Here is a 107,031-nt window from a genome sequence, read left to right as displayed (position 1 = left end):
GTTAACAAGCAAGATAAATAAATAGAAACCAGTACACGTAATATATTTAAATTTTTAAATTAACGTTAAGGTATTGCACATAAGACTACTTAATAAGGCAACAACTCATGGTGTTGTGAGTATTATATGGAGGGAAGATTGGCTAACTAATAGAAGATAAGGAATTTTGATAAAGTGGGCATTTTCAGGATGGCAACTTGTAATTAGTGGAATGCCACAAGGATCACTGCTAGGGTCACAATTATTTACAATGTATCAGTGGCTTGGATGACAGAAGTGAATACATTATCACCAAGTTTGCAGAAAAATAGGTTGACTGACAAGTAGTGAGGTTAACACAAAGTCTACAGAACAGTATAGACAAGTTAAACAAGTGGGCAAAATCTTGACAAATGGAACATAACGAGAAAATGTAAGACTGTGCATTTTTGCAGGCATTATAGAAGAGCAGACTATTATTTAAGCTGAGAAAGATGGCAGAAAGCTGCAGCATAAAGCGATTGGGAGTCCCCATGAAGCAAAAAGAGCTAACATCCAAGTTCAATGGGGAATAGGGAGGGCAAATGGATTGTTGGCCCTTATGTCCAAGGGAATGGCACATAAAAACAGGGAATTCTTGCTGAAACTAAACAAGGCACTAGCCAGCCCAAACCTGGTATACTATGAATAGTTTTGAGACTATCTATCCTGGGACAGGTTAAGCAAAGACATGCCAGAGAATTCCTAGAGGCCTGGCATTCCAACCACAACGCCATAAACAAGCACATAGATCTAGATGCCATCTATCAACCCCTCAGAAAATAAACAGGAAATGACATCACCACAAACCCCAGGAACCCCATCCAGGAGAAAGATATAAATAGAAAGCAGGAGACAACAGCTTTGCTTCACTTGGAGGTCGCCACTAATGATGTTACCTAGCCAGGTAATGAAACGTCTGGATATCAAACCTACAGCTCAGCAAGCAAACCTACACCCTAAACCTCAACCTGAGCTACAAACCTTGCGAGTTTTGAGACTATTATATAAGGGACTGAGATTAGAGGCAGTCCAGAGCAGGTTGATCCTGGGAATAGAAGGGCAGTTTTATGTTTTGAGGTTGAGTAGTTTAGAAGGGCTTATGCTCGAAACATCGAATTCCCTATTCCTGAGATGCTGCCTGGCCTGCTGTGCTTTGACCAGCAACACATTTTCAGCTGTGATCTCCAGCATCTGCAGACCTCATTTTTTACTGAGTAGTTTAGAACAAAAATACAAGCCTGGCAGCGTGATATATAAAGATTGTTGCTCCATATGGAAGAGTGGAGAGATAAATGAGAGGGGGGGTGGGGTGGGGAGAAAGTAGCATAGAGTACAATAGGTGAATGGGGGTGGGGATGGAGTTGATAGGTCAGAGAGGAGGATGGGGGAAGGTAGCAAATAGTACAATGGGTGAATGGGGTTGGGGATGAAGGTGATAGGTCAGAGAGGAGGGTGGAGTGGATAGGTGGAAAGGAAGATAGGCAGGTAGGACAGGTCATGAAGGCAGTGCTGAGGTGGAAGGCTGGACCTGGGGTGAGGTAGGGGAAGGGGAAATTAGGAAACTGGTGAAATCCACATTGATGCCTGCGGTTGAAGTGTTCTGAGGTGGAAGGTGAGGCATTCTTCCTCCAGGCGTTGGGTGGTGAGGGAGCGGCGGTGAAGGAGGCCCAAGACCTGCATATCCTCTGTTGAGTGGGAGGGGGAGTTGAAATGTTGGGTCACAGGAACGTGAGGTTGATTGGTCCGGGTGTCCTGGATATGTTTCCTAAAGTGCTCTGCTAGGTGGCGTCCAGTCTCCCCAGTGTAGAGGAGATCGCATCGGGAGCAACGGATACAATAAATGATATTGGTAGATGTACAGGTAAAACTTTGATGGATGTGGAAGGCCCCTTTAGGGCTTTGGATAGAGGTGAGAGACGAAGTGTGGGCACAGCTTTTACAATTCCTGCGGTGGCAGGCGAGGGTGCCAGGATGGGAGGGTGGGTTGTTGGGGGTCGTGGACCTGGCCAGGTAATCACGGAGGGAACGGTCTTTGTGGAAAGTGGAAATGTGTGGGGAGGGAAATATATCCCTGGTGGTGGAGTCCGTTTGGAGGTGGCGGAAATGTCGTCAGATGATGTGGTTTATGCGAAGGTTGGTAGGGTGGAAGGTGAGCACCAGGGGGGTCCTGTCCTTGTTACAGTTTAAAAGTAAGCTCGGAGGCAGAGGAAGAAGTGTTCAACGTCATGGCATGTATTAAGTTCATTGATGTGTGGATGGAAGGGGATAAAGGTGAAGCCTTTGCTGAGGACTGATCGTTTGGTCCTCCGTGACGGGGAGGTCAGGGGTAATGGTGAAGACTGGGCAGGACTGGGAGCTAGCTGGGCAGACGGGCAGACTGGTCCACTCGGGGCTATGGGCAGGGCGCAGAGGGGGCCCGGGCTGATTGGTGCACCTGGGGGTGGGGGCGGGGATGGGGAGTCCATTCGGGACAGTAGGCGGGGCTGCGTGGTCCACGTGGGCGGGGCTGTGTAGCCACGTGGGCCAGTGGGCGGGGCTGCGTTGTGTATGTAAGACGTTGGGCGGGGTGAGTGTGCTGACTGATCTACTCTGGACTTTGGTGGGTGGGGCGGCGAGTGAGTGACTCACAAAGGAAGGTGGGCGGTTCGAGGAGGGGGGAACGTCTCTGAGGGCGGGGCGGAGGGACGAGCTTGAGTGGTGCTTCCGGGTTTGTGGGCGGGGCCGAGGGACGGTTTTGAGCGGTGCACTCGGGACTGTTGTTGGGGGAGGGGACGGTTTTGAGCGGTGCACTCGGGACTGTGGGCGGTGAAAGGGTCAGGTTTGAGCGGCGGACCCCGGGCTGTGGGCAGTTATTTGCTTCGTTTTCTTGTTATTGAGGCCGGGCTGTGCTCAGGATCATGTCGGCAAAGCCCAGCCTCCTGATTGTTGTCAGCGCTGCTGCTGAAGGTAAGTTAAAGTCTGGGCCATGTTTGTCTCAGCCTGTGATCCAAACTGTCACAGGACCATTCTGATGGAGAAAGTAATTGATTTTTGTTAACCCTTCACTGGCCGAATAGCAGACGTAGTATTCGTGATTAAAATGTGTGTCTTGAGTCATTATGTGGAGGAGCCGGTGTTGGACTGGGGTGGACAAAGTTAAAAATCGCACAACGCCAGGCGAGAGTCCAATAGGTTTAATTGCAAGCACTAGCTTCTGGAGCAGTGCCACCTGATGCAGGAGCAGCGCTCTGAAAGTTAGTGCTTCTAAATAAATAAATGTGATGTGCTACATTTTGGGAAAGCAAATCTTAGAAGGACCTATACAATTAATAGTAAGGTCCTAGGGAGTGTTGCTGAACAAAGAGACCTTGGAGTGCAGGTTCATAGCTCCTTGAAAGTGGAGTTGCAGGTAGATAGGATAGTGAAGAAGGTGTTTGGTCTGCTTTTTATTGGTCAGAGTATTGAGTACAGGAGTTAGGAGGTCATGTTGCGGCTGTACAGGACATTGGTTAGGCCACTGTTGGAATATTGCATGTAATTCTGGTCTCCTTCCTATCGGAAAGATGTGAAATTTGAAAGGGTTCAGAAAAGATTTACAAGGATGTTGCCAGAGTTGGAGGATTTGAGCTATAGGGAGAGGCTGAACAGGCTGGGGCTGTTTTCCCTGCAGCGTCAGAGGCTGAGGGGTGACAGAATCAAGAGGGGCATGGATAGGATAAGTAGACAAAATCTCCTCCCTGGGGTCAGAGAGTCCAGAACTAGAGGGCATAGGTTTACAGTGAGAGGGGTAAGATATAAAAGGGACCTAATGGACAATTTTTTTTTACACAGAGCTTGGTATGGGTATGGAATGAGCTGACAGAGGAAGTGGTGGAGGTTGGTACAGCTGCCACATTTAAAGGGCATTTGGATGAGTATATGAATAGGAAGGGTTTGGAGGGATATGGCCTGGGTGCTGATAGGTGTGACTAGATTGGGTTGGGATATCTGGTCGGCATGGACAGGTTGGACCTAAGGGTCTACTTCCATGCTGTACATCTCTATGACTCTATAACCTGGTGTTAAGTGATTTTTAACAGTGTTTGAGTCTGTTTTTTTTTCTCAAATTAAACCATCTATCATTATCTAATGAGGCTGGACACTGAGTGTCAGACCATTCAAATGTGGGAGACATTCCACTCTGGCAGCACAGCTGTCAAGCCCTGTTCAACCTTGTGTCGGCTCGTTTAAAGAGCAGTCTGATTAGACCCACAACCTTGCTTGTAAATGTTTACTTGCATGTGAGCAGTTCCTAATTCTGTTATCAAACAAGCAACTTGTGGGTGCTAGAGTTCTGAAACAATCAAAAACAGAAACCTCTGGAGGAACTCAGCAGGTCTGGCCACTGGACTTGAAACAGCAACTCTGTTTCTGTTGCGTTCAGACCTGAATTTCTCGAGCAGTTTTTGATTTGTGTGTAGTGCATGCTACATTGGCAACTATGTATTTTCTAATAAGAGAGTAGTCCTTCTTGGACCAAACCTTACTTTAAAACAACTAGCACAGAGATTAGCTAATTTATATTTTAAATCCTCTGCCTTACACCAGAAATGCTGCTGTCATTTGTAATCTTCCTGTACTCACTGTTGAGATTAGCTAACTTGAAACACATCAGGTATGAAACCTGATAATGCATGGATTAAGTGTCATTGTAAGTGGTTTATATAATTGACTGACTGAGTTGTTTTTTGCATTTGGAATATAGGAAAAATAGTAAGTCTCCCCTTGAGCCTGTTCCACTATTCAGTAACGTAATGACTGATGTGCAATCTAACTCATTATTTTAGCACTGAGGCAGGAGGAAGTGCTGATAATCGTGCCTCATTAATCTAATTAATTATGAAAATTGTTTCTCTTTTGTACCATCCCATCTAAAATAAATACTAATGAACTCTATGTAACTGTTTACTGTAAGCAAAACTTTTTTTAAACCAAGTGACAAGTCAGCATTTAAACTAAGGTCTGGAATTAAAATCATAACCCCTGAATCTCAAAAACATAACAACTGGAAAAGGTAAACCTGTGCAAAAATCTTTTTTCTAAAAAAAAAAGGCAAAAAATAGCCCCTGTTTGCCAAGCGTCTGGAAACAAAGGATAAAAGATGTTGATTTCTTGCCAACTGAGTTGGGTTTTAGACAACTGTAGACTGATTCCGATTGCATCAATCTGGATTCATGTCTTTAGATCATGGTCACAGTCCAGCTTTTCAGGTTTCAAAAGGCAGTCAGAAGTACTGGTAATTGAAGACTTGAACAAGTTTCCAGGAACTTTTGAGATCAGAATTTCAGAGCAGAATTGCAGCTTGTCTTCCCCAGTCCAGAAAGGGTTGCTTAGCAACTATAAGCATAGGGTCTCCCTAGTCTTTTCAAGACCAGTTTTTCAATAGTTCAGGCGATAAAATCTACCTCTTTTTCAAAGTTTTGCTTCATTATTTCTGCAAAGTCAATTGATGATTTGTGTTAACAGCAAGTGGCTTGCAGTGTGTATCTGTTAACGTTGCTCTGTTCCCTCTTTAACTGAAAAAATGTTCAAACTATTCCAAAGCTTAGAATTTTTCCATGCAGCCCATACTTATAAATATGTATTCCAACAGTAGTTTTTATATCAATCTAAGCTTGAAGCAATCTTAGCAAATTATGTAATTTCAGTTCATATTTGCATATAACAGTTGCAGACATCTCCCATCATTTGTGCATAATATTTAATTTCACATCTGATAATTCTGGCTCTAATTTTTAGCCTATACCTAACAGTTTTCAAGTACTGAACAAATTTTTCTCCCATCTACCTTACTTATACCCTTTAATATCGTAATTTCAATTAAGTTACCCGTTAGTCTTCTAAATTCAAGGGGATATATCCCTATTTTGTGGGGTGGATCTCCTCAATACAGGTGTGGCACAGCCAGAGTTTTGTATAACTAAAGAATTACTTCATTGTACTCTGGTTCTCTCAGTATAAAGGTGGGAATCTATTGGCCATTTTGGTTACTACTTCGATCTGTTCACGATCAGTGTGCATGAATCTACATGTCTGTGACACTGCTGTTTCTGAGAAATGTAATTGTAACCATCAGAAGTGAAAATTACCACCTCATCTGAAAGAGACCGTCTCCAGTAATATAGTGCTCTCCCAGTACTGCATTGGACTGCGTGATTGAGGCTCTGGAGTGCAATTTGTGTTCACAGCTTTCTGACTTGGGCAAGGGTGCTATCATTGAGCCACAACTGAGATAGTTACCCTAAGTATTAACCATTATATCGAGATTTGTTGCAGTTTAATCTATCAAACTGTGTTTAGTGGCTTCAAACTCTCAATTTTCAACAACACAGCTTGACATTTATTTTAATAAAGCTGGGATACAAAATTTGTATACAGGTATACATTTCTTTCAGCTTCTAGAAATGGCATATGGAAGTGAAACACAAGAGCAGTTTCTTGTGAATAGAATTGTTTATTTTATCACCGTATCTAGTTTATTTTCCAATAACATTAAAATCTTTCCATATGACCATGTAATTATCAGGCCTTTACCATGTCATCTATTGGATCTTTTTTAACTTCACTATGCCTACATCCTTATGAGAAATACATCTCTATCTTGTTCTTGTGAGGTGTGCCTTCTGCCCACTGTATGTCTTAGTCCTTTGTTCCAGTAAAGCCTTCAGTGTTTCTTTCTATTGCAGGTGTAGAAATTGTTACCAACTTCTGGAAAATTGCAAACTTTTTCTTAATCTAGGTACTCACTGTATATATTGAGAAATAGATTCATATTTCAAATTGTTGAATCATAGAACTAAAGCATAATTTGCCTACTTCATGCAGCCAGTAATTTTATACACACTCAGCTTTATATATAGGAGCATAATGGTAGAAAGTAATGTTAAGAGTTTGAATGAAAGTGTTTTCATGTCTGTTCCCTTTCTCTCCCCCAGGTGTATCTGCACAGTCATTTTATCATTCCTATACACTATGTAACGCAACTTTTAACCTTCAGATTGCCACTCCAGGGGTAAGTGCCAGTTACATAATCTTTATTCATTGAGTCACTGTGTACATTTATAACAAAAGCATAATGCTAATTATTGCCTTGTATGGATGAGCCACCTAACTGCAGCTGCTGTGTGTTGGAACAGGGGAGGACCATAATGTATAGGAGTAGAAATTCTGAGCATGATGATGATGATCCTGAACTCCACTTTCCAGCCTTTTCAGCACAACCCTTGATTCTCTTACTGCTCAAAATCCATCTCAGCCTTGAATATACTTAATGATCCAGACTCAACAATCCTCTATGGTAAAGAATTCTACATCTTCACAACCCTCTGAGAGAAGCAACTCCTCCTCATCTGTCTTAAATGTGTGACCCTTTTATTCTGAGATCATGTCATCTGGTCCTAGATTCTCCCACAAGGGCAAACAACTTTTTCACACACACCCTGTCAAGTCCTCTCGGAATCTCATATGTTTCAAAAAGATCACTTATAATTCTTCTATATTCCAACAAGTGAAGGCCTAATCTACTCAACCACTCCTCATGAGATAGCTTTTCCATACCTGGTATCAGCCTAATGAACCTTCTCTGGTCTCCCTCCAATACCAGTATATCTTTCCTTAGATAATGATATTCATACTGCTCCATTTTTGATCTGACTAGTGCCTTGTACTGTTTAAGAAAAACCTCCCCTAACTTTATATTCCACTCCCTTGAAATAAAGGCTAATGTTCCATTTGCCTTTCCTATTACACACTGAACTTGTGGACGAGGTCTCCCACATCCTTCTGGTTCATAGATTACTGCAGTCCTTTTCTATTTAAATAATATTCAGCTTCTCTGTTTTTCCTGCCAGCCTTGATAACCTCCCATTTCTCCACAAGGTAGCCAAGTTTTTCCCCTCTGTATACCTTGACAGAATGTTTTGTCATCCTCATCACTTGCCTTCCCACCTGTTTGTCATCCAGAAACTAGGCTATAATATATTCAAAGACTCAGTAAAGATGAGAAAGATCCTAAAGCATGTTAATAACCACAATCCATGATTCTCTTGCAAAAATATGACTATGTTCACTACCTTGCTTCCCATTGGCACGTCTTTATGCTTTTAGATTTTCCACTGTTAATGTGGCTATGGGTCGTTTTAATTGTTGTTTCCTATGTAAATTTTTCTCATTTCAAATATATCCTCTTGTAGTAGATTTATTTTAATTTCCCAGATTCTGAGTCTGTACTGCAAAGAAACCTCACCTCTAACCAACTTCACTTTTTGACTTCACTAGCCATCAGTTACCCTAGTAGACTGTAAAGTTCAAGTGTTCACTAAAGTTAGGAATAGAACTTTAAGTTGAGAATATATTTGCACCTGCATGTTCATTCTACCTGAAGGCAATACTGTCTTAACTTCCCTCTAATGTCAAGGACAATCAGTTATCATTAGTAATAGGTCTTGTTTCGAATCTGCAGTTCTCACATTCTATTTCAAAATCTCTTAACAATAGGACAGTAATTTCTGCACCTCACTAGAATATTTCATTTAATATATTACAAAGTGTTGTCAGTGAATGTTTTCTTTGCCTTCCCCTTTACCTTCAATACATTGCATTTTTTTCAGTTTGTGTAACTATGGTTCTGATCCAAGCCAGCTGTCATCTGTTTAGTTAGAGCAGGCTTTTAAATGTATCTGTTTGCAATAGGGGAAGCCGATGGATTTTGTGGAACTGGATGAAAATAACATACGCTGGATCCAGGACTTCCGTGTGAAGCCATACTCAAATCCAGCTAAGCTGGAGTCAATTGATGGTAGGACTCATCTACATTGAGATGCATTGTTTGATAAATTTAAAATACCAAAGGTAATCTAGCAATACCAACTCTGTGTAGATATTTATTTTTGGAGTGTGAAGTTAATAATCCGATAGTTTACAGAATGAACATGAAACTTCGATGATCAATTTGCAGCTTCAAGATTATTTAAGATACAGAGTAGTGTCTTGAAACATAGAATAAAGAAGGATGTGAGTATTTAAAGTCTGGACTGATGTAGATGACATGAATGTGCCATTTGCTTTCGTTATAGTAAATGATGTACCATATTAACTCCCATAAACTGCTGTAGCTGATCTGAGAGTGCAGTTTGTTACCTAAGTACTGCAGTTTTGCATTAAAAGTTCCAGAAGCGGTCAAAGTACAAATTGCATGGCCGATGAAATGGAGTAAATGTTTTTTGGGTCCAGAGCAGTAACAAACTGTGAAAAAACTTGAAACCAATAAAAAGGGATGGGGAGAGAAGGTCTGAAGTATAACTAGTACTAAAAAGCAAGAGACACCCTATCCATAGTCAATGAAAATGTGATCTGACCAAGGCGAAGTCTTGAAATATCTCTGTGACTTGTGCTGTTTTTTCAATGCAGTGAACCACATGCATTATGTTTAATATGTTTTTGTTTAGTACAGTGGGACATCCATGCACATTTAAATGAAAATACTGAAAATGTAAACTATTTTGCTATCTTCCAATTAAGTTCCATTGTATCACTAGGTGCGAGGTACAATGCTATCCTGATTCCTAACTGTCCTGGTGCTATGGTAGATCTTGCAACCAGTGGATACCTGGCCAAGATTCTCCAACATTTCTGTGCTGAGCAAAGTGAGTAATATATTCTCAAACTTTATTAAATTTATTCTGAAGGTTTTAATAAGAAATTACCTAATTGTTGATTATAATGATTGAGAGTTATGGATTTTGCAATGCATGTTCATAGAACATTCGTTCTAGTCTGTATTGAGTGAGCTGATCTCTGAGAAGACAGTAGCTGGGGTGATAAATATGGCATTACCTTGGTCAGTGAAAATAAATCAAGGCACTGTTTCTGCCCAGTGCTTCTTGTTGGAAAACTTTGGTGGTTCACAACAAAGGATTTCATTTGGGTGCATCGATAACAAGGTTCACTGAACATTGATCACTTCTGGAAGGGTATAAATCTCTAGCCCAAATGAAAACATAGCCTATCTAGCTGAGCTTTGAAAAGAAGAAAGAGGAGATTTTGAATTTATATAGCACCATCCTTATGAAGAAAAATATTATAGAGCAGCCTATGTGAAGGAAAGAATGATAGTAGTAATCAATAGAGAAGGTTTTGAAGAAACAGGAGTTGAAAGTGAAGTGGTTTTGGAAGTGAGCCCCAGCAGTAAGAGGATGCAACATTTGGCCTCCAAAGAAACAATGTCAGCAATCAGATTTGAGAGTCTGAGGCCGAAACTGTTTCCTGCAACATTGTTATGGACTAAGCCAGACCACTCGAAACATTCTTAAGCATGCAGCCCAAGACCATAACTTTGCAATTTGTTTTGGTAAGTGTACAGTGAAAATTACCTGGATTAAGCTAGGTTGACCACTAGATTTTAAAACAGACAAAACTTTATTCACAAAATTACACGATGAAACACAAAGAAAAGAATAAAGAACCCCTACAGAACTCAACCTATCAAACAAGACTTAATTATGCTGTTCCGAATATACATAACAGTCCCAATAAGCACGCTCCCTTTAAAACCCAGTATAAATGGAACACACAGGTTGAGGTTGAGGTGCAGACGAGAGTTTCCACACAGCTCCCTGTTGAATTTCCAACCGGTTCAAGACTGAACTAAAATTGCTCAGCTCAGCTAAGCTAGAGAGCTGATCACTCCCCTATCGTTATACAGGCCACTTCTAAAACATGACCACTTTAGCCTGAAGTCTCTTCTGTTTACATATAAACAAAAGGCCTCTCAAAATCCTTTTCATCTCTGTACCAAACCAGACTGATGGGAGCCCGGCCCGGTTTATTAGCCCTCTGAAAAAAATCAAGGACAGAGTATCCTTGAGCCTAGGAACAGCTTTTAGAGAAAAAAAGGACTAGCTTTCTGACAATATTTGGTGTGGAAATATCATTCAAAGCAAAATGTTAACTGAGGTGAATTAGAACAAGTTCCATGGAGTAGAAGCTAATGTGGTGAAAGACAGAGAACCAGGGGCACTTGCAAACAATTGTTGGCAATCTAGTCAGGAAAGCCTCAGGCTGCAGTCTTTTTCTTCATTTCTTTTGCTGTTTGGGGTTTAGTTTCACACTGAAAATAATGAAGTAATGAAAACTCCCTCTGTATTTTACCAACCATACATGGCAACTATACAGCTAGATACATATATTTTCCCTTCACTCCACATGTGGAGGTGGTTGCATATATGTACGTGGATTTCTAGAAGGCATTTGATAAGGTATCACATTGAAGGTTATCGCAGTAAGTAAAAATCTCATGCTTTGGGAGTTAACATATTAACTTGAATAGAAGATTGGCGAAACAAAATATCCATAAGTATGTCCTTGTCTGATTGGTAGCATGTCATAGAATCATAGAGTCCTACAACACAGAAACAGGCCTTTTGGCCCATCATGACTAGTCAATTACAGACAGCAAACTACACTAATCCCATTTACCTGCCCTTGGTCTACTATGACTTGGCATTTTAAGTACTATCCAGATGCTTCTTAAATGTTTCAAGTGTATTTATCTCTACCACCCTCTCAGGCAGCACATTCCAAATATCTACCATTCCCTGATGAAAATATTTTTCTCATATCTCCTCTAGATCACTTGCTCCTCACCTTTAAACTTATGCCTTGTGATCTTGGACAGGTCACCCATGGGGAGGAGATTCTGATGATTTACTCTCTAAACCTCTCATAATTTTGTAAATCTCACTCTGATCCCCCTCAGCCTCCAAGGAAACCAAACCCATCCAAGGCAGTCTCTCTTCATAACTGAGACTTTTCATCCCAGGCACCTTCCTTATGAATTGTTTCTGCACCCTTTTCAGTGCTGTCATTTTCTTGCAATAATATGGTGACCAGAACTGCACACCATAGTCCATCTGTGACCTAACTAATGTTTTATAAAGTTGTAACAAGACTTCCTTGTCTAAAGAAGCCAGGCATCCTGTATGCCACCTTCGTCACCTGTCTGCCTGTACTGACACCTTCAGTGACCTGTGGAGGTATTCCTGAGGGACCTAACATTCCTTATGTATGTTCACCCCTTGTTAGACCTCCCAAAATGCATTTGCCATTGCTCTGTCCAATTTACAGACTGATCAATGTCAGACTGTAGCCTGAATATCAACAATATCACCAACTTTCATATCATGTGCAACCTTACTAATTATATCTTCTACATTCACATCCAAGGCCATTAATGTAAATAGCAAACAGCAAGGGTCCCAGCATGAACCCTGTGCTACACTGCTGGTCACAGGCTTCCAATTACAGAAGCAACCCTCTACTCTCTGCTTCCTCTTTACAGATCCAGTTTTCCTTGGGTTCCATGGGCTGTTATATTTTACATCCGTCTCCCATGTGGGAATTTGTCAAAGGCCTGACTAAAATCTCTGTACACCTCATCAATATATTTGGTTACCTTTTCAAAAACTCAGTTAAATTAGTCAGACAGGATCTCCCTGTAACAGCCAGTTCAATCATTGCCTTTTAAAGTATTGATTAATCCTATCTTTCAGAACTTTTTCCAATGAATTCCCTACCACTGACATCAAACTAACTGATTAGGGATAGTCAGCATGGTTTTTGCAAGGGAAATCAGGACTCACAAACTTGATTGAGTTTTTTGAGAAAGTAAACCAAAACGATGGAGGGCAGAGCAGTAGATATTGTTTAAATGGACTTTAGTAAAGTCTTTGACAAAGTTCTGCATGATCGACTCACTCCTAAAGTTAGATCACATGGAATTCGGTGGGAGTTTGCCAATTGGATACAAAATTGGCTTGATATAGGAGACAGAAGTGGTGGTGGAGGGTTGTTTTTCAGACTGGAGACCTGTGACCAGTGATGTTCCACAGAGATTGGCACTGGATCTATTTCTGTTTGTCATTTATGCCAACGATTTGGATGAGAATATTGGAGGCATGGTTAGTAATTTTACAGATGACACCAAAATTGATGGTATAATAGACAGCGATCATAAGATTACAAAGAGATCTTGATCAAATGTGTCAATGGGCTGAGGAGTGGCTGATTTGTTTTTAATTTAGAAAAATGTTCTGTATTGCATTTTGATAAAACAAACAAGGGCAGAACTTATACACTTAATGGTAGAATCCTGAGTAGTGCTGTAGAACAGAGACCTAGCAGTTCAAGTGCATATTTCTTTGAAACTTGCATCACAGGTAGACAGGGCAGTTAAGAAGGCATTTAGCATACATACCTTCATGCTCAGACCTCTTGAGTATAGGAGTTGGGATGTCATGTTGAAGTTGTTTAAGCTGTTAGTGAGGTCTCTTCCGGAGTACTGTGTGCACTACTCGTTGCCTTGCTATAGGAAGGATGTTATTTAAATCGGAGAGGGTTCAGAAAAGATTTGCCGGAATGTTGCCGGCAATGGAGGACTTGTTAGAAAAATAGGCTGGCCAGGCTGGGACTTTCTTCACTGGAGTATAGGAGGTTGAAGGGTGACCCAGTAGAGGTTTATAAAATTGAGGGGCTCAGATAAAGTGAACAGCAAGGGTCTTTTCTCTGGGATGGGGGAGTTCAAAACTGGAGGGCACTTAAGGTGAGAGGAGGAAGTTTTTAAAAGGACATGAGGGGACAACATTTTCTTTTACAGAGTGGTTTATGTGTGGAATAAGCTGCCAGAGGAAGTGATAGGTGCAGGTACAGTTGCAACATTTAATTGACATTTGAATAAGTAATTGAATAGGAAAGTTTTAGAGAGATTTGGGCCAAATACAGGCAAGTGGTGCTAGTTTAGTTTGGGAACGTGGTAGGAGGGGACTAGTTGGACCAAAGGGTATGTTTCCAGGCTGTATGACTCTACGACTGTGATTTCCTTTGTCAAAGGACATTAGTGAATCAAATGGGTTTTTTATATCAATGGAGTTCATGGGTGCAATTATTCAGTAGTTTCCAGTTCCAGATTTATTAATTAAACTTAAAATTCAACCAGCTGCATGGTGGGATTTGAACCCATATCCCCAGTGTTAGTCTTTTATCTCAATTGCTTGTTCAATGACGTTACTGACAGACAGATGATGGTGTGGCAGTATTTTTCTTAGAACCAAATTAAGCTTATACATTGTTTCTTAAGCACTGGGAAGAGGAGCTCTCACGTTTAGGTGACTGATATTGCTGAATTTTTTTTCAAAATTAAAACCTATAAGTAAGCAGTGGGAAGGTGAAGTTAACTTGTTTGTGTTAATACTCTAATTTTAAAAGAACATAACTTTTGGCCTTTGAAATAAAATAGTTTTTTGCAGCATCTGTTTTCACTTGGAGCTTGAGTTATAGTTTTTCCTTACAATTCTCATCTCTAATGTTACTAGCTTCATTTTCTCTCTTTTTTTATTATTCATTCATGGGATGTTGAGTGTCGCTATCTGGGCCAGCAGTTATTGCCAAACCCTAATTACCATGAATTGAGCCCCTTCTTAGGGTCATTTCAGAGTGCAGTTAAGAGTCAGTCACATTTGCATGGTGAGGACAAACTGTATTTTGATATGTTAACTTATCTGTTCTCATTGGATATGTACTGAGCTTGGTTTCCAGTATCTTTGTAATCCAGAATTTGCAGAGTTTATTAAACTGACATTTACATTGTGAAAATAGACATTTATTTCCAGGCTGAGATGTGCACAATCTGTCCAAAATGAATCTATTTTCTAAGTCAAGTTAAGTATTTCCTTAAATAAAATGGGGAAGATTTGATCTGTCATTATTTTAATTTGCTGATTGCAGAACCAATTTGTGTGGTGGGACATGGAGTTGCTGCTTTATGTTGTGCAACCAACCAGGACAAGTCATGGATATTTGAAGGATACAGCATCACTGGAGTAAGAGTTCAGTTTAAATGTATTTTACACAAGAAAAGTTGTATTTTTATTATAGGTATGTTATTAACAACATTCAAGCATGGACTAATAAGTGGCAAGCAAAATCCATTCTGTGCAAGTGTCAGGCAAAGATCCACCTCTGAGAGAATCTAATTATGTCCCTTTCAACCTTCAGTTGCATTACCGTTGCTGATGTTTCCACATCAACATCCTGTGGATTGTGATTGACTGACAGAGTACGTTGAACCAGCTGTGTAAATAATGTAGCTAGAAGAATCAATATGAGGAGGGAAATTATGTGGGATGTAATTCTACTTCTGAATCCTCAAAGCTTACCTACTATCTACAAGGCTCACGTTAGGATTGTGATGGAAACTCCACACGTATCTGGATGAGTGCAGACTCAAGATAGTGGATGCCACCTGGGACAAAGCAGCCCCCTTAGTCATTACACCATCTACCAGCTTGCACAATCTGTCACCACTGTGCATAGTGGCAGTAGTATGTACCATCCACAAAAGCCCTGTAAGCATCTTGACAAGGATCCATTACCAGCACCAAAATCATAACCCAACCACTTCAAACAGCAAGGGCCAGAGATCCATGCTAACATCAACATTGTCAAATTCCCTTCCAAGCCACATTTGACTTGGAACGTATTTGCTGTTTCTTTTAGTCAAATGTAAAATTCCTCCTTAACAACAGTGTTTGCAACTACACCATATACTACATGGGTTCAAATAAGTGATTCACCATCTTCTCAAAAGAAATTAAATATGATAATAAATGCTATCCTAATCAGGGATGTTCACACATTTTAAAAAATGTTTAAATTGCAGCTTTAGTTAACCTCTCTAACAGGTAGTGCATAATAGCAAGGTTTATGGGATAAACAGAGGCTACTTGTTCTATGATTGTGTTAACTGTGAAAAGAGCTATTCAATCTTATCCCATGTTTTAAATAAATAAGCTGTATTTAATTACTGTCTGACTTTGCTGTTTAACAGCATTCTAGATTACTGATGTAGTTAAGCTCTGATGATATTGATGTTTGTGTCTAGGATCGGTAATTGCAGTTTATTTTAATCAATTGTTAATTGATAGTTTCTCTTCATAGCCCTCAGTCTTCGAGCTAGTAAGGAGGAAAGATTTTGCAAGCCTTCCAGTCATTGTGGAGGATTTTGTGAAAGACTCTGGAGGCACCTACAGTGGTAGGTCATCTTTGGCTCTGTGTTGCCCTAGTGATTGTAATTCAGGCATTCTTTGAGACCCGTTCCATCAAAAAGAAAATTTCTGATTTCTTCTATAGAAAATATCAAACTAATTTCTCCTTAGTTGAAAATTACATTCCTGTGATTCCAAGCTGCTATATTTTGGTAAAGTCCTGATCAAGACAATTTAAAATCAGTCAAGAACCTAGACAGTCAGTGTTGGAGCTTTCATCACAACAGATGTTGTTTTGGCTAGACACGGACAGACCATACCTTTCTTATTTTCCTGCCTTTTTGATTGTGGACTAAAATGAAAAAGTTCAGTTTTAAAAATCAAGGAAGAGGAATTGCAGAACTTTTTTGCAGCAAGTTGCCAGCACTTATTCAGAATAGTATTTGAACTTTTGTTTATTGACCAGTAGGAGTTGTTTAGTTGCAGACAAACTAGCACCAAGGAGTATACACAAAGCGATTTGGCTGTTTGGTGTAGCGTGTTGACCAGTTAGCAATGGCACAGGTCTTTTGCCTGCCGACGTGATTGGCTCACAGTAGCTGAACAACTTGTGAGTGTGAAAAAAAATGGTTGCAACCCTTCAGAAAGTGAAGTGCTGACTTTGTCTCTGTGTTAAGAAAGTTCCCAAAGCCTGAAGAAAGCCAGTTCACTTTTCCTCACCAGTTGCTGTAAGCTGTTGTTTTTAACCAATAAATCAGAGACTTTATACATCATTTCTCTTTGTGCCTTCTGCGGGCAAGTGAAAGTACCTGGAAAAGAAAGAGTTCACAAAATAGCAAGCCAAGGAAAGTTTAATTAAAAGCAAAATAGGTATGGATGTGAGAAGGTTTGAAATGAAAACAGAGTGGTAGAGAAACTCAACAGGTTAAGTCAGCATTAATGACGAGAATTGTTTTTGATATGGCTCTGCTTCAGAACACTTATTTTTAATCCTAAAATCTATATATTTGTAGTAAATAGTACAGGAACCTGGTCCATGCCCCCCTCAACCTAGTCTAAAAGTACAGATAAGCTAGGGAGTTTTGATATTTTGAAAAAACCTTCAACATTTGTGACAATTCCAGGAATACTGAGGCTAATTTAGTCTCTTAGTATTTTGTATAATTTTTCTCACCTTAAGTTTTAAAAGTAGTCTGTTGCTGGACAGATTGGCTGCTGTTTAACACCTCATCCAAGTGGCTACACTGTAATGAACAATAGTTTGCCATTTAGTCCCATGAGCTTGTTCCATCATTTATTAAGATTGTGGTTGATCTGGCCTGACTGCATACACATGCCTTTGACCCATATACCTTAATATCTTTGATTTAATAAAACAGAATCTTGTTCATTTTAAATTTGAGAAACTGATCCAGCATCCACTGCTGTTTGTGGAAGTGCATTCCAAACATCTACCATCTTTTCTGAATGAAAATGCTTCCTGACATCTCTCCTGAATGGCCTGGCCCTCATTCTCAGTCTGTGCCTCCTAGTTCTAGATTCTCCAACTGGAGAAATAGTTTAGCTTTACCTTTATCTATTTTTTTCCTTGTAATATCTAGAAGACCTTGAACATGTCACTACTCAACTTTTTAAATGTTGGAGAAGATAAGTCTGATTTGTGTAATTTTTCCTCATAACTTAATCCCAGAAGGGTTTCGGATGACAGAGTGAAAGCCAATCACAATAAATAATAATCACAGCCAGGCCTAACCCAGTCAATGCACACATTGTTGTAAATAAAATTTTAATTTGATAAAAACATCAAAAATATTTCTCCAACTTATGGCTGGCAAGCCTTTAGCTGAAATATAATGGATTTACATAAATGGAATAGATATTGTGTTATAGAAAATGAAGTATTAAGAAGTGGAAATGATCTACTTTGTAAATCATTATCTTTTTAATTTGAGTCTGGAATCTGTAGACCTATTCAAGGTGAAATACTAATTGTTACGATCCTACCAATGGTTTATGACATTTTTGAATGTTTCCACGTTTCATATTTTTGCCAGAACACTGAGCTTATACAAATTGGGGGCTGGGTAATGTTGGTCAAGGGAGCCAGTGGTTTCCTTTACAGCTTCATTCATTAGATATACTGTTCCTGTGTTGACAAAGCATTCAATCCAAAAGTCTGAAGAAAAAGCTCCTTGTTCTAGGCTGCATTAGCTGACCTTGGCCAGAACAGCAGCAAAAGCTGCCATTATTTTCATGACAAGTCGAGTGACTCTTGCTGGGATCTAAAAGCATATGAATATTAAACTAATGTGATACTGAGAATGCTTCATTGAAGAATGGTCCCTTGGGAAGCACACCAGATAGTGATTATTCAAACAGTGCAACAGCAGAAATGTCATACTTTACATCAAAGGAAAAAAATCAGGTAGGTCTAATAAAATGTCATCTATCTTGGTTTATGAGACTCCTTCGAAATATCTCAAATGATCAATATGAAATCTTTGATATAGAAACTGCAAACACTGTCTTCAAATCATGTCAAAAGCAAATTTTTCTTTAATGATTGTGAAAGAACCACAAGGACAGTGTCTAAGAGTTAGATGTTGTGATTAAATATTATACTGTATCTATCTCTATTTTTAGCTAGTACACCTGATGCTACACACGTTGTGATTGATAGGCACCTTGTAACTGGACAGAATGACCAATCTACACTCATTGCCATCCAGAACCTCATACTTTTCTGTAATACAAGGTGAGAAATTGTTTGTTTGAGAATCAATTGCTCAAAGCATTTTATTTATTGATATTTAAGGGGTTTCTTGGTAACTCTAGCAATAGTGTTGGACTCCCATGCAAAAACCCAAGGTATAATCAATGTTCCTGGTAATTGTATTTCTTTTTTTTACATGGACATAAGTTCAACCAGGTCTTGGCCAAGCTGTTAGGTGAGGAATGCTTTTCTGACAGGCAGAATAATGAGCTTGTACTTTCTGATCAATAGAATGTGGTTGAAATCAGTGAGGCTTTTATGACTGTAAGTCACTGTGACATGATACTATTATCACTAGTTACAGCTCTGGAAGACCATTAGACTCATTAATGTTCATGCATTCATGCTCTATGTCTTTCATTGTACCCTTCAATTATTCCTTTAATTATTCAGTGTTTTCACCTCTAACATGTAACCAAATGTCCATTCCATGTATTAGTCATTTGTTATGCTAAGAACACCTTCCCAAGACCTATTTTAACTGTGCTTTTTAAGCTTGAATTTGTTTCTGTTTGCTTTGCAGTCATGAATTCTTAAATAATTTTCAAGTAAACCTCATTTATCTCTTAACTCCTTCCAACAGCATTTCATTTTGTAATATCTGAACAGCAATAATGATATTAATTGCTGCTCCTAATTTGGTTACATCTACAAGCATCACTAATTTTGATTTGAGTCTGAATCCAATCCATTGATATAAATTTGAAATTGTAGTGGTCTCAATACTGATTGCTACACATCCAATTCCGTGCCATACCCAACCTTTTTTAGAGCTCCTCTGACAGGTACCTACAGTATTCCACCTTTTAACCAATTTCCATTCAGATAATTTTTCCAGTATCCCCGTCACATTGAATTAACTGAGAGCATTCTATGTGGAATGTTTAGAAATGCCACTTAGAAGACAGGGTACGCATCCTAAATTTTTTTTGATCTGTTCGGAACGTCAGTTCCTTTAAAGAAATAATTTGATGCAATGTTTCTCATTGTGACTGCTATTTATTTGAACATCAGTGTACAGATAATCTGATGACTAATTTGTTTAAGCTGTTGTAAAGACTGCATCTTTCTATTCTACTTTATTTTGATTATGGACTAAATTGAGCAACGGACACTTTATAATAAAATACTAAAAGAGTTGTAGCTTTAAAAGGCAAGTTACTGAAACTCATTATAAGTCATGTTTACATTGGTTTGCATGTAGGAGGGAAGATGTAAGTAGCCAGCACAGCACCAGGCCATATGTATAAAGTGAGATTTGTCTGGCATCAAGTAACTGATTTGGTTTGTCAAATTGTGACCATCTGTGTTTGGTTCCTGGATAAGGGAACAGCTTGTAGAGAGAAATGATACAACAAGGACCTGTCCATATCTGAAAGAGAAGGTGGAGTCCCTTTATCTCTGCAATAAAAATACCTGACGTCTGAAAGAAGCTAGTTATTTCCTTCCAATAGTTGGTGTGAGCAGTGACTTTAACCGGTTTAAGAGACCTGGCAGTTTAGTGGACCAATTGTCAGCACTTCCTGTTTGGACAAAAAACAAAAGAAATTGATGAATGGAAAATCCTGCCAAACAAAATGGTCACTTCATCTAACCAGTATACTGGTGCTGAGGAACTGTGGGAACCAGTTTTCAGTTTCCTTCTACTCAGAAAACTAACTCCTTTTTTGCTATTTTTGTGTGTGTGTGTATGGGGTTTATAAAGGAATTAAAGTTTTAACTTGTAGCGCTGCATATCAACAGCTAATATTTGTTTTACGTGTGATTAGAATATATTTATTTGTAATAAGTAACGCTTGCACCACACAAATGCTAGACAATGATCTATCTCCAATCAGCGACAATTTAACTCCCGTCCCTTGACGTCAATTGGTGTTACCACCATTGAATGCCTAACAGTCAACATCATTGTGATACCACTGACCAGAAAATCAACTGGATTCTCCATATAAATACAGTGGCTACAAGAGCAGGTCAGAAACTGGGACCACTGCGGTGAGCAACTGACTTCCCAAAGCCTGTCCACCATCTACAAGGCACAAGTCAGGAATATGATAGAATATACTCTCCAATGGCCTGGATAGGTACAGTTCCAATAACACTCAAGAAACTTTACACCATCCAGGAGAAAGCAGCTGCATCCACAAGCATTCACCCCCTGCACTGCTAATGCTCAGTAGCAGCAGTGTGCACTATCTATAAGATGCAGAGCTGAAATTCACTAAAGGTCCTCAGGTAGCATCCTCCAAACCCATGACACTTCAATCTAGAAGGACAAGGGCAGCAAATACATGGGAACGCTACCACCTGCAAGCCAGTCACTATCCTGACTTGGAAATATATCAATCTTCCTTCAGTGCTGGATCAAAATCCTGGAATTCCCTCCCTAAGGCCCTTGTGGGTCAACCCACAGCATATGGACTGCAACAGTTCAGGAAGACAGCTCAGCATTAGCTTTTCCATGGCAACTAGAGTTGGCAATAAATGCTGGTCAGCCAGCGATGTTCATTTCCCACAAGTGAATTTTAAAACGAGTTCTTGTTAAGTGCAGAAATCTTATCTGTTTTCTGTTAATCTAGGTCTGTATGACTGATAACTCCAGGAATAGTGAAATTTGATTTTCAGTGCTTTACCTGCTTGTGATTGGCCATGCTTTTAAAAAAATGTGCATTTTGTTCCTAATGCACTAATAACCATCCAACTGTTTACTTATTCAAACATGAGGCATCTCCTCCTGAATACCATATGATTGTTTGGGATTTGCATGAATGTATTGTTCTTTCAAACCTGTCTAATTTATGTTGAAGTTATTAATTCCACACTGCTATGAAAAGTAAGTTGCTAGAGTATATGAAAAGTTTGAAGATAGCATTGTTATTATTAGTGAGAACTGCATAGTTTTCACATAGACAAAGTCTCATTATAGAGCTTTGGCACCCTAGTGTGGTTTAATGTCACACTACCACCATGCTAATAGAACAGACTGTAGGCAGATCTAGGAGCTCCAAACTTGGGAATTTATTAAGCAGATTTGATTCACAGCAACATAATTAATTATACACTACTTCAATTTAGAACCTCACAGCTCAATAAATCCTTCTCTACTGCATCATCAGCAACCTGGAAGACCAACCCTGGCTCCATATTGGAGAGATCAGAAGGAAATTCCAGGAACAGCACCAGGAATACCTTTAGAATAAGGGAGCTAACTCAGTAAAACTGTAACACAAAACTACCTGCCATATAAATTCCAAGAATGGTTGGCTGCAGACAGGTATAAAAAGCTATAGACAGCTGCCCAAACCCACAACAAATGGACCAGAGCATAGCTCTGTCATCCGTCTCACATCTAGTCAAATGATGCTAAGCAGTTGGGAAAATAATTACTCCTGAGACTAGAACCAACACAGGGTTAAGTATCCAGTGGTTTTAGTGTTTAAATTAGTTCTTCAGAATTTTTTGTTGTTTGATTTCATGTAAAATATGTAGTTTCTGTTCTCAAATCCTTTTGAATCTTTCTTTACAGGAAATGATTGCACTTTATTTCATGATCGTATTAGGATTCAACAGTTTGATGAAATGGAACTATCAAAAAGGCAACTCCCCACAACCAATAATAAAAACAGGAAATCAGCAAACCATGTCAGAAAAAAGCAGACCCTTAAACACTGAGAAGCTACCGCAGTCGCATTCGAGGCCAGCCAAGCTTCCGATTTCAAATGCATGTCTGAGCGGACACGAGATTATGAACTTCTTTTGAAGTTTTAGATTGAACAATTAATATATAGCTGATTAAAAGTGAACCTGCTTTTATTAACTGTGACCAAATAAATGTCTTGAATTAAGGGAATTGTACTTTGGAGTTTCTTGCAAATGAACTGTAGTAAAATCAGTATGATCTTACTGAGAAGGTGCAAGGTATTTACACTGGAAATCATGCAACAGCCTATATGCACCAATGGAAAAACTGTGCCTGTCCAAAAACTGAGGAAAAATATTGAGTATGTTTGGATTGGAAAAACTGTTTTAAATAGCAATTTTTAAGAAGGGAAATAGGGCATCAAGAATAGCTAATGAGTATTTATACCTGGATACAAGGCCAATATAGTTCACAGCACAATGGAGATGAGCTTTGAAAGTTTGAATTATTCAATGATATCTCTGAGAATCTACAGATCCGGTTAGTCTTCCAGGATATGGGAAAGTGAGAACAGGCATAGGCATAAGGACAGTGGTTTGCTGTAGAGGATTGTGGGTGGGAGTTTGTGCTTGGATTGGAAATACTAAACTTGCGATGAATTAAACAAAGTTTGAAGGTTTGTCTGGCTTTAACCAGGGAATATGTCTCCAGACAAACTTACACTGTTTGTAGTTCTGGAGGTTAAAGTTCCCAGGCTGGGAAAGGAAAAATCTGTCAGTCTTTCGGAGCCAATAATCATTTTGTGCTGGTTCAAGATGAATTCAGTGTCTACTAAAAGAACAATATAAAGTATAACTATGAAGTATGTTTTCTCAGTTGGTATAGAATTAAAAAGGGAATATTTTTATTCTGTGGTTTAAAGTGTAAGTTGCCTAGAAATGTTGTATTTACTCAAAAGTGCTGTAATCTTGTACAAAAAGGCACGTCTTAAAATGTGAAATCTTGTCATATTACCCTTTCAACTGTTAATTAGAAGCTTGTATTATTTTTAAAAGTTATCAACCTTGGTGGTGATGTAATAGTTATTTCCCCTGAGCTGGATAGTTCTTATGACAATGAGTAGAGAAAATTGCTAATGTTGCTGTAACAATGAAGTAACCTGACATGATGCAAGTTTTTCTAGACAGGATATTTTGTTCATTAGACAACTGAAGACACTTTGTTAGGAACTAATATTGTTGAAATGTTTGACTTTACAAAGTTCTAGAAATCCTCTTTGCTTTCAGTCCCTCCAAAAGGAAGGCCTTGATGTCTTACAAACCTTCATGTTGAGATAGTACTGCACTGTATTGTATCTGTAAATCAGTATGAAAACCTTAGTAGCTAAATGTTCTAAAGGAAGTGAATAAAAGAAAGCAAATTTCTTTGCAAGTTTATTTTGTTAGGCTTCATCTCTCAATATCTAAAGTATTTTAAGGCAAGTTGATGTACATCCGCTTTGAGGATCCTTCCTGTACGTGTTAGTTGGAGGGCTCCAATCTATTAATATATCTGATTTCACTTTTTGTCTGTACAAAATAAATTACTGATAATTTAAATTATCTTCCTTTCATATGATCATACTGTCCAGTTTTAATTATTTGCGTTCGAACTTGCAACAGTACAGTATAGTACAGGCCTTTCACCCTACCTTGTTTATGCTGACCATGGTGCTGTTCTAAAGTAATCCCACCTGTCTGTGCATGATTCATATCCCTGTATTCTCTGCCTGTTCATGAGTCTATCTAAATGCCTCTTAGATTTTGCAATCATGTCTGCTTCTACCACCTCCCTTGGCAGTGCACATCAGGCACCTGTTACTGTGTCACAACAAAACTTGCCTTGTACATCATCTTTAAACATTTCCCTTCTCATTTTAAATTCTTAACCCCCTAGTATTTGATGTTTCCACCTTGGGAAAAAGACTCTGCTATTTATCCTATCCATGCCCCTGAAAATTTTATCCAGTTCTACCAGGTCGCCCCCTCAGGCTCCAATGCTGTTGCCATTGCCTCTTGAGTTGAAGATTGGGGTTGCTATCTTTTGATGAAACTGCAAAAGAACAGATTGGGGATGGATCCTGACTTTGTAACACTTGTGTGAAAGGCCAGTTCGTTTAATCTCTATCACTGGGAAAAGTATTGAGTTTATAAAGGATTTATTATAGATAGAAATCCAGGAATTACATGTTGGAATTGAATTTGAATGTTGTATTTGTTATAAATAGAAATCTAGGACCTATGTTGGTCATATGCCACCAAAAACTTCACTTTCTGTCTTTTCAGTTTTAACAACTGTCTAAGTGGTTAATTTTTTATTACATTTTCAGACACTTCTGTTGTTAACATTAATTGTAAAGAAAATAAATTCTGTGTAGATGAGACTTATTTCTGCACCTAGAAATTACACAAACCACAGCAATTATCTCTGGTTTCACTTGATGCCGTTTATCACTCCAATGCATAGATGCAAATTAATATACTGTATTCAATTGTCAAGCTTTGGGATAGTAATTGAAATTAAAATATCACCAAACTGTATCTTGGGACTTCCACATCATCTGTTTGAACTGCGTTAACTTAATGGCATTCAAGTTGTGCACAATTTCAGTAGTATCTGTTCAGTAAAACTGCAATGTGATGAGGATACAATTTGATTGAAAAGATATTGTCCTTGCTGTGGAAGCCAAATTTCTCACACCCCTACACATGTCAGCATCTAACTGAATGAGATCTCATTTTTAGCTTTCCTATTTTTAACTTGATACAATATTTGATACTAAATTTCAAAAATGTAAATCTAATTTTAAACGTTAGCTGACTAGTAATAGGTAAAGACATTTCCTTCGTGTTGTGTGTTTTGGGAATTTGCAAGGGATGATTTTATAAATCTGCTTATAGTGAGTACCTATATTAATGTAGGAGAAAGTGAGGACTGTAGATGCTGGAGGTCAGAGCTGGAAATGTGTTACTGGAAAAGCGCAGCAGGTCAGGCAGCATCCAAGGAGCAGGAGAATCTTGTTTCGGGCTTGAGCCCTTCTTCAGGAATGAGGAGAGTGTGCCAAGCAGGCTAAGATAAAAGGTAGGGAGGAGGGACTTGGGGGCAGGGGCATTGGAAATGCGATAGGTGGAAGGAGGTTAAGGTGAGGGTGATAGGCCGGAGTGGGGATGGGGGCGGTGAGGTCAGGAAGAAGATTGCAGGTAAGGAAGGTGGTGCTGAGTTCGAGAGTTGGGACTGAGACCAGGTGGGGGGAGGGGAAATGATGAAATTGGAGAAATCTGAGTTCACACCTACGTTAATGATCTGGATTGGATTTGCCCTGGCTTTTATGCCCAGGACATACCTGACCAATTCTGCACACCACTGGGTGGATGCCTGTGTTGTAGCTGTTACTGGTTTGCAAGTGTTGTGGCAAGTTCCAGAGCACAAGTCTTCACTACTACTGCCAGAATTTTGTTGGGAATCCATGGCCTTTGATCCTCATGGTTGAAGACTGCAATCTATGATGCTACAGACCTCAGGACAAGGCTGAGATGGAATAAATACTTGGCACTTTTGGCTGAAAATGTTTGCAAATTCTTTAGTCTTGCCTTCCGCCTTGATTTGCAGGACTTACCCATCACTGAGGATGGGAATATTCATGGAGCGTCTTCATTTTGTTAGTTTTTTAATTGTCCAGCACTGTTCATAACTGGCTGGACTGCAGAGCTTAGTTCTGAAGTGTCAGTTGTGGGATCACTTAGCCTGTTTGCCTGCTTTTTCACTGTTTGGCATGCAAGCAGCCCTGTGCTGTAGCTTCTGCATGTTGACTCCTCAGTTTAGGTAGACTGCTGCTGCTCGTGGCACACTCTCTTCATTGAACCAGTGGTTGATTCCCAGCTTGATAGTAATAGGAGCATGGAGATATTTGAAATCATGAGGTTACAGACAGTGGCTGAATACAATTCTGCTGTTGATGGCGCACAGTGTCTCATACCCACATTTATGATGTCAGAGATCTATTCAAAAATCTATCCCTGTGAGAACGATGGTACTTTAACACAACACAAATGAAGGGTTGTGAAGGCATTATGAAGGCTGAATGGCATCTCCACAAGGATTGTGTGATGGTCACTCAACGACACTGTCATGGTAGATTTGTGAAAATAAAATCAGGTATGTTTTTGCGTTTTCATGGTTTCCTTACCACTTGCTGCAGACTCATTTTAACAGTTATGCCCTATGTCCTTTAGAGCTTATCCAACTTGGTCAATAATGCTGCTGCCAAGTCACTCTTGGTTATAGATATTATAATTCCTCACTCGGAGTACATTTTGAGCTTTTTGTGCTGCTTACGATTAGTGTTCAACATGAAGGAGTAATGACTCATCAACTGGAGTGGTTGGCCCATGTTTGAACTGATAGCATTAGACCTAATGGGTTTGGTGTCAATGTTGCAGACTCTGAGGGAAACTGCCTCCTGATTGTGTGTGTACCACTTTGTTGCCACCTATAGTGGGTCCTTCCTATTAGTGGGACAGTATAAATCTAGGTATGCTGCTGCTGCTGCTGATGTCTGGAACATGGCAAAATATGATTGTGTAGGGCTTTGTCAGACTGTTGCTTAAGTAATCTATAGGACAGCTCTTCCAATTTTGATATGAGGGTATGTAGGAGTAAAGCAAGGCATTAATATTCTAAAGCCTATCAATATAAATAAGGTGGTGGTGTTGGGTACTTCAAAAAGCATAAAGGTAGATAATTTACAAGAATGTTGCTAGGATTGGAGGGTTTGAGCCATAGGGAGAAGTTAAATAGGCCGGAGCTGTCGGAGGCTGAGGGATGACCTTCTAGGGGTTTATAAAATCATGAGGAGCATGGATAGAGTGAATAGACAAGGTTTTTTCCCCTGGGGTGAGGGAACCCAGAACTAGAGGGCATCGGTTAAAAGTGAGAGGGGAAAAATTTAAAAGGGACCTAAGGGGCAATAGGAGAGATTGGCCAAACTTGGTTTGTTTCCACCTGAACGTCAGAGGTAGCCTGATAGAAGTTTGAAAAATTAAGAGAAGCATGGATAGCTTGAGTCTTTATTTTCCAGGGTGGAAATGTCAGTTACAGGGGGACATGGGTTCAGGATAAAAGTAGAAAAGTTTAAAGGTAATGTGAGAGGCAGTTTACCTTTCAAATAGTGTATGGTAGGTTCTGGATCAGTGGTGCTGGAAGAGCACAGCAGTTCAGGCAGCATCCAACACTCTATCAGAGGAGTTGTAGAAGCAGATACAATAGCAATATGTAAGATACATCTTGACAGATCTATGAATAGGCAGGGAATAGAAGGATATGGACTGCCTTGAGGTGAAAGGTTTTTAGTTTAGAACAGCATTCTGTTGTTCTAAACAGGCGTGTTGAGCCGAAGTGCCTGTTTCTGTGCTGAACTGTTCTTTATTCTATGCTAGTAGGGAGGATTGCAGAGTCAATTGGACTAGGTTTTCTCATCATTTCCACTGCGTAGTTAATGTCAAGTGGTCTATCTGGTTTAATTTATGTTTTATGCAATAAAGTAATACAGCACCTTGGGCAAAGTTGGACATGTGTAACTGATTTATTCAGAACAAATTCCCACAATGCAACAATGCCCAGGTACAATTTTTGTTGTTGGTACATTAATCTGGGTGAAAGAACTACTGTACTTTTGCAAGGAACAGTGAGACCGGATTTTCATTGAATGAGTGCAAGCAAGATTTGAGTTCAGAGTTTGGAGCAGCTCAGAGTTGAGTGTCAGATGCTGGAAAAGCACAGCAGGAGAATTGATGTTTTGAGCATAAACCCATCATCAGGAATGAGACTTGTTGGCCTGGGTACTGAGAGATAGATGGGAGGGGGTGGGGCTGAGGGAACTTAACTGGAGGTGGGGGGGGGTAAGGTGATAAGTCAGAGAGGAGGGTGGAGGGGATGGTTGGGAAAGACGATGGACAGGTCAAGAGGGTGGTGCTGGTTTGGAGGCTTGGGACTGGGATTAAGGTGGGGGGAGGGGGAATGTGGAAACCGTTGAAATCCACATTAATCCCGTGCAGTTGCAGGGTCCCAAGGTGGAAGATGAGGCAATCTTCCTCCAGGCGTCAGGTAGTTAGAGTTGGGCGATGGAGGTGGCCCAGGGCCTGCATGTCCTTGGCAGAGTGGAAGCGGGAGTTGGAGTGTCATTTTCTCCTGGCTCAGCTCTGTATGAAACATAGTTTCTCTGTTATTAAACTGCAAATAGATTCAAGCTGCAAAACAATTAGTGTTGTGAAGATTTATTTTAGACCCATGCAAAAATTTAAAAATGCGTTCAAACCCTGAAAGTAAAACACAAATCCATTCAAAATCCAAAGTGAGCAAAAGTGATTTTGACATCAGCCAGTGTAGGCTATGAGGCCTCTAACTGCCAGTAGAGGGAGTTGTAGGAGGTGAGTACCAATGAACAGATGTTAAAACAGGTACATTCCAGTGCTTCTCTGTTCAGTTTCTTTTAACAAAATGATCTAGTCCGATTGGAATGTCTAGTTACACTCCTGTAATGTAGTCCCATGAATGATCTCTTCAACAAGATGAGAACGACATAGACCACCGTGCCTCCCAACGTTAGGCCAACAGTGATAGCAGCATAATTAGGACCTTAGTTAAAAAGAAAACAGTAATTAAGTTCTATGGTTTTGCAACAGCTACATAGACCAACTATGACATAGGTCAACTAACCCTAATGCTAACACAATCTGCCTTTTCCAGAGGATCAGATCCTGTTTCAAAATTAGTAAAATGTGCAAGACAAAATGTACTTTTGAACTGCCAGAGGAAGTGGTGGACTCTGGTACGCTTGCAACATTTAAAAGGCATTAGGATGGGTATATGAATAGGAAGGGTTTGGAGGGATATGGGCCGGGTGCTGGCAGGTGGGATGAGATTAGGTTGGGATATCTGGTTGGACTGAAGGGTTTGTTTCCATTCTGTACATCCCTATGATTCTAAATGGAAGTACATTTGGAAAGAAAACTGACTGGTTGTTACAGGATGTGAATTTAGGGATTCAAACTAGGTTTCCTTCTCCTCTCTCCCTGTCTCCTCCCCCATTGTGGATTTGGAAAATGTGCCGTTTCTAAATGTGAAATCCAGACACTTAACTATAAGTATGAGTTTACGTATTTGCCGAAATTCAAATTCCATAAACTCAGCAAATTGTTATGACCCCTTCATATCACACAGCCACATATTTGACTTACATGAAAATGAAAATGCCAAGTTGGTGAAAGTACTATACCCATTAGACATTTGTTGGGATTGTCCAAAGTCATTTTACTTAACTTTGGTGGAAAGGCATTCCCATCATCCTGGAATCAAATTTGAAGCATAATATGTTAATAACTATTGTCACTCTTCACATATGAAGTTGTAAAAAGTTTATTTTTAATCCTTTGTTTCCCCTTTCACTTATGGTCTTAGTAATGATGAGCATTTGTGTCACCTTGGGGTCAAACGCAACACAAACTATCTCTCTGAAGCTCAGACAGTGTCACGGCGATGAATTGATTTAGTATTGAGGGAAGGCGGCTTTGGGTTTCCTAATACCTTGCTGAGGAAAATGTTAAATTATCAGACTAGATGAGCATACAAAAGTGGTGGAATCAGGGGAGGTGATCGTAGAGATGTAGAGCTGGGTGTCATCTGCATACACGTGAAAGTACATGCTGTACTTTTGGTTGATGCTGCCAACCAATGAATGATCTGAAGTAGATCCTTGAAGGACCTGTGTGGTAGTGTGAGAATGGGAAGAAATGCAATTTGCAAATCAAACTCTTATTATGATGCACTAGATAAGAATGGAACTACGTGAGGGCATTCCTAACCAGATGGATGAGAAAAACAGGGGGCTGGTGTGGCCATCTGTGTCAAAGGGTGTGGACAGATTAAGGACAAGAAATGCTCATTTATCTTTATCATAGTCACATGGAATGTCATTTATATACAGTACTTATGTAAATTGACAAATTTATCCAACCTATCAAGTAATGCTCAGCCACTGCCCAACAGAACTCACTCAATTTGTAGGTCAGCTGTTTTAGCTCAGATGCTGAATATAAAAAGGCTACATCCAATGTCATCAAAAAGTTACTTTCCTCTGAAGTACTTCTCCTTTTGTTTTGAAGTGAATACACATCTGTCCAGTATGATGATAAAATAGCCAAACTCAACCGGTGCCATCCAGCACCAGACTTGAGGAAGTTACCAATGTGGACAGTAAGATGTATTCTATAATCAATGTTCTTTAGAAAGGAACTTGGGAAATATTTAGAGCAAGCCATACCCCAGCCCTTACTGGGAAATGCAATCCCTGGTATGGTGCTAACCAGGTAAGTCACATGTTTGAAACCTGAAAGAATTAATTGAACTCAGCTAAGATGACTACTTTAGCTAATTACGTATACAGACCCAACACTTTAACTCTTCATCTCTTTTTGCGAACATTATCTAATCTACTAGCATTTCCAGGATCTTTCTGTTTTTATTTCAAAAGTGGTGGTAGGTATGTTACAGCGGGTCTTAGAACATAGAACATAGAACATAGAACAATACAGCACAGAACAGGCCCTTCGGCCCACGATGTTGTGCCGAACATCTATCCTAGATTAAGCACCCATCCATGTACCTATCCAATTGCCGCTTAAAGGTCACCAATGATTCTGACTCTACCACTCCCATGGGCAGCGCATTCCATGCCCCCACCACTCTCTGGGTAAAGAACCCACCCCTGACATCTCCCCTATACCTTCCACCCTTCACCTTAAATTTATGTCCCCTTGTAACACTCTGTTGTACCCGGGGAAAAAGTCTCTGACTGTCTACTCTATCTATTCCTCTGATCATCTTATAAACCTCTATCAAGTCACCCCTCATCCTTCGCGGTTCCAACGAGAAAAGGCCGAGAACTCTCAACCTATCCTCGTACGACCTATTCTCCATTCCAGGCAACATCCTGGTAAATCTCCTCTGCACCCTCTCCAAAGCTTCCACATCTTTCCTAAAGTGAGGCGACCAGAACTGCACACAGTACTCCAAATGTGGCCTAACCAAAGTCCTGTACAGCTGCAACATCACTTCACGACTCTTGAATTCAATCCCTCTGCAAATGAACGCTAATACACCATAGGCCTTCTTACAAGCTCTAACCACCTGAGTGGCAACTTTCAAAGATCTATGTACATAGACCCCAAGATCCCTCTGTTCCTCCACCTAACTGAGAACCCTACCGTTAACCCTGTATTCCGCTTAGTGCTTCTGATTCTATATTGATAGGCAGAGTTCCATCTGGAATTGAACATGAGTGTGTCAGGTATGTAGCTGACTGAATACAGACCAGCACTGTATATGGCTATATGCATAACTGACTTGTATTTGCCATCAAGGCTTGTGCGTGAATAATAACCAAATCAGCAGGCTGAGTGCCTGAGGGAATGTACTTCAGTAAGGAGTTATCATTGCTCAGAAGAGGCAATTAAAATTTGCTGCAGCATGGGAAGCAACTGATTCTAAAGACTTTAATTCTCACCAGAGTCGCTCTCCTTTTGGATGCAAATGGGTCCTGCAGTGACTTGCTGCATGCCCGACTGTTCCATTTGTGAACTATTGTCAGAACCACATCCCAGGGCACATGGTGTGGAATTATATGCATTGGCACATAACTGGACATTGCAAGTAACAAACACCTAGAGGAAAAACAGACTGATTGTATTTAGCATGTTGGCAATGCGTCAGTGAGAATCTTAAGAGCAGGAATTGTAGCTAGTTACTTTATCTGTTTGAACAAATCCCTGAGGTTCCATCGTGTGACCAGCCACCTCTGACTCTTCATTCACCCAAATAACCTTTCTTCCATAGTCTAATATTATTATAAAATAGTCAAAGATCTTTTTCAAAATAAAGCATTGTATTAATGCTCTGATCTTTTTTAACCTCACTGCTCACAGACAAGAGGATTGGTATCATTATCATGGATCAGGAATTATTAATGGAGTTTGGGGATGGGAATACAGCATGACTTTATTGGACTATCTCTCTCACACAGCACCTCAGAAGAGTTGACAATATCGGTGTCTTATCCATTTGTTCCTAGACTACCCAATACTTTTGAATTTTCTCCTTTGAGCTTCCGCCCTACTAACAACAGTATTCAGCTTTAGAATGTTGTGGGTGAGCTAGCTCTTTCAAAACAAATGGTCTTCAACTAGTTTATCTGTTGATACATTTATCTTTCAAAACAGGTTAACCTGTTTACAGTAACAATTCGACTGTCAGTTTTTAACTCCGGCTGGCTAAAATAAGAGGCTTTGGAGCTATTTTGAGACATCAGAGGCAGCTAATTTGGATTTTTCTTTCACTCAAAGTAGTATGTTTAAAGGTCCTTTTGGAAGAGCAAAGGCAAAAACAAATTAAGACAGGCCTTCTTCCATTTGTCACAACTTCCTGTTCACATACAAACCAAACAACTTTGTATCAACGTGGTCTATAATTTTTAATGTTAATATCATACCATAGCATATCCAATCACAATGGCCTGCAATTTATAACGCCATAGATCATAGGAAGCTTTTTTTATTCATTCATGAGAAGTGGACATGGCTAGCTGGGTCAGACTTAATACCCACTCACTAGTTGAGAAGGTGGTCGTGAGTTGCAATCTTAACCGCTGCAATCCATGTGCTATAGGTAGATGCACAATGCTATGAGGAAAGAAATTCCAAGATTTTGACCCAGTGACAATGAAGGAATGGTGATATATTTCCAAGTCTTGATGGTGACTGGCTTGGAGGGGAATTTGGAGATGGGAGTGTTCGCGTGTATCTGGTCATCTTATACTTCTAGATTAAAAAAGAGTCTTGGGTTTGGAAGGTGCTGTCTAAAATCTTTGGCAAATTGCTGTAAGATCTGTGGGCCTTGTCAGTGTAGATATTGAGAAGATGTTTCCACTTGTGTGGGACAATCTCAAACCCGGGGCCACGGTTACATAAAAAGGAAACACTCATGTAAAACTGAGAAGTGAAGGAATTTCTCCTTCCAGATTAGTGAATGTGTGGAATTCTCTCCCCAAGAGAATTGTGGGCACAAGATCTCTGAAAGTACTGAAAGAGGAGGTAGGTAGTTTTTTAAATATTTGGGAGTTAATAGGTATGCTGAGCCAGCAGGAAAGATATGAGGCCTGCGACAGGTCAGCCATGACCTTGTTGAATGAGGGCCCTTTTTCTGTTCCTATTTGTTATGTTCTTATGTACAGCTGTGTGTGAGCACTTGTGTAACCTTACTTACCCAGCCTTCCTTTGTTGGCTTCCTCATAAGAAAAATAATTTTGAGTGCAAAAATGCAACAATGTGCACAGCATCAACAGAACCAAGCACCTGCAGAAAATCCATATTTTAAGAAAAACCTTCACCCTAATAGACCTTTCATTTATTTGTTACTGCTTTTCAACCCTAGACACCCATTTCATAATTCTATCTTTGCTGATTTCTATCTGGCATTTTATTTGGCGTAAAGTCATATCCAGGGTGGACATGTTTGCAAATTAATACTTTACTGCAGTATGAAACTTCAACCTATTTTCTGCTGCTAGTTTTTGGCTTCTATTGTGCTAGCATACAACCTGCAGTTGTTAATTCAGGCTACTGTGTCTTTGAAAAGTTGAAAGAAACAACATGTTTTACTTCTGCTTTGAAAAGCATGGAGAAAGTTGAGGCATACGATTCAGACTCTGAGCTTTGAGAACATTCAGAAGAGGACAATTAATCTCCACTTTTTGGAGAGACAAGGTTTGATCAGGGATAGTCAGTATAGCTTTCTCAGAGGGAGGTTATGCCTTACAAATTTGATTGTTTTTTTTTAGGTGTTCAGGTGTGCAGATGAGTGTGCAACTGATCCAGTTCATATAGGTTTCATCAAAACCCCTTGACAAATTCCACCTAGGAAATTGATAAAGAAGGGATCCAAGGTAACTTGACAAGATGGATCCAAAATTGACCTAATGGTAATGTGGTTGTAGAAAGCTGATTGTATGATTGTCAGGCCAGTGTGCAGTGGCATACCACAGGGATCAAAGCCTTAATGATTGTGATTATGTATAAACTATAGAGATGAGAATATGGGGTGGAGAGGAGAATGATAGTTAAGTTTGCAGATGACACAAAGAATGACCAGGTAATGAGGAGAAAGGTCTTAGGTTACAGGAAGATAGGATTGGAATGATTAGATAGGGAGATCAATGGCACATGGAATTTAATCCTGAAAAGTGTGAAATGATGCACTTTGGAAGAAGTAGCAAAACAAGGGAGTACTCAATTAATGGCAGGACCCTAGGAAGCTCAGAGGAACAGAGAGGTCTTGGGTGGCAGAACAGATTCATACGGCAGTAAAAAGGCACATTGGACACTTGCCTTTATCAGTTGTAGCACAGATTATACGAACAGAGTGGAAGAATACATAAGTTCTATGGGGATCTGACAGTGTTGATGGCAAGAGGCTTTTTGTTCCACAGCTGGAGATTCTAGAACTCAAGGGCATAATCTCATAATGATGAGGGCAGCATGCTGGCTCAGCGGATAGCAGCGGATCCAGGTTCGATTCCAGCTTCAAGTGACTGTGAATGTGGAATTTGCACATTCTCCCCAATGTCTACGAGGGCTTCATCCGGCTACTCTAGTTTCCTGTATATGTTAGGTCAATTGGCCATGCTAAATTGCCCCCAGTATTCAGGAATATGGAGGCTAGATGGATTAGCTATGGGAAATGCAAGGGTACAGGGATAGGGTGGCAGATGCAGGTCTGGTTGGAAACGGTCTGGCGGATCGGTGTACCTGATGGGCTGAATGGCCTGTTTTTACACCATAGGGATTCTATGATTTAGGACTGAGTTGAGGAAAAGTTTCTTCTCCCAACGGGATTTGAATTTTGGAATTTTTGACCCCATAAGGCTGTAGCTGTTCGATTACTAAGTATATTGAATACTGAATTAGAAGCATTTTCCGATCCTGAGTGAATCAAAAGAATATGGGAATCAGATGAGAATTAAGGTTTAAGATCAACTCAAGAGTTATTAAGTGTTACAGCAGGTGTGACAGGATGTTTAGCTTATTCCTCTTTCTTGGCTTCTTCTGAGCTAATGGAAAAATAGTCAGAAAATGAGCCCATTAACTGCAGTTCATACATAGAGTTCTGAAATGAAACAGGATAGCCTGGAACATGGATTTGATAATAATTCATAAGATGACAACTTATTTAGAAATACATGCCAATCTGTTAATGGATTGCCTGAACAGGAATAGGCTAACTCAGAATTAAATATTGCATCCTTATGATGATTAAATGTTCAATCTCTCACCAAGTTTTTCTTTTATTTATTCATGTGATGTGGGCCTCACTGACAAGGCCAGCATCTGTTACCCACTCCGAGCTGTCTTCAAACAGAGTGATGAGGTCCTTTCAGAAGGCAGTTAAGAATCAGCCACACTGCTGTGGGACTGGGAAGTATATGTAGGCCAGACCAAATAAAGATGACAAATTTCCTTACTTACAGGGTACCAGATGAGTTTTCATAACAACCTACAGTGGTCACCATTATGCTAGTTTTAAATGACAGACTTTTTTTCATTGAATTCAAATTTCATTGTCTACCATGGTAAGGTTTGAACCCAAGTCCCCCATATATTGGTCTGTATTACAAACACAATTACATTACTGCTACACCACTGCCTTCCACCAAGAAAAGTAATACATTTATGTACTGAGTCACTAGACCACTTGTTTTAACTTCTAATAAATTTACCCTATTTCCAAAGACTACTACACAATATTTATTTTAACTAAAGATGAAACAGTCTTGTTGGTAAGAGCACCTGTGAAGTATGGTGTGGTAAGGAGGACAGTTTTATGGAGTACACTTTTTCTTTACTATTTCCGGTTTGATGTTCCTCTGTCGTGCTGTTATTTAAGCAGCTGTTACAAACAAAAACAGAAACAGAATGTTAGGCAGGACTAACGTTAATGTGCCTCTGAGTTTTTCATGTTAACCAGATGTCAGTCTAGTGGAATTGAATGCTCCTTTGCCTCTTGGTCAAAAGTTCCCCGCCCACTCCAGGACTGGAAGACCTGATTTAAATTGAATCGAGGGAGTGCTGCACTATTAGAGGAGTGATTTGCTGACTGGTCTGCCTGTTCAGGTGGATATTACAGATCCCTTGGCTAAACCAGAATTCATCCCTCAGCTTGATTACAAAACAATGAATGATATTCCAGACCATAATAATTCACATTTAGTTGAATACAATTCTGCTGCTCATCAACCACAGCTGCACGCTCGTGCGTAGTTTTCAGCTCCGAGATGTGTTCCAAATCCATCCCATTTAGCGAACTGATAATGCACAAAACAAAATGGAGAATAGACTCAATGTGAAGACATGACTTTGTCTCCACAAGGACTGTGCAAAGTAACTTCTACCAGCACTATCATGGACAGAGGTCCTTCTAGATTTGGCCAGCTTAATCAGTAATGGTTTTACACAGTCTTTTTTGGTGTTAGAAATTTAAGTCTATATTTCTTCAGTATTCAAGATGGAGGCATACTGATTCATCAGCTGAGGAAGGTGGTACTCAGCAAGATTTCTTGTTAGATTTGATGCCATGAAAGGTCACGGAATCCACAGTCAATGTTGAGGCCTCCTAGAGCCAACTGTATATCACTATAGTATGCATCTCTCACAAGTCTATCCTGTCAATGAGACAGGACATCTCAGGTGATGATGGAGGTATCTGGGACATTGTCTTTCAGATATGATATGGTATCATTGTGTCAATCTATTTCTTGACTAGTGTGTGAGAGACCAATCTGACATTTTGGCATGTTCTCAAATATTGGTGAGGAGGAATTTGCAGAGTTGACATTGCACATTCTATAGAATTGCTACCCTTTCTGTTTCTTCCAATGTTCTTCATTGTGAAAGTGTTAATTTCTTTACTCCTGTTAATGGGTATTCTATGCATTGTTATTTTTTTCAGTATTTACAGTTCCTTAATCTGCATTTTTGTTTTGAAGAAACTGTCCTCTTTAAAGACAGTTGAAAACATAAGGAAATACTTACCAACAGTCTATCCCACATAGCTAACTTTCTGTGAGTAAATGTTTCTTTGAGAAGAGATTTGGATTATTGAAAGTAAGAGTCAACAAAGACTTGACGGACCAAATGTCGTCTTTGGCAAATTCCAGTGGTTGTATAAGACAGATTGTGCAAGGATCCATGCCAAACATAAATGCTGTAGTTGTTATTATCTACTTAGGTATTTTTAATACATTGGTTATAATACTATCTGCTGTGTGATACATGGGCAGAAATCACAGTGTCAAGTATTTTTGACATGCACTCAAGTGCTGACTTTAACTTTTAACTTCAAACAGGAATAGAGAATCGGAATTCTGATAGAGAACTACTGTGCACCATGGGCTGGTGACATACTCCCAGCAGTTTTCTGGCAGACTGAAAGTTCCATCATGAAAATGAAAAAAATAGTTGCCTTACCCTTGATGTAAAAGTGTAATTCCTGCTGAAGAGTTATATTCTGACATCTGGCAAGACTCCACATAGAGTGAGAGGGTAGTCACATTGCTCTTGACAATGATGCTTATGTATAAATGGTCCTTTTTGGTAGCACCAAATGGAGCGTGGGCCTTGGCTGATTTCCTGCTGGAGTTGTACTGTTTACTGAACTGAATCTCAAAGCTGTAGTCTCCAAATACCTTCTCTGTAGCAGTCTTCAATAAGCTGGTTTCTTTACTGCCATTATTTAATCGCTGGAATTTACATGTCACTGGGATGGCCACCTTCTCTCTATCTGCCCAAATTGTATTTCTGCTCCGGCTGATGAGTTTATTTGTGAAGATATAGTGGGATTCATCTTCCTGAGAAGAAGAAACGTGTGACATTTATATGAAGGAAATAGTTCCCAGTTTCAGAAACACCCACGTTCACATTGGGACTGGCTTGTGTGTGATGGAACTCTAAGGTGGGGGCAGAGGAGGAGGGTGTGGGTCGAGGAGGGAGGGGGGTTATTTCCAGTCACTTTTACTTTCCATAATGCTACATATGATTAAACTAAATACTTGATATCAGGTTTAAACAACAAAACTTAAACAGCAAGATCTATTAACCGGGATTCTTAATCAACACAGTTATAGGTTTATTACTAAAACAAAACATAGTTATTTATCACATCTTTACTAATTAACATACATAGTCAGTAATGTAAAATTTAAAGGCTTATCCCTGCAAATTTCACAAAACACACCCTCCAGGAAAAATAAAAAAATCAGATTTCTCTGTAAAAATTGGCCTCGTGAAAAGTAAAAATGGACAATTCTCCCAGTCAAAAGGATAAAGCTCAGGATGTTCCACATTCTGTTGCACTGATGCTCTGGCAGGTGTGGTCAAGTCACGAACCATGCAGAATGTGTCTGAAGTCTTGAAGACAGTTTGCTCAGGAAAACCAATCCTGAGATGTTTCTCCAGTCATTGTTTCCAAAGACCCATACAGATTGCACCTTGAATTCAACAAGTGGAATTTATTTTCAGAAACTTCAGTGAGCAACTGGGCAGCTAGTTATTAGGAGGTTTTCCTCGAGTTCAGTTTGATCTTATCTTTCTTTCCTCAAATTCAAATTGTTCTTATCAGGCTTTCTTCCCAATGGACCAGATGAAACAAATATCTCTCCAAACCATTCACTGTACAAAATAACCTCGGTGTTGTGTCAACAGCAAAGCAAGCAGTTATCACCAATCATGTGATTTACAGGAAACTATGTTGAAATCAACTCCACTGTCCACATAAATGTTCAATGAAACATACCAGGTATTTCCACAAAGCATTTGACCCTGGTCCTTCAACACCTAAGCAATACTAAATATTGTAACACTTGCCACAACTTCTTTCTTTGGCCATTGACTTTTTCCTGCTTCTTACCAACAATCTGAATTTAAAACAGACTGTTGACAATTCTGATGTTACATGTGATCCCATTGTGATGTTCCTAAACACAAATCTGCACCATCACTAAAATTACTTCTTCCCATCCTGGAACATCCTTCAACTCCATCCTTGCTTCACCTCAGAGTCTCCAACATACCCCTGGTTGGCCTCTCAAGTTTAGATTAAATTAGATTAGATTACTTACAGAGTGGAAACAGGCCCTTCAGCCCAACAAGTCCACACTGACCCCTACATTTACCCCTTTACCTAACACTATGAGCAATTTAGCATGGCCAATTCACCTGACCTGCACATCTTTGGACTGTGGGAGGAAACCGGAGCACCTGGAAGAAACCCATACAGACACGGGGAGAATGTGCAAACTCCACACAGACAGTCACCTGAGTCGGGAAGTTCATTCCTCAGTAAAGATGAAGTAATCCACAACTCTGCTACCCATGTCCTAAACTGCCTTGGACCAATTTACTCATCAATCCTGAGTTCCTGACCTACAGTAACTTTCAGTTAAGCAACACCTCAAGCATTGAAATTCTCAATCTCATTTTCAAGTACCTGCATGTTTCACCTCTTCCTATCTCTGTAATCTCCTGCTCCTTTATTACCTTCTGAAATTTCTATATGCCTCCAATTGTCACCTTTTGAGATTCCCAATTTGAATTACTGGGCATTGGCAGCATATTTTCAGCTGCCTTAACCCAAAGCTTTGGAGTTCCCTCTCTTAATCTCAACATTTCTGTTCCTATGAAGTACCTTAGGATGGTCCTGAAATAACTCTACAGAGGCCAGTACCCCATCACCAAGTCACCTTTTATTTACACGTGGAAAGTCCTAGACACTGATCCAGCTTCCTCAGAGCCAGCTCTCAGACTGAGCAGACCCTCTGACACTCCTGTTTATATCTGTCAGTTGGGGCTCCGTGACTGGACCAGATTAGCAGACCCAATCAGGGAACTCATTTTATGAGGTCCACCTGGCTGACCTCATTACAATTGCTCCAGTTTCCCCATAATAAAGGTGCTATATAAATACAAGTTGTTGATTTTATAGTAACCCCCTTTCCCTCCAAACGGAAGCCCAGTGATCTATAGTATAAATTTTGATTCTACTGTTCATGCAATGCTACAACTCCTCTATCTTTGGCAAACTTCTGCTCTTTATAACTATCTCAATTCTTTGCAATTCCATTGTAACATTTTGTCAGGGTCAATGGCACACTCTGCCTTGGTGATGTAAGTCTTGGCATGAACCCATTCTGAATATTTAATGACCCTGACCCAGGGAAATGGGTTAGCTTGCATTATAACAGCTGGAACTCTGACCTGAAGAGGACATTTTGACATAATCAGTCGATATGGACCACACAGCTGAGATTATCATATCCTCAACTAATGCTCATAGCCATATACTTCCAGCTGGGATGACTGGGCATTGAAGCATACCTGTGACATAGTTATGGCTAAAGTATTGGGCAGGCAATCGAGCTGCCCAAACTAGCGATCTGAGCTACGTATTTAAATTCCATGACAACAGGCAGGGAATTTAAATTCAAGTACAGGTGTGCATCCCTTTATCCAAGCATCCAAAAACCGAAAAGCTCCAAAACCCAAAGGCTTTCATGGAGTGTGCAGCATCAGTCATGTCTGCGTAATATAACGGGGTTTTCTTGGGTGGGCGAAGGCTGCACCTACTCCACCCATGTGGCAGCGTGGCCCAGCAGTCAGAGACGTCAGTTATGTATTGTTTTTGCTGTGCTAAATTGTTTAATCTTAGAGTGAAAATGTCAAAAAGAGATGCAGGTACATCTATGGCTAACAATAATATAAAAAAAAGGAAGCATCTGTCATTATCAATAATGCAGAAAGTAGAGTTATTGCAGAAGCTTGATCATGGTGTGGCTATGCAGCGTCTTACTGAAGAACATGGTTTTGGAACTACCACTGTCTATGATTTGAAGAAACAGAAAGACAAGTTACTGAGGTTTTATGGTGACAGTGATGACCATCAACTAATGAAAAATAGGAAAACACTGCCTAGGGCAAAACATGAAGATCTTAACTGTGTGTTGATGGAGTGGATTAGACAACGACTGCCACTGACTGCCTTGATGGGCATGAAACAAGCTAAAAAATATCATCATAAAGAACAGAACATTAAAGGCGAATGTCAATCTTCAGAAAGTTGGCTGTAGAAATTCAAGAAGCGTAATGGTGTGAAATACCTGAAAATCTACGGTGAAAAGTCTTCTGCTGACCATGAAGCAACTGAAAATTACGTTGGTGAATTTGCCAAGCTGATATCTGACGAAAGCCTTAGTCCTGAACAAATTTACAATGCTGATGAAACAACTCTCTACTGGCGCTATGTCCCGAAAAAAACATTAGCAATGGTTAATGAGAGAGCACCAGTAGGTTTTAAGGAAGGACAGATTAACTATTCTTGGGTGTGTCAATGCTGCAGGCACACACAAGGTGAAATTGGCAGTGACTGGGAAAAGCAAACATCCGAGATGTCTTAAAGGTGTACGCAATTTGCCTGTGCATTATTATGCAAACAAGAAAGCAAGGGTAACCCGAAAATTATTTTCCGATTCATTCAGTAAACACTTCGTACTGAGGTCTGAGCTCATTACAAACTGGACTTGAAGAAAAGTTTAAAATTTTATTGTGCCTTGACAACTGCTCCACACATCCCCCTGCCAAACAGCTTGTGAAAAGTAATGTTTTTGGCATTTACTTGCCCCATAACATGATATATAGCCTTGTGACCAAGGAATTTTACGCTCCATGAAGACTATTTTTTAAACTGTATGCTTGCTGCGGTCAACAGAGAGGTAGGAATTCAAGACTTCCTGAAAGAGTTCAGTCTTAACGATCCCATTTATGTAGTTGCTAATGTTTGGAATGATGTCGATAAAGCAACATTAAAAAATGCTTGGCACAGACTCTAGCTGACAATGATGTTTCTTGTAAATGAACCTGCAGATGAAGAGTTTGAAGGATTTCATGTCACTGAAGAGAAAAAGCTGATAGCAAGCCTTGTTACTTACATACAAAATTTATCGAGCAAAAGTGTAAATAAATTACTTGATGCTGACATCGAAGAAATGCTGAACATTGACAAAGATGTGCCTGTCATGCATTCCCTGAGAGATGGAACATTGCTGAAATGGTTTAAAATATGGGCTCCTGTACAGATAAGTGTGAGGATAGTAATGATGATGATGATAATGATGAGTTAGTAAACACAGTTGAAGAAGTCCCCATGGACGAGATGATGAAAATGTGTGATCAGTTAATTGCTGGCTTTGAACAACATCCATTTATCAGTGAGCAAGAGATTATGGCAACTTACTCAGTTGAAGAGAGATTGCTTAGACAGAAACCTATGTTAATGAGACAGATGACACTTGAAGAAGCCTTTAAAACCACTGCCTGCTAGAGTGTATGTTTAAGTTTACCGAATATTTTGGTTGGAATGTTTTTTATGGAAATAAAAGGTCGTTGAATATTTGTAGTTGATATTTCATGAATTTGTATATATTACTCTATAAATAAGCTTTGTGCATTTAACTTTTCCCAAATGTTTTTCTTGTAATTTTTTTATAGAAATAAAATGTTGTTGAATATTTATGGTCAATGTATTTCATTTATCAGTACACTACTCTATAAATAAAGTATGGTAGTATTTCTAATCTTTATTTATCCTGCTTAGTGTGAGTATTCATATGGTTTTTTTCTGCAGTACAGTATTTATGTTTGATTACAGGTTGCTACCCGGCACCCTACAGGGGGCGCTACATTAGTTCTGAAAACCACAAAATTCCCATTTCCACAAAGCAGCTGATCCTGAGCATTTCGGATAAAGGGATAGGGACCTGTATTTAACTAAGTCTGAAAGCAAGGAGAAAAACAGTAAAGCTGATATTGAAACGATCTGACTGTTGTTAAAAAAAAACTCATCTTGTTCACTAATGCCATTTAGGGAAAGAGATCTTTCATGCATATCCAGTTCAACCTATGTGCAACTCCACAAGTGTGGGGAACCCTTAATTGCCCTCTGAATGGCTTAATAAAACAACCAGTTGTCCAAAGGACAACAAAAATTGGCTCATACATCCTATGAATGAATAAAAGAAAATAATCAAGGCCAGGAACTATGGGACTGTTTTTCCTTACTTAGCTGAGGGTTTTTTGTTGTTATTGGATGCCTATACTTCATGAGACTATTTGCCTGAGATCAACAAATTTAGTACAAACCAGATATCGAACCTAGTCTTTCCATCCTTTCAGAGAACAAATGTAGAATTATTACATACCAGTAATTTAGTACCACATCCAGAAAGCGGGATCTTCACCAGGAGATGAGTGGTATTACCAGTGATATTACAAGATGCATCATTGAGCTGCAGGTTACTCTCTGGCAAGTTGGCCACCAAACGTCTTGGGACAGACAGAACCATTGCATTTGTTGAGCACTGGAGATCTATGACAGAGACACAAGTGAGCTTTCCTTTTGTAATCTATCAGAGAGGGAAAAAATTTAAAAGGAACCTAAGGGGCAACTGAGAGGAAATGCATTTATGAATGAGCTGCAAGAGGAAATGGTGAAGGCTAGTACAATTACAACATTTAAAAGGCATTTGGATGAGTATTTGACTAGGAAGGGTTTAGAGAGATATGGGCCATGTGCTGGCAAATGGAACTAGATGAGATTAGGATATCTGGTCAGCATTGTTGACTTGGACTGAAGGGTCTGTTGCCGTGCTGTACACTTATATGACTCTATGTTATATCATAGATCTAATAATGTTCCTTTGCTGTTTTGTAGAGGATGCTATCACCAAAATTAAACTCTAATTTGGACTGCTGCATCACTTTACGATCAATATCCTAGTTCTGTGGCATGACAGCGAAGCAGATGAGAGATCTAACTGCTGTAATTCTTTGACTATATCACAACCTTGCAGCATGCTGCCTGTCATTGTTTCTTGTGTAATGCAAGTTGTGTTCAGGGTGGCTCTTGTACAAAGTTTTCAAGTTCACTTTACAAAACTTAAAACATGGGACATAATGAACAGGTCACAAAGTCCTACTTGATATCTTTGTAAGAAAAGAAAAAGCAAAGTGGCTTATAAGAAGAATTCTAAGGCGTTGAGAATGTATTGACCCTCATGCTGTCAGCAGGTTCACAATACTCCCTGAGATAACCAGATCTGTTTGCTTTTCATGACAATGATCATAAAGTTTATGTACCAGGAATAATTCATAAAAAGTCTTAATAATAAAATATTAAATTAAACACTTCATAAGAATGCAAATAAAAACAGCAAATGTGAACACTTCATTCTACTGATGCCATATTTTGTTCTTTGCACACTTGTCTCAGTCCTATAATTTTGTTTCCATTTAATATCACTGAGGTGACCCAAACCGATTTTGATCAGGATTCCATTTACCTTTATCCATTTTTCCATGAATCTTTCTGGAAGGGTTTAAAGGTTGAATGCAAGAATTCTTACCTTGGCCAACTAGTGATGGTTCATCATGTAAGCCCACGTCTTTAAATAAAGAGAGAAATAAAATTTGATGACTTCATTAGTAAATAGACACAAGGGAAAATAAACAGAACCACACAGGTAGATTGACATTTGCATTCTGACTTTCCACAGTCTTAAATAATCACATGTTGCTTCAAAATATTCTGGGATTGTAACACTATCTGTTTTAGTTAAATACTAATAGAAGCTAGTTGTCCCGTGATCTTACAAGAACAGAGTATAAAAAGATCTCATACACCATTTGCAACCTCACATAGTTTCTTTAATAATATTTCTCTATAGTTTTCTTCTCTTTGAACTATATCTTGAAGTTTTACAAGTCTAAGTCCAATCTGAAAAGCCATGTCACAGAACTATGCTTTGTTAGGTAGAGTCAAAAAAAAACTTGCAGAATCTAAAGCAGACAAGCAGGATGCTGGAGGAACACAGCAAGCCAGGCAGCATCAGGAGATGGAGAAATTGAGGTTTTGTGTATAATCCTTCTTCAGGAATCAAGGTGGGGGTAGGTGGAGCTGAATGGCATGAATTTTGCAGAATTTTTTATTTGTTCACGGAGTGTGGGCAGCATTGGCTGGGTCAGGATTTACTCCTGAGCCATACTTGCAGGGCAGTTAAAAATCAATTACATTGCTATGGGTCGAGAGTCACATGTACATTCAGAGAATCCCTACATTGCAGATATGGGCCATTTGGCCCATTGAATCTGCATCGACCCTCCAAAGAGCATCTCTCCTAGATTCCCCCACCCCCATCCCTGTAACCACATATTTACCACAGCCAACCCACCTAGCCTACAGGGCAACTTAGCACGGCCAATTCAACCAACGTGCACATCTTTGGATTGAGGGAGGAGACTAGGGCACCCAGCAGAAGCCCAACATGGGGAGAACATGCAAACTTCATGTAGACAGATAGCCACTCAACACTGGAATAGAACCCAGGTCTCTGGTGCTGTGAGGCAGCAATGCTAGCCCTGTGTCACCTGTATAGGAATGGGTAAGGATGGCAGATTTTCCTTCCCTAAAGTATATCAGTAAACCAAATAAATATTTACAATTGACAATGGTTACACAGTTGCCATGAAACAAGTCTTTTTTATTTTAATTCCAGACTTGTATGAAATTCAAATTTCACTAACTGCTACACTGGGTTTCAAACACATGTCCCAATACATTAGTATGCACTATAAATAGCATTAAATAAAGGGAATAAAGAGAGAACTAAATCTGGACCTACTACTTTTCTGACATACCGCACACATAATTAGAGACATTGAATTCCTTCTCATATTGGAATGAAAAAGTAAATACTGGGACTGATACTTACTTAGGACAATCCAAATGCACTGTGGTTCTGACTGTAGCCTGAATGAAAGGAAAATGAATAAACAGGAATGTTTTACTTTGGGAGACAAAGCAAGAACACTGAATTTTATAATTGATTTCTGAAAGATGAAACGTTTCTCCCTATCCCACTAGAACCTCCACAAGGCACTGCATGTCTACAGGAGGAATTGGTCCCACAGAGTGAAATTGACAGAACCCTAACAGCCTTGCCTCAAGTCCAATTTCAATTCTCTCAAATTGAGTCAAAAACCAATGAGTTTGAGCTCTAATCCAGGACTGAAGTAAGGATTTAACAAGAGCTAACATTCCAGATTAGTATTCAGGGAATGCTGCCAAAACTGGATTACCACAAATTCTGCATTCAGGTGGTTTGGATGGACACTGTAGATCAAATGGGCTTAATTTGAGAAAGAACATGGAGACTTCCTGGTATCCTGCTTGATATTCTTCATTTAACAAAAGTTACTGTGATTCAGGTGGAATATCAAGAGCTGAAATTTTGACCTTTTTATAGTTTTAGCAAGAAATGAAGCCGATAAGGGGCAGTTTGATTTTGCAGAGCATCAATACAAGAGTTACAATATTATGATTATTTTGTTCAGATGTAAGGGAAGATGAGGAATTCCAGCTCAGAAGTAGAAAGGCTAAATTATTAACCAGCATGAGGATACAAAATAAGAAATTCAAAGAGTTGGGGATGATAGAGGATGGTTGGAGGAAGGACAGGAAGAGAATAATGGGAAGGGGCTGCAAGAATCTTCACTTTTGTTTTTCTTAGAAGTTATTTTCGATAGTTTTATGACAGAATATTAATTCCTAAATTTAAAATATTCATAATTTTATATATAAGATATCAACTCGCACTAGTTCAAGCAAAAATTCCTTTAACAAAATATTCCTTTGCTTTTTATTCGGGGTGCATATATCAATGTATTGATTTCAATTAAGTCACTATTTTTCAAGTTCTTCCTGTTATATTTGCATTCCATAATTATATAATTCATGAAATCTTACAGAGTTAAAATGTCTGTATTCATTCAACCCCAGGATGGCGTAAGTCTGAAAATGGCTGCTCACTTGTGTCTCGAACAGAAGTTGCTGCAAATGATCCCTTACCCTGTTGAAGTTACTGAGAGAAAGCACACTGCAACTTGCTTTGGACCATCATGAACTCCCACTGACCAAGAAATATTTGTCGACACAGATCTGTCACCGTTAACACTCCAAATATCTGATTTGTGTAATCCATGGGGACCCACTATTGTAAAGCCTGTGATTCTGACAAATAAATAGAAGAAAAAAGAATTAAGGACTGTCCTTTGCCCTCACTATTTAAAACTGTCTTCCTTTACAAGCATTATAGACAGAAGTTAATGTATTAAAGGTGAGACCGGCTAAGTGTTGAGAATAATAGAGTTAATGGCTGATATATACCAGAACATACAACTCCTTTTAGAATACAGAAGGGAAGGTCATAATAGAATGGTTTGGTGGACTGAATTTTATTTATTGAAAGGCCTTCCTTTCCTCACTTTTTTTTTCTGTTCAGCAAGTTATCTTGACCTCTAGTAATGCAAACAACATGTTATGATACTTCTTTGAATCACTTAGAAATATTTTTTAAAAATCATGGCATCCACGATGGTTTAATTGGTAAGTACTTTGTCCACCATGAAATTTTGTCCAGACAATTCCAGGTGCACTCTTGAGGACATGGTGAATTAAATGTCCTCAGTGTTGCATTTGAATTTGAAACTATTAATTTTGAGGCATGTCATGAGTACCACCCTCTACAATGATGTGGGCAGAATAACTTAGGATCTTGAAGGAGCGAGACCTAGGACCTGATCCTCCTTCAAGTCTCTGTAATGGCATCTAACATATCAATGTAACCTGTAGTTAGTGGCTATCGTGCAATAAATTATGCCTCGTTAACTATTAAATACTCTTCCAGTTATATCAGGAAGAGGTTTACCTCCATTGCACTATATCCAACAGGGCCTGCAGTTTCTATACTTGAAGATGATAGAAGGAACCTTCCTCTTGAGGAACAGATTCTACAATGTAATGAGTTGGCATCCCTACAACATTAAGCATCTTGGGATACAAAGGGAAGATGTTGTTTGGAATTTTACTCCAGATCACTATCCAATGGCCAATGCTGTATGCATGAGTATGGAATGGCAACACCAAGTGCAATCAGTGTCATCATGCCAACCAAGCAGCACCCATTTCTCTTGTAGTGTGAATTGCTGAAGTCTTTTGAAACTTATTATTCTCGCGTTTTTCCTGGTGAGTGAAAAATCCAAAGCTTCAGCAACATGTCTTTTGTTTTCCTACAAGTGGCTGTATGTTAAAACCTGTGGTACAATGGAGAAAACCTTGAGCCAAGTATGTTCTTTCCCTTGGGGGTGCCATGTTGGAATGACAATCGAACAGCTGAGAAAACAGACCTTTCTACCCAAAACATCCAGGCAGTTCTGTAATCAACTTCAAATCCTTGGAGTCTTTGATCAAAAAAACTGACAAAATAAAACACTGAATGAAACCACTCAGTGGTCAAGAGAGTTTGGGTGACAGTCCTAGAATTTGGTAACTATTATCCTCCAGTTTAAAGAGTTCGAAAACTCAATATAATTGACTATTGTATTCTTCAATACAGCTGCTGACTGAAATCAGTGGGTATGTAGTTATAAACTTGAGAAGGTCACACTGTAATTCATAATATTGACAATGAAAAGAGATACCTTTCATTTAGACTGATGGCACTTATTGTAAAAGTAACTTCATCATAAAGTGAAGCAGGTATTCTTGCTCCATTTGGAGGCGTTGGATGAACAAACATGGGACGGAATATTCCCAATGCACATTGTGATATTGACCTGTCCACTGCAACAATTGAAAACAAGTTACACAAGTGCATACTACATTGTGTCAAATATATTACAAATAGTTAAAAATCACACAACACCAGGTTATAGTCCAACAGGTTTAATTGGAAGCACACTAGCTTTCGGAATGAGAAAGCAAGTGTGTTTCCAATTAAACCTGTTGGACTATAACCTGGTGTTGTGTGATTCTTAACTTTGTACACCCCAGTCCAACACCGGCATCTCCAAATCATATTACATATAAGGTTATTGTTACTCTCATTGTCTCTAACATCACTGAACTTTACTTAGGCTCCTCATACTGTAAAGCTGAGTAGAATTTGAAAATGACAGTGAGCACCATTACTGTAGGAATGTTTAACACTTAGAATCAGAATCCCCACAGTGTGGAAGCAGATCATTCAGCCTATCGAGTCCATACTGACTCTCTAAAGAGCATCTCACCCAGACCCACCCCCTACCCTATCCCCACAACCCTACATTTCCCATGGTTAATCCATCAAGCCTGCACATCCCTGGACAATGACTAAGGGCAATTTAGCATGGCCAATCCACCTTACCTGCACATCTTTGGATGGCTATTTTGGCTATTCTCCAGTAAGTATTTAATCAAAACAAATTAGCACTTGCAGAGTTGGGTCTCATTAAGAGCAACTTCCAGCCACCCAATTTGTCATTGCTTATGTGCTCTGAGGCAGTGCTTCTGGAACTGTTGCAGACATTTCATGGCAGTTTGGGACAGAAATAAAAGTTTTCTGATATTTGTTTAGAGCACTATTTGAAAATGGTACATCAGTGTGTTCGAACAGCAGTGTGTTAGAACACCAAGGTTTTTTTATTCAGCACCGGGGGTTCTGTGGGAAAAAGTAGGCACTGGATGATTGGCCTCGGCTAATTATTTCCAAGAAAATAAGGGAAGAGTAGTAGAAGGTCAAGGTTAAAGTGTAAAATATAAGCTCTGTATCCCCAAACTGCTACATACCATCCTTTGTTAGTTTGACAGCAGTGGATAGCAAGGTTTGTATGTGTCCCATATGTTACCATTTTAAATCAAACTGTCCAATTCCATTTGGGAGCCTGATTTAAATGTAAGATGCCCACAGAGAAAGGAAGGCCAGGGCTGTAACCTCTACAAGACAAGGTGTTTTTAATAGCCTCCTTGAGGGCCAGAAGGACCTGGAATCCTCTCCTCCATTTCGTAAAGGAGCCTTCAACCTCCATAATGCTTTCTAAGGTCACTCTCCAGAGTCTGCTATGATTGCTGACTTCTCCCTTCCAGCTCTCTTACTCTGTGAGGTCTCCATTACTCAAGTGGTAGTCAACCAGCCTGTGAAGTTGGCCAGCTGCCAAATGGAAAACAATAAAGTTATAACACGGTCTTACCATTAAATTTAGTTAGATCTCTGTAAACTGGTCGAGCTGAGTTCTTTCTGTTCTACCACACTTGCCTACAAGCTCCCTGCATCCCAAATATTGGGGTGCTCAACTTGCTAACTGTGAAACAACAACAACAGGAACCTTGCAGGAATGTATTAATAATCTTTTCTTCAAAGTTAGATTCTGTCTAAAGTTGACAATATTCAAGCTGTTCAAAATAATTTTCAGAATACCACTTCTTCAAAAGAAACACTTAGTGAGCTCACAAATTCCATCAGCAGTCGAATTAGCCAGGATATCATTTAAGGTGACTTTATTGACATCAGGAATACTGGGCCAGGAAGAAGAACAGTCAAGCTTGTTGTTCCTGGCTCTTGGGTTGAAGGAGCCGAACGCTGACAATGTACAGATTGTGATTGGTGCACTCAACCTCCTTGAAGTGTCACTAAGTTTCACACTCGAGTGATGCTACTGGAGTTTCCTTCATAAGAAGAGGGAAATAAACCACAAGGATTGCTTACCAATGATCACAAATTGCATCGGAATGGAGCTAAAGACTTTAGTGCTTTGATTGAATGATGTGGTTGAAGCCTCTTCAAAAGCAGAGTGCAGGGTCTGTGTGCCATCACCGTGTGTCAGGGCAGTGGCTTCTCCTGGATAGTCTTCAATAATCAATTCTAAGCTGTATGTCCCATATGTCCCACGACCATTATAATGAAGGACGCAGCTTTCCTGCAAGAATACTTGAGTAAATATTAGCACATCCTCTCTCCTCTTCACATTCTTATTATGTTAGGTTTGCTGTGGTATCTCCTGTTCTAACTTGTACCTTGGATCCCAATTCAATAAATTCATGAGCTTCTTTAAACTTGACAGGACCTTGGTTTAAGGAGGACATCTCCAACAATGTAGCATTGCCCTCAGTAGTGGAGCTGAGTGTCAGCCTGATCTTCTGTGGTAGTGGATGAAAGCTTAAGGCAAGACACCTGAGGACTACGTTCTTGTTGTCAGATGTAACGATCTCACAGTAAGCTCAGCACACTGAATTATGAGCATGCAGTCCACATTTTCTGTCCATTTATTATAATCCACAGAAAACCATGGGCTGTGTACTCCTCACATAACACCACTGCTAACTGACCAGACAGTAGTGTGAGGCAAACATCTTGTTGCAATCTTGATCAGTAATTGCATTTATTTGCTGTTTTACAAAATAATAAATGATTTGTTTGCTTCCAGGTTTGCCGATACATGAGCGTATGAAGAAAGTACAGCAAACCAGTCAAGGAAATAAAAGCAATTTGCAATGATCTGAGTGGCACAGACACATATTCAAATTCCAAACTTAGGCCAGGACTCCTTTTTTTAAAATGAAGCAATCTTATAAAGTCTTTGTTTATACCTGACATTAGAAAGCTGGCTGAATTACCTGGTCTAACATGAAGAATGGCAGCTGGGTACAGTGGGCACATTCATGTCTTATCTTTTGTCCATAACGACATCTCAGAATATCACCATCCTTCTCATATATGGTAAGGTTATACTTGGCAGTGCAATTCTGAGGCACCCTGTTGAAACAGAGCAAAGAAATAAAAATGAAGTCTTTGGGCAGTAAATTAATCCAATCCGCAGTATACAGAACACCATGGTGATGATAATTCTCTGGAACAATTCACTTTTTTTTAAATTGAGTGCATCATACCAGTTAACCTCTCTTTATAAGGCATTGCTTCATAAAGTCTCTGAGTCCAGCTGTCTGTGCTTCCTTCTGTGTCTTAGCAAAAAGTAAACTATAAAGGGATGCAAAGCTATTATCTGGCATCACTCTGCAATGCCCATACTTGGGCAACTTTGTAGAATCAAGTAAAGCTCATTTTACACATCCACAAAAACAAAAGGTCAACTATTTTACAATTGCACTTAAGTTTATTGATTCAATTCTGGTTAACTATGCACAATAGACCAAATACTCAATGTCTAAGTATAACTTTTTGGCCTGATAATCTTTCAAATAGTATCTGTCAGTGCACAACCTTAGCATTAATTTAAAATGGGTTGCATGGAAACTGTTTGACTGGCATTGATGGAAGGAAAGTTTCCATTGCTTTTTTCTCTGAAGCAGAGTCTGTATTTAACATGATAATGTAAGAAATATGAACAGGAATTCCGCAGGTGAAGTGTGATTATACAGTTTTGGCATTCAAACAGCCTTTGATCAAACATGGCAACAAGAAACTCAAATCAAAGTCAATTGTAATCAGGGGGAAATTCTCTACTTATTGGAGTTCAACCTAGTGCAGAGGAAGGTGGTTGTTGCCGTTTGTGGTTAATCATCTCAGTCACAGGACGGTTCTGCTTGAGTCTCTAACACGAGTGAAAGTGAGGACTGCAGGTGCTGGAGATCAGAGCTGAAAAAAGTGTTGCTGGAACAGTGCAGCAGGTCAGGCAGCATCAAAGGAGCAGGAGAATTGACGTTTCGGGCATAAGCCCTTCTTCATTCCTGAAGAAGGGCTTATGCCCGAAATGTCGCTTCGCCTGTTCCTTTGATGCTGCTTGACCTGCTGCGCTTTTCCAGCAACACATTTCTCTAACACGAGTGTCCAAGATCCAACTATCTTCATCTGTTGCATCAATGACCTTCTTTCAGTCGTAAGTTCCAAAGTGGAGATGTTTATGGATAATTGTGTTCAGTGTAAATCGTAATGCTCAGATAATGAAGTAGTGTATGCCCATTCACAACAAGATCAACAACATTTAGGTTGGACAAGAAATATTCATGCCAAACAAATACTAGGCATTGACCAACTCTAATACAAGAGAACTTAACAATTGCTCCTTGATGTTCAGTGACATTATCATACTTGAATCCTGCACCGTCAACATCCCGTGGGTTACCATTGACTGGTGAGTCAACTGATCCAGCAATACAATTATTATTGATACAACAGCAAGTCTTAAGTTGGGAAATCCATGGTGATTAATCACCTCCTGGGCACCAAAGCCTGCCACCATATACAAGGAACAACAGGATGTGAAGAAATGTTCCACAATTTCTGGGATAAGTGTGGTTAAAAATACTCAACAAGTTCAGCAGCATTCAGAACAAAACAGTCTATGCGATTAGAACCCCATCCATCAATTTCAATATTTAATCCCTTCAACACTGGAACACAGTGGCAGCAGTATGTGTAACTGAGAGTTTTCTTAGTTACTTTCCAGATGCGGGTAAAAGGAAACAAAATAGTAAATATCTCTACACTGTAACATTCAGTATATGTTTCTTAAAGTTTGTGCCTTATAGAACAACACAAAGTACATCCTATAAATATGAAAAGTCGTGTTTTCAAAATACTTTGTAAACATCTTATTATGTGTATAGATTCCCTACAGTGTGGAAGCAGGCCATTCAACCCATCGAGTCCACACTGACCCTCTGAAGAGCATCCCACCCAAACTCCCTACCCTATCCCGGTACCCTTGTAGTTCCCATGGCTAATTCACTTACCTGGACGCTATGGGCATTTTAGCATGGCCAATCCACCCAACCTGTATATCTATGAACTGTGGAAGAAAACCAGTGCAAACCCACACAGACATGGGGAGAACGTGTAAACTCCACACAGACAGTCACTCAAGGTTGGAGATGAACATGGGTCCCCGGTGCTGTGAGGCAGCTGTGCTAACCACTGTGTATTCCTATGATTTTCAGCCAGGCTCTCCATGATCCTTGATGACAAAAGACTCAGGAAGACATTCCTTCACCACAATGTTGCCAGCTCCACTCTCCCCTGCACAATGTAATCAGTCCCACTTCCACTACAATCACACCTTCCTCCTCACATTACTGCCATTACCACCCTCCAATTAGGCAAGTTGTTGATGCCTGTGAAACAGAGTCGCAATCCTAGGTGAAGGAACTTTTTTTTCATCATTTCATGTGAATGTAGGCATTGTTAGCAAGGCCAGCCTTTATTGCCATCCCTAATTGCCCTTGAGAAGATGGTAATGAGCTGTCTAATTGAACTGTTGCAGTCCATCTGGCACATTTTTGTCCACTGCCACAACACACACACACACGCGGGCAGAATCATTGTAAAGTTTGAACCCAACACTCACTTTCCCAGCTGTGTAATATAATTTCTGTTTTTTAATCCTTGCTTAGACAGCAACTTCTGCCAGCACCAAGCTGGTACACAAACATCCCAGCTCCACACAGCAGTCGCCACTAGCAGTGCTGCCTCAGGTTTTGAGGGTGTTTTGAGATTCCCACTCATCACATTACTGATAGCATCAAACTAATATATACAGGACTGTTCCATCAGTCTTCTTTCCATAGTTATCACCCCAAATGCTGTATATATGACTTGAAGTGCAGCCACTACTCACAATTTTGAAACCCCTGATTTTCAGGATACACTGCATCAATTTCAAGGTCCCTATGACAGCACCTTCCAAACCTGCAAGCCCTATCACCTAGAACAAAAACAACAGACACAATGAACATTATCACTTCCAAGTTTCTGTTCAAGCCACAGGCCATTCTGACTTGCAAATACGTAATTGTTTCTTTACTGTCACTCAGACAAATTACTTGAGCTTTTTTTTTACATAGCTGAAAATGTGTTGCTGGAAAAGCGCATCAGGTCAGGCAGCATCCAAGGAGCAGGAGAATCGACGTTTCGGGCATGAGCAGAGCTCATGCCCGAAACGTCAATTCTCCTGCTCCTTGGATGCTGCCTGACCTGCTGCGCTTTTCCAGCAACACATTTTCAGCTCTGATCTCCAGCATCTGCAGTCCTCACTTTCTCCTTCCTTTTACATACACCTGTACATATACCACATTGACTGCAGAAATTCAAGAGGGCACCTCACACTTCCTGTTCAAAGACAATTACAGATGGGTAATAGATGCCTTTCGAACGATGTGTACATCCACTGAACAAAGTAAAAAATAAGTGGCCATTTGGTTCTTTCAACCTACTCCACCATTTTGTAAGATTATGCTTGGTCATGGTTCAGCGAATCTTTTCCTCACTATCCCATATCCTTTGTTCTTCCATATCCAAAAATCGATAGTTCTCAATCACTCCTCATGCAGCAACTAGGCTGATTCTGCACAAAGTGGTGAGGATACCAAGAAGAGGGCAAAACATACTCAACCACATCCTCACCAATGTGCCTGCTGCAGATGCATCTGTCCATGGCTATATTCGCAAGGGTCACCACTCAACAGTCCTTGTATATGCAAAATCCCGTTTTCACATTGACAATGCTCTCCATTAGGTTATGTTGTACTGTGTTTGAACAAATCTAGCAAGACTGCACAGCCATGATGTACGGTGGGCTGTCAGCAGAAGAATTGTATTCCAACACAATCTGCAATAACATGGCTTGCAATATCACCCACTCTATCAACACAGATGATCAACCCTAGTTCAGTGAAGAGTACAGGAGGACATGGCAGGAGCAGCACCAGGTATAGTAAAAGCGAGGTGTCAATCCTAGTGAAGCTACAACGCATGATCGCTAAACAGCATAAGTAGCAGCTGATGGACAGAAATAAGTAATTCCATAACAAATGGATTGGATCCAAGTTCTCCAATCGTGCCACATCCAGGCATGAATAGTGACAGGTGCTTCAAATTCAATGAAGGAAGAAGCTCCACTAATATCCATATCCTCATGATAGGGGAGCCCAGCAAAAGATAAGATTGAAGAATTCTTCAGGCTGAAATGTCAAGTGGATGATTCATCTCAGTATTTTCCAATGGATCCCAGCATCACAGATGCCAGTCCTCAGCCAATTTGATTAACTCCACTTGGTATCAACAAATAGCTGGAAGCACTGGATACTCATAGGCTCTGATAACATTCCCACAATAGTACTGGAGACTTGTGCTTCAGAATGCCATGGCCCTAGCCAAACTGTTCCAGTACAGCTATAATACTGGCACCTATCTGACAGTGTGGAAAATTGTCCAAGTATGTCCTGTACACAGAAAGCAGGACACATCCAATCTGGTTAATCATCACCCCATCAATCTATTTGATCATCAGCAATGTCATGGAAGGTGTCATCAACAGTACCACCAAGCAGCACATGCTCAGTAACATCCTGCTCTCTGACGCTCAGCTTGTGTTCTACCAAGCCACTCAACTGACCTCATTACTACTTTGGTTCAAACATGGACTGAATTCCAGAGGTGAGGAGAGAGTGACAATCTTGACAACAAGGCCGCATTTGACCGAGTGTAGCTTCAAGAAACTCTAGCAAAACTAGAGTCACGAAGAGTCAGGAGGAAAACTCTCTACTAGTTAGAGTCATTCCTGCACAAAGGAAGAGGTTTGTGGTTGCTTCAGACCAGTCACCTCAGCTTCAAGACAATTCTACGTGTTCTGCCCAACCATCTTCAGCTGCCTTCCCTCCATAACTTCAGAAATTAAGACTTTCACTGATGATTGCACACTGTGACTCCTCAGATACTAAAGCAATCCATTTTTAATTGCAACAAGGTCTGGGCAATATCTAGACTCGGGCTGACAAGTGGTATTAACATTCATACCACACAAATGCCAGACAATGACTATTCCCAATAAGAGACAAACCAACCATCACTTGTTAACATTCAATGGTTTTACCACCACTGAATCCCACACTATCAACATCCTAAGATTACTATTGACTAGAAACTGAATTGGGCTAGCCATATAAATACATTGGCTATGAGAGCAGGTGAGAGATTAAGGATACTGCAGAAAGTAGCTTAATTTCTGGCTCCCCATAACTTGTCCATTATCTACAAAGCACAAGTCAGGAGTGTGAAGCAATACTCCCCACTTGTACAGATGGGTGCAGCACCAACAACACAAGATACTTCATACCTTCAGGACAAAGAAGCCTGCTGGATGGGCATTACGTCCACAAACATGCACTCCTTTTACTACCAATGCACAGTAACAGCTACATGTACAATCTACAAGATGCACAAGATGCAGAAATGCATAAAGTCTCCTTAGATAGTATTTTCCAAACCCATGACCACTGCCACCTAGAAGGACTTGGTAGCAGATAGATAGGAACACAGCTAAGTGACTCACCATAGACTTAGACATATGTCACCATTCCTTCAGTGTCACCAGGTCAAAATCCTACAACTCCCTCCCTAACAGCATTGTGGGTCTACATAGTCCACCAAATGGAGTCTAGTAGTTCAAAAAGGAGTTCACCACCACCTTCTCAAAGGAAACTAGGTATGAGCAATAAATACCAGCTCAGCTACTGATTCCCACATCAAATGAATGAATAATTGAAATCAAAATAAACTCTCAACTCAGGAATCCTTTTATTAAAACATGTTAAAAATTACAGTCACTCTAGGGCAATTATGCCCTTTCTAAAGAATAAAGACCAAACCTTTCCACATTCTTCCAGATAGCATTGCACCAAGGCACTTAATAATTGTAGTAAAACTTCTTTAAGTTTATGCTCCAATCTTTTTAAAGTAAAGGATAACATTAGTTTGCTTCCCTAATTGCTTTCTCCATCTGCATTCCCGTAATTCATAGAAACAAATCCCCTCAGATCCCTCTGACTGTGAAGGATCGCTCGGAATACCAATTTTATTGTCTTTTAGTTAAAGGTGACCAAAATATTTAATGTTTTTGTAGGTAATGACAGCATGACACTGTAATACTAACAATCTAATCCAGAACGTTAATGACCAGTCTGTTCTGCATTAACTGATCACAGTCATGGGAGATGGAGGTTATAATGGTAATACCACTCCTTTAGAAATCCAAACCTAATGCTCTGACTGTGCAGATTTAAATCCTACTGTATTAGTTGGTGGAGTATAAATGCAGTTAAGGACAAATATGTAGGTAAGAACTAATCTTAATAAGAGTGAACATGAACAATCATCCATTGCTCTAAAAGCACATATCATTCACTAATGTATTTTAGGGAAGAAACGGTGGCTCAGTGGTTAGCACTGCTGCCTCACAGCGCAAGGGATCTGGGTTCGATTCCAGCCTCAGGCGATGGTCTGTGTTGGGTTTGCACATTCTCCCTGTGTCTGCATGGGTTTCCTCTGGGTGCTCCGGTTTACTCCCACAGTCCAAAGATGGGCAGGTTAGGTGAATTGGCCATGCTAAATTGCCCATAGTGTTAGGTGCATTAGTCAGAGGGAAATGAGTCTGGGTGGGTTACTCTTTGGAGGGTCTGGGTGGGTTACTCTTTGGAGGGTCGGTGTGGACTTGTTGGGCTGAAGGGCCTGTTTCCACACTGTAGGGAATCTAATCTAATCTACAAAAATCTGCCACATTCGATCTATGTGACTCGAAATCCACAACTTTGTGGTTAACTCTTTACTGCCCTCTGAAATGACGTTGTAAGCCATTCAGTCCAAGGGCAATGAGGAATCAACAACGAATTCTGGCTGTGTCCACGTTTCCTGAAAGAATATCAAAAATATCTGTCACCATGTAAATTGCTAGAAGGGGCAGAAAATCTTTGATTGGTATCAATATTTTTTCTGGAAAGAAGAGCGAAGTCAGGATTAGGCTGTGATGACACTTCCTGTGAAGTAATATTCCAGGGATCATTGTCTTGGATCGTGTGCGATATTTGGAAACTCCACCCAAGAGTCTTAACAGCAACAACAACAAGCAGCTTCAAGACATTAAGTGGGGTAACAAAAGTGAACTTGTTGTCTGACTGCTCCATCCCCCGACATTTAATGTTGTGTAATAAACCATTAGCTCCTACTTTTGTTTCTGTATTTTACCTTAAGATGGGTAGTAGAGGTGGTTGAGGGGGTGCGTTGAGTGCTACATTATCTGAGCGATTTCTCAAATCCGCCAATAAGGAAAAAGTAAACTGAAGGTTTTCTGCTTTCCTTTGAGATCTCACTAATGGTGACCAACAACAACCAGATGGTCTGTAAAAAAAAAACATGGCATTAAATAATAAAGAGGTAAGTGACATTCCTTAGCCAACTGAATGTCACACTGGCTTCTAAAATATAAGATGTCAAAGTTAAGTTTGGGTTTGCCCATCACTTTGGTTGTTGAAGAGTAAATTTCTTGATGACAAAATAATCACCTCATTGGATAGCGCAAGGCTTCAGAAGAGATAAATTGAATGTTCCTTCAATATTCTACCTGACTGAGGTGGGATAGTGGCAGGAAATGAGGAAACCCATTCTCATTTTCCCTTTCTATACTTTGTGAAGTGACACTCAGTAGATTCACTTAGGGAATTGGGCAAGAAGGAAGCATGCAACTGGGAGGTAGCAGTACATTTAATCTAACAGTTTATCTTCGTTATGACTAAAAAGAGTGGACTTACCTTAGGTAAAACAGGCTTGTGTTGTTGTTGTGGAATATAGTCTCTCCATCCAGCAAACACCAGGTTGCAGTGTGGTTGCAGTCTCCCACTATTTGGGTTCTTGACTTAGAGCAGTTTAAAGCAACACAAATTCCATCTAAGCTCTGGGAGCATGGAAAGCTGATTCCTGTGTAATACACATGCACCTGACATGTGCATTTAAAGAATCAATAAGCTACACAGATTACATGTACTTCATATGGGACAGTTAGTATTGCTGTGTTAACACGGCTGATCAATAAAAATCAGTACCTGTATTGTGTCACCAACCAAAGATGTTTCCAAACCAAAAGAAGAACCAAAATAGGAGAAGGGAGTAGAACAGCAGCCTTGCAAGAAAGCAGCACTCATTGCCAGCAACCACAAGCGAAGCCTCATTTCTGTTCATAGGTTGCCAATGAATTCAAAATAAGACTAGGATATTTTAATGCGCTCGGAGGTTGCCTGGTACACTGTAGGATAGTCTAGAGAGCTGCAAGCAGAAAGATGAAAGTCACCCATGAAACATAGCCAAAAGCCAGAGATGATGTGCGAGCGAGCTAGATATTTAATACGTAATTCATTTTGCAGCACTGATTGGTTTGTAACTTCATCTGCTCTCTCAGATTGGTGAATACAAATTTCAGGAAGGAATTTTATCTATTTATCTTTCGTATAGCTGCCAAGATTTAGCCTCGTGATATTTGCTAATGCATGTAAGCCCAATTCTGCCACACATTTTAACTGTCTGAGAGCTGTATCCCCCTTCAGCTTCCCAAATCTATAGTTTCTTCTATTGTTCATGTTCAGTGTCAAACAGATTGAGTTGAAATAGTACATTCATAGATTCAAATCAACGCAGTGCTTTTGATAAAACTTACATCTTTCGTACTGTTTGTTCTTACACATGCATTGGATTTCTACAGATCAGCTGTACACTTGTAAGTAAACATTCCTGATGAAGGGTTTTTGCCTGAAATGTCGATTCTCCTGCTCCTCAGATGCTGCCTGACCTGCTGTGCTTTTCCAGCACCACACTCTCGACTCTAATCTCCAGTATCTGCAGTCCTCATTTTTGCCAATAGACTGCTGGACCAGGATCTCTACAAAGTTCTTAAACAGCACTGTGGTCTGCTAATAGGATGGCTAATTGGTCTACAGCCCATGTCAAAATCTCATCCTCATTTTGCCAACGATCTCATCTTGAACAAGAGTGAAACTAAAACAAAGATTTTTGTTCCTTCTCTCAGGAATGTCTTTTGCAAACCTAAGAATGTCACCCATTACTTGTAGCAGATATTCGTCCTCAGCTGGTAGTTCACAATGATGAACATTTATTTGACAAAGAGACATTTTCCTCCATCAATGTGCCTTTTTGCTATGTCAACTTTACTGTGTAGGCTGACCCTACACAGATTTTTTTTTGGAAATTGTCTGTAAGCTTCCCTTTTTCAGTCTCCACAGCTTAATTACATTATGTGACTGGTAATAGCTGGGCTTTTAGGATCAGTGGTTTGGTCGAGACTGCATCAATTATTGTTTTGCTTTGATCAGCACAAGCTCCTTTTGTATGCTCAACTTTAGACTCCATCGAGGCATAGTTGGTCTATAGTTTGATTCTTTTCACTGAAAAAAACTTTTTGAGGGCTTAAAGATTACTAATGGGCCTCAATTGTAGAACTGAGATGGCTTTTCATAGATTAACAAAGTTTGAACATTGAAGGCTCGTTTGATCCAATTTGGACCTAAGTATAACCTATTCCCAATCACCTTTTATTAGCTACTTGCTGTTGTTGAATTATTCCAAATAAGAATGCTTCTTTGTACACAAAATGGCATCAACTGCTTGGATGGTTACACAGTGTGGCGTTCTGTCTTGATATCTCCTTGTTGCCAGTTCACAGAATCCCTACAGTGTAGAAACCGGCCCTTCGGCCTAAAAAGTCCACACCAACCCTCCAAAGAGTAACCCACCCAGACCCATTCCCTTACATTTAATCCTTGACTAATGCCCCCAACCTACACATCCCTGAACACTGTGGACAATTTAGCACAGCCAATTCACCTGACCTGCACATCTTTGGACAGTGGGAGGAAACTGGAGCACCCGGAGAAAACCCACGCAGACACGTGGAGAACATGCAAGCTCCACACAGTCACCCGAGGCTGGATTGAACCTGGGTCCCTGGCGCTGTGAGGCAGCAGTGCTAACCACTGAGTTACCATTCTGCCCTTAAGTTGAAATCTCCTATTGCTGTTTCAGCAAACTAGCTAAAAAGAGCCTTTGTTACAGAATATATGGAATTGACGGGCAGGGTTGGAGCAGAGTTGGAGCTTGCCCATTAGTGTACGGGCAAGGACCAAGACAGGAGTGGCACCCTCTTACCCTTGTGGCTATTTTCTTCCTACAGATTAACAAAGTATACTGAGTCAGAGTCAATGGACTTAACTCAGGAATATTCTCTGACTCCTTTGAAAAAAACATTTGTTCTGTTTAGAAAGGTCAGCCTGCACAGTTATGCTAATGTTAAGGCCTTTTTTGGACTTTAAAAGTTTTCCATAGGAGGCAATGTCCTAGTGGTATTACTGCAAAGCTATTAATCCAGAAACTCAGCTAATGCACTCAGGATCTGGGCTAGAATCCCACCACAGCAGAGGGTGGAATTTTAATTTTAAAAATACAATAAAAGAGTCTACTGATGAGCAAACGTTTGTGAGTTGTCAGAAAACCCCATCTGGCTCACTAATGTTGTTCAGGGAAGGAAATCTGCCATCCTCACCTGGTCTGGCCGACATGTGACTCCAGAGCCACAGCAATGTAAATTGCTCTCAATTGCCCTCTGAAATGGCCTAGAATGCCATTCAGTTGCACCAATCACTACAAAGTGTCAAAGAAATTAAACCAGATGGGCCACCTGTCATCAACCAAGGCACTGGAAAGACAACAGCAGAAACAGCCCTGTCGACCCTGCAAGGTCCTCCTTACTAACATCTGGAGGATAGTCCAAAATTGGGAGCATTGTCTGACAGACTAGTCAAGCAACAGCCCGACATAGTCTGTAAGGTATGATTCCATGAGTATGACTATATTTCCCCAGACACCACTATCACCATCTCTGGATATGCCCTGCAGGAGAGACCCAGCAGAGGTGGCTGTACAGTGGTATAGCCAGAAGGGAGTTGCCCTCAAAGTTCTCAGCATTGTCTCTGAACCCATGAAGTCTCATTGTTTTTGGTTAAACATGGATAAGGAAACCTCCTGATGATTACCACATACCTTCCTCCCTCAGCTGATGACTCAGTACTCCTTCATGTTGAGCAACACTTAGAGGGAGCACTGAGGGTGGCAAAATTTACTTTGAGTGGGGGATTTCGATGTCCACCACCAAGGCGGCGCGGCAACATTACTGATCGAGCTGGCCGGGTCCTAAATGTTTTTGGCATCTTCTTCATTGCTGCTACACTTAAAAACCAGAAAGTTGAATTTTATCGGTTGCTTACAGGGAGATGTGGAGGTTGGACAACAAGCACAATCAGAAGTAAAAGACAGTGAACTCATTTGCTGATGAATTCCTTCCTGCAGCTACCTTTCCCAAGGCCCTCTGGGTCTAGTGCTGGTAACCTATACATGCTAATTAAGGCTGTTGAGTGATTACCAACAAGTTTTATACCACATGGTAATTTTGCATCTGAGAGAAACTAACATGAAAAGAGAGGTTGGACTGCATTAGAACTGAAGAGGTTTTAATAGTTCCCAGCTGAAAATAGGAAGATCATTGTCTTCTCATGCTACCTCACTTCCAAAGGACTTGACCAATAAAAGTCTTAATCAACAGCTTACAGAAAAAGAAACATGTAATTTGCCATTTATCTCATTTTGTATATTTGCTACTGCATTGATTAACTACTTCAAAGGGCACAGGATATAGAAACATAATGAAATATGTGTTACTATATTGGGAAAGTGAGAGTGTGTGTTCACCGGAGTGGGCAGCTGGCCACTACTGCTGAATAACAGATATGAAGATGGATTAAAATTCATATTTTGGGTAAACACATTGAGACCAAAAAGTGCAAATGGAAAAAATGACTTTCAGAGCATTAAATGAATAGGACGTAAACCATGCTACACGAGTTTAGACATGGTCTGTGGAAACAAATCAAAAGGCAATTTTTCATTCTGTACTCACTCATGCTAGCTTTTGGCTTGAAGGTGACAACATTTCTAACAAAAACGTATGGATGCTAAATCTGTTGACATTTACATAGTTACAAGAAATGGAGAATCACTGATTTGCTAGACAGGAAAGGGATACAGTGGATAGGTAAATCTGCACGTCCCTCTTAGCACTTAATTAACTACAAAGTCCAATCTGTCCCCATCTGTGTGGTGAAGATGGTAGAAGCCCATTATTTACCTGTTTATTTTTAAATTGTATCAGTAGAAGCTTACAAACATCAGTACTTTGCTCCCTGCAAGTTAAATAAAAACTTACAGATGTTGCTCCATTAACTTCCGAATCTGCATCCCTGCTCAGAGACATACTTCGCATGAATGTAGATGATGAATCCCACCTGCAGTTACAAATGTGTTGCTGGACAAAGCACAGCAGGCCAGGCAACATCTCAGGAATAGGGAATTCGACGTTTCGAGCATAAGCCCCAGGGCTTATGCTCGAAACGTCGAATTCCCTATTCCTGAGATGCTGCCTGGCCTGCTGTGCTTTGACCAGCAACACATTTGCAGCTGTGATCTCCAGCATCTGCAGACCTCATTTTTTACCCACCTGCAGTTAACCTCACAAGTTGTTGCAATTGTTCTGTGACATTTTCAAAGGTATATTGTTTACACAGATAAGCCACAAACCTCCCACTTTTGATTGCACCTTCATACCTCCTGCAACGATGTCACTTCCTGGGTTTGTGAACAGTTCATTAACATATGTATGTATTTAACTGGTGAAAATTCTGACTTATCCATATGTTGGTGAATGAGGTTCAGTCTAATGAAAAGTTTTTTTTAAAAAATGAGCGTTTACAAAGGATGTGAATGCACATCCAGATATCTGAGAAATTACTGGCTATTTGCTCGTGGTACTGCCTACATTTCAACAGTTTAACCATAGAAATTAGATGGTCAAAATAAATAATTTAGATTATGGATAGACAAAAATGATTGTATGGTCTGATTGCCTGACATTTCTTGACTAGTACGTTCAAGAAATCACTTCGATTTGTTTATGTTTCATTTAGACAATAGACAATAGGTGCAGGAGTAGGCCATTCTGTCCTTCGAGCCTGCACCACCATCATTCTTAATCAGTATCCTGTTCCTGCTTTATCTCTATGACCCTTGATTCCACAATCCTTGAGAGCTCTATCCAACTCTTTCTTAAATGAATCCAGAGACTGGGCCTCCACTGCCCTCTGGGGCAGAGCATTCCACACTGCCACCACTCTCTGGGTGAAGAAGTTTCTCCTCATCTCTGTCCTAAATGGTCTACCCTGTATTTTTAAGCTGTGTCCTCTGGTTTGGCACTCACACATCAGCGGAAACATGTTTCCTGCCTCCAGAGTGTCCAATCCTTTAATAATCTTATATGTCTCAATCAGATCCCCTCTCAGTCTTCTAAACTCAAGGGTACACAAGTCCAGTATTTGTTCAATATTTGTTTTGGAGCCCTGTTCCAAAGTCACATGGAATGTTGGGAAGTGAAACGTGGATGATCGCTGTCCACTGTCTATTACAAAAGGCTGTTCTGTCATAGAGTCATAGAGATGTACAGCATGGAAACAGACCCTTCGGTCCAACCTGTCCATGCTGACCACATATTCCAACCCAATCTAGTCCTACCTGCCAGCACCCGGCCCATATCCCTCCAAACCCTTCCTATTCAAATACCCATCCAAATGCCTCTTAAATGTTGCAATTGTACCAGCCTCCACCGCTTCCTCTGGCAGCTCATTCCATACACGTACCACCCTCTGCGTGAAAACGTTGCCCCTTAGGTCTCTTTTATATCTTTCCCCTCTTACCCTAAACCTATGCCCTCTAGATTAGATTACTTACAGTGTGGAAACAGGCCCTTCGGCCCAACAAGTCCACACCGACAGGCTGAAGCGAAACCCACCCATACCCCTACATTCACCCCTTACCTAACACTACAGACAATTTAGCATGGCCAATTCACCTGACCCGCACATCTTTGGACTGTGGGAGGAAACCGGAGCACCCGGAGGAAACCCATGCAGACACGGGGAGAACGTGCAAACTCCACACAGTCAGTCACCTGAGTCGGGAATTGAACTCGGGTCTCTGGCGCTGTGAGACAGCAGTGCTAACCACTGTGCCACCGTGCCGCCCAAGTTCTGGACTCCCCGACCCCAGGGAAAAGACTTTGCCTATTTACCCTATCCATGCCCCTCAATTTTGTAAACCTCTAGAAGGTAACCCCTCAGCCTCTGACGCTCCAGGGAAAACAGCCCCAGCCTGTTCAGCCTCTCCCTATAGCTCAAATCCTTCAATCCTGGCAACATCTTTGTAAATATTTTCGGAACCCATTCAAGTTTCACAACATCTTTCCAATAGGAAGGAGACCAGAATTGCACGCAATATTCCAACAGTGGCCTAATCAATGTCCTGTATAAGCGCAACATGTCCTCCCAACTCCTGTACTCAATACTCTGACCAATAAAGGAAAGCATACCAAATGCCTGCTTCACTATCCTATCTACCTGCGAATCCACTTTCAAGGAGCCATGAACCTGCACTCCAAAGTCTCTTTGTTCAGCAACACTCCCTCGGACCTTACCATTAAGTGTATAAGTCCTGCTAAGATTTGCTTTCCCAAAATGTAGCACCTCTCATTTATCTGAATTAAACTCCATCTGCCACTTCTCAGCTCATTGGCCCATCTGGTCAAGATCCTGTTGTAATCTGAGGTAACCCCTTTCGCTGTCCACTACACCTCCAATTTTGGTGTCATCTGCAAACATATTAACTGTACCTCTTGTGTTCACATCCAAATAATTTATGTAAATGACAAAAAGTAGAGGACCCAGCACCGATCCTTGTGGCATTCCACTGGTCACAGGCTTCCAGTCTGAAAAACAACCCTCCACCACCACCCTCTGTCTTCTACCTTTCAGCCAATTCTGTATCTAAATGGCTAGTTCTCCCTGTATTCCATGAGATCTAACCTTGCTAACCAGTCTCCCATGGGGAACCTTGTCGAATGCCTTACCGAAGTCCATATAAATCACATCTACCACTCTGCCCTCATCAATCCTCTTTGTTACTTCTTCAAAAATCTCAATCAAGTTTGTGAGACATGATTTCCCACGCACAAAGCCATGTTGACTATCCCTAATCAATCCTTGCCTTTCCAAGTACAAGTACATGTCCCTCAGGATTCCCTCCAACAACTTGCCCACCACCGACGTCAGGCTCACTGGTCTATAGTTCCTTGGCTTGTCCTTACCTTCCTTAAACAGTGGCACCACGTTAGCCAACCTCCAGTCTTCCGGCACCTCACCTGTGACTATTGATGATACAAATATCTCAGCAAGAGGCTCGGCAAACACTTCTCTAGCTTCCCACAGAGTTCGAGGGTACACCTGATCAGGTCCTGGGGATTTACCCATTTCAAGACATCCAGCACTTCCTCCTCTGTAGCATGGACATTTTGCAAGATGTCACCATCTATTTTCCTACAGTCTATAGTTTCCATATCCCTTTTCACAGTAAATACTGATACAAAATACTAATTTAGTATCTCCCCCATTTTCTTACCATCAGATATTTGCCTTACCTGCTCATAAAGTTGGCGTCTGATGTCTCATTTTGCACTATTGTACAACTGTAGCTCATGGCCTGTGGGGGTTCACTCATGTTGGGTAATATTTCAGCAGTGCTTTCCTTCAAAGTGAGCCCAGAATGCTAATTTGTTTTGAAAAATCACTCAACTTTATCCAGAACACTAAAAATGCTTGCAATGAGTTCCTGAAGTAATTCACCAACAGAATATTTATAACACAGTCCTTGAGAGTCAGATCATAACTTTCAGTGTGACAGTGGGATGGATGCCCTAGAAAGATTAACATGAACTTTGAGCAAAATTCAAAGAAATGTGCCAAAACCTGAAGGTGAATATCATCAAATTCTGTTTGGACCAACAGACTGAACAACTCATTTTCTGTCTCATTGTGTAGGTGGAAAATATTCCAGAATTCAAGACTTGAGCTTTTATAACATTCATCATATTTGCAGCACTGCCCAACAAGTCCTCAGGTTGGTAAGCATGTATACTATAAAACACGAACATCACATTGGGAATAATTGCTTTATATTTTGTCACCACATCATTATTCCCACTAGACTGCTCCATCATTGCAAATGCTAACATATTGTAATCAGACAATAACTAGCAAGCAAAATATCATCAGCTTTTGCTGTTAGGCAATGACCGATGAAACAAAATGTCCTCCTATTCTATCTTCCCCTGAACACCACCTACATACTAAAACATGAGCTATAATAAATAAAGAATACTGGATGTTAGAGATATGAAATAAACAAAATTAGAAACTCAACAGGTGTGGCACCACCTGCGAAGAGAAAACAGTTAATGTCTCAAGTCCAATGGCCCTTCTTCAGAACTAGAATCAGCTAGAGAAAGGTGGCATTTATGCTGATGGTGGCACATGAGGGACAAAGGAGTGAACAGATACATGGAGATGGAGCCCAGTGAGACAAAGAGATACAAAGGGTAGATAAATGGACAGATTGCTGATAGTAGGCTAGAGAAGTGAAGCTAGATGGGTGATAATAGGGGACTAATTTCATCACTTGACCTGGGATTGTGGGGGTAGGTATTAACGTAGAAGGAGGTATCCATGTTGTGAAACTATTTAAAGTCTTAAGGTCTCAACCTAAAGTTTACAGTATCTAAATGGTCCCAACACCTCCCCATGCAATCACAGAAAGTGCAACACTTGCTAGTTCACCATCCAAGGCCCCACACAAAGCATCCAGGTTAAGCTGCAATTTATCTGTACTTCATTCAGTGTATTCTACTATATTTGATGCTCACAATGTGGTCCTGTCTACACTGGGGAGATGAAATGCAGACTGGCTGACCACCTTGCAGAACTTCTACATTCTGTCCATAAAAGTGACCTTGAGCTTCCAGTTGCCTGCCACTTCAACATCATGTTCCCATGCTAACATTTCGGTCTCTGGGTTGTAGTGTTCCAGCCAGGCTCAATGCAACTTGGTGGAACAGCACATCATCACTCACTTTGAAACCTATAGCTTTCAGGACTTAAAGTTAAACAATTTCAGAGCATGAACACCTCCTTCCATGTTTATTCCATGACTTAACCCTATAACCAGTCATGAAATAGGTTGCTTTCAACAATGCCAATCCATTTCCAACTACTCTTAGTCCCACTCTCACCTATGTACATTCTTCCCTGGCTTACTATTGACAACCCTTTCTCCCTGTAGGTTGTCTCCACCTGTCCGCTCACTCCTTTTCCCCCACCTCCCATTATTAACGGAAATACAACCTTTCCCTAGCTGTTTTTAATTCTGAAAGTCACAGGTCATGAAAGATCCATAACTTGAACTATACCTGCAAAGTTTGTGAATATGTTCAATTAAAGAGCAAAGAATTGGGTAATGACAAAATTCACTAAAATAAAACAAAGAACTGTGGATGCTGAAGATCTAAAACAAAAACCAAAATTGCTGGAAAATATCAACAGGTCTTTCTTTGAAGAGAAAGCAAAGTTAATACTTTGAATCCAGTGACTTTTCTTCATATCAATGAAGGGTCTTAAAGAGGGTCAGTGGTCTCAGAGTCAGAGTCAGACAGCATGGAAACAGGCCCTTCACTCTAAACAGTCCATGCCGAATATAATCCCAAACTAATCTTGTCTCACCTGTCTACTCCTGGCCCATTTCCCTCCAAACCTCTCCTATTCATGGACTTATCCAAGGGTCTTTTAAAAGTAACTGCGCACGTATCTACTACTCCTTTCAGGAAGCCCATTCCACACCCGAAATACCCTCAAAAGCTTTGCCCCTCATGCCTTTCTTAAATCTCTCTCTTCTCACCTAAAAATATGTCCCATAGTCTTCAAATACCCAATCCTAGGGAAAAGACACCTACCATTAACTATATACCCCTCATGATTTAATAAACCTCTAAAGGTCACCTCTCAACCTTCTCTGCTCCAGTGAAAAAAGCACCAGTTTATCCAGCCTTTCTTTATAATTCAAACCCTTCATTTAAAGCAACATCCTGATAAACCTTTTCTGAACCCTCTCCACAATTTAATAATAGCCATCCTATAACAGGCTGACCAGAATTGGACATAATAATCCAGAAGAGGCCTCACCAATGTCCTGTACAACCTCAAAATGACTTCCCGACTCCTGTATGCAAAGGAGTGAGCAATCAAGGCAAGCATGCTAAATATCTTTATAATCACCCTGTCCATGTGGTGCAAACTTCAAAGAATTGTGTACCTGAACCCCTAGGTCCCTGTTCTACGCATTACTCAAGGCCCCACCATTAACTGTATAAGTCCTGCCCCTCTTTGTAGTATCAAGATACAATACAATCAGTTCTGCTATAATGTATGTTTCTTCAACTTGAATTAACTTTAACGTGATTGAAGAATTTAGACCGTTATTTGTAGAACACCCAAACTTTTCTTAACTGTATTGGCTTACACTATTCTGGCCCCAAATTAGTTTAAATGGCACAGCTATTCCACGATTTTCTTATGAGATTGCATGAGAATGAAACCATTGTGTTATATCAGAATCAATTGTATCTTGTATTTTTCCAAATTAAACTCCATCTGCCACTCTTCAGCCCATTGACCCAATTGATCAAGTTTCCTTTGTAATCTGAGATAACTGTCCACTATCTCACCAATTTTGGTGTCATCTGCAAACTTATTAACCATGTCTTCTATATTTGCATCTAAATTATTTATAGAAATAACAGAAGTGGCCTCAGCACCGATCCTTGTGGAACACTGCTGGTTATAGGTCTTTAGTTCCAATAACAACCTTCTACAATCACTGTCTATCTCCTGCCATCAAGCCAACTACGTATCCAATTGACAAGTTCACCCTGAATGCCATGTGACCTAACTTTACTAATTAGTCTACCATGCTGAACTTTGTTAAAGGCTTCACTAGAATCTACGCTCCACCCCCAAAAAACTCAATCAAGTTGGAGAGACACTATTTTCTTCAGACAAAACAATGGTGACAAATCCTAACCAATTTTTACCTCTGTAAATGGTTATAAGGTAAAGGCAAAAGGCAAGGAATTACAATTAAAAGCAGTGGAATGAGAAAGAGACACAGAAATAGTCACTTAGACAGGAAAGTCAGCCTAAAATGATAGACATGAAGGCTGAAGAAAAGCTTAGTGAGGAAGAGAGTGAGGGTGAGCAAACCCATGGTGAGAAATTGTTTAAATATATTCAATCATTGCCTAAAATTTGATGAGAAGGATGTGGAAGCCTTTTTCCTCTCATTTGAAAAAGGTGAACAAACAAATGCAGTGCCCAGTGACCATGTGGGCTTTGTTGATCCAAACAAAACTTGTAGGTAGAGCTAGTGAGGTATTCGCATCCCTATTACAGGCTGTATGAGGAAGTGAAGAGAGCCACCTTAATTGCATATGAGCTTGTGCCAGAATCTAAGGAGGAACCCTGGTCAAACCTACATTGAGTTTGAAAGGATCAAACAAAGCAATTTTGATAGGCAGATAAAGGCATTAAAAATAGAGCAAACGTTCTTAGACGATTATTTTGGAGGAGTTCAAAAATTCACTTCCTGAAGTAGAGAGAATTCATGTGGAAGAGCAGAGAATTAGAACAGTAAGATCTGTAGCTGAAATGGCTGATGTTTATGAGTTGGTCCATAAGTCAACGTTTGGCTTCCAAAATCAATTTCAATCTGTAAGGAATAGCAATTGGGGAATAGAGAAATCCTCATGTGGAAATGGAAAGGTAGGTCTCGGTGAAGATCATAAGGATAACTTACCACAGGGTAAAAAGGAAACCCTTGAAGGAGAAAAAGAAGTTTAAAAGCTCCAGTATTTTCACTGCAATAAAGTAGGCCACATGAAGTCACAGTGTTTGTGGGTTAGGAAAAGCACTGGGAAATCAGATGTATGAAAACCGGATAATTCAGTGAATTTTGTTGGAGTGGTAACAGAAAGCACAATGGAGGCTAGAAAGCTGCACCAGAATGTACAAGCTGGTCGAAGGTTGGTTAAGGAGGAAGTACCAGATCTTAAACCATATACCTGCAAAGGTAAAATTTACTCACGTAGGCCAGGAGCAGCAGGTAAAGAGGTTACAATATTAAGAAATACAGGATCCTCTCGATCTGCGATGCTGGAAGATGAGGAGACATGTACTCCTGAAGGACTATTGCCAGAAAAGGTACGAGTAACAGGAATTCATGTTGAGACAAGAAGCGTTCAATTATGTAAAATGAGGTTAGAGTGTCCAGAGAAGAGTGGAGAAGTCATGATAGAACTACTGGACAAACTCTCAGCTTCAGGAATACAATTTGTTCTTGCTAATGATATAGCTGTTTCACAAATAGGAGTGCCACCCAGTGTAGTTGAAAGGCCAGTGGAATCTCAGGCAACTGAATTATTGCAGGACAACTATCGGAGATGTTTCCAGACTACGTGGTAACAAAGGTCACAAAGTCACCAGTTGAAACAGGAGAGATCAAAGAGTACAGATAAGAAAGTTGAATTGAAATTAGCAGAGACCCTGTTTGATCTTCAGACAAACCAGGAGCAGATAGATGACAATGCAGACATCTTTAGCTCAGATAAATTTGCTGAGTTACAGCAGAAAGATGAAGATTTAAAGCAACTGTACTAAAAGGCATAAAGAGAAAAAAAAATCCAAATCTATCCCTGAATATTACAACCTTAAAAATGATTTCTTAATGGAGGAAATGGAGACCATCACGTATTCAGGCAGATAAGAAATGGGCAGAAGTTCATCAAGTCATATAGCCAGTGGGTTATAGAAAAGTGTCAAGAGTGTGGTGCTGGAAAAGTACAGCAGGTCAGGCAGCATCCAAGGAGCAGGAGAATTGATGTTTCAGGCAAAAGCCCTTCATCAGGAATGAGGTTGGGAGCCTCAGGGGTGGTGAGATAAATGGGAAGGGGGGTGTGGGGGAAGGTAGCTGTGAGTGTGATAGGTAGATGGAGGTGGGGGTAATGGTGATAGGTCAGAGAGGAAGGTGGAGAAGGTGGGAAGGAAGATGGACAGGCAGGACAGGTAATGAGAACGGTGCTGAGTTGGAAGGTTGGAACTGGGATGGGGGAAGAGGGGAAAGAGTGGGGAATGAAGAAACTGGTGAAATCCACATTGATACAGTGGGGTTGGAGGGTCCTGAGGTGGAAGATGAGGCGTCCTTCCTCCAGGGTGATTAGGAAGTGGAGATGGAGGAGGCCCAGGACCCGCACATTGTTGGCAGAGTGGGTGGGGGAGTTGAAGTGTTCGGCCACGGGGCGTTGGGATTAGTTGGTACAGGGTGTCTCAAAGATATAGTTGAACTTTGCCAGAAAAGTTATATATGTCGGATAATTGGAAAAATCACAGGCAGTAATAAAACCCACACCTTTAATACCTATTCCTGCATTTGAAGAACCTTTTACAAGAGTCTTAATTGGATAGGATCCCTACCTCAAACAAAAAGTGGAACCAGGACTTGTCAACAGCAATGAATGTGTCCACAAGATTGCCAGAGGCTATTCCATTCTGTTATAATCCTTATAATGCTAAAAGGATTATAAAAGGAGTTACTCAAATTTTTCATGAGATATGGACTATTCACAGAAATACAATCAGATTCAAGAGTCAACTTTTACATCAAAATTACTCAAGGAAGTTATGGACAGCTTAGGAATGAAACAATTCAAATCTACTGCATCACAGGGAACACTAGAAAGGCGGCATCAGACATCAAAGACCAGGGTAAGAGCTTATAGTCAAGACGATCCCGATAATTAGGATAAGGGAGTTCCATTTGTGCTTTTTGCAATCACAGGTGCACCAAATGAATAAACCAAATTCAGTCCATTTGAATTAGTTTTTTGGCATGAATAAACAGGTCCATTGAAACTGATTAAGGAGAAATTGTAAGTCAAAATTCAGAGACCACACAATGAGACAATGTGTCAAATTTTCATAACAATTAAATACAGTGGGGGAGTTGGCCAGACAGCATTTAAAAGTATCACAGGAAGCAGACCAGAAATAAAAAAAAACTTGCAATTTTGCTATCAGGGATAAGGTATTAGTGTTACTTCCACTGATAGGTGGACCTTTAAAAGCAAAATTTAGTGGACCTTATCAAGTCAAAAGGAAATTGAGTGAGATGAACTGCTTGATAGGGACTCCAGGCAGTGTGTGTCATGTGAATATTCTCAAAAGATATTGTGATGGAAGGAAAACCAAAGGAGACGGTGTTATTGGTTACAACACAGAGGGAAGAATCAAGTTCAGAGGATTCAGAATTGGACATTCCTCAAATTAAATTGGGCAATGAGGAAGTTGTCAAAAATTGGGATAAATTGATTTACCTTCCAGAGGAAAATTGAAATGATTTGCAAGAGTTATTAGTATCACGTGGGGAGATGTGGAAATAAGCTGGGAAGTACTAACCTAATTGTGTGTGATGTAGATATAGGAGATACTGTTCCGATTAAGCAACATCCTTATAGGCATAACGCTCTAAAGATGGCACAGATTCAAAAGGAGATTGAATGCATGCTCCAAGACAACATAATCAAACTGAGTTACAGCGGATGGAGCTCACCCATTGTAATCATGCCAAAACCAAATAGTACCCAATGGTTATGTGTTGGCTGTTGCAAAGTCAATACAGTTACAAAGACTGATGCATATCCGATTCCACATTTGGAAGACTGTGTTAAAAAGTGGGACAAGCAAGTTGGACTTGCTCATAGGAGATTGCAGACAGAGGCAATTTCAGCTTTTGTAATGCCAAATGGATTATATCAATTTAAAGTCATGCCATTTGGTATGAAAAAATGAGACAACCACATTTCAGAGACTAACCAATAAGATCCTTACTGAACTATCCAACTATGCTGTTTATATAGATGATCTGGTAATTTTTTGTCACACATGAAAAGAGCATTTGCAACATTTATCAAATTTGTTCATTCAACTTCCAAAGGCAGGCTTGGTGATAAACATGGCTAAAAGTGAATTTGTCAATGCCCAAGTCACATTCCTGGGCTATGCTATTGGACATGGACAAAATGGCCCCATGGGATGCAAAACCAAAAAGGTAACTGGGGAGTTTTCCACACCATTGACAAAAAGAGTAAGTACTATGATTCCTGGGATTGTTTGGATTTTATTGAAAATTTGTACCAAATGTGGCTGCTCAACACACAGAATTGCTAAAGGCAAGAAGTTTCAGTGGACAGTGGACTGTCAGAAGGCATCTGACAGCCTGAAAACTGTTAACAACTGTCCCAGTATCAGCCACACCTAATTATGCAAAGCCATTAAAGATGGCTAGTGATGCAAATGATGTGGGTGTTGGACAGAAATACCTATTAAGTATTCCTCCAGGAAATTGAACATTCATCAGCAGGAACATTCAGCAGTTGAGAAGGAGACTTTGAGCTTGGTGTTGGTGTGACAATATTTCAGCTACAGTAATGTATGAGACAATCATGTACAATAATCATAATTTTCTCTACAAACTTCAATGGGTTAAGAACAAAGTGCCAGACTATTTAGATGGAGCTTTTTGTAACAGCCATGTGGCAGGATGAGAAAACTAATTGCCGATGAATTGAAAGGAATAAAACAAGCGAAATGTAGTAGTGCATGCTTTCATGGTTATTGTCCATGTAACACGTGTGTTGTAGAGTACTAACAGTTTAAAATTAAGGGGTTTTTAAAACAAAAGCCATCTTTGGATATTGATTGTTCATTTTTTTTTAAATGAAGGTGGGGAGGGAAACGTGATAATGCTGCTCCTTTAACATGATTGTCCCTGGCTTTCTTTTTTTCCCCTAGTCAGGTCATAAAAGACAGACTCCAAGAAGTCTAAGTTTGAAGGGGTCTAAGGCCACTCTGATTATAGCTAACATACTGTTTCAGGCAAAAGGCTTTTTAAAGTTTTATAAAAACACTTGTACAATGAAAGGGGAGCAGCCATTTTTTTTAAAGATTAGATTAGATTATTTACAGTGTGGAAACAGGCCCTTCGGCCCAACAAGTCCACACCGACCCACCGAAGCGCAACCCACCCAGGCCCATTTCCCTGCATTTACCCCTTTACCTAACACTACAGGCAATTTAGCATGGCCAATTCACCTGACCCGCACATCTTTGGACTGTGGGAGGAAACCGGAGCACCCGGAGGAAACCCACGCAGACACGGGGAGAACATGCAAACTCCACAGAGTCAGTTACCTGAGGCAGGAATTGAACTCAGGTCCCTGGCGCTGTGAGGCAGCAGTGCTAACCACTGAGCCACCGTGCTGCCCATTTCTCCCAGCTCAGTTTTCTCTGGTCTGGCTATTCACTGAAAGCAGTCGAGGTTGCTAATCCAAGAAACCGCAACATGAAAAAAAAAACGCTATGATACCTCTCCTGTAAGACACGGTTTGATCTTACCTTTGTGCTAAGGGGTGTTAAATGGAGATTGTTGCAAGTGTTTGGAACAGCATCATTAAGTTTGGATGATCTGTTAGGTTTTCAAATGGGTTAAGTTATTCAGTATTCTGTTCTCTTCTGTTTGTGCTTCAGTCAGTAATTTTGTAAATAAGTTGTTTTGTTTAAAACTATGTGGTTTGACCAACTGCACCACACCTGGAATATCAGTGTTACACCTGCTTAAAACAATTAGCAAAGTTAGGGCTTAGACTACTTTCTTGAAATGTTTTGGCCTGGTCCATAACACCTCCAGCAACTTACCTTCAACCGAAGTCAGACTCAGGTTTATGGCTCCCTGGTTTCTCCTTACAAGCTGCCTTTAAAAGGAGGTGCAACAGTAGCCACCCTCCAGACATCAGGCATGTCACCCATAGTTATAGGTGATGCAGAAATATGTCTGCAAGGGGGTTTGAGTATAAAAGTAGCAAAGTATTACAGCAAAATTACACAGGCTACTGGGTGATCACATCTGGTGTATTAGGAGCAATTGTGGTCCACTTTAAGAAAATCATCATTTAGTTGGGAAGTAGTTCTAAGGAGGCTAACTCAGATGATGCCTCGTGTTTAGCCCAAAGAGCAATGGTTGAGCAGAAGAGTGAGGGGGGCAATCTTATCAAAATGTACAGAATTCTTAAGTCACTTGGCAGAGTAAATGATGAAAAGACACTTGCCTCATGGGAAAGTCTAGAAGCAGAAGACAGTCTCAGACTAGGCCCTGCAACTCCTCCCACTTACTTAATTATGCTTTCTCTCCAGTGATGCTGTCCAAACCTGCTGAGTTTCTTCAGCAATTTGTTTTTTGTGACAGAATTCACTAATTGAGTTTAGGGCACAGTTGAAACAACACTATTTTTCTTGCTAATAGTTATGTTCACTTGGAAATAGAATGAGCTGCGTTTCCAAGTACCTGCTTGTTGTTTCAGGCAGTTACTTGACAGGGCTTCACCACAACTGAAGGCGTCCACTGACTTTAGTCCAACTAAACCCCAATTTAAAAAAGTCATGTATTTGAAAGAGACCTTGTTTTGTATTTGATATCAACAATTCACTTCACAGGCAGAGCTTCACATGACAAAGGGTCAGTTAGACTCAAAACATCAGTTCTTTTCTCTCCTTACAGATGCTACCAGACCTGCTGAGACTTTCTAGCATTTTCTCTTTTGGTGACAAGTCAGTAGTTGCTTCATCATATAAGCAGCGTCTGCTCTATACTTACAATGGTTCGTGGACTTCAGAATTTTATAAAGAATGGAAACCTCAAACAAGTTTGCTTTTGAGTCAAACACAGTCTATCAAAATACATCTCCTAATGCCCTGATACATAACTTAGACTGGCTTAGAGGTTTGTAACACCTTCATTTAACCACAATTTAACATCCACTTAGACCCAAAACACAAAATCATACAATGTCCAAAACCAGAAGCAAAAGCCATATGTTTGACCAAACCTTTCTTACCCTAGGCCCAAAATTTCTTAGCCTCTATTGCCAGATTTGGTTGCTCTCAATCCATCACATGGTGGTGAGAGCCATAGGTCCACAAGCCAAGTTGGCTGCAGGTGTCAGGTGTGGTCAGAACTCAGGAGATTGAGGAAACACGTCAGGACTCAATCCTTTGCCAAGATCAGACTCTCTATGAGAATGGCACTTGGTATATGCCTCTTGTATATTTCTGGATTTGCAGAAATCTCTCCTGCTGTTTGGAGGGTCAAAGATTCAAGTAACCCATTTTCCTCCTCAATTGGAGCTCATTGTAAAAATGGTCAGGTTCCAAAACTATTGCATCAAGGGGACAATCGCTTGATGGCATCAGGCAACGAAAGGCAAGGCACGATAGCACTAAATGACATTGAATTCTTCATGCTGAGCAAATGTCTGAGTTTAGCATTTATATTTGTCAGAGTTAAAAAAAAAGCACTAGGTTAGTCCAACAAGTTTATCTGGAAGCTAGTGCTTCCAAAGCACTGCTCCTTCTTTAGGTAGTTGTCAGAGGGTCGTCTTTATTTGCAGCAGTGTCCAAGGTTTGACATTCTTTCATATGTCAAGTCGTCCAGGTAAAGGAGAGTCAATCCTACAAATCAGTGACATCAGTAAGTACTGAATACTGGTACTGGCAAGATAAATCATTAATTCACAAAAGTTGTTGGAAAAGCTAAACTAATCTGGCAGTATGGAAAATAAAGAACATGAAAGTATGGGAAGGGTTAAAGCATGAAGACCACTGGCAATCTGTGGAAGGCAGGATAGGATAGGATAACCATAGTGGAATGCTCTTTACACCAATTAGCAGAGTAAGGATAAGGTTGAAAGGTCACTATGGCAAGATGAGATAACAGAGAAACTTGCTTTATTACTTGTGTTAAGTATTATGATAGGATTGGGACCATAAATGCTTGGAACATTAAAATATCTAATTAGTAGTTAGTAATGTATAGGTAGCTTGAGACAGGAGGACTATTGTAATAGATGGAATAGCTAAATATCAATGACAGATTAGATTCCCTACAGTGTGGAAACAGGCCCTTCGGCCCAACAAGTCCACACCGACCCGCCGAAGCGCAACCCACCCATACCCCTACATATACCCCTTACCTAACACTACGGGCAATTTAGCATGGCCAATTCACCTGACCCGCACATCTTTGGACTGTGGGAGGAAACCGGAGCACCTGGAGGAAACCCACGCAGACACGGGGAGAATGTGGAAACTCCACATAGTCAGTCGCCTGAGGTGGGAATTGAACCCAGGTCTCTGGCGCTGTGAGGCAGCAGTGCTAACCACTGTGCCACCGTGCCGCCCTGAATTCCGACAGGTTAGTCTGGAATGGACAATCACTGTAGCAGAGCTGATAATAAATATCTAATCATGACATTAAGTAGGATCTGGAATGAAAGACCATCGTTGCAAGAGTTAGCAATAAATATCTAACCGGTGACATTGGAACAACATTAAGTAGAATGTACAACTAAAGAGATAATGGGAACTAACATCACTGGTTTATTGTGTAGCTAGAGTGAGGTACATGCTGATAAGCTAACAAGAGAAATGAAAATCCACAGACCCTGAGATTTGGGGGCTTTCAAGAATCTGCTTTCTCAGGTGTCATGGTTTTTTGTTTGCAAATAAAAGACCTACTTCTTGAAGAACTCTGCGTCTCCTTGTGTTTCTATATTTTCTCCACAACAGCAGCATGGAGAGAAAGAGTTTAGAGGAAGGACCGCTGTCCAAAATGTGAACTGATTTAACTCTAGATTATGAGGGTCCATCTCTGAATGCAGGGGTTGCCTCCATCTCAGTTCTTGTTTGATATTTTGTAAGTGACACGCATTTTTTGTTTCACTGAATGCTTTAGCTTCATTAGTTGCTGTTTCAGTGTGTTGGTAGGTTTGTGGGCTACCATGCTGCCAAGGTGTCCGAGTAGCCTAGACCCTTTGGCATCATAGTAACCTACAAACCTACCAACACAAACAGCTACTGCTGATGAACCTGAAGGACACCATAATCAACCAGCAAAAATAAACAGACACTTACAAAATATCTTGCAAGAACTGTAACAAACACAACGGGCAAACTGGCAGAAGAAAATTTGCCACCAGGATACATGAACATCAACTAGCCACCAAAAGACATGACCCACTGTCACTAGTATCCTTGCATACAGATGAAGGAGGACATCACTGACTGGACAACACACCCATCCTAGGAGGAGCTAAAACAGACATACACACAAGAATTCCCAGAGGCATGGCATTCTAACCAGAACTCCATCAATAAACACAATCAAATGTGGATCCCATCTACCATCCTCTGATAAAAAAAAAGAGGATGGGAAATAATAAATCACCCATCTTAAAGAAACCAAGATCCATAAACAGAAAGCAGAACATAAACACCAGCGCTTCACCAGAGGCTCAGTGATGTTACCGAGTGGTGGCAAAAATGAACATTCCAACTGAGCAAAATTACATCCAGAACCTCAACCCGAGCTATAAATCTTAAACATTGCTAGGAAGGCAGCTGTTATTGGGTATCAAATTTTCTCAGCCCTACATCCTCACTGTAGGATGTGTCCTAGTCTCAGCCATCTTAGCTATTTTAAATGAGTTTCTCCCACAAGATCAGAAGTAATTTGCTGATACTTGCAATGGTCAACTCAATTTATAACCAAGAAAGTGAGGAAGTTCGTGTATGCATTCAAGAACACCTATAACATTCCAGGTTAAAGCAAAGTACTGTGGGTGCTCAATATTTAACTATTATTTAAAAATTAGTTCTTAAGTGGCAAGTTATTTATCCAATGTCTGATCTCTATTTCAGAAATGTCTTCAATTGTCCTCCATTCTTTTTGGGTAAAATGAATGAGATTATTGCTGACCTGGATTTCTAGTTGATGATGCTTGACAAAAATAATGTAGTCATTTTAGATCTTATTTCTCTAGATATTTTGCATTAGAAATATCATATACCAACCTTCGTAATTAGAGGTGTACTCTTTTAGACCAGCGATTATTTCCACCGGAATGGTAAATTTTGCATATAGTTTGTCATCCTTACATGGAGGTCCTTGATATAATTTGGCTTGAGCTTTTTCCTCCCTTATTCTCAATATGCACAGAAGATAGTTAAAAATAGTATTTCCATGGTCAGAGAGAGAAGAATCAGCAGGGTTTAAGTAAGAAACCAATTTCCCACTGGCAAGTTAAATTTAAATTCATTATATTTTCATTGGCTAGAAAAATAAATCTCAACAACTAAATCATACTTGCATAAAATTTTCCAGAGGGTGCATTTTGACAAAATTAAGATCAATCCAGGAAATGTTTACATTAAGTGGCCCATGAAACTGGAAAATATTATGACCTGTATGGGTAATAAATAGAAGTCATGTTATATAATGAGTACTATAGAAAAGGTTAACCGCTCACTATTTCAAATATTTTTGAGACACTAACAATACACTGGCATAAATTTTCACTCAAAAGTGGACATGACATGCATAATATTTCATTTTGGTCTACAGAATTTGCTGGTCATTATTGACATCTTCCCATTAGGGAATTTCTCAACTGCAATGTGGATGCATTGTATAGGGTTGTACAGAGTTAAAACTAGACAAGGGAGGAGTTGTGGAAGCATGTACAAAGATTACAAAAAATGCTTAGATTGTATGTAAATAAAGGTAAAAAAATTCACATGGTGTACAAGGCTACATCCTCCTTTTTTGCCTAAAACATTTTAAAAAAATCTTCAAGTGTTTGGCTTGCTTGAACAAGCTTAATTTGAAATAGAATTTGGGGAACTATCACATAACCAGAAAAGTATCTCTAGTCATCTTAATATCTGATTAGTGACCAGGTTTCCTGTAGGGAACTATTGGACTAAATGGTTTGCTTCAGTACAAAATATCCTACATAAAACATTCGCACATCAAGTGTAATTATGGGAATTCTGTTTAAAAATAAAACCAACCTATGACTGAATTTAAATATCTAGCTAATCTTGGTTTTGGCACTACCAGTGACTGCTCCAGGGCTGACCATCTGCAATGAAGTATCTTTGTGACTTCAAGAGAATGGAGGAAGAAAGGGTTTTCAGGTCAATCCAGAAGGGTCATCAGCTGACTAACCCAGGTCATTGCAACTACTTGAAGCTCAAATGATTTAGCCGAGGCATTAATTCAGAACAGTAGACAATCAAAAGGCAGGAATATCTGTCTGATCTGTACATGGAATGCTATCAATATTAAATATGGAGTCTGTTGCAAATGTCACTAAATCATTCAATAGCAGCATATTTTGAAAACAGGACTTGCTGGGTTAGTATATCAAACCGTTTTATCGGTTCACATTGCAATGTATTAACCGTTATCATTCACTTTCCCAGGAACTCCACTGGATTCTATCCTCGGATACTTTCTATAGTATGCGCGTGCCTAGCCAACTATTTTCCCCTTACATTAACATGAGAATTTTTACATTGAAATTTTGGTTTCATCCCATAAAAACAGATGTCAGCATAAAATATGCTGCTTCAAGGCATGCAGTTTAGAGCAACAATTGGAGAGTGATTCAATCCCTTATGCAAGATGGAGTAAATGGGGGCACTAATCTGGTTTCAGTTTGAAATAAGAGGCATAGGCTACTCATTAAATAAAGCTGGACTTGGACTGCAACTTTGGGAGAAATGTGGACCTCTTCCTGAGAGAAAAAAAAATGAAGGTGCTCCTAGAAATGCATGCATTAATAGTTTTTAAATGTACACACCTAAATACAAATCCAATCATGAAATCACTTCTGGATTAAACTTCAGAGGTTAGTATTCTGGAAACCAGAAGGAAGTGGCAATTGTTTACTGTAGTTCTACAGTAAAATTCAAACATGAAAATCCTCTAAAAGAATGAAAAAGCAATAAGTTTCCTTCTGGTTGAGAAAATACCCAGCATCTTCAGTTGTTATTTATGGTGGCCATGACTAGTAATTTCTCTTATAAATCATTTGCCAATTATAAGATCCCGAACAGTGGTTGAAAACCAAGGAAAATGAACAATTACACAGTCATGCGAGCAATCTGTTCACTCCTGGATTATACAAATCAGCTCAAGTCATGACAAACTACCTACTAAGCTGTTGCTTTGGGCAGCTGAGGCACATGAATCAGTAGACATTTCCTATCCAAGGTCCCAGTAGAACCATATTGAGAAGAAGCCTGGCAAAGAGCAGTATACTTGTCAGGTTGTGATGAGATTGGAAAAAAGGGATCTATGAAATATGCTGACGGCTTCTATACAGAAGAGCTTTTACACACCAATATTCTGTTTTCTGCTTCTTCAGCTTTTTATACTGCTTCTCTGGAACTCCAATTTCTTCCAATTGAATTATGGTATATAGACTAGAACTAAAGACTTGACAGTTAACTTCATTCTGCTGTGTTAATTGCCTGGTAAACAAGTTTCTCATTCCTTCGTGCCTCAAGAGCATGATAGAAATAATTGAAAACCAACAGAATAATGGAATGGAAGTTTATTGCAATAGGATAGGGCATGATTCAGGGCAATTAAACAGTATACTAAAGAATCTCAATGCACCCACACTTCTGAAAATGAAGTTATTCAATTGGTTTTATTGTAGATTAATTAGAAGTGCAAACAATTTCTTCTAAGAATAAAAAGTGTGAAAAAAGTCTCAAGTACTTACATACATTTGCTGCCAACTTTTTTTGCAGCTACAATATAAATCAGTGTCTCCACCATGTGGTACAAGTGGCAAAAATCAAGACTATATTCTTAAACCAGTTAAAATTGTTGCAATCATTGATTTAAATTCATTCAAAACATTACATTTAAATGAAAATGCCCAAAACATTGTAAAGAGGTGACATTATCTAACATGTCAGAAGAATTTCAATATCAATGCAGCTTTACCACTTTTCAATCTTGAACAATTTGCACTGCACAGTCCATTTATCATAACAGACAAGATTTCATAAATCTATTGTACTTCAATTGATAACCTGCTTGGGGTTGGGGAAAAAGTGCAACTGGCTGCCTAATATTCTTCATAAAATGAAGAATTCTTCTTCAATGTCCATCCAGTTCAGCTACACTTTTCATTAGATTACCTCTTCCATTTTCTCCTACAGAATCAGCATCCTTAAATCTGCACAAAATTCTTCATCCCTCAAGCCATGTTGCTTACTATCCTTTAGTCAGCAAACATTTTTACAATCATTGCACAGGTAACCAGATCTATACAAAATCTTCAAAAACAAATATATTTGGTCACTGTCTTGTATGCCAAGAACTCAACTTACAATTTACCTAATAAGTGTAGAAGGACACAATTAACCAATATCTTCCCACCTCATTAGTATAACACCCCTTGTTTCTTGCACCCATACAATGTTACGATAAGTATAGTCAGATCAAATTGTATAATAAAAAGCTACTGATGAGTTAAGAAATAGAAATCTCACAGCAAAGGCAACCAACACATTAGTAGTTTTATGCATTTATTAGGAAGAGCTGCACTGTATTGCACAAGCCAACATTAAGTACTACTCAACAGTGGATACACCAATGATACAATGTATGGTGTAGCTTTTACATGGTTGGTCAAAGTGAAAATTAAAAATTTCAGCCATCTAACCACACGATTCAAAATAGGGAAGTGAGCAAGTTAAGGGACACTTAGCATCCATTCTTGGCAGTAAAAAGCCGTTCCTGCAAAAGAACGAAAAGATGTCAACATAAAAATAGAAGAGTCAGTTATAACATGCATTAGCAAAAAATCTGGTGTACATGCCAACCCTTAAGAACAATTACTCATGCCATCCTTGCAAAATTTAACACTAGTGGGGTACAAGTTGCAGAAATCATTCCATTTCTACAATTTTAGTCTTGGTTTATCCTAGATATCATTTATGTTTATACATAAAATTAAACTTATTGTAGTTTAGTTAAGGTGACAGTATGGTGAAGCAGCTCATTTGAATTAAAGATGCCAACATGGCCTTTGACTGGTGACTAGACAGACAGTACCTCAGGTGAAAAGTGCCATTAGATTTGTCAAGCGGATATCAGTTTGCAAAACTTTGACTAGATTAAATCTCCCACAGGTGTTGCAACTAGTTTCCTTTTTCCAATGCACTGATCTAAATGAAAGGAGAGAACTTTTTGGTTTCCAGATACCCACAATTTAAAAAAAAAGACATTTTACCTAAAGCATTGCTAAGGGCCATTGTTTTCAGACACTTCGAAAGCAGCCTGTGCAGTATACCATGGTGGCACAAGTACATTCTATACCCACATTTGATATTTTCCACAAAATGCAAATGCATGTTATTAAATCTTGACTAGCCAAGCAACTTCCCCCATCCTACATATTCCCCAACTGAACATGCTTTATTTAAATGGCTAGCCATTCAATTTGCGTATTATGTGCTTTTGACTTCCCAAATTTGTAGTAGAGTTTTGATTAGATTAGACTAGACTTACAGTGTGGAAACAGGCCCTTCGGCCCAACAAGTCCACACCGACCCACCGAAGCGCAACCCACCCATACCCCTACATTTACCCCTTACCTAACACTATGGGCAATTTAGCTTGGCCAATTCACCTGACCCGCACATCTTTGTGACAGTGGGAGGAAACCGGAGCACCCGGAGGAAACCCACGCAGACACGGGGAGAACGTGCAAACTCCACAGTCAGTCGCCTGAGTCAGGAATTGAACCCGGGTCTACAGGCGCTGTGAGGCAGCAGTGCTAACCACTGTGCCACCGTGCCGCCCACAATTTCTTAGACTATTGTGATGTTGAAAGGAGTACAATCTGGCAGGCATGTATGGAAGCAACCAAGAAACCACCTCAGATTAAAGGAGCTTTAACTACAGTCCCTCTTTACCTGCAAGATTTAAAAAAAAACATGTGAAAGCAGAACAGCGTACTAATTTGGATGCTCAATGAGCATACTGAATAGGCCTGCACCCTTGAATAACTAAGTAGTCTACTCCAGCTCTTAATTTTATGGGTTTCTAAATGTTAGTCAGTTTTACAGCTTTGGTACCACGCATCATGCTGATGAGATATTCTACATTAATCTAGTCCCATTTGCCAGCATTTGGCCCATAATCCCTCTTAACCCTTCCTATTCATATAACTACACTTGAAAGGCATCTGGGTATTGTACCAGACTCCACCACTTCCCCAGAAGCTCATCCCATACATGCACCACCTGTGTGAAAGCATTGCGTCTCAGGCCCCTTTTATATCTTTCCTTTCTCCTCTAGCGTTGGCCTTTGTTATTCAACCTATTCACACCATTCAATTTAATAAACCTCCAAGTTATTCCAGATTGCTACATATTTGTAGTGCTGCGTTACATGGAGCAGACCAAAAAGCTTTTTCAAATGGTTGACAGATCGGAACTGTGGAACGGATGCCATTTGGAAGCTGCTGCCAAGCTGTTTGCTTGCTTTTCTCGAGGTGAGGGGGGAGTTGCTTCCCTAAGATGTCCCTGCTGAATGCTGCTTTCCTCACTTGACCTCCAGTGAGGGAAAACCTGGGGAGGTGCCTCAGTTGACCAGTGCTCCAACTGAGGTGTCGCTCTTAGCAGTCAATTCCAATGCAAATAAAAGTTGTTTATGAACATCTCCCACAGCTCCTGTAAACAATTGCAGATTAGTTATCCTATTAGCGGGTGTGCACTGAGCACTCTAGTGGATCTTCCATTAAGACGCAGTTAGCAGTACTTTCAATACCAGGTGAAGAGACAGCATTAGATTTGCACCTGAAGTGTATCTTATGACTGAAATAAAATCAGAATCCCTACAGTGTGGAAACAGGCCCTTTGGCCCAACAAGTCCACACTGAACTAATTTTTGGTTTCAATTTTTCAACTCCAAGATTCTGCCCAATTGATTTCCAACTCAGCACGATATCTTATGTAAACAAGAACTACAGATACTGGAGATCAGAATTGAAATGGTGGTGTGAACAAGCACAGGTGGTCAGGCAGCAGAGGAGCAGGAGACTTGACATTGGGCATAAGTCCTGATGAAGGGCTAATGCACAAAATGTTGATTCTCCTGCTTCTCAGATGCTGCTGGACTGTTTTTCCAGCATCACAGATTATATCTGTTATGTCAATTTTCAACCATACCTTTAACATGTTTTCTAGTTTAACTGCATCAGCTGAAAACTTGCGGATCCCATCAGATAATTTTTCCACAGCCATCTGGTCCTCATTGTGTAACCATCGAAAGGTCTGCTCATTCATTTCAACTTTCTGTAGGTCAAGTGCTTGGGCTGCACACAGGTAAATAAGAATTATTAGGATATAGGTTTGCTAAAAAATTCTGAAGCTTAAAATATGAAAAAAGTTTGCATACAGAAATTTCAGCCATTACATAGCCACCTGGGGCAAGAAAAGTGGTTCCTCAAGTTATGATATTTCAGAGCATTAATCCATAGTATACTAGTGAGCTCACATTTAAGTGTTAATACACTTAATATGCTGTCAACTGTCCTCAGGATTTTAGTTCATCTTTTTTCTGCAGGGACTCTCCACCATTTTGAAAGAAAGAATTAACTTGATTGGAACCAAATTTCTCAAAGGTATGTGCTTCCTTCAATCCCATAAAGAATTTTTTTAAAAATCAAGTTTAAAAATAGACATGCACCTGTTTTGAAGGTTCTGCCACTCAAAGCACTCTTATCAGTGACAATACTTGCCTCACCCCAGAGGATGGAGTCTAGTTTAAAAGTGATGCAAGGTTCTCCACATAATAGCCAAGTTTGTGCAAATGAAGACTAGCACTTCGTATAAGTTAGGGTCTGCATCCTGGACCAGAATTGCCAATTCTTTCAAACTTTATCTGAAGATGTAAACTTGTTCATGCCTCTTATACAAATGAGTTTGGAAATTACATTTTAAAGAGTATTCAAACACTTAACTAGGATATCAAAGTTAAAGAGTTTAGTAGAAACACAATTGGAGTTCAAAGATCAGATCAGGACCACCACTCAAAGTATTCAAAATTGCCCCCTTCCTCTGGGCTTATTGGTTCAAAGACAAATAATGAACAGACTTCCCTTCCTAGATGTCACAGTAGAACAGAAAGCCAATAGAGAGCTGTAGACCAGTGTCTATAGGAAAGACACTGACCAGTTTCTCAACTACAGGAGGAGTAATCATACCAACACCACAAAGAGCTGCGTCAGGACATCTAAACAAGCCATGACACTGTGGCACTCAGGAACTACTAGAAGCAGAGGAAAACCACCTATACGATGTATTCAAGAATGGGTACTCAATAAGCAGTCTGCTCATTCTTACAACAAACCTAAAGATAACACATCAAGACTACTCTCACTACCATACATTAAAGACATCTCAGTTGACAACCAGACCAGTTTGTTGGCATCATGGTAGCCCACAAACCTACCAATATACAAAACAGCTCTTTAATCTAATAAGGACATGTTCCAACAACCAGCAGAACAAACATCCAATACAAAATACCCTGCAAGGATTGCAACAAGCATTACATTGGACAGACAAGAAACTAGCCACCACTTTACATGAGCACCAACTAGCCACCCAAATACATGACCCACTATCACTAGTATCCTTGGAGATGGAGGGACACCAGTCTGACTGGGATAACACATTCATCCTGGGTCAGACTAAACAGACATGCACAGGAATTTCTAGAGGCCTGGCATTCAAATTGGAACTCCAACAATGATTTGGACACCACAACCTCAAAACAGGATGTGATAATCACCAAAACAGACCATGACACCAACAGCAAGTGGGACAAAACACCAGTGCTTATTGGAGGCTCACTGATATGACCTAACATCAGGATGAAAGAGATCAGAGAACAAATCTTGCAGCTCAGTGATCAAACCTACCATCAGATTTAGGATATGTGGCTGCCATAGACAAGTTAGACTGAATGATTAGTAAAGGCATTACCAAGGGCAACGCACCAGTTAATGCCAGAGTCAACCAGCCTCTACTTGCAAAACCCAGTGTGCAACATTAGCTGTTATTTTGCAATTGTGCAAAATCTGCAAATTTCATCAACCCATTTAGTTGACTTCTAGTATGTGCACATGCATGTACTGGAAGTTATGTACATCTAGAGGGGCATGTTCAGAAAAGTCAAATAGTTAATCTGGTTTTAAATACAAGAGCCATTCTGGATCATTTTCTCAGAACAGAATGTGTTAACCAGAATTAACCTGCAGTGTTCAACTGATGCATTCTCCAAGGCACTGCCTCTACCAGAGTTTATTTGCCAGCCTAAAAATCAGAACTCTGACCACAGTACAAGTACCAATTTCTCTTGGGTATTCCTTTGTAATTGTTTTGAAGATAAAAGGCTTGACAAAAAAAACACTTGGAAAAAATGCAACCAAACAATAAAAGTTACTTCAGGCAGTAGCTGCCTTTTATTTCTGGTGAGCAACATGTTTATTGTAACAATTTCTTCTCCACAACCTTTGTCACTAAAGTTGCCCTTTTTGAGGCACTCCATTTTGAAATATAGTTAATACCTAGCTGTTAATGTTTATTTTGGCTAATTCACATTTATTCCTCAACTTGAGAGTTTCTAAATCTCTAGGCTAATTATTTTTTGTGTTATAAATCTAATTCTTTAAACTAATTGATATTCAGCTTCCTTTAAAGCCACAATGGATTTTTTTGCTGAATTTTGTTTGAGGTGTTATAGCGAAACATTTTACATTACTTCCTGAAAAGGGATACATTGAAGCAGCAACCTACCACTTAATCCATTTAACTATAGCCAGATCTTCCTTCAAAACAAAGCTAAATTACACTGGTGTAAATGTAAGCAGAGTTGTTTGGGATTGACATCACCACAATTAAAAACTTGCATCACCAAAGACTGCAGGAGAGCACCATTTGATAATTCAGCTGAAAAAAATCTTGCTTATAGCAAACAGAATGCTGTAAAAACTCAACAGGATCTATTGGGGAAAAAAAAATTAACACTGCAAGTCATATATATATATAAAAAGAATCTTTAGAACCACAGCATTCTTGGTTTCCGATTTCTTGCATCTGCCTTCATCTTACCTTTGTTAACACTCAAAGTGGGTGTTAGTGTTTCATTGTCTTGGCTAAGCTCTTCCAGCAGTTTTGGAGATATTGTGAGATAGTCACAGCCAGCCAATGCCTTGATTTCACCAACATTACGGAAAGATGCTCCCATGACAATAGTCTTGTACCCAAACTTCTTATAATAGTTGTAGATCTTTGTTACACTCTGCACACCTATAGGCAAAAATCAGTATTATGAAATATAAAGGTGAGGTGACAAAACCGGATTACTTTCCTCTAAGAGTGGATCCCATGCAAGAGATATCTTTATAAAAAAAGTTGTATCTAAGTATAGGCAAGCACGAGAACATTTGTTAAAAAGTTTTATTGCTCCAACTGGAAGTTATTTCTCTGTAGCATCCTTAAGGCATGATTTGTCTTGTCAGCACAAAACAGTACTTTTCACTGTCTCATTTCATGCAACAATAAGTCAAACCAACCAATGGCATAGTTAACTTACTAATTCAAAATATCCAAACAGGAACATAGTCCAGCAATCCAACAGAAAAGATGGATCTAAAATAAGTTTGTCAAAATTGAAAAAGTTAGAGTAAGGATTTAATGGATTGCCAAGTTACTGATGTTTCAGCTGCCCATTGTGTAGTTGTGCATTTTAGTTCAGGTAAACTGCTAATCAACAGTTTGTCAGCAGACTTCCCAATAAGCTATAGCAACAGCCCCACATAGAAACATTACTTGAAATCAATTACTTGCTGCACTATGCAATATTAAAAAAGTCAGAGCCACAGGTAAACTTATGCAAAGTATTTTACAGGATATTAGTGTCTAATTCTAGAAAAGTGACTATTTCAGCACAATGGTCATTGCACTACAACATAAGCCCAATGTGCTGAGTCAATACTATAAGCAGCCACTGCTTCAAAAGACACCAAGACGCAAGGGCAATTCACATGTTATAAAAGGAGGTTCAACTCCAAACTACAAGGAAATAAGTCAAAAGTGATCTAAAGCATTGCTAAGGAAGTAGCTTTCTAGAAATGTGAGAAAGTGAAGAGTGGAAGAATGAGTTCTAGAAAGGTTTAGGGAGGAAATTTAAGAGTTTGGGTCTTGACAGCCAGAAGACTAAGAAACAATGGCAAAGTCAGCAAGTTTGTGATACTCAAGGTCTGAATCAGGAGAAAAGCAGACGCCAGAAGCAGATGTTAGAGAGAGACAGAAGCCAGATCACAAAAAGGTTTAAAAACATGAATTTCTTAAAACGAGGTATTGTTCAACTGTGAGCCAGTGGTAAATCAGAGCACAAGAGAGATAGGAAGTGAGTTACAACTTTGGATATGCTAAAGTATTTCAGGAATGCACTAATTAGTCAAGTCTTGCCTCACAGTAAGAATTAGTGTTTTAGCAATAAATGAGTTCAGCTGGAGTGGAGTCAGGCCGTAAGGCTGTAGAATTAGGCTAGTTTTAGTGACAGCAGGGATACAAGTTCACAGAAGAGTCAAAGGGTGCAACAGTCTACTTTTGTCTTCGAGAGAGACAGTTGCCTGAAAGAGGGATAAAGTCAGTGGTATGAGATACTATTTGACTTTTACAGCAAATCATTTGCTAAAGACAAGAGTCAGTGGTCAGCTCAAAAACCCCCAAGTAGAAAAAAGGAGCTTATGATTAATAATGTCTAGACAATTGCAGGCCATAGCTAAACTAGTAGCAACAAAAGTTAATGTTTTGCCACAGAATTCAATTGGATAGACAAGTATACCTGGGTCCATGGATGGTTCAAAGCTTTTCTTATCAGTGTTGGCTATATGCCAGTCCAAAATGCGACCCACAAATGGAGAAATCAACGTTGCCCCAGCCTCTGCACAGGCAACTGCCTGAGCAAATGAGAAAAGCAGTGTCATGTTGCAATGGATGCCACACTGTTCTTCAAGGAATCTAAAACAGAAGTACTCCGGGTTAACTATACTTGATTTGGAACTAGTCATAGCAATTCAATGTTATGTACAGCAAAAATCAATAGGGAAGAAAATAAGCATTTTGTAGTTTTTATATTCAACCCAACTACCCAAGATATTTCAAAATCTAAAATTGACTGAAAAATTCACCAGCATAATACGAAGCAACTTTTTCTTCTGCTCTCCTTAGGTCAGAAGTGAAATAGCTTATCCAACATCCCACTTTTCTCCTATCTCCAACAGGATTCATGAACAGTGCTGAGCATTGTTCATTAATGACTATACATGACATCTCACTTTATGGAGGGAAGGTCACTAACAAAGCAGACAATGGGTGGGCCTAGGATGCAACCCTGAGGAACTCCTTCAGAGGGGTCCTGGAGCCAAGGGCAACTCCAAATACAAAGTTCTCTCATTAAGCCACATTTGCTTAGCAACGTCCTGCTAAATAGCATAATCAGTGACCCCCTCTATCACTTCAGATGGCTGAGTTGGATTTCTCCTGCTGCATGTAGAAGCCAACTGAGGAAACTTCCATGTTGATCATGTCGATATCACTACTGTAGTTATACTAAATGGTGCCTAGAAGCATGGCAAGTTCAAGAGTAGATATGTACAGTACCATCACTAATGCAGTTGGGGTCCAGCGCCATAGTATCTAGCACCTTCAGATGATTCAAGGTTAGACTAGCTAATGGTTTGACTTGAGAATAAGTGATTTACTTAATTTCATTGAAACTCTCAATTTAAAGTGGAGAGACAGTTCATATATAGAGGAATTGTTCAGTGGGAAATTGAATTGAGAGGGCAATAGAAGTGTACTATGGAGATTCCACAATCCCTATGCACAACCTGTGTCTACATTAGCAGATGACTGCCTGGTCAACTGAACATCTGGGTCATTGCCTGCAAAGTATGATTCTGTACTCTTGACTAACAGACTGCAATTACAAACCTGAGAGACCGCTCTGAATTTTGGCACTGAAAGTGCCAATGAATGGGGGCATGGAAGCACTTAAAGGATTGACAGGGCTGGGTTTGTGCTGAAATTTGCAATGCCAAGTCTATCAGGTTTCATTCTTTTGAAATTTTAAAAACAGTTTGATACAAAAAGTCACTGCTATCATTCTGGAGTCACATTTGAGATAGGGAAGGAATAATCATCCTGGCCTAATTAAAAAGGGAAATCATGTTTTTTGCAACAATTCAATTTTTAAAAATTCCTTTTGTATCAAACCCAGATCCCCAGTACATTATCTGGTGATGAAGTACAACTTTGACAATACCATTAAAACCATCAGTTGCACTGTTTTGGGCAGATGTTGGAATTGAGATTGTTGGTCTTGTGAAAAGTTGCATAGAATGTGCAATATTCATGACTACTCATTCCATTTTTAGGTTTGATATTTAAAACTATTAGTGTAGTTACAAACAAGAACTTACTTTCCAGCCTGGATACCTTCCCATGTGGAAGAGAGTTTGATAAGAATACGATCCTTGTTAATTCCAGCATCCTTATACATCTGAATTAGGTGTTGGGCCTTTTGGATCATGGCATCCTTGTCAAATGATAATCTAGTATTAAAAAACCAAAGAGATAGATACTTCCAGATGATCTTGATTAAAACTATAAACAAAAAGATACAGTTCCATTTATCCTATTGTTGGGGGGGGGGGGGGGGGGGGGGGGGGGGGGGGGGGGGGGGGGGGGGTGGCACATGTCACTTAAGGCTAGCATATATTGCCTATGATGATAGTGTACAGCCTTTTTGAACTGCTGCAGTGCATGTACAGCTGGTATTGTGCTTTTAGCAAAGATGTCTGGTTCTTGATCCAGTGGCAGTAGGGCAAATGGGAATCTAGTTCCTAGTCAAGAGAGTGGAGGAAGTAGGGGTTGGATAAAAAGGGAAAGAGTACATAGCAGGAGGATTGAAGCATGATTTAGAGATCAGATTTTAATATAAAAAGCTTGGCTGAGTGGCATATGAGGGTTGAAAAAATAATGAGGTTATATTTCTGGGACTATAAACAAAAATGGGTATGGCTGAAAAAGCAGATGAACGTAAATTCACCTGAGATTGTGGAGACTTAAGATGTCATGGTGATATTGCTCAGAGGGGCTATGGAATAAGGTTTTTCAAAGAAAGAACATTAAGAATCCAGACCAGGTGGTGGGCAATTAGAAGCTACAGATAGAGGCTTTGAAAAGCCAAAGATCTCAACTGGGGAAAAACTTGAGGGAAAAAAGGGGTTCAAACAGAACTGAAGACAAGCAGTTAAAAATCTAACTTAGATTTGATGGGAAGGAATGTGTATAGATTTTTGAAATAGATGTAAAAAGAGATGGAGTTGAGACAATAAATTGGTTTTGCCATGAGCTTTGAAGTCTTTCAAGCCATAGTTAAGAAATAAAAAGCTATCTTGTAGCTTTGTATGCTTATTCACCAGTGAAAGTTCATGTTAAAACAAGGAAACAAAAAAAAGTATTGTTAAACTAAATAGATCAGCAAGAGACTTCATGGTCCTACATAAAATATTAATACACTGCACAACTGCTCAGAATGGACATTAATAAAAGTATCTTGGACAACCTAATTGTTCTGTTGGGAAGACATACTTTAAATCTGGTAGATAGCTTCAAGTTTTAGTACCTTGCATCAACTTCAGTTGAAACTCTGCCAGGAATTTTCTTCAAAATTTCGACACCAAAATTGACAAACAGCTTGTCTATGACATTGGAGAGTTGATCAGACTTTGATCTGAAAAAAAAGTACTCAGTCTCAACAAGAACACAGGATGGAGAATTTTTCAAATAAGTAATTTTGACTCAAACAAGCAAGTGAGGAATCAAAACATTGTCTAACCCACATTAAACATTCTGTATGGAAGAAAATCACATCAAATGGTCATGGTATAATGGTTATTTTGATGGTTCAAGTTAATGCAAAACCAGGTTAAGATGTGAAAATGTCTAATGAAAATGCTTTTATTCAAAACAGCTATATTAACTTACAAATTTTAAATTTCAAAATGGAGGTAAAATCTGTAAGCACATAATACATTTTACACATGACATCAGAATTAGGTTTTGTATTGTTTTATTGGGCATACAATACCTAGCCAATCCAAGATTGATCATGAACGGTTTAAATACTAAAAAGCTAATTAACTAATCAAGGTACTACAAAGATATGCGCTTGGATTTCAGCACAGAGTCATTAACATGACTAAAAGCAACAATGTTTTACAGTCCTGAATACAGGTCTGGCAGGAAAAAGCATCAAGATGCAGCAAATACATAGGAAAAAGGAGTTACATTGAGTTAGTTAGTGGGCAGGATAGCATCACGTGAATGAATGCAAGCCTAAAAAGAAAGTTAACCAGAAGAGAATCTTAAAATGGGACTAGAAGATGCTGGTATAATGAATAATCTGGGGAGGTTGATACAAGAAATAAATTGCTTGCTATGCCTACAAGCAAACGTAGGTTAACAAATGCAATGTTTCTCTGCAATATAAAGGGACTGGTGCCATTTAAAAATAAAAAGCCATTCACAGGATGTGGATGGATATTGTTGGCTAAGCCAATGTTTAGTATCTGTCAAACTTAGAGCTCATGACAGCAGTGTTGAGCAGTCCATATAGTTCTGTAGACCCAAAGTGCAGTTGAGGAGTGTTAAGAATTTGACTCAACAAAACAAAACCAAAATGCCAAGTCAGGATGGTTTAAGAGGTGAATTTGAATGTGGCAGGTTTTCCTGTACACTTACTATCCATCTCCACCTAGGTGGTAAAGATCATGAATTTGGAAGGTGCTATCCAAGAAGCCTTGTGATGTTGCCGTGCATTTTGTGGCTAGAATGCACTGCTGCCACTGTGCAGTGAAGAGAGTGAACAAAGTGGAAAATAGTATGCTAATCAAGCATGCTGCTTTCCCTTTGATGGTGTGAAGTTTCACATGCATTGTCAGAGCTACATTCATTCATCCAGACAAGTATTTCTATTCTTTCAAAATGCCTACAGTCAAAACATTGTAAACCTTTAGAATACACCAGTTAAAAAAAAGGTTCATTTCATTCAGAAAGTGGAAACAAAATCAGTATATTTGGGAATATTGGATGGATTAAGAGTATCCAAATTTACTCATGAAATATGGGCATTTATTGCCCATTCCTAATTTCCCAGATGACGGTTAATAGTTAACAACATTGCTACAGCTCTGGAGTCACACTTAGGCCAAACCAGAAGACTTTGCCAAAAACAATGAAATTAGTGAACCACTTAGGTTTGAGAGACAATTGGTAGTTAAAATGGTTGCTATTTGAATAGATTTGTTCTTTCATTCCAGATTTTATTGAAGGGTTGAAAAGCATGGTGCTGGAAAAGCACAGCAGGCCAGGCAGCATTGAGGAGCAGGAGAATCAACATTTTGGGCACAAGCCCTTCAGGAGGGTTTATGCCCGAAACATTGATTCTCCTGGTCCTCGGATGCTGCCTGGCCCGCTGCGCTTTCCCAGTACCAGACTTTTCAACTCTGGTCTCCAGCATCTGCAGTGCTCACTTTCTCCCAGACTTTATTGAATAAAAATTTTGTCACATGTCATGGAAAGATTCAAATTCATAGCCCCAAGTTCCTGGATTATTCATTCCAGGGGTAAGGATGGCTCACCCAATGATAGCAACTTACTGGAAGTTGCTATCTTCATTAGAAATGAGTGGAGCAGGTTTGAAGGATTGAATCGTTTTCCACTTCATTTCACATGTTCTTCAAAGAAAGTGTAAGGAAAGTAGTAAAACTGCAAGTAAAACATTTACTATAAAATGAGATTATAGGCATGTGATTATTCCCTTTGGAAGATGAAAAGTCAACATAGGTACAAATTCAAATCAAAGTGTCAAGTTTGAAAAGAGAACCAAGAAAGACAGATAGCTTTATCAAAAAAAGTAGCAAGAGTAACTGGAGGCATCCTTTAAAAAGTCAGAACTTTAGCTAGCAAGACCATTCATTCAATGTGAAATAACCATCATGTAATAAACTGATGTAGTTGAATGTATTAGCAGCTAGAACTGTCAGAATCTCAAGTCACAGGTCAAGGGAAGGTTGAAAAAAGTGAAAGAAAATTAGGATTATGGAAGTATTGTGAAATTCTGTTTCTACTAATTCACTGCTGGACTTCAGTTAACTATTATAGTTTGTCAGGTAGAAAGATTGGTTAACTAACCATTATAATTCTGATCGCAGATCAAGTAATCCATAGATGTATAGTAAACATTATATGAGTGCCTTTAGTGTAATTGAAAAGTCACATCACACTTTGTAGCAAATGTTACAAAAACGAATTTGACATCAAACCACATAAAGCAGTCATTCATACAGGTAGCTAGAAGGCTGGTCAGAGATAGTTCTTAAACCCAACAGCACAAATAAATGTACCCACACTAGATAACTGGTCACAATAAGGGGGTAGGGAAGGAAAAAAGAAGAGTTTGAACACAAGGATGGAGATTTCTACTGAGTATTTCATAACCTAAGAACAAATGGAAGTCAGGGGAGCACTGATGTTGAGTGTTAATGGAATTTACTGAATGCAAGTCCATACATGGAGGAAGATGGAAGGCTCAGCATTGGAATAGTTGTGTCAAGGAGGTGACTAAAGCATGAATGACAATTTCATCAGATAAATAGTGGTAGGATTAGGGATGTTGCTATGCAAGACCAAAGAATAACCAATAAATCAAAGTAGGCTATTCAGCTCAGTCTATGCCCTGCCATTCAAATTGAGGATCTTCCATCTCAGCTTCAACTTTTCCATATACCCTAATTCTTTGATTTAGTACCCAAGCAACTAGTAAGTGGAACAGTCCTAATGACATGGAGAATTGCAAAATTTCACAGCCTCAATATAAAAAAAAGTGTATTTGCACATCTTAGTCTAAAACCAGGAGTGCCTTATTCAGAAGTTGTAACCTAAGTTTTAAATTTCAGACTCCTTGGGCAAAGAAAAATCTACTGTGAAGCCCTTTAAGAGTTTATACATTTCTGATTGAATAAATACACAACATCTTGAAAATGACATACATAGTCCACAGCTCATGAGTCAACCTGGCTCAAATATCATTCTGCTGCCTTAAGGGACAGGGCCGTTCCAATTGCTCTGAAAAGGGCTTGTGATAGCAACCGAAGACAGTGGAAAGGTCTTCCCATTGTTTAATGGAGGGGAGACGGGCTGCCTACTTGCAGAACACTTCAGGGAACACCTCTGGGATGTGCGGACCAACCAATCCAACCACTCCATGGCTCAACACTAACTCTCCCTCCCACTCTACAGAGGACATGCAGGTCCTTGGACTCCTCCATCACCAGAACATAACATGACAGTTGGAGGAAGAGCACCTCCTCTTCCACCTGGGAACCCTCCAACCACAAGGAATGAACTCAGATTTCTCCAGTTTCCTCATTTCCCCTCCCCCCACCTTGTCTCAGTCGATTCCCTCAAACTCAGCACTGCCCTCCTAACCTGCAATCTTCTTCCTGGCCTCTCCGCCCCCACCCCACTCCAGCCTATCACATCTCCATCACCCCTCCCCCAAGTCCCTCCTCCCTACCTGGCACACATTCTTGATGAAGGGCTCTGGCCCAAAATGTCGAATTTCCTGTTCCTTTGATGCTGCCTAACCTGCTGTGCTTTAACCAGCAACACATTTTCAGCTGATCTCCAGCATCTGCAGACCTCACTTTTTACTCTAGAATATGGGGTTGGCATGGAAGAGTTGGACTAGAGGGTCTGTTCATGCCGTATATCTATGACTGGCTTGATAAATCAGAGGAAGGAGACTACTGATTGACCTCTAGCTAGGAGGAGCTACAGTCAAACAGAACAGAGTAATCAACATCACAGGATGAAAATGAGCTATTTTATTTAACATACTTTTGGCACTATATGCACGAGTTAAAAAGCAGCAGCACATTAGAGTTCAAACTAAGCAAAAACTTGACACCCAAAATAAATTTGTTACTACAATTACTTTTTGAAGCAAAATTTTAAGTTGGAAATATTAGCAACTCTCAAATGCTCAAACTACCAAGTACACTACCCTAGTGCATTGGTTTAAAAAAGTTTTGCTGACAAATTCAATCTTTTAATTCACTATAATCAAGGGAAAAGACTTCCATTTTAAAGCCTATTGCTGGATCACAATTTTAAAAATCTTCATCCATATGGCTTCAGCTCAAGTGGTCTTACCCGCCACAACTCTTTGCGTAGTCAATAGCATCATCAAGCAGCTTTGCATAAGCTGGCATCTGAGCAGCAGCAAGTATGAGCGAGGGGTTGGTTGTGGCATCTTGAGGTTTGTATGCATCAATGGCTGTACATGAAAAGCAAATTCAATTATGCCATACATAAAAGGAAAGAATCAAAAGTACTCAAGATACATACTGACATCAAACCATCAGAAGGATACTCAAACTGAACACATGATGCTTGCAAACTCATACTTCTCAGGGAAAAAAATTGTTTAGACTCAATGCCTAGTGTGGGAACAGGCCATTTGGCCCATTGTGTCCACACATCCCACTGAAGAGCATCCCACCCAGACTCTTGCACTGCAATTTGTTTAAAAAAAGTTTCCTGGTGTGATCAGTGAACTAATCAGAGCAAGTAACACTTATTGGAACAGTAACCCCAATGTTAGATTGTCAGAGACGTACATACAAAGGGATTCAAATGCACTTTTAGTCAGATAGCGAACTGGTTTAGTTTCATTCTCCACAATCGCATAAATGCATTGCTAATACTGCAAGAAAATCTAATTTACAGATGAACTGTACCTCATGGTTTTCTGCAAAGTCAAAGTGACTAAGCAATTTGTGCCCAGCCCACATTTTGAACAATGCATGACCAAGTTTCTCAATGGAATGGAGTGACTCAAATTACAGCAATGAACACTTAGAAAAAAAAGTTATCCAACTATTCCTATTCTTGATATAGATCAGCATACTTTTTAAGAAAAATCTGCATTTGTTAGATTTACTTCCAGGCATTTTATTAAAAGGCAATTTACTTCAAGTAGACAGACAGTCAGTCAATTTCAATTGCGATCTAGTTGATCCTGCAGGCATGCAAGTACTGTACTTATCATCAACACCTCCCCTACAAACACTGCTACAGTACAGGAACTGGCTGAAAAAAAAATGTACCTGAATGGAGAGCTGCTGGAGCTTAGTGATGTGTTTGCTGTGGAGGCCAGGCCTCCAGTCCCCTGCCTTGCCTGATGCAAGGTGTTGAGACATCAGAAGTGGTGTGAAGAGGCAGAAGCAGAGGAGTGGAGTTAGGCTAAAACAAACCCTAGCTGGCCAGCATCAACATCCATTCTGCTCACTGGACATAAATTGGACTACGTCTGATTGCAGCAGACCTCTCAGCAGGAGTTCAGAGACAGAACTGGTTTTCACAGAAAAACAGCTTAGCAACAGTTCTAGATACTGATCCAGTTAGACAGGCTTGCCTTGTTTTACGCTGAAAGAAATGCAGCTCTGTGGGAAAGGGGGTACGGGCACATGACTCTGTGCTAGTCTCTAGATGGACTTTGAGGGGAGAGAAACATGACAGATCTTGTTTACACAAACAGCCCCAATGCACAGGATGAGCCCCAGCCCCACCTCAGACCACATCTGTTATGCTAATCCCAGCATACAGACCACTCTTGTGTCAAACCAGTTCTGAAGTAGGTGAAAACCTGACTAGCAGGAGCCATTTCTGCTCTTCAAGGCTGTTTTGAGTGCACTGACTGGCACATGTTCAGGGAGGCTAGAAAAGTTGTAGCTTTAAGACCAGGACACAAATCAGAATTCCCTTGTGCTAAGAGTTAGATATAAAAATAAATTAATGTTCTGGCCATTAGAATGACGAATAAGCTATAAATTCAAATTACTTTTGACTATGAGCATTACAGTACTTCAAGCAGCTCAGGTTCAAGTCTCACCTGCTCCAGAAGGTGTAACATTCTTGAATAAATTGATCAAAACAAAACCCAGGGCCCCCCCCCCATTACTGCCCCAACCTCTGACACAGGAATGTCCCATTCAAATCCACTTGCTCCAGAGGCATTTAGTAATATTTCTGATCAGGCTGATTAGAAAAACACTTATCCAAGCCGATGTCCCATTTAGCTACAGGAACAAAAAAGGATAACAGCTTACATGAATGCTTAACATTGCCTCCATATCTTTTCTATTTAATGGAATCTGTTGCAATGCAGACAGATCAGGTCCACATGATGAAATAAAGTTACCACAAAACCAACACCCATATCAGAAATTAGGCCACACTTCCTATTCCCATCCATCTCTAAAGTGCTTTAAAACATTCAGTACATGGCAATCTCAATAGTTATTAAATTAACAGAAGCCATTAAATCATCTTCCTTAACTCAAATATCAGAAAGCAAAAATATCAAGCAATGCAGTCTGCATCTTAGTCTCAAAGACCAAATCAGCAAACAATACAATGTAAAACAAAACCCATGAATTTTGGCTTTAAAGCATCAGAATCAGTGTCAAATCAAATACTTCTGTGGTGCATTTTTTTGTCACCTGCTTAATAATATAGCAGGGAGCATTGCAGACAGGCATTTGACTGATGAGGAGAATGGGCTTAGCAGCTTCCCTCTTCCCAGTGTTTTAAAAGAAACAGACAAGCTCATACTTATAGATTTTCATGAATATTAGATGTTCCAAGGCATTTTAAAGCCAATGAAATACTTTTGATGTATGGTGGGAGGCTGAGGGGTGACCTTATAGAAGTTTAAGATCAGAGGGGCATGAATAAGATAAATAGACAAAGATTTTCCCTAGGGTGGGAGAGTCCAGAACTAGAGGGCATAGGTTTAGCAAGGGGGGGGGGGGGGGGGGGGGGAAGGAAGAAGAGAAAAGAGGGGGGAAAGAGATAAAAAAAAGACCCAAGGGGCAGTTTTTTTCACTCAAAGGGTGGTACATGTATGGAATGAACTGCCAGAGGACATGGTGGAGGCTGGTACAATTGCAACAATAAAAAGGCATCTGGATGGGTACATGAATAGGAAGGGCTTGAAGGGATATGGGCCAGATTGGTTTGGGATATCTGGTGGTCAGGGACGGGTTGGACCGAAGGGTCTATTTCGGTGCTGTACATCTCTATGATGAACTGTTGGAACGTTGGAAAAGCTGCAGCCAACTTGAACAAAACAAACTCCCACAAGCAATGCGATAACGATAAGGCCCTCTCTACCAGGAGTGATGTCCACTGAAGGGTAAACATGGGCCACCACAGCAGATAACTCCCCAGCTCTCCTTTAAACTAACTCTTAACAGTCAACCGAAAGGGCCTCCCTCGGCCGAGCACTTGGGGGGGGGGGGGGGATGAAACGTTTCGAGAACTGCAGGACACCCCGGGTGCCGCGGTACAATGTCACCCCTGGTGTCGCTGGCGTGTGCTCAGCTCTCCGGAGTGGGGAGAGCGGCACTGCAGGGGACTCAAGACTGCTCACCAACCGGGCCACGAGGGAAACCGGCAGCTGCCCCGAGGCTGGGGATACAGGAGCCGGGGAGGTGAGGTAGGCCGAGTCCGGATCCAGGCTGGGGGATAGGACTTGGGAGGCCGGCTCTGGGGAAGAGAGAGGCCGACCCTTACCGCGGGGGAGGGCGTGAATTTAACTCCCTTCCCCACCCCCACATCCTTGCTGTCAAATCCCTCACTAACCAGGGAGTGGGATAAGGAACAAATGAGAGGCTCCGACATCGCCACCGGCCCCGTTACCATGGAGACCACCGGCCTCCCCACCGTTGCCATGGAGAAGCCCTCCCCACCGTTGCCATGGAGAAGCCCGCCCCCCCTCCTCACCGTTGAAGTCCCCGGTGTCGGCCACCACCACCGTGAACTCCTTGAGCTGATCGAGCGCGGACGCCATTTTCTGCCGCTTACTCGCCGGGTCACAATGTGCCATAGCGGGAGTGGGCGAGCGGCGGGCGCTTTATGGGGAGGGGGAAGGGCAGCCGACCCAGGGAGGTGGGGCGGGGGCGGTCCCATCCGGCGGCACGCACGGCACCGACCAATCGGGCGCCACGTCAGCCTCAGCCGCCCGAGAGCCAAGAGGCAGCTGACAAGACCAGCAGGGGGTGAGGTTTGATTGGCGGAGGGGGCGCGGTGGAAGCCGGACGATAGCCAATCGGTTGAGCGAATGGACAACGCCGCGGCCAATCGCAGTTCCCCCCGGCTTCCGGGACAAGCCGCGCAGACAATGGACGTCCCCGGCGAGGATTGCTCAATCCGCATCGAGAAGCACCAGCTCTACTCGGATTGGTCAGAGGGTGGGCTCCCCATTAGGTCAGGCGGTGATGATGTAGTGGTCTGAGCAGCCAATGAGAGGTTTAGCCTTTTCGCCAGCCTCAGGATGTGGCCGTACATTCTGTGGGGAATGGGAACCTATTCAGCTTTCTTCCGGCATTGGTGGCTCTCGGCAACTTCCTCTTGGCAGGATTTCAATGCTTCCCGTCAGTTTGTGTAACTTTCCTCCACTGTGCACTATTAAGGGCAGTGATAGTTAAACAACTCAGGCGGATTAGCCATGTTAAATGACCCATCGTGTCCAGCGATGTGTAGCTTAGGTGTACAACATTTAAAAAATTCACCCAACACCAGGTTATAGTCCAACAATTGGAAGCACTAGCTTTCGGAGCGCTGCTCCTTCATCAGGTGGACAACCATGGATGCTGCCTTGCCCGCTGTGACCTCCAGTGTTTGTTGCTTTCAGTAGAGATTCCAGCATCTGCAGTGATTTGTTTCTCCTGTTTACACACTTATATGAACAAAGATTGAAATCCTCAATACAGTTCCTGTTTCAGCAACTGAATCTCTAGATGTTGTTCGATTTCACTGAATAAAAAAAACAAAAGCTTTCTCGATGTCTTCTTCTTTGCCTACTCTTCAACTGCTCTGAGGATCAGGTCATCAAGCATGTTTTACAATTTAACACAATTATGGCTGATTGAACACTTAAATGTCTTTCACCCATACTATCCTCATAAACCTTTACATTGTTAATAAAGATTTATCAATATCTACTTAATATGCTTGAAGATTACTTTTTCATTACTGGAGATAGAAATTTCAAAGGGCATCCTAATCTGCACCTCTTTATTTTCACAGTGTCCCACAGTTCTACACTCACCAGGCAGAGCAAGTTCAATATCTGCCTCTGCCTCTCTGTCTTTGTCGGTATTATGTAGGTTTCAATGATATCATCTCTTGTTCTTCAAAATTCTAGAGAATACAGAATTCTAAGAATACGATTTAATTTGCCTAATTAGTGGGTGGCACGGTGGCACAGTGGTTAGCACTGCTGCCTCACACCGGAGCCAGAGACCCGGGGTCAATTCCCAACTCAGGCGACTGACTGTGTGGAATTTGCACGTTCTCCCTGTGTCTGCGTGGGTTTCCTCCAGGTGCTCCGGTTTCCTCCCACAGGAGAAAAAAATGTGCAGGTTAGGTGAATTGGCCATGCTAAATTGCCCGTAGTGTAAGGTGAAGGGCTAAAAGTAGGGGTATGGGTGGGTTGCACTTCAGCTGGTCTTGTTGGACCAAAGGGCCTGTTTCCACACTGTAAGTAATCTAATCTTTATAGGACTAGCACACAGTCCCAGGAACATCTGGTGAAGATTTATTACAGTCCCTCTATGGTAATAGTATCTTTCCTGAGATAAGGAGGCCAACACTGCATACACTACTTCTGATGTGGTCTAAACGAGCTCCTATACAAGATGTCAGTACTGCTGTACTCAAATCAACTTGCAATAAAGGCCAACATTCCATCAGCTTTTCTAGTAGCCTTCAGTGACTTATTGACAAGGTCCAACTTCTCACTATTTAGAAATATTCTGGATATCTGTTTTTCCTCTCAAAGGATAACCTTACATTTTTCCACATTATATTCCATTTGCCATGTTCTTGTCCAATTACTAAGCATGAGGAAATTCTCTTGAAAATGATTTATATCTTCCTCACAATACACATTCTTGCTTAGCTTTGTAACATATGCAAATTTGCAAATATTACATTTGGTCCCCATATCCAAATCATTGACATATATTGTGACAGCTGGGGCTCAAGTACTGATCCTTACGTTGCCTCACGATTCGCAGTCTGCTAACATGAAAATGACTCAGTTATTCCTACTTCCTGTTTTGTGTGTTTTAGCCAGTCCTTTATTATAATCAATTCTGGCAATGCCCAAACAGATAATTTTTATTCAGGATCCATTTATCATGTCATTATATGATTGATTTTAGTATTTTTCATACTACTGATTAAGACTGATGCTTGTGTAGTGCACAATTATTTTCCTCGTTACTTTATTAAATAGTTGAATGGCATTTACAAACTTTCAATCAATAGTAATTACTTCAGAATCTGTGGAATTTTGGAAGATAACTACCATTGACTATCTACCTTTGTGACATTGAGTATCAGGTCCTGGGAACTTCTTAACATTCAGCGCCATTAATTTCTAACAAATATTCTTACAAATACTAATTTCCTTCAATTTCTCATTCTCCTTTATCATTTGGATCTTTAACTCTGGGAGATTTTTTGTAACTTAGTGAAAACTGTCACAAAGTAATCATTTAACTTCTTTGCTTTTTCTCTATTCCTCATTATAACTTCTCCTGATTCTGCTTATAATGGATCCACATTCATCTGAAACAAAACAATTTCTTTTTATGTCCTTGCAAATGTTGTTACTATCTATTTCATGTTTTTTAATAGATTGCAATCGTATTATATTCTTCCTTTCCTTATCAGTTTCTTGGTCCTGCTCCTTTGCTGTGTTCGAAAAACTTCCCAATTCTCAGATTTACAGCTAATTCAGGCTACTTTATATACTTTTTCTTTGAACTTTATACAATGCTGAATCAATCATGGTTGACTGCTCTTTTTCATGTTTTTGAGTCCTTCTCTAGTTTCTCTCCTTATGGCATCTATTTAAACTGTTTAGATTAGATTAGATTACTTACAGTGTGGAAACAGGCCCTTCGGCCCAACAAGTCCACACCGACCCGCCGAAGCGTAACCCACCCATACCCCTACATTTACCTCTTACCTAACACTACGGGCAATTTAGCATGGCCAATTCACCTGACCCGCACATCTTTGGACTGTGGGAGTAAACCGGAGCACCTGGAGGAAACCCACGCAGACACGGGGAGAACGTGCAAACTCCACACAGTCAGTCGCCTGAGTCGGGAATTGAACCCGGGTCTTAGGCGCTGTGAGGCAGCAGTGCTAACCACTGTGCCACCGTGCCGCCCACCAGTGCCACCGTGCCGCCCACATCTCTGCCCTCATCATGTCCATGATATTTCTTCCTGTACTCTCAATCCTGTTCTCATTTTTGCTGCTCACCTTACTTGCCTTCCTGCTCCCTGTATGCTAATACTGTTAACAAGTCTTGCTCTTCAGGTTTATATGCCACTTTGGAACATTTGAATAAGAGTACGTCATTGAGCCCATCAAGTCTGCCCCACCAAACCAGATCATGGCTGATCATCTTGACAATGTCACTTTCCAACACAATTGACATATCCCTCAAT

The 107,031-nt window shown here is 40.2% G+C and overlaps 3 protein-coding genes across 3 annotated transcripts; 1 reads left to right on the top strand and 2 right to left on the bottom strand.

The window, feature by feature from the left end:
- The first annotated feature begins 2,769 nt into the window (after positions 1-2,769).
- Positions 2,770-22,694, top strand: gatd1 (glutamine amidotransferase class 1 domain containing 1). Its single transcript, XM_060838474.1, has 8 exons — positions 2,770-2,967; positions 6,975-7,051; positions 8,731-8,836; positions 9,576-9,683; positions 14,818-14,912; positions 16,030-16,123; positions 18,720-18,831; positions 22,376-22,694. The coding sequence occupies exons 1-8, from the start codon at positions 2,919-2,921 to the stop codon at positions 22,380-22,382; spliced, it is 648 nt and encodes a 215-aa protein (XP_060694457.1). The 5' UTR covers positions 2,770-2,918; the 3' UTR covers positions 22,383-22,694.
- Positions 22,695-28,815: 6,121 nt separating this feature from the next.
- LOC132824291 (uncharacterized) lies at positions 28,816-67,991 on the bottom strand. Its single transcript, XM_060838634.1, has 15 exons — positions 67,912-67,991; positions 63,458-63,563; positions 60,083-60,267; positions 59,520-59,672; positions 52,163-52,301; positions 51,255-51,465; positions 49,213-49,354; positions 47,582-47,743; positions 46,446-46,483; positions 45,081-45,119; positions 43,878-44,044; positions 38,098-38,477; positions 36,421-36,520; positions 32,088-32,244; positions 28,816-29,161 (listed from the first exon to the last, which is right to left on the bottom strand). Exons 1-15 carry the CDS (start codon positions 67,989-67,991, stop codon positions 29,016-29,018), a joined length of 2,205 nt encoding a protein of 734 aa, XP_060694617.1. The 3' UTR covers positions 28,816-29,015.
- A 15,972-nt stretch (positions 67,992-83,963) lies between these two features.
- Positions 83,964-103,437, bottom strand: taldo1 (transaldolase 1). The gene is made up of 8 exons (XM_060838847.1): positions 103,286-103,437; positions 99,650-99,773; positions 95,058-95,165; positions 93,850-93,981; positions 92,211-92,386; positions 90,470-90,667; positions 87,521-87,666; positions 83,964-85,082 (listed from the first exon to the last, which is right to left on the bottom strand). Exons 1-8 carry the CDS (start codon positions 103,386-103,388, stop codon positions 85,050-85,052), a joined length of 1,020 nt encoding a protein of 339 aa, XP_060694830.1. The 5' UTR covers positions 103,389-103,437; the 3' UTR covers positions 83,964-85,049.
- Positions 103,438-107,031: the final 3,594 nt, after the last annotated feature.

Source organism: Hemiscyllium ocellatum, chromosome 18 (genome assembly GCF_020745735.1).
Source record: "Hemiscyllium ocellatum isolate sHemOce1 chromosome 18, sHemOce1.pat.X.cur, whole genome shotgun sequence".
Classification (NCBI taxonomy): domain Eukaryota; kingdom Metazoa; phylum Chordata; class Chondrichthyes; order Orectolobiformes; family Hemiscylliidae; genus Hemiscyllium; species Hemiscyllium ocellatum.
This window is presented reverse-complemented; position numbering and strand designations above follow the sequence as displayed.

What these genes read in the sequence shown, in the direction of transcription:
- gatd1 (XM_060838474.1), top strand. Translation starts at nt 2,919, where the DNA reads ATGTCGGCAAAGCCCAGCCTCCTGATTGTTGTCAGCGCTGCTGCTGAA. An exon ending in TTCAGATTGCCACTCCAGGG is followed by an intron (nt 7,052 to 8,730) that starts GTAAGTGCCAGT and finishes TGTTTGCAATAG; the next exon opens with GGGAAGCCGATGGATTTTGT. An exon ending in CTCTGGAGGCACCTACAGTG is followed by an intron (nt 16,124 to 18,719) that starts GTAGGTCATCTT and finishes CTCTATTTTTAG; the next exon opens with CTAGTACACCTGATGCTACA.
- LOC132824291 (XM_060838634.1), bottom strand. Translation starts at nt 67,991, where the DNA reads ATGAGTGAACCCCCACAGGCCATGAGCTACAGTTGTACAATAGTGCAA. An exon ending in GTGCATTTGGATTGTCCTAA is followed by an intron (nt 45,120 to 46,445) that starts GTAAGTATCAGT and finishes CTTTATTTAAAG; the next exon opens with ACGTGGGCTTACATGATGAA. An exon ending in CCAAAAGGAGAGCGACTCTG is followed by an intron (nt 29,162 to 32,087) that starts GTGAGAATTAAA and finishes TTTTTAACTAAG; the next exon opens with GTCCTAATTATGCTGCTATC.
- taldo1 (XM_060838847.1), bottom strand. Translation starts at nt 103,388, where the DNA reads ATGGCACATTGTGACCCGGCGAGTAAGCGGCAGAAAATGGCGTCCGCG. An exon ending in TACGCAAAGAGTTGTGGCGG is followed by an intron (nt 95,166 to 99,649) that starts GTAAGACCACTT and finishes CTTTTTTTTCAG; the next exon opens with ATCAAAGTCTGATCAACTCT. An exon ending in TCAACTGAAGTTGATGCAAG is followed by an intron (nt 93,982 to 95,057) that starts GTACTAAAACTT and finishes TTTTAATACTAG; the next exon opens with ATTATCATTTGACAAGGATG.